The sequence below is a fragment of the Perca flavescens genome, chromosome 9 (genome assembly GCF_004354835.1).
Source record: "Perca flavescens isolate YP-PL-M2 chromosome 9, PFLA_1.0, whole genome shotgun sequence".
NCBI classification, from domain to species: domain Eukaryota; kingdom Metazoa; phylum Chordata; class Actinopteri; order Perciformes; family Percidae; genus Perca; species Perca flavescens.
The window spans coordinates 18833540-18977718 of record NC_041339.1 but is presented as its reverse complement, the minus strand read 5'-3'; the positions used below and the strand labels follow the sequence as shown (position 1 = coordinate 18977718).

Sequence of the window (144179 nt, the reverse complement as noted above, 5' to 3'; positions counted from 1 at the left end):
ACACAAATCTGCAACTTAAAAAACGTTTTATTGTGGTCCTATCAATACCATTGCTCTTACCTCCTTCTGTTTATGCGAACCTCTCTCACTTAGGCATCTCCCCCTTTCTGCTAATGTTAAACCCTCCAGCAAGGGTCGCATTTCCACTAACAGGAGCCTCGCCCAGTTCCTCCCTTGGTTTTCCTTCTCCTTCTCTGGGAGGAACTGAGGGATACACAGGGATACACAGGGATACACACACACACACACACACACACACACACACACACACACACACACACACACACACACACACACACACACACACACACACACACACACACACACACACACACACACACACACACACACACACGAGAATAGGGTTGCACGATACTGACAAAATGTGCTATTGCGATATCGATTATGAATATTGCAATATCGATATTGTACATGGTGGTTTTTAAAATACGAAAATAGGTTTGTTGTATTGCCTGCCTTGCGCGGTTTACCACCATTCGACACGTTTTGCATAGTGCATTAGCATGTGCAACATCTGTTGGCTTAAAAACAAAGTGTTTCCAAGCTACAGAGGAGGCATTACTTTTGGCTACTAAAGTTTCCTCTTTAATCTCAGTTATTTCGTCTGAGCAACACTAATTTTCTTACTTTTGTGTTCTTTCTGTTGCTCCACTGGCTCACATTCACTCTCTCTTTAGGTCCTTTCTTTTCTTTCGCTTCTGGGATTCGTTTTGTTGTCTCTATCTATGTCTTCACATGGTCTCAGTCACGGACTCGGTCGAAATATGCACAGACGTCACGTGGTACGCTACATAGGGTTTCTCACGTAGTGGACCCGTGCACTGACATGCACTAACGTGCAAGTGGCACGGTAACTGGCCAATCAAACATGATCATTATAGTGTTTCAAGCGGGTTCTAAATCAAACCCAACTAAGCCACACAGCCAGCTGACGGGATGCATCGCTCCACAAAATAAACACTTTCAATATAATATTGCGCAACGTGATATTGCGATAACAATATTGAGTCGATATATCATGCACCCCTACTAGACAGACAGACAGACAGACAGATAGACAGACAGATAGACAGACAGACAGACAGACACACACACACCTTGTAATCAATTGGTTTAGAGGAATTGGCCAGAGGGACGCCTCTCTGCCTGGATTGGTTGAAGCAGGCGGCAGGAAAGAGAGGTAGTGGGCGATAAGAGGGACATACACCAGCCATCCTCTTGGGGGCTTACATGTTATGTGGGTGACAAGCAAAGCCATTTGTTATCAAAGGCGTCAGAAATCTAAAAGCAAAAACCAAGTGTAAAAAGTAAATCTTGCAACTAAAGAATTCAGTTGGGAGCGTTTGTCCTTTTGATTGCTTATTACAGAAACAGACACACTGAGGGGAAAAGGCAGCTCCAAAATGGTGGTTTGTGTACTGGGTTACTTGGCTAAAGACCTGCAGATGGATTGGTGGTGTCTGCTAATGTCCACTGCTCCTCCCACGTGATTGATATGAATTACACTAGGCACACACAGTTACACAAGCTTGTTGTCCACACACCAGAAATATTGTGGGCCCAGTTGATCATATTGCCCTAATTTCTGAGTTGTGCAGGTCAGCCGTCGGTACAGTACACACAGGCAAACTAAAAAGAGGGAAACTGACAGCACATGACCGCAACATTCCTCACTAAAGAAAAAACTCATTCCACTCCATCTCTGTCAAGATACAAAATCGCACAAGGAGTAGTCAGATGATATATGGGTATAAATGGTGCACGCACACAAGCACAGGTGCACAACAGTTCATCCAAAACACCAGCAAAACATAGTTGTGAGAGTCATCTGTGTCATGTGTAGGAGAGTGTGTGGAACAGACAGCAGAGTGCAGTATGTCGGGCTGACAGGCGACGAGCAGAGCACTGGAGCAGAACCTTATTTAGTTGCAACAATGCCATCACAAGGCCCAGAGCAGGAGACACTGGAGAGAGGACGCAACAGCCAAGGAATGCCAAATATTAGTCAGGTTGGACGTCATTCTGCCTGGTGATACACACACAAACACATGCGTCGTAAGAGACTAGTTCACTAGCTCATTGTCTATATTAAGGAAGAGCTATGGGTGCTACTCAGTGTCATCTTCAATATATATTAGGAGGCAAAAATAACAGAAGTGGACGTTCCAATTTGAGAATTAGTTGGCATTAATAAAATAGGCAGATAAATTATAACAACCTACTACCCCCTACTATATGATGAGGAATTAACCTAAAGGCAGAATGTGGCTGTGTTTAATTTGTTTCTACATTGGCTCATTTGACATGCATTTTAAATTTGAAACTTAATCCTGCTTTAGTGTATATTTTAAACTTTACAAGCTAAAGTGTAAGAGTGCGTATTTGTTTCAATTTCATAATTTACCATTTAAGACCTACAACAATTTATAAAATGTGGTGTCGCCAGTTTACTTATCAGATAGGACAGCACCTATATGCTATGAAAATGCCAAACATGAAAGTTTCCAGCTTTGTTGTTGCATTTTTTGTTTGGACTATTGGACGGATAAACCAAAACTTCTGAAGATGTCATCTTCAGATGGTATTTTTCCTTTTTTCTGACATTTTAAAGTTGAATAATCATTAAAGAAATTGGCAGAATAATCAAAAATGTTAATTTTTAGTTGTAGCCCAAATTTGAGCCACCGTCTTCATGTCCAAGCAACACACGACTAATTCACACACACAAGAAGACACAAACACAGCAGCTTGCAATAAACACATACGTCTCTGAAGCCCAAACTGTGCAGGAGAAAAAGAGAGGAGAGGAAGAGTTATAGTCACTAAGCTGTCACAAATTACACATGAAAACTGTACCTTGTACAAACAAAAAACTTAAATTCACACTTTTGCCAACAACACAAGAGCTGTGGACAAACATGTTATAACCAATCACATGGGGAGTAACTCAGACGTGCACCAATCACAGGCACACACACTGCCGGGGCGGCCATCTTTAGTAACAGGAGCCAGGGCTGACAAGTTTGGTCTATCATTTTGAGGCCCAGAAATTCCTGCATGTCTGCATACCACAGTGCAAAGGGAAGAAACAGGGGGAGACAGAGAGAGAGAGAGCACAAAGCAAAGGAACAGAGGGACAGAAAGGAAAAAAAGGAGAGGGGAGGGAGTGCAGAGGGAGGATCTTTCACATAAGGTGGAGCAACAGGGAAGAGAAATGGGAAGAGAAATGAAGAGAGAAAAAGAAAGAGACAGGAAAGACCATATTTTTTCATCACACTGTTTTAGCGGTGTCTGATGCTTTTTGCAGGTTTTTCTACACATGACAAGATGACTAGACATCCCAACCATATTGGTGAAATTATTAAATGCATTCATTCCTCATGAGGGCAGCGAAGCCATCAAAGTGTAGTGAGGAGAGCTGGTGAAGTGCAGGGAATGCATACTATGACTGCAGTCATGTCCCGTGCTACAACTTTCTACTACAGTTCAATAAAGATGCTGTACTGCAAGAGAGATAGCAGCAGCCATTTTTACTGCAGTCTTATAACTGTCAGCACACTGTTATCATCATGGTATGCATTTAGGCAAAGAGAAAAAGATTATAATAGCATTTTATATCTGTCTTGCAAATATATATTGCCACTCAAGCAATCAGGAGGAAAGTGGAGATGGCATAGGCAGCCGAGGGACTTTATAGGCCTTAATGTTTTTACAACATCACTTTCATACTACAGGGCCGTTCAGGCATGATCCGGACAGATGAGTGGAGAGAGGCAAAATAAAACAACTCTACAATGTTCCAAGACAGCAGCAGGAGTGAGGCCGGGTGTTCAAATGAAGCAACAACTGAAGGGACAGAGAAAAAAGCAGAAGACATTTTAGCAAAGGAAGTAGCCTATTGTTTGAAGGAGGTTGAGACAGCTGTCGGTTTCTCAACCTCATGCTGTGACCTCCCCTCACCCTTAGTCCAATACCTAAACCAGGGTTCATATCTTCATATCCTGTGTGACACCCAAAAATGCCAGTGGCACCGAGCTTTATCTGGTACTCATAGGTGAATGTCACCCTGTGTCACACATTTGTTTTCGCTTCTGTGTAAACATTTCTAAATCAGATTAGTTTCACTATAGATTCTACAAGTTTCTTATACCATTTCCTGAGTAATGCTCCAAGTCTCAACACAAATGCCACAACAACAAGTAGTACAAGGTGGAGGTCAGAGGAAAGTAGCTGTTTTGCAAATTGGAGCTATGCCAGTCTGTGTGCTGATGCCAACAGTGTAGGGGTGACACAGCCACTAAGCCATTCAGCATGACAAAGAGATTTAGGTGGAACTGGCTTCTGTAATAACAAAATGACACCATTTCCTTACTAGATGAGATACTAGATTTCTGAGAGATCTCTTACTACAATATTTAATGCCAAAGCTTTCCCAAGGTGGTCCAGCTGGGGGAGAGAAAAAATATATTTACACTCAATCAAAACTTCAGACTACAGAGCAGCTAGCCAGCCTATAAGAACTCTTTACCGGGGGGGGAAGCAAGTTTTAAATCTGTTCCAGACCTGGCAGACAGTAAATTAATACTGTTTAATATTTATTATCCCGGATAATTATGACTTTGTGTCTAGATGTCAGCAGTAGAGCAGGTCAGTAGGGCTATGAAGAGGAGGAAGAAGGAACATTACTTCTCCCTGTGTGTCCTTGCTGCTAGCAACTATGACCACCCACACCCACCCCCACACACACTCACACGTCCATGTTCCTCATTGGCACTTCAGGTCTTTGTGAGCCCATGTATGTGTCCATGTCCTACCCTGTAATTATGGCCAACAAATGGCCCACTGGTTTCTGACCCGTCTTCTCCCCATACCCTCTACTTGCTCACCTCTGACCTGGGTGGGTCAACTCATCCCCCCATTCTGCCAATAATGCGCCCCGCATCTGTCCACTCCAGCCCCTCCCAGCCCCCCCCCACCCACCGAGCCTAGTGTCACAAGTATCGCCTTAAATAGACAGAAGTCTCTGGACTGCACCACTATTGCCTGCACAGGAGTGGTGGTCACCATCAAAGCTCCGTTTACTGAGAATTATGCTCCTTTCCCAGACACTTAACACGTTCTGGGTAGGGCTTGACTCCCTGGAGGGTGCAGGGTTTTTTTTTTTGCGCTAAGAGAAACCTATTAAATGGTTCAAGGAAAAAAAAAGCAATTTCTTGAAAGCCAAGGACATGACATTCAGCGAAGTGACAGAACTACGTGGAAAGAGTTGGGTTTGGAAGGAACTTCAAGGTTGGGGAGGTCATATGAGGATAAAGTTTGATTTAGGAACAACAACTTTAGAAACACAAAGTTGATTTCCAGCACTGACATCTGAGAGTTTCCTTTAGTACATGCATGTTTTCGAGATTCGATTCAAGCAACTGTTGTCACGGTTCTTTCCCAACCAAACCAGGGTGTACACGTGGTGAAAACATAAACAAATAATAATTAGAAAGCATACTTTCTAATTTGTTAGGTGTCAGATAAGCATGAACTCCACAACCAGCACACCAACACAAATACATTCTCTACCTGTGGGAAACTCTGCTTTCCCAAGAAGATGATGTAACAACAAAATTCTTGAGAATTTTAAATCCAAACATCTCTCCCCTTTAGTCCCCTGTACCACCTCAAAGCCACCCATGAAATTCCAAGTATTTGATGGAGCATAAGCATCACATATTCCAAAGTACATACTAGTAGCTGTGGTTACAGACTATGTTAGGCCTCAAACATGCGGTTCTGAAATCATGTATCCATGAACATACACGGAGCTTCCTTGCTCCACTGAAGCAGCAGTGTTGTTCCCTTTACAGTGAGTTAATGATGTACAGGACAGGTAGGGACTGGCTGTGCTTTGACTGAGTTATAAAACATCACTTCACTCTGAGTTGATGTGTGTTTATAGAAGGGACAGTTATAATAAACAATTTATTATTTCCTTTACTCATGATAGTTTGAACATCTTTATGGGTACTGTCTAACTATTGTAGGCTTCAGATTTCATATATTATGTATTCTGAAATAAGAGCAGTGAAACCACAATATACTGTATATCATATAATCCTGTGTGTGCGTCCATGTATGACCGAAGTAAGTTTGATGACTGTGTCGATGTTACAATATTGACATTATTATTTGGAGTCTTGTGGGGGAAGTATGGGGAGGGCTTAGTCACCAAAAAGGAGTGAATAGGTGGGTGGGGGGAACAGTTTGTATTGGTTATAAATCAATAAAAAAAACAAAATCATCCATTTTGATAAAAAAACAAACAAATTCATGATAAAAAAACGTGCTGTAGTATCTAATTTATCAAAGACGTCTTTGTTCCAAGTATTGTGTATAACTATACGTGAGTTAGGAGAAATTGAACAAAACCCATTTATTTTGGATGTAATCACTGACTGTGCTATTGTACTGCTAGCACTGTTTTGTAAAACTGAAAGATCGTCAGGTATGCCTGAATGTGAGTGCAATACAGTATTGAATATTAGGACATGAGGCTACTGTTGATCAGATTGTGTCTTCACTATCAAGTGGGCGTGTGTGTGTGTGTTGTCATCTGATCTGGCTAAACGCATGAAAACAATCCCCTTCTCTCGACCAGAGGGAGGGTCGTGTTCTTTTCCTCCCTCACACACAAACACTTTATGCAATTCCTTCCTTGCCTATCGCCTCAGCTGCTTTTATTCTTATTTCTGACAAACTGATTTACAACCTGGGGTTTGCATTTGCTGGAGGTTTGCAAAGCGAATAATTAAATAAAAATCTGCAGCACTGTCAGAGCTCAGCATTTCTGTTTCAGGGTTGCAGATCTAGAGAGAACTGTGATCCATTCATTTAACTTTTCTTTCCTTTCATTTTCTCTCACACGTAAATAATATCCCTCTCCCCAACACACTCTTTTCGCCCGCCAGCCTTCCCCCAGGGCCCAGTTGTACAGCTCAGCAGTAGGAAGTGATTTGGACAAAGGCAGGAAGTAATGAGGAAGTCCTTTCAGACAGCTCAGGCTGTAACAACCACTTGCCTGCCAACATGCTTTCCTCTACAGCTCACACACCAAGTCTCACATCAAACCACTTGTGCACAGAGGGAATCAAACCATTACCCTCATTAGGAAGCTATATCAGTCTTTTTCTCAACACCCCTTTGTCCTATGTTAACAAAAGTGACATGTTTATTCTTTTAAAAAAAAGGCAGAAGAAGGTATTAAGGGATAAGGAATTTTCTCCGTGTGCAGTAGCCACACATCTTGTTCCAGCATGCTGGTATCCTCAGAAGCCCCCATCCTCTCCACACTATAGGCTACTTACATATATGCCAATCCCCTGCTAAAATATTGGGCAGTAGTGTCAGCGTGCTCCATTAAGCCTCTGTATCTGAATGTGTAACATTACAATTGTGTATACACATGTGCGCTTTGTGTGTGCGTGTGTTTAGAGCAGGATGTGGGAGTGCCCGTTCATTGATGAGCTGGAGGAGAGAGAGTTTTCCAGATCCCCCGGGGCGCTTGGCTAGCACTGCCTGCCTGCTACTGCGTAAATGGAGCGGGTAGAGGGACACACACACACACACACACACACACACACACACACACACACACACACACACACACACACACACACACACACACACACACACACACACACACACACACACACACACACACACACACACACACACACACACACACACACACACACACACACACACACACTTATCAAAGTTAATTTGGATTTGTTAACAAGGATGCAAGCTGCCAGGAAGGAAAACACAAGAGCACGATTACTAACTCTCCCTCTCCATCTGTCTGTTTCTATCATTCCTTCCCATTTAGTTTTTGTCTCCTCATCTCACTCCTTGTCCCTTATAAGATATTCATGGTAATTCAAAACACCACTGAGTGAGTGAGTGAGTGTGTGTTAATGTAAGGCAAGCCACCACGGAAAAGCTTTAACTATCACAAACGGACAGCATCAAAGAGGAGCTTGTCTATGTCTATAGCAATAAATGAGAGAGAGAGAGAGAGAGAGAGAGAGAGAGAGAGAGAGAGAGAGAGAGACAGAGACAGAGACAGAGACAGAAACAGAGAGGAGAACAAGTGTACGCAGCTCTCTTGTGTGTGTATAACACTATAACACTGTCTATCGCTATCAGGATCACATCACTTGTAATTCACTTTACTTCGGACCTGGAACAGAGAAGGAAATTGGAAACAATTCAAATACTATCATTCAATTGTTTGCTCTCTACTTTTTTATTTGAATGAACAGAAGGAAGACAAAAGGTTCACGTATTTTACTTCGGAAGAGAACACATTTTTACTAAAATGTGGTGCAAAATCAGGAGTTTTGAAATCATGACAATTTATATATAATATTATCAGCCCAAATAACTGTAATATATATAAACGTAAAGTATTGAAAAAAGTATTGTTTTTGATATCAGTTCCAAAACTCAGGTATTATATCAGCGTTCGCATCAAATAAATGTCAAATAATACCCAGTCCTTCTTAACAACGACACAAAAATCATTAAGTTATTAGAGAAGTCTAGTACTTTTTGGTCATTTTGTTTCCCTTAGTAATGTGTCATTATCGATTATTAATGAGCCATAACTTTTTATATACAGTAATCCCTTACATAAAATGCCACTTACACAAAGCGAACCACTCCTGCACTATCAGGCAGTCTGTCCCTTTGTGTTTATGTCACGGAGCACTAAATGGCTAATTAAGAACAGGAGCTTCAGAAAAACTCTTTTGTTACCTTTCATTAGAAACAACTGCCAAAACTGAACCAAAGAAAGACAGAAGAGATTGAGAGGGAAGTGTGGAAGCAGCCTGAGCGGAGACACTTTTACACCCCAATTAACAGGTCGGGCTGGCTAAGTATTTTTGTTTGGTTGTGAGCGCAGGGCAACAGTACGCTTCATTGAGCACCTCCATCCTTAATGCTGTCATTTTCTTTCTCTCTTAGGGCCAGTTTTGACCTGGTTTTAACATCTGTCCTGAGTGATTCGATCACAAGTGGACAGCTCTAGGTGCGTGTGTTTCCCGTCTGTAGAATGTGTCTCCAAATGAGTCCTCAGTGACCACTTGTGATCAGATCTCACTTCCCCGCGCTATATGCAAATAAACACGTTTAACATTTCCGTTTGCATACAGGCTGGCTGTGTGTGTTTAAATTGTCAGTTGTTACTTTGACATAAATCAAGTGAAAAATGCAAAAGTGCTGCCCACAGTCTGCGTACCGACCATAGACCGTAAAAAGGTGGACATAAGGAGAAATACTGACGGCTGACGGAACCTGTGCAGGAGAGACAGAGGTTTTTAAAAGTCTCTGTGTGTTCAGCTCTCAGTAGGTTTGTTGCTTCTAACGGAATCTCTGTGGTTCAAAGTTAAGCTTTATTTTACATTTCATGTTCACTAGGAGTCGCGTTACGTTACTGCTAATGAAGACCCAACATTTTGCTGCCTCATAATAAAAGTATTCAAATACCAAAATAACGGGGGACTTTTATTGTGAAGAACTTATTCGAAAACAAACCGTTTCACAGCCGCTGCTTTGACCACTCAGTTAACCGTCAACTCTAGACAGCGCTGTGTAGCTCTGGTATTGCGAGACTAATTAATAACAGGAGACGACATAATAGCAGGAAGTTCTGTAGTAATGTCCTACATATTGGTGAATTTGGGGATGTTTTATAAAACTAAAAGTAACATTATTTTCAAGGCAACAGTGCTGCAGAGAGCTCGAGACAGCTGGGGATATAGGAGCAGGTAGCTTGCAGGAACAAAAACAGACACATCGCTAACGGAATATGATAATAACACCCAGAACATACGATTCACTCTCAGTGGTTTCTGTGACATGAGAAATACTTGGAATGAGTACGTAGTTCCGCTCACAATTGAGTAGGCGGTCTTTAATGTGGACACAGGACACATTCTGATTCCTAATTATTATTTTTTTAAGATTCAGAGCTATGAATTGAACTTTTTCTTATCTTTTTGTATTTACAAACATAGTTCCATTGTTGTTTTATTCTATGTTACATTATTTAATTCTACCTTTGCCTAACTATATTCATGGTACCTTGCACACTTGATTATGTATCTTTAAGACATACTGTTTCTGCCTTCCCTGCTCTACCTGTACAGCACTTTGGGTCAACTGTTGTTCGTTTATATGTGCTATACAAATAAAATGACTTGACATTCCCGTTCTCACTGCTATTAGAATGTGGACACATGCGGCTCAAACCACCTCCAAATGTGTTTTTTGCAATCCAATCTCAATGTGTCCTCAATGCATCTTGAGAGAATTTTCACCTGTGCTTAGAGCTGTCACTTGTGATCCGATCACTCAGGACAGATGGAACTGAATGCCAGTTCAGAACTGTGTCTTCGCCTCCTTTAGCTTGGCCACGTGTGTGTGTGTGTGTGTGTGTGTGTGTGTGTGTGTGTGTGTGTGTGTGTGTGTCTGCGTGTGTACCTGGGAGCCACACTTGAAACTTGACTTGTTTGTTTTGCTCTGTTTATTTAGCTTTGCCCACCCCCTTCTCCTCCCCTCCTGGCCTTCTCATCTGGCCCTCAGCTTATCCACACTGACTGTCCAGTTTCATTTGATAGCATGAGAAATAAAACTCTAATGGAAATGTCCAGCCGAGCATTAGGTTATGTTATGTTAACAGCGTGGTGATACCGTTCAATGGCAACATACTACTGTAAATGGGTATTAAAGGAATAGTTTAACAATTATGAAGCTACAGCCAGGAACCTTAAACTTAGCATAACGACTGAAAACAGGGGATAACACAAAATATAATCTGTACACACACACACAAAAAAAAAAACTAAGAGTAAAAACAACAATTTGTGGTTTTACGATGACAGGTTATGTGCGAGGCTATTTCTTGGCCAGGACCAGTGAGTTCCTGGAGTTCTCACAATCTTTTAAATACAGAATTTCTTTGTTTCAACAGACTTTGTTCCCATTCTGAGGATATTGTTAAGTTTAAAAAAGTTAAAGCCAGGCTATGTTTGCAAAACAATGTTTAATGGGCCCTGCAGCTAAATTTAATCAAGTAACTACACTAATCAGCATTTGACTGCCTCACCCAAAACCTAGCTTCTAAAGAATTAATCAGGTCGTGTCTGACATTTAGCATATGAAGAAGACTCATTGTCCCCACAGGAAAGGTAACTATTGTTTCTGCTTTTAGGGAGCCACTCCCTGCAGGGCCATACGTGATTAGAACAAAGGAAATGCAAACTCCGTAAACTTGAACAGAATCGGCACTACCATGTGAAACGACCTTTGTCTGTGACCTGGAGTAAACCTGAAATCAGAGGTGTGTCTTTAACCTGGGACAGTTTCCATTAAGGGAAACACTCACAATCCCAAGGGATATAATTCTGATCCTGAGTAAGATTCGGGACTTCAATCTGTGACCCCGCAAGGGAAGCAGTTGGAGTCCGCTGTTTACAGTGTATTTGTTTGTCATGTCACATGACTGTTCTTCTGTGACTCCGCAAGGATGAAGCATGAGATCAGTTCAATTGTGTTTTGACTGTCGTTTTCATGTTGTTTTGCTTAATCTTTCAATTCGACCCCAGCCTCCTCCTTCCTCCAGAAATCAGAACGAACACGTCTTTTAGACATTTCTTAACAATATTTCCTGGTACTTTCATGTAAATCTGTTGCCGGGACATAACTATAAAATAAACCTATACACAACTACAAGAATGAATATACCGACTTGATTTGTCAAATTCAGACAGCGCTGAAGCGACAACTGCTCTCTCGACGTAGGTGCATGAGGGCATGGGAGTATTGTTTTAAGACAGACAAAGAAAATCCAAACTTATCATTTAATAATCCTTTCATAAGATAAGTCTTTTGAACATGTGTTCATGTTTTTTTACACTTTCATAGATGGACATCACAGGTTAATCACTGCTCACAGAGTACAGCTGTAGCTCCATAGAAATTAAGTTCTTAGTTCCTGAGAATTACATACAGTAAACACCATAAAGTTTCGCTTTCAATTTTTCTCACGCTCCCTTTCTCTTGCTCAACCCTCGTGTGCTCTCAGTCTCTCGGTTTTTACAAAAGCTTGGAAGTTAGTTGAACGTCTTTTAAACGTGCTAATAACTAAATTAAATTCCCATCCCCAGTAGAGAGCTGGGCAGCCCGACCCGTGTTCAACTCTGGTCAGTAGGAGGCTCACAAAGCCATGCCGAATGACGCACGTTGACCCATTTAGATCGACCACCAGTGCAGGTTTAACCTGTGTGACTGTGACGGTCTGAAAGTGGTACGTGTAATGGAGAGAGGGCATTTTCCCTCTGTGGCTTTTGACACTGGGAGGTGAAGCTGGGCCTCTGTGTGCTCGTGTGTGTGCGAGCCTGAAAACAATCGCAGCAAACAACAAAGCATGTAGGCGCAGGCAAAGTGAACTTTGACCTGAAAAGCTTTCTCTCCTCCTGCTTGTGTGCTTGTGTGCGTGTGCGTGTGCGTGTGCGTGCGTGTGTGTGTGTGCGTGTGTAAGCACAGTGCTGGCTGGTGTCTGTGAGGCTGAACACAGTGTGCCATGCCTCAGGAACAGACAGAGCCTTATCTTAACAAGAGATTGAATGTTTGCTCCCATTCCCTCTTTCTCTCATCTGTGAATATTACCCCAGCTTCCTTTTCTAGCTGTAATTTTATCTGTCTTTACTTTACTTAATCGAGCCCTTGGTCTTGTGGGCTTGCTTTGAAACTAGCAATCTGCCTTTGCTGCATTGACTATACATCTGTCTCTCTTCTTAAATAGAGGACAGTTTCGCCATCTATGAATTCAGCTTTCCTGCTTCTTTTTTTATTTATTATACATTTTTTGCGAATTTAACAAACTCTCCTTGGAAATTGGTTTCATTTTAACACCATTTAAAAAGGTCCCACCGACAAAACAAACCTTCATCCTTAAATTAAAAGGCCATTTACTGTGCGTAACAGATAAGAGGTGAACTACTACCTTCTTCTACCTTCATTTAAAAACCAAACCAATTCAAAAGACAGCAAGAAGTCAAAGATAGAAAGCGTCTGCTTCCCATCGTGTTAACCAAACCAGTCCTACCCATGCCATTTTACTCATCCTTAATGCATCATGTGCAAACATGTGGGTGCAGAAGATGTATGCTACATGCCTACACATCCTGTCTGTCTCATTCAAAGCAGGTGTCGGTGATCCATGAACCTCACTGATCTCAGACCTGACAACCTTCCCCTTCTCTTCTAGACGTGTTCCCTTTCTTGCCAATCTGGTATTTCAACAGCACCAGTCGCAGTCCTTTATTTATACTTGTGATTTTTGACTGAGAAACAATTCTTTTCACTCTCTGTTTTCCATAGGGACATCCATGTGCCGGGTCAGCTGCAGAATAGCACGTGTACGACTGGTCGGAATTCACTGCTCAAAGACATTTCAACTGATGCAGTCCAGATACATGTCCACATACACAAGCTAACTTGTGATTGAAGGTTTCCAATGTATTGGGGCTTTTTTTAAGATGCCTGCATAACGCATGATCGAAATGCATGTTACACTCTACTGTTGTCCACAGGAAAAGCGAGCAACCACCAACATTCAATCAGGCAATAAAGCCACAGCAACTTGCAACAGCTTGTAAAAGCTGGGAAAATTGCAGCCTGAGTGCACTTGACAAAACCGAAAACCTACTACTGGACTGACCTCCACATCCTAGCTACCTACACATGCTGTATATACACAGATATCTAAATATACAGAAGGCACATACACACAAAATACATGTGTGGTCAGTTACACAGACATACAAAACCAAAACAAAATCAGACTGGGCAATGAATGTCAGATCTTATACACTCTCCAGGCTGTTTGGATTGCCAACAAGATACTCAAGGGCCCTGCACAGTTAAACACAACATGTCTTGGTTCACACACACACACACACACACACACACACACACAACACACACACACACACACACACACACACACACACACACACACAGGTTTTCCTGCTTGTAAGGAGCATGTGTAAAATCAGAGGAATGCAGGCTCTCCCTTGGCTCTTACCTAAGGCAACTAGATCTCTGTAAAAACACAACAAACAAAAACAACCCCACAGTTTCCACTCACACGTAAACTTTAATGACCCATCTAATGTTCCTCCACCCTGCACACGTGTGTATGTGTGCATCTAAGTTTGTAAACTGAGTTTTTATTCACCGAAGCTCTAATTAAAGATCCTACAGTTTCCTCACGCCACCACCCAGCACGTGTTTCACTGTATATCACTGCACAAGCACCCAAGGGAAACAACACATTTCTCTTTCTTGAGGCTCACATCTCACATCCTTTTATCTCACGTGTGGCTGAAAACATGCCTGTATAGCAATAAGACGCATAGGTATTAAACGGTTTCAAAACTCACTAATAAGACTTATACTGTCACTATGGTTGTTGTTATAATTGCTGTCCCACTAATTATACTGTTTATACTTTAATATGTATATTATTCTGATCTGTAACAGCGCTGATTTGAGAAAAGCAATAGAGTTTGGCTGCTGTCGGCTTAAAATATGTCTGTGGAAATGTGGAACTGCGGCTCTCCCCTCCAGTGGGGACATGCACTTAAACAAGCAAGCATTTACAGTAAGCGTACACATATCATCCCTATGTGTAGCCTCCACACACTCCCCCTGCCGCAGGGGCAGACAGCCATTGCATCATGTCCTAGAAATGGCTCCTGCTTTGACACACCGCTCTTGACTAAACTGGAGCCTGTCATGCGACACAGAGCACAGCGTCGTACCTGTTCCCCCGGCCTATTTAAAGCAAAGGAGACATGAACACACATGTACAAGAGGTTGTTTGGCGTCCTGCGTACCCACTTCTGTTCATCAGCCTACATTCTTTTTTTTCCAATGGTCAGGGCATTTGTCTTTGAAATCAAGTCCAGGGCTTGTATTTGTTAAACTTCTCAGAATTACACTTATGAATGCTCAACATAGGAGTAAAAAAAGTTCTCTAAGGAGAATTTATCACATTGGCAAGAGCCCACAGTGAGTATGCATGGGAAGTGGAAAAAAGGGTGAGAGTGGTGTAACATCCTATCAAATTTTCTAATCAAATGCAAATAATATCCCAAAATGACCACCACTTCTGAATTGCACATATTGCTTCAACTAATGTATAAATCATCATGACCAACGGAACTTTGTACAACCACTCCAAAACATGTCCCAGACAGATGTGTGTTCATCTCGGTTTCTGCACTGCAATCATCGAAATTCTACCTTTAACCCACTTAAGAGACCTTTGGAGCTCTCTTAAACATTTTAGTAAGAACTTTTGATGAATAGCTTTTATTCTTAAGTTTGTGAGCAGGAGTAAAAGTGAAGAATTTCTACTTTCATTTTATAAAACTTTGTCTTTGATAAATACAGGCCCAGGTCTGCACAAATATCAACAACTTTTCTGAGCTCTTAATTGTATCATCAGAAACTTTTAACCTAACCATTACACATTGTGTGTGCGTGTTAGGTCACTTGTATTTGGTCTTGGGCATGAATAAAAGAGGGTATTGCCAGGAGATAGGACTATGTAAATTAATCATATATACTGTAACTAGGGATGCAAATTTTAAGCAGTTTCATTAACAGATTCATTCATATTAATAATCAATAATCAGCTTAAGTCCAACCGTGAAAAAACAAGTGTGTGTGTGAGAGAGAGACAGAGAGAGAGAGAGAGAGAGAGAGAAAGTGTGAGTGAGTGAGTGAGTGAGTGACAAAGACTGAGACACAATAAGAGACATTTCCTGTACTACTTTCCCGACAGTGAGACCTGGCAGAAAACCGAGGAGCCAGCATTTTATGTGGGCTGCAACAGTCAATGTTAAAAGTATAAAAATGGTTGTTTTGCTTTGAACGCTAGCCTTTCTGTCAGACACAGACACAGAAGAGAAAAAACAACACAAGCTATAATCGCCTTCAAAAAATAATAAGCATTCTCTCTGTGCGTCTTACAATAGAAGCCATTCTCTATGTTTATGGTAGGAGGGGAAAGACTGACTGACTGACTGACTGACGCACCAAGCAAACCTACAGCTCTTCTCTACTAAAAGGACAGAAAATCTGTACAATGTTCAATCTGTACAACAAACAAGTGTACTATCGACTCTGTCGCTCTAACACTCTTTCTGTCATGGCTTTGTTTTCCAGAATGCCTACCTTTGAGCTTGCAGTTGCCTTGCTTAACACTGAGTCATTTCACAGATCAAGCAGATCTTGAGCCTATAATTACAGATCACTTGCCCACAATGCTCCCATCAATAAATGCTAATCAGAGGGAGTCCACAACCCCTGGCTGCTGATATTAGGAGCAACCCTCCGCATCATAGAAATCATTATATGAACCATTTGGAATGAAAAGATCAGTCGTCTCAATTGATTTCTGGGAGGAAAAAAAATCTTCAGTGCATATTCTCATTATGTGTCTCAATGGACCACTTTACAATGAGCAGCATGATGGATTCTGGAAAGGTGCTATACTATCATGTCTGCACACAACGGGTAGTCAATATGGAGATTTAAATAAATAAATGTTTAGTCTTTTTTTAATTTGGCGAGAATCTGGCTGGTCTAAACACCTGACAACGATAAACTTTCTAATTAGAAGTTAAAGAAATTGGACAAAAATGTTGGGGATGTATACATTAAGTATAATAATGCCATGGATATGGAAAGTTAGCTGTGGGCTACAACTTGAGCCCTGTTTTTTGCTTTCAATTGCTTTACATTTTGACAAATTGGAACCATTAAAAGTATGCCAAATCAAGTATTAGCAGTTTCTGTTTGCAATGTACTCATGGATGTATTGAATAAATTATCACTGGGTTACTTTGATAACGAAGAAAACTTAAAAACGTGTATCTTAGGCAAGTTCTGGAGTTATAAGGAGCGTCTTTTTTTCTATTACTTCTAAGCAGATTTATGGACAATGATATCCTCACAAAGTGCAAGTAAAAATATGGGAGCGTATGAGGGGGAAAAAAAACTTAATAAGCTCTCCACTGTTGAAAGCACATTCAAACACATACACTTACTTCTCTGGCAATGGTTCTGTGACCAGCATCGTCCCCTGAAGTGTCCGTTGATGGTGTTCTGTGGGCAGATGGTCTGACCTTGGGCCGTGCCGGGACACACATCTCCACACTCTCTGTCATTCTTATTGGCTACGATGAAGTTGTCCTCCACCGTATCCAGGATCTTGGACCAGTCCAGGGTGGCCAGGTAACACAGGTCTGGATTCTTCTCGATCCTCACTGCGCCCCGGGTGATATTCATGAGGCTGTGGAGGCCCACCTCCTTCATCTGCAGCATCTCGTAAATCACAAGAGCGTAGTTGAAGAAGAGGTTGTTTCCGCGGACCACCGTCAGGTTGGGGAAGAGATCGCTGAGGGTCTCCAGGCCGTAGACTCTGAACAGCAGCACATAGTCGGTCACCACTCGAAGCTTTGGGTAGCTGAGACCCCGGAAGTCCTCGGTCTTGGTCTTAAACATGAGCAGAATCTTCAGGTGGCCCTCAATGATGGTGCAGTTCTCCAACGACTGGAGGTTGGTCACATTGTTCCGGATGTCCTTGTTCTGGCAGACTGGAAGGATAAGGAAGGAGGGAGATGTGAGAACAGTAATAAGCCTAAAACACACTTTTACATTAGACACCTTGTTCCGGAGACCAGAGCAGATCTCCAAATGTCTATTTACACTCAGCTGCCAGTTTATTAGGAACCCCCTCCCGAAAACAATTGCAATTTAATTATTAATTAATAAAGCCCTGAAATAAATCCCACCGTCAAAAAGGTAAAAGAAGGTTCAGTATTTATTGACACCATTTTCGGAGTAGTGTTAATTATACTGTATGTTGTATTTTTTTTTCCATTAATCAGTTAACTGGTTAGTCAATAACATGTTAACAAATAGTGAAGGGTGATGCCATTCAATTGCAAGTTCATTGACGTAAGACAAAGTAAAGCAGCAAATCCACTGAATTGAGAAACTGGAATGAGCATATGAGTAGTAGTTCTTGAAAAATAACTTGATGATTAACCGATTTCTGAAAAAGTAGAAAAAAGAAAGAAAAAAAATCTATTAATAGACTAGTTAATTCATCGACTTTCAGCATACTTGGTGTATGATCATTGATCACAGTATAAATAGTAATCTTTGATTTGCAACAGCATCAGAACAACTGGATATGAACATCAACCTTTTTCCCCATTTAAGACATGAAACATGAAAAATAGTGATCTGCATTAGGCCTGTCACAATATGCAATAAATCAATTAATCGCATGATAAATAAAAATGAGCTTGATCATTTTTAAATGGAAATTAAAGATTTCCATTTTATTTATTGTTTTTGATTGTGTTTGGTTTTTATTCCAGTGCATTGTTTGTTAACAGAGACTGAGAGTCCATTTTATTAATTGTTTTTGTTTGTTTTGTTCATTTATTGTGGATATTTAAAATGTCTTCCAGTTCCAGTGTTAAATATTCTTTAGATATAAAAGTGTATTGATCTTTGAAAAGGTGTACCTGCATTATTAGGCCATTATCATTATATTAGATGAAAATGGTCTCAGAACGACAATATTATCGTTTATCGCAACAATTTCTGGGACAATTTATTGTCCAGCAAAATTTGCTATCGTGACAGGCCTAATCTGCATTAACTAGAGCAGAGCCATTCATGAAACAGCCTCACTAAAGTCCCCTTTACAATCTGACTGGCCGCATGCACTCTCTCTCACACACTCACACACACACTTCTCATTGGCTCCAGCATTATTTCTCCAGAGAGCACATTACTGTATGGCACTGTCTGATCTGAATGAAGCAGAGATGAAAGGGTTAACAGAAATGAAGCCTGGAAGCAAAATGCTTATCCATGCTCATTCATACTCTTTAGCTGCTGCACACTGGCACACACACAAGCCCACATTTGGACCAGCAAATGTGGGCTTGTGTTTTGCGCACACACACACACACACACACACACAAGAGGAGTGGAGAATTCATTAGGGGGCTGTTACTTAAGGAGATGTACAGAGAGAAAAGGCATTCTGCTGTTACAAATAATAAGATGCACACTTCCAATGTATTCCTATGTAGAAAATAATTAGGTAGGAGTGAAGAATGCCTCATAGTTTAAATAATATTAGTTACAATGACAACATTATAACAACATTCTATTCTTAGGAAGCTAAATAAATTTCATTTGATGGTTTACAAAGTTATCAAGAGAACACAAAGCAACAATATTGCTCGTGACCTATTGTCAAAGCCGTGCTACCATTTTCCTCCAAATTTCAGCTTCCTTAGAATTGTCCTTAATAAAAGGTAAGGGATGGCCATACAGGTGGAATGCTTTTTCTAGCAGATCACCCAGGCTTGTCCGTCAACATCTAATCATACAAAGTGTCAGCTCATGTGATACCGTTGATCTGTATTGTTGAAAACTTAAAAAAATTGAAAAGAATTGTGAAATATTCAGCCTCATGTTATACGAGCAGAACTAAACTATGTTTTTGGGAAATATTAGATTCCTGACCACTTTTACAATCTATAGGCCTTAGGTCAGGAGAGATGCGCTATAGCGCAGCCAGGTATGGTGCGTAATGGAGATTCCAAAGCGCTCTTCTTTTGGTCAGAACCAAGGAGAGCGATCGCGGATGGGTCCGTCCTTTGCACCGAAACTTTTTACAATGCAACAACATATTTAAAGAGCATCAAGCTATTACAGTCTTTATTATGTAAGCACATATAATATATATAACAGTATATTAGTCAGTCATTTGTATTAGGTTAAACAGTGATTTGATAACGTTTTTAATTTAAGGCCCACCCACAATTGGTCTGGCCCATCCAAAACTGGAATCCTGGCGCCTGATTTACACTCAGTGAACATACTCAACTACACTGGTAGTGGTGGTGAGACATAATACTAATTTGACTTAACCATGCATGGACCATATCAACCATAATACCAGCCATAACTGCCAAAAACATATGGTTATGGTCAATAACCCAGATGTGAGAAGATTGGATTTAAATGCAATTTGTTAAGGAAATGTAACAATGTAAATGTTGCTCGGGAAAGGGAAGTTTGGGGTCCCCTGCTGGAGCTGCTCCCCCCGCGACCCGACACCGGATAAGCGGACGAAGATGGATGGATGGATGGATGGAAATGTAACAGGCTTGTTTCCACTACGAGAAACAAAAATTAGGCTACTTCTCTCCGTCATTCATTGGATTACGTTTGAATGTGAGAAAGAAAGAGAGAGAGAGAGAGAGAGAGAGAGAGAGAGAGAGAGAGAGAGAGAGAGAGAGAGAGAGAGAGAGAAAATAATGCCTTGTAGGAAATTAATCACATTCAACATTAGACCCATTTTGTTAACAAAATGTGAACATCTGTCATGGACACAAGTTCAATTTATAAAAACTAAAATATTGTAAAGGGGCGTGGTGATTGTGTATGTCGGGTAAAATTAGATTCTTATGACAGAAGTGATCCAATGGTCTCCATCTAGTCCGCTGCTTTCATACGGATGATACAGACACACACCTGCTAATCACACTCTGTGTCTTCCGTGCATCTAAATGGCGAGAACCCCATCTGCTCACCACCTTTTGCTATGTTCCCCTATTTTTACGCTCAATCCCCCATTACCACTTTACACACACAAAAAAAACAAAAAAAAATCAATCACACTACAACATGCATCTTAAAATAGAAGCAAAAATCTAAATTCATTGCAGTGGACTACTTGGTTCCATTGAGTTGTTATTGACAGTCATCATTTCCCAGGTGTAAGCTACCTATTAACTTCCCATTCTGTTAATGGTTAGTGAGACAAACATGTCAACAGTCAAGGTACAAACTCTGACCAGCAGCACATCAATATCTTATAATGGAAAGGAGCCAATAAAGCCTGTTATCACTACACAGCCAAATAAAACCATGCTGTTTACTACAACAGCATGTTAGCATATAGGGGTGAGTTATTCAGGCCAGTCAGAATGTATTTTGCTAAGAAACAACTGGTGGCCTTTTGTTATTACCTTTAGAGAAAATATCTGGATCAGATTAAAGAAAAAAAAAAAAAAGTCAAATTTAAATATCCATGCAAGGCATTAGTGTTTCATGTTATTTCAATCACGAGTATGTGTAAATTAGTTCTTGATTTTTTTATTTTTATTGAATATGTCTGATGAAGTAAAATAAATCAAACAGAGTAAGATTTTTTTTTTTTTTTTTTTAAAGATTCACAATTCTTAAAAAAAATGTATCCAAAAAACATTTTTACTGAAGAGAAATATACACACGATAGCAAGACCAAATGTCTTCTGTAGGAGACCTAACAAAAGATTAATGAAACATAGGCAGGTATGTTGACAGTTATCTTATTTGACATAGGGACAAAACCTTTAAGATAAAAGGAATTGTGCAGTTGAGATATTAAACAGTAGCTATCAACTTTGCTCCTCTGTACACTACTGCAGCCATCCTGTTACTGTCAGTTTTACACTGGTCAGCTATAGGGTTGGGTATCGTTTTTTTTTTTTCCAATACTGGTGCTAAAGCGATACTTTTAAAACGGTGCCTGAACCGATACTTTTTAATAAAGTAAAAAAAAAAGAAAAAAAAAAAGAAGGGTACTAAACAACAGTCGGCGACTAAAGAACGGCTTGTTTATTGCTAAGGCCATATGGTCAAAATTAAAGATTTAATAATAATGTAATAACTATAACTTATAACAATAACTTATTTCACCAGTTAATTACTGTTGAATGACAAAAACAACCACCAGATGGGAAAAAGGTATTTTACAATAACTTTGAATGCACCAGTTCAGTAATAAGTTCAGTAATAAAATGATACAATAAATTATAAATAAATTACAGTCTAACATTATATAAAGCCCTTCTCACTTCCAGTTACTCTGACAGTCTATTATTGACACAAACATGAAAAGTTAACATATTCATCCATTCACTGACAACTAGGTCAGACAGCAACAAGCGTGCACAAGATCATTATTGTCCGTCGTTCACCGTGTAATGAAATTACTTCCATTAATCAAAAAACATTTAAATGGGAGTATTTAAATGTATCCACATTAGCGTGAACATGGCCAAAGCCAGTTCAACTTTACACACTTAGCCGACGCCTGCAGCCAGATTTGCCAGCAGCCAAAAGCAACTCATAAAATGATAACTCAATTTCAGCTGTTCAACATCTCATCAGATAAGGCAGAGTTTGAAACAACAACAGCTACTCATTCACAAGCTAGCCACTTTGCCCTGGCTGCACCCTCTTTATTAGACACATACTATCAGAAACCAAAACAGTTCTTCCTCCACTATGTGGCAGTTGATGTTGTTACCAGTGATAACCGCAACCTTACACCTCTCTGCCCTCCTGCCTTATCTCCTGGACATATCGCACAGGCCTACAAGCCACCCACTCGCTGTCAGTCTGCAGCACTAACCGGATACCTATTGTGCAACACGACAACATAACAAACTACGTTATGCAACACCAACAGGGCCAGGGTGCAACTAACCTCTGTCCATAAAGATCTTCAAGAAAACACCAAGAGGACACACACATGACCTTTCTAACTGCAAGTAAGAAATATGTTATAGGGTCTTTCTCTTCACACAGCATGCTAACAGGCTAGCACACACGTCACGTCTCCTGCTGGAGAAGCTTTATTGACACAAAGAAATGTTAGTAGGCCATGAGGGGAAGCAGTACACAGTGCTGCTGGGAGCTCCCTCTGCAAAATGGAGTCTTGTTTTCGACTGACAGGAACGAGAGAGAGAAGGGGAAGGAGGGAGGGGAGGGGGGGGTTGGGGGCGCGGGTCATCGGGGGCAGATGGGGAAGAGGGGAAAAGAAGGAAGGAGAGTAAAGGAGTGGAGGAAGGGTTGTTATGTAGTCAGGGGGTTGGCTGCAAGAGCCACTGTGTCTTTAAAATAATGAGCTATCTCCTCCCAGGTTCAGAAGCATGGGGACACAGGAGAGGCAAAGAGCGCGAATAGGGAGATTGAGTCAGAGGGAGACGGGTCGCAGGCAAAAGAAGGGGAAGAAGATGAAGGGGGGCAGGGAAATGATGGGAGGGGAGTGAGAGGGGTGAAAGTGTAACCTGAGCCCAGGCAGGAACGCAGGGTGACGTAAGGGACTTACAGGACGGTTGGTGATCACATGCATGAATGGAGGGCCGCTATGGACCACTGTTACATGACCACACACACACACACACACACACACACACACACACACACACACACACACACACACACACACACACACGAGGAGGGGGGAGAGTTTGCTACCTACTGCTCACAAACAACAATAAGTTATGTTCAACTACAACATAAAACACTCAACAAACTGAGCTTATGGCAACATGAGACAAAAACAGGGAGAGAGAAACGGCAAGAAAGAGGAAGACACCTGCTGCATAATTCTTTTCATTTTTTGTCATCTAAAGAAAGAATAAAGACACAAAGACTATGATGTGAACTGCTGTTTCAATTTACTAAAGCCCACCCTCCCACTGAGGACCACCCATAAGCAGACAGCTTGGTGCTCTCACTGGCTGTACAGGAGCTCTTAATTACAATAACAACCCAATCAGCCACTAATGAGCCGGTAGGAGGTGGGGGGGGGTTAGGGGGCTGTATCGAAGCAGAGAATGGACACACCAACCCGATTATCGGCCGTCGGACAGTCTGGCGAGGTCGGTGACTCGAGTCTGTTCGGTGTGTTCCGTTGGCCGATTTTGCTTGTTGAATCGGCCAGTGGGCAGTCAGACTCAATGACCAATCTGATTGGTGGAGTGCTAGCCCTTGACTAAGGAATCAGTGCTTCTTCCACAAGAAGAAGCCCGAGAGCTGACAACGCCAGTATCTTCTTATTACTAGCTCTATCGTATTTTCTTCCGTTCAGCGAGTAATGACAACAACGATCCTTCTTGATTACCATCAACACTCTCTGATGAAAACAATGACTGACGACAGCGTGCTCTGTGTTTACTAAGTCTAGAGAGATGTTCAGTCATTTCCGGTTTAAATTTTTTGGGCGACAATACCGATTAGCGCCGCCTGCTGATATGGAGACGTATTATGTCTCACACACGTCATTAGTCGGCGTTGCTTCGGTGTGTTCCGAGGCACTTTTTTGAGGGACGGGAGCCGACTGATCAGTCCGACTGCTTTTTCTGCCGATGGTCGGCCGTCGGGTTGGTGTGTCAGAGCCTTAAGAGAGCACCGACTGGGACTTCCGGAATGCAGCGTGCGGAGTAGGACTTTGACTTTTGCCGAAAATCATATTCGAAGTTCGTTTGTTTATTAATATTTGAATATTTATTAATACTATTTTGACCATTAAATGCCTTCAGTTTTGTTTTTAGCTCACTACTCTAGCTCACTACTGGAGGAACATAGAATGGCAACAACTGGAGAAAGTGTGCTCTGCCATGCAACACATGAATGAGTCTCTTAGGACCATGGCGGCTGACCTGGAGGGTCAGACGGCAGCAGACGGCAAAACATAAGAATAATCGGCCTACCTGAGGGCCCTGAAGGTACTCGGACGAGAGAAGAAAGCAGACGGACGACGAAAGCAGACGGACAACGAAAGCAGACGGACGTCTTTGGCACAGAGGTGCTTGGCTCTCTCCCTGAGCTTGACCGAGCTCATAGAAGCCTTGCACCCAAACCTGCTCCAGACGGGAGACCACAACCGGTCATCATACGGTTACACCGTTTTCAAATCAAGGACCTGGTTATACGCGAGTGGTTATAGAGCTGCTCTATAATGGCCCCAAGATCCGCCTCTACGATGATTACAGCCCGGACCGAGTAAAAAACATACAGTATCTCACAAAAGTGAATTTTAGTAAATATTTAATCACATGCCCTTCACCATACCATGAGATTGGCATGAGGTGCTTTCCATAAAATCATCTCTAAATGCAAATCAAATCAGCTATTAGGCTAACCGACATAAAACCATGCCAATCTCTAGGTATGGTGAAGGGCATGTGATGATGTGGGGCTATTTTAATTCCAAAGGCCAAGGGAACTTTATCAGGATGCATAGTATCCTGGATCCATGAAATAACTGGCCTTTAAAAATAAAAATCTGCCTGCCTCTATGGGAATTTAACATTGTATAACATTTACACGGTTATACAAGCTGTACACTTAATACTTTACATTGTAGCAAAGTGTAATTTCTTCAGTGTTGTTCCATTACAAGATATAATTAAATATTTACTAAAATGTGAGGGGTGTACTCACTTTTGTGAGATACTGTACATGGCTGAGCTCTACCAGCATGGATACAAGCCGGCTCTCCTCTACCCTGCCAAGCTCTGCATCACCGTGCCTAATGGAGAGAAGGCATGGCTCCTGTCTGTCACAGACACTGCTAAGTTTCTTCATGGTTTGCAGGTTGAACCTCATGCAAGCGCCTGACCTTTGCATTGACTGACTTGAGTGTAAGTGCTTTTTTTGGTGTACTATGGCGGTGCCAAAGAGCGAACTGTTTGCAAGGTTGTTTGGTTTGTGTTCTAATAAGGGATGCTAGCTGGCAGCAATTGTTAACTGTTAGCCTGTTGATGCCTGTTGCAACTGTTTGTTGCATTAGCGTATTCTCATACGTGCGAGTTTTATACTTTATAAGTGTATTCAATTAATGTGGGAACAGCGCGTTGGACGTGTGGAAGTGTGAGAATATTCTGATCGGAGAATTGGAGTGCTCCATGTTGCTGTCCGCGGCGACTGGACTGGTGGGGGGGTGGGGAGGGGAGGCGTCTTTGGTGAACATAATCCAGTCAGTTTTTACCATGCGTTTTATGCGTTTTCTTTTCTCCTACGTGCATGCTGCTCTTATAATAATCCAAGATTGCTATTGGCACACACCTTCAAAAAACAACCCTATCACATGATGGCGAACACAAACCACCTGCATACACCGGGTGGCGCTCTAAGATGTGTTAGTTGGAATGCTAAGGCCAGGGACGGACTGGGACCAAAAGTCGGCCCTGGCATTTTGGCCCAGACCGGCCCACCACATATTGTAACGGGTATAATATTACCAACATTTTATTAATAATGCGTTATATTACTGCGTAACAGCAAAAGGGAATACATTACTGTAATTGCGTTACTTTTGTAACGTGTTACTCCCATCACTGGTTGTATTGTTATCAACAGTTTGTCCACCACTTGTTTTTGGCTCAGTTTTATCAAGGGGCAAAGGGTTTTAACCCTCATGTTGTCCTTGGGTCCAATCTGACCCGTTTTCAAAGTTTTTTTTTATATTCTAAAATATGGGATGTCGGAATAAAATGTAAAAAATAAATAAATAGAACACATCAAAAAAGATGAAAAAACCCATCTAAAAACACTTGGGGAAAAAATCCCAAAACAATGAAAAAGTGACAAAACATCAGTAATATCAATTTTGAAAAAAGGGACCCAAACGTTGAAAAAAAAAGCGGCCAAAACCTTGACATAGGGACAACAAAACGGTTTTCATGGTTGACAGGAAGACAACACAAGGGTTAAGGGGAGTTCTGCTTACCGCTGGTTCTACCCTCACTCCCTCATCTCTGTCCCTCTCCTCCTCAGTCTCCTCCTCACTGTGCATGCCACTGCCGCTGACACAGACACCACTATCAGCCACGGGAGCTGATGAAGGTCCTGCTATTGCCGAAAACATGTCTGTCAATTTGACACATTTGGCAGCGTCTGCCTGAAGGGCCCGTTTCTTTTTCTCACTATTGTAGCCTGGTAGATACACACTGAAACTGCATGCAGGCAGAAATCCCAAAGAGGGTGCTGTTTAAAGATATGATTGGGCCAGTCCAGTGTCAATTAAGAAAACAACCAATGGGCCGCTGAGCTACGTGTTTCATGGGCCGCATCTGTCAGGAAAAAAAAAACCTAGCCTATGTGATATTTTTGACTAAAGTGTTTTGGGCCAGCCCAGTGTCAATTGAAAAAAACAATGGGCCGCCGATCTAGGCCTACCACTTTTATGGGCCGGACAAAAAAATAATTAAAAATAAATTTTAAAAAGTGTTGGCGGTCGGCCCAAAAAGCACATCGGCCCACCGGAAAAGTGCCCAGTATGCCAGATGGCCAGTCCGCCCTTGGCTAAGGGTATGAACTCTCCTGTCAAACACAACAAAGTGTTTAACCATCTTACACATTTAAACACTAAAATAGCCTTTTTACAAGAGACTCACCTTATGCCATCAGATCACCTTAAGCTCCGGTGGGGGAAGGTGAGCCAACTCTACCACTCCTCATTCTCAAGTAAGGCCCGGGGGGGCGGGTTGCAATTCTTATTCACAAATCAGTGCCGCTCTCCGTGAGCAAAGTGGTGTCTGACACGAACGGGCGCTATGTCACCGTCACAGGTAAAATAGGAGGAAACAGCCTGATTTTGGCAAATGTGTATGGCCCGATGAGTTTTTCAAGAACTTTTTTCTCTCCCTCTCTGACTTAAACTCTCACCAACTCATCCTTGGTGGTGATTTCAATTGCCGTCTTGACCCTTCGCTTGATCGATCGTCCAATAAGCCCTCTGTTCTATACAAATCATCAAAAATAATTAAATTGTTTATAGAGCAATATGCAGTCACAGATGCCTGGCGCTTTCTCAATCCTGGTATAAGACAGTTTTCTTTCTTCTCCCCTGTCCATGGCACATTCTCCCACATTGATTACTTTCTCATTGATCGCAAACTCCTCCCATCTGTCAGTTCATGCTCCTACAACCCCATTGTGATATCAGGCCATGCAACAGTGGTGGTTGACATCTCTCTTCCTGGTAGATCTGTGTCCCATTCCCCCTTGGCGCTTCAGTTCTTTATTGCTTTCTGACCCAAACTTTATGACTCTTAGTGATCGCACTGATTTTTTCATTTCTATTAATTTAAACTTCAAAATGTGTGGTTTCACCCAGTGCAGATCTATCAAACGAATTACTTGTAAAAAAAAAAAAAAAAAAAAAAAAAAGGCTGAATTCGACGTCCTGGCTTCCAATGAAGCTGCAGAATCACTGTTGAAATCACATCATGACATGTTATGAGTTTGGAGATAAACCGAGTAAACTGCACACCAAATCCGACAAGCATCTTCATCACAACATATTACTCAGATTAGTACTACTAATGGGACAACTATTAATCCACAGGTAATCAACAATTATTTCAGAGACTTCTATGCCACGTTATACACCCCTGAATGCGTAGCTGATGAGACGCAGTATGAACAATTTTTCAATCCCCTCCATTGACAGCGCAGCGTCGTCTAAACTTGATGAACCCTTTACGACGGGTGAACTTAGGAGCGCTTTAATAAGTGGTAAATGCCCAGGCCCTGACGGTCTCCCAGGTGAATATCGTAAGACATTTTCAGATCAATTAGCTCCAATTTTACTTAACATGTTTAATGAGTCTATGCAAAATGGCATACTTCCCACCATATTGTGGCTCTCTATAGGAGAAATGTGGGCCATCCACCCGCCTTCCCTGTCTGTTTGACACTTAATTTGGCAGCAGGAATGAGAAGAGGAGGAGGAGGGAGGGAGGGAGGCAGGTATATAGGGGTGTCAGACAAACAGAAACAGCAGAGGAAAAGCTTGGAGATGGAGCAAGGTGAATGAGTTTAAGTCCTCAATAGGAGATTAACAAATTAATTTACAAAACTTTCAACGGACATTTTGAGGAAATGCATCCTCCGAAATGTTCCTTCTCTTGACAACACGTCTAAAAAAATACCATCTAGAGATTTGTCCCTATGTGTGCTGCTTGAATTAGTTATGAGGTCTTCTTTTCACACATTTGTGCTGTAACAGTAACTGAATAAATTGCCCAAACTGTTCCAGTGAAGGCCAGCGCTTCTGTTGTTCACACAAGCAATGCCTGCATGTTATTTTACACTTGGCATGCTTGAATGTTATTTTATTATGATGTGACCATTCAAACACCACCATCAATACTGGTCCATCCTTCATACACACACAATAGAGCATAATGCAATATGCCAGGACAGGAGAGCACTTAATGACAACACTGATATTTATATTAGTCTGCAGTAAAAAAAAAGAAAATAAGGTTTTTGCTCCACATCAACTTTTTAAAGCCAAAATAATTGGAAATATCTAATAAGGTTTTTTTTCCCCCCCACAAACAATTCTTCTTTCGAGTATTTCTTTTATTTTTGTAACACACAAAAGTTAGACACCAAACTCTACATAAGACCTTCAGTCTGCTCTAAGAATGACTGTGATTGCTCTTTTTCTGTGCAGGATGAATGAATGTGAAATCATTTACCCAACTGTAATTAAATGAGGCCAAATTATGTTATTTATTAAAAGGAACTGACTGTTTACTTTTAGAATTGGTCAAGAAAAGTGAATTTTGATAGTTTTCATTTTCTATCAGGCAGTAAAATGGTTCCTTAGTTTACGATGGTGCGTCTAACATGCCTTATTACATTGCAATGTACGCATGCAGCACATGTGTACATTGCAAGGTTGATGCTGAAACGATATATTGTTCAGCCCTAAATTAAAGCAGCATTAATGTTACCACATATTATGGAGTCCAGTTGCTGTAACTGACATTATGATATTGTGGCATAAGCTCCTGTTCACACAACCCTTTAGGAGCAAAATGGAGGTAAATAGTAATCGTATAGGCTGCATATGTAAAAACACCCAGAGCATATCAAGTTTGAGTACTATATAGTGACACAGTATATGTATAATGATGTCAAAATTATTCCAACAATGTCTCAAGGCATTTGAGTACTTTTAATCTACTTGGCAACAGAACAGATTTTGATTATAAGGTGCCTTTCTGAAAAACAGATAAACTGGATACGGTTTTTTCAACCCTGGTTTAGACGTGTCCAGGCCCACGTTCCCACAGAAAACCTAAACGCTGTGGACTGTGGACACAATTCAGCCATAGTGTGAAGAAGCTTCATGGTGACAACGGAGAAAAATATATTGATGATGATGATTTAGACTACTACACAGCAAATCACAGCTCTACGGAATGGAAGACTGTGGTTTATGCAGTTGCAACAGTGTGATCATCCGTGTAACTTCCCTCCTTTTACTTTCCTTGTAGATATTGCTTAGATCATAGGAATATTGGCCAGGACGGTTCTAAATCGTAAGTATTGTTTGTAATGAGTGTGATCAAAAAAGCAAACATTTTTCCAATTTGCACTAATTCTATGTTACTCAGCGGAAATATTGGCAAATTTAACTCCAACTCCCTCCCATTTTAGTATATCATCTGTCTCTTTTTTACATCTTTACTCCCTCTCCTTGTCAAAAATGAAGTGGAATTAGCTCACAGAATAAGCTCGCCATAAGTGCAGCTCAAGAATTACTTGAGCATGACCGGTGCAACTGAGGTCATACCGATGTTAGTGGCTATCTCTGACTCTGACAGAAACTGCCATCTCCACTATTCAGTGAGCGACCACAGCTGCAGCCTCGGTTATAGTGTAGCTACAATTTCAGACAGATTCTTCTTTTATTTTTAGAGTTGTGCTCCCTGCAGAGAATTTAATATGCATTAACTAACAGTAGCTCGCTGGTTAGCCCAGTGCTGGCTGGCAGTGAGAAAGTGGATCACACTGGCAGTTTTAGAAGGTGAGAGTGAAGCCCCCTGTGGCCCGGGGACCAGCCTGCCTCTGTTTTTGACTGTAGCAGAAGGCAGCCGCATGTTAGCTTAGCGTGAAACCAGACCTGTCTAGCATTAAACCAGGTGGCAGCTAACTCTGGACTGTGAGAAGTTTCCCCTCTCTGTCAGCTTAGACGCACGTTGCCCATGATGAGGTGATCTGCTGATTATAGATTTGTCAACAGCTCAGTTGCTGAACAAACCCCAGGAGAGAGAAAATGCAGCCACAGTGCCAAGTGGATTGCAAGTGGAAAAATGCATTTGTTTGTTAATATAGCTGTGGAAAGTCCTGAGAGGTAAAGCCAGCTCCCTGTGTGCCCACTGCCAAGCTGTGGCTTCTACAGTGAAAAATGATCCTGAGAAAAATTGCATGAAAGGTATTTTGATTAACATGTACCAACTTGTACCTCCAAAATAAAGAGAGTTGAGGACCAAAATAGCAGTACGTGAGCCAGGAAAAGACAGAGAGGGGGGGCAGTTTGAAGAGTGGAAATAATCTCAGTGTGCCATTAAATCAAACCACACAGGGAATATATTTAAGAAGAAATCTTCTTTAACAATAAGAGGGGACAATGACCAAGTGATACGACAAGTGAGGGTAGCGAACAATCGTGACTGACCTGTGCTTCCACATTTGAGGGCATCAGATAAAGGTGGGGGTGCTTGGGAAGGGACACGGAGCGGAGAGAGAGGGAGTGTGTGGGTCGAAGCACCTGTTCCTCCATTGCCTCAGTTTCCTATTGAGGAGCATGGCAAGGGGAGCTGGCCTAGCCTATTTATATACAACGCTGGGTCCTGTTACAGCTGTGGCACAGGGCCAGGCTGTGGCAGATTGAAACGGGTAGAAAAGAGCAACATGCAGGCCCTGCGCTGTCAGATGGCTGGCCAAGAAACGGGAAGCCTAAATCAGATCACACTGGTGACTTTGGCTCACCTCCTTCTATCTACCTTCCGGAACTGGCAAAGGAGAGACGAAGGGAGGGATGGAGGGAGAAAGGCAATGAGGGCTTAGACAGAGGGAGACAAAGAGACAGAATATAAACAGAGAGAAAGAATGAGGAAGAGAAAAAGAAGTGGGGGGGGGCAGTGATATGCCTGGTCACTGTCACTTGTTTTTAAAAACAATGACTCAATATTTTCTACTTCCACCGAGCTTGGTTTAACCTTGGACTCAAGGCTGCTAAGAGAACGGAGAGGAAAGGACAGGTGTAGGAGCAAAGTGGAAGAAAAGAGGGTTGAAAAAACAAGAGCAGAATGTGTGTGGACGGCCCGGTTAGAGTCTTCTTAGAGTGACAGAGTGAGTACCTGATAGGAACTTATCCCTTGAGCCAATGTCCACCAACCTAAACACCAAATATCCACTGCTTGGACATGCGTAGTCTGCCAGTGAAAAATGTCTAATTTCCATCTTATATGTAAGATTGATATGAGATAAGATGACTGAGACTAGGTATTTTTTTCAGCCACCACTTTCACAATCAAAAAGCGTACTGCACCCCTGCTCTGACTCCATACTCAAAACCAGCAAACAAAGGCCACGAATTTAAAATCATCAATCAATATGTCAAGCAGATAAGATGTGTATTATCTCTGTATGTGATGTTTTTCCTTATTGCCCAGTTCCTCATTCCCTTTCCAGCCTTTTCTCCCTCCCTCTGCCTCATATGCTTCTGCAGCACAGCATAGTTAAATTTAACCATTTGAAAGGAAAGTCCCATGAAAGGATTTAAAATGCAGAACGCTGATGCAAACTGCATCTGCAACTACATGGAACCTGACAGATATATATCTTAATTCCATGACCGATTGTAACCAACATGTTCCCCGTCTAAAAAATGATTGGACAGCTGGTAATACACAAACCAAGGAAAGAAAAATCGGAGAAATTCTGACCACGCCTTACAAAACAGCTAAACCAGGTGGTGCTCCAACCAAATAAAAGCATGTTGGGGGGAGCAGCATTCCTGACATAGTCGAAGCATTTGGGAACAGACAGAGAAGGAAACAAGAGCAGGTAATCAACTGCAGGCTGGACTGTGCTAAAGATATACTGTAGTGCAAGACAAGACAAGACAAGACCCACACAGACACACAGACAGACACACAGACACACAGACACACACACACACACCAGAGTGAGTAATATAAAAAACATCTGAGGTTTCTTTTTGTTGTCCCACGTTAGTGAGTTAAGCGCAGAGCAATGTCTTGGTGTGGTGAGCTTCGGCCTGAGAGGAGGCAGCCAGGGCTCGGTTCCCCTGCTTGACTTGTAGCCACACGGCAGCAGCTGCAGGGCCCGGCCCCACCAACGCTCTAACCCACAAACCAGATCTACACGAGCTACGCCTGCCTGATGGATCTGCCAAATAGGCTTCTTCAAACTCCGTATAGCTTTCTTTCTTCTTCCAAATCGGCCTGTCTGGCTGCTTGAGTCTCTATGGTTGAACAATGGCTGTGAAGCAATCCTAACCTGCTTCCTGTAGTACTGCGGTTTGTGCCACTCAGCATTCAGACTGAAATGGAAAAAGAAGAAAAGGGAGAGTACGAGAGATTTGATGGGACAGCTGCCCAGGCTGTAGCTCAACATGCTAACTTTTATTTTTTTTTTTTTTTTAATTTTTTTTTTTTACACACAGAGTAGTTTTTACCTCCAACTAAAACAGTTTAGGGGTTTAGTGGAGGTATTCCCTGTGTGGTGAATGGACGAGTGAGCTCATCCCAAGCATGGCAAATCCTATTGATTTGACTGAATTGCTGCAAGGCTGCCAACCCCGAACTAGAGCAGAATCCAAAATTTGATGCAAATGAAGAAAAACACCCAGAGGAGGAAATAATTTGATTCTAACTGCCTTGAAATGAGACTCTGATTGTTTGTGTATATATATGAATGTGTGTGTGTAAGGACTATAAAGAGAAGTGAGGAGACACAATAACAAGCACAGGAGATGGGAAAGCATACAAAAAAAGTGATGGAGAAAGCAAAGTGGTACAGGAGCAAACAGAGAGACGGGGAAAGAGTTGACAAACCAAAACAGAAAAGCGGGAGATCAGAGGGGAGGCTGGCGGGATGGAGAGCAGAGAGGCCAGGTCAGTTTAATGGCCCGTTTGTCTGCACTGTACTGACACACACACTGACACACACACACACACTGACACACACACACACACACACACACACACACACACACACACACACACACACACACACACACACACACACACACACACACACACACACACACACACACACACACACTGTCCATTGCTCAGGTCTGTGCCTGCAGCTTCAGTGCCTCCTTCCATCTAAAGTCCAACTGAAATAAATTGTATTTTTGTCTGTTACAGCATAGATATCTGCTCTGTAAATCACTGGTCCTGTGTTCTTCTTTTTGAAAAAGAAAACCGATATTTTTGCATTCATTTGACAAAATAATGTGAATTATTTGTCTACATAGACTGATATCTTGCTCCAAAACAGCTAATCTAATCTGTTTTTGTTACTTTCTGCCTTGTAACACCACTTTCTTACTGACTGATATCATTACACATGAAGCAGGAAAGCATTGTTCACATTATCTATAAACATTTAGTCGAAGGTTTTTGATTGTGGGCAAATATAGGGGATATAGCCTGCTGTTTGTTTTTCCACAAAAGCCCTTTGCAGCTTCCCAAAGACTTTCAATCATTGCCCTCCTCTTTTGGTTTTCCTGTACAGGACATCCACGGGCATGCTAGGCATGGGCAGAATAATGACGTCATGTTAACGTTCAAAAGGCCCCCCAGCCAACAAATCATCTGCTGTTCCTAGTCTCTGACAGACAAGTCCCTGGAGGGGAGGGCCTGTGGCCACAGCGGTATTGTAAAATGACTTCCATTCATTACGCTGTCATTTAACAGCAAGGCATGATTCAATATGGGCCCCCTTTAACTGTAAGTGAATTAAGAATGCTTGATGCAGACTCGTAAACTAGGCGCAAGCTCTATATCTCTCCATCCCTTTTCACTCCGTCTTGGCATGAGTCCGTCCAGTGTTTTCTCCCAGATGGAGTATCAGCGTTGCCACAATGGGACACTCCTTTCACTCCAGTCTGTCCTTAAGTGTCTGCTTTCCTCACTTTCTTCAAGAGCAAGATGCCTAATGGCCAGTTAAACATTGTTACAGCAACAAAAGGCACGTGATACACACACACACACACCAAAGCATGTGTCAACAACTATACAATGACATTAAAAAGAAAAAAATAGGTCTGACCTGAATGCTTCAAAGCCTAATGTTTTGCCATAACTGATGCTTACGTCTCTACTCAAATGCTTTGTTGCCCAGAACACACACACACACACACACACACACACACACACACACACACACACACACACACACACACACACACACACACACACACACACACACACACACACACACACACAATATTTAATATTAACCCGCACCCCTTTCAGTTTAAATTTTTTGTAGAATATTGCTGATTGTTTTGTTAAATATTGTTTCAACCTGTAAATCAATGCACATGAACTCTAATCTGCCATGCAGTTCGGAGAAATTTTCCAATTTGCTCGACTGAGAATATTTGTCAATCTGCCATAGACTTTGATCTTTGCTAATGATTTCCCAAACTGTAAATTGCATTGCAGCCGTTTCAGAAAAACACTCAATTCAATTCCGTTAACCTGTCTATCAAAATCAGTTTGTCAGTTGTGAAATGGTTGATTGGTCAAGCACAAATCTGAGTGAGCTGAACTCAACTGATTCAAACTAAATGTTTCAGTTTTAACAAAAACTGAGCCTGAGAGATGTATTCTGGCGTGTGCAAGGCTATTGCTGGGTTCTTTATTACACGTATCACTGCCAAGGATTAAATAAAAGCCACTGACAATAGATACACTCCCAAAACACAGAAACAAACCAGTTAATAAAAATCAGTTAATATAAAAAATTAAAATAAAAATCATACAATGACATATTCTGTAATTAAAAGATCGCATGTATTCCTTGGCCAGAGGTTTTGTGAAGCACAGCCAGATTCTTATCCATCTGGTTTCACGACTACAGTGGGTGAAATGGTGCAGAGGTGGAAGGAGCCATACAGTGGGCACGGAAATGAATTGAGAAGGATAGTACATATTATACCCTCTTTCTGTTAAACAGGTTGTTTCTACCCCCCCTCTCCCCTGGAGTGCAGTGTTGCTGGAGGTGATCAACACTGCAGTTTACCAGACTTGTGCAGGACTTCTGCGGAAGGCTGTGATCAGTAAGCACTGGCCATGCAAAATTGACAAGTGAATCACAAGTAATATTATGGATCAATTTCAGCACTTTTATAACTGTTATTGTAGCGAGTGTGGGACCCAAGCAGGACTAACTCTCATCAGTTATTGACAGACTGAGATTCAGTGAGTTACTCCCACGTAGCACAGGACACATACTGATTGGCGAGTGGCCCTGATTTGATTACAGGTGTTGGGAGTGAATTGTTGAAAACAATAAGGGTACGGCGCTCAGGGGGTCGAGAGAGTCAGCCACGACTGTATCGCCACTGGCAACATTCAAAAATCACACAGCAGCACTTCAATAATCTGCCACTATAGACTATATTAAGACAACTATGACAAAATGATTATCCAATTTTCTGTGATCACACACAGTTAAATGTGTGTTAAATGCAGCGAGGCTAGAAGTGTATTTACAGGGGAGGAGGGGCGAGTACAGTACTGCCAGAACAGCTAGTGCTGTCACCATAGTAACCCATCTCAGGCTAGTTCATCAGGACAAAAACAGAACCCCCCACCCCACCCCCCCAACGCACGCACACGCACACACACAAGTGCTCATAAAAGGACACACAGACGCAGCAAACACAGCCTAATCAGAAAGGTCCATGTGACTGGGTCTTCACAGTGTGCAGGTGTACATGTTAAGCATCACTTAGGAGCAAGCAGGCCTAATAAGAGGAGAAAGAGAAAACCAAAAGGGGGGGTGGGGGGGTTGTCAAATGGATGGTGTTCACACATTTAAGAGGTTTGAAAGAGGAGGCTTTCCCACCCCATACAGAGCAGGATTAGCAGCAGGTGTGTGTGTGTGCGTGCGTGTGCGTGAGACAGGTCTGCAGGCTATGCTCATCTGCAGTGTGAAAGAACAACAAATCAGTGGACGAGAGTGAACCCTCTAACCCCTGAAGATAAACGCAAACGGAGGGAGGGAGAATGAGAGACGGATATAGGAGGAAGGGAGGGAGCGAGAGAGAGAGAATGAGAGACGGATATAGGAGGGTGGGAGGGAGTGAGAGAGAATGAGATGGATATGGGAGGGAGCGAGGGATTGAGGGAGGGAATATGGGAGGAAAGGGAGCTCCAGCATAAAGAGTGGAGAGATACACAGGTGGAAGGAAAAGAGGGAATAGAAGTTGTTGTGATGCAAACAACTTCTACTGATTCAGATTTCACTGATCAAAATTGTTGCATTTTTGACATGCACAAATCACATACAGCAGCTGATTAAGGACTGGTGAATGAAAGTTTAAGAGTGTTAAGTCAGTGTGTGTAATTAACTGCTAAGAGACTCACTGGGCTGTGTGACAAACGACCACTTCTTAGTCATATGACCGTCCTCAAAATAAATTTAACCCATCAGGTTCAGTTACACAGCCACTCCAACACACACACAAAATTGCAAAAAAAATTTGACATTGTTTTTGTCTGAGATGCAAACAACTAATTGTTATGAAGTTCATAGAATTACCAGCATATATTTGTTCAAAAGGCAGAATAAACTAATTTTTAAATGTTTATCCTTAAAAAGTTAGACCGTACACGTACATGCAGACTAACAAAGATTCAAGACTGTTCAAACCCACCCACTGTAGAGCTGTTACATCTTTTCCACAGCCCTGTTACACTGTAAACAGGAAGCTGTTTTTTCACATTTCCTTTTAATACTAACTTACTTAAGCTTTCGGCAGTGAGGTCAGACTTAGAAACGGCTATAAGATCAGTATCCGACAGTGATGGACACGTTATCTGCTGCGAGTGTGACCCTCAAATTACAGGATGGTTTTCTAAACTGTAACCACCAGAGCCCACATACAGATTCCCATGTGACACAAACAATTCAGCCTTCCTCTCTCACACTAATGTAGATAAATCTGGAAACACTGTTTAAAATGTCAATTTCTACACAATGGCTTACATACAAAGTCTGCTGTCCACTGAACTGCTTCACTAAGCAAGGGTGAACAATGAACTGTGCAAGAATGTGTCATTTAGGATGTTTAGCTAAAGCCTGGATCAACATTTTCAAAAAGTGGAATTCTTTCCTCCATTAAAATGTTCAACCTTATCAGCTTGGGGCAGCATCTTCGCCTGAAAAATAAACATTTAGTATGGTCAAAAAACCTGACCACTGTGGATTGGATTGGAAGCCGCTATGATCATTAAAGATGGACTTTCAAATTCACTCACATTAGGACATGGACATGACCTCAGCCAGTGTCTGGTCCTGCCTGCAAAAGGCCCCCAAAAGATCCCATTGCTGATCCCCGTATTACAGGGCCAGCTCAACTTGGATTTTACTGTGTGAAGTCACCAATGGTTAAAATAGGGCAGATCCAAACAGCAACAAGGACTATCAAATCAGATAGTTGCAGCATGGCGTAACGGCGTGTGTGTGTGTGTTCCCCGCACACCATCCATCCCCTCCCCTCCCGACTCAACCACATTTCTGTGCAGTGAGCAGATGTTTACATAAACATTCACAGTTCTCCATCTAGGAATGGGACTCAGAGGAGAGGGCATCAGCTAAGCTCCATTTTGAAAACAAAAACAAACAAAAAACAGCCCTAGACTAATGCACATATTTCAGCCTCACATGATCCAGTGTTGTATATGAAGAACTAATTTGATCATTGTGTTCTCAAATAAACTGAGTAGCTTGAATCAATTAATTGTCGAGTCTGGGTTAATTTGGCAATGACAACGTTTTTAGAATATGAATGAATACACTACAAGTCATTGGCTGGAGTTCTCCATAGCAATGGACATTGGGGCTAATGGGTTGTGTAGTCTTTATAGAGAGATTGAATACACAAAAGTAAAAAATATATGTATTTTTCTTATATTTTTATAAGAAAAATATGTATTTTTATTTTACATTGAAACTGATAATTAGGCTATTCTAATCATTTTACTTCCAATAGTCTCTTACTTTACTATAAACTTGTTCTAAAAATCCAATAAAAAGGTCAAATGAGGCTAAAATACCTGGTTAAAAGTTCCCAGGCCTTCAACATGCCTATGCCTATACATTATGCCTTACAGCTACACTTGACATCTTGACCATGCTTTTGTAACCCCTGGCTGGGTATATTTCTTCATCCATTGGCTATTCAAAAGCTTGAGAACACTGTACATTAATAATTATTGTCTCTACTGAATTCAAATAATTATTTCAGCTTTTGCAATCGATTATAAAATAAAAACAATGTTAACATCGTACTGAAGCATCTGTCAAAAGCACACACACGGACAAACTATGTATTTGCTTGCTGGTCGATAAAACTGAATTGTGGGAGTCAAAAGGTCAGGTTGTGTTTTTCATCCTCCGCTTGTGTTGCTGTTGGAAAAGACTGCCAGAAACAAAGAAAACACCACACACACACACACACACACACACACACACACACACACACACACACACACACACACACACACACACACACACACACACACACACACACACACACACAAGTTAGGAGAAGTTGTAAGGGATACTTGGAAAGATAAGAGCAGAGGAGGAAGCACTTAGTAAAGGCACCCCAACAGTTAATTTTCTTTAGCAGTACATATTGCCTTCCTGGCCAACGCTCAAAACACAGCACACAGCTGGTAGAGTCCTCAGTTCATAACTACCATTGTCTGCAGGCTCTTTGAACATGGACTACCCAAACGTACAATGGCAATCTGCAATGAGCGCTACGGCTGCATTGTGAAAGCCACAATTCTGCAGGTAGCCCATTAAACATACAGTAAAGGGTAAAACTGACTTCTAATAAACCTTTAGAAAATGAATAATTATTTAAATACAGATTTTCTTTTCTCTGTTCACTGGCCATGGTATAAGCACAATAAAGCCCTTTGAGGTATCCTGGAATAAAGTATAATGGATTCAATAGAGGAATGGTCACTCTGCTTTACAGTGCGACATTCTTTGCCTCTGCCTGATTCATTGATTTTATGTATCAGACACCTTGTCATACATTAACGCTTCACTAATTTCCTAACACGGTTCATGCAATTTGTCCATTTGATGAATTGGATGTGTGGTGGGTCAAGGGGGCCACTCAGGGCACACGGGCTAGTGCTAACAGGCAGCCCACTCTTGAGCCTGACGCTCTGGTACACACTGTTCTCATGCATGACCACCTCCTCCTGACACACACACAAAATATACATTGCCCGGAAGTGGGCAGGTCTGGAGCTGAGAGATGTGCAGACAGCACAGGGTGGCTGGGGTGCATACTGATAAACATGTACACACACACACACACACACAACCACACACAACCACACACAACCACACACACACACACCCACACACACCCCCCCCCCTCCCACACACACACCCACACACTTCAAACAAATTCCACAGCATGCACAGTATTGTCGGAAAATGCCACTGTGCACTCCAGAGATGGGCTACAGACAAACTTGCACGCAAATGGAGGGCATCTCTCGTTGTCCTAATTTTACAAATCAACATGTTACTCCACCAGCAGAGTTGGAAAAATAACTTAAACTGTAGTTCCTGAATAAATGTGACAGGGACATTTAATTTAGATCGTCAGGGTGGGGGGATTCTTTAGGCTTTACAGTCAGTGTAACAGACCTGGCTAAGAAACATACAGACTGTGGAAAGTATACATAACAACACATGCATACACACTGCCCTTTTCCAACAGAGCTGTGCTTACAAGCCTGAGAGGAACAAGAAGGGGGCAAGACTCCCAGTTGCACAACTTGTTTTTCACAAGTTAGACCAGGAGACAGCTCCTTACTTTAAAAAACGTATAACTATGACAAGGAGCCCAATCAAAATCAACTAACAACAGTCTGTAGAGAGCATTCAGCAGATCACAGCCGCAGCGTGGTTTATATACCCATACTACTTCCTCTTTCCCATGACTGAGGTGGAGATGTCAGGCAGCATGTGGATTTAGAATAAAGTATTCTAAGTATTTTGGTTGTTGCCCCCCCTCCCCCAGGCGTAAACATCTCAAGAGTGCCAAATATGGTCACTTCGCAGAGAATTAAGTAAATCAGGAACCAGAAACATCCAATGACATAGACCCCACTCTGAGAGAAAGAGAGAGAGCGAGAGACAGAGAGAGAGAGAGAGAGAGAGAGAGAGAGAGAGAGAGAGAGAGAGAGAGAGAGAGAGAGAGAGGAGGAAGGAGGGGTACCAGCAGCCCTGTCTCATAAGACCCCTTTCAGGGGCTTATGTTCTGTCTGCATACATGACCTGTGTAAAGTAGCCAGAACATTTCCTTTGAACCTGGCCACTGGGAGACATTTTTAATAGCTCAAAGTTCGAAAAGCCACAACGTGACTAAATAAAAGAAAAGAAACAACAAACAAACACTACTTCATTAACGGTTTCATTAAACTGATTAGTTCCCTAATTTTAAACTGATGTAAAGGCTCGCTTGCTCTATTCACATGCACTAGGTACTGAAACACTTTGTGGACTTGTGCAACACATCATCTAAAAATACTGAACACAAACCTCCAAAGTACAATTGTAGGCCATAGGTTAAACTGCCGATAAACAAGTAAAATGTGCTTTAATTAATTTCAGTCCACTTGTAATCCAGCTATTCTTTATCTACAATGAGGTTTTCCATTGACACATTCATTCATTCAAACTGAGATAATGACAGTAAGTTACCACATGGTCAAATGTATTATCTACTTTAAGTAACAAGATCTGTTTTTCTCATTTAATTCTCTCCCACTGTCAATTTAACCTTTTAAAAATATTACAAGATTAACCATGAATATACAATGCAGTCAACTTGCTGGAAAATTAGTTATGAGTCAAGTCAGTGTATTTCTATAATTTGGGTCAATCTAATATTTCTTACTTAAACGTTTAACATCACATTTAACCCAAAAAGATTTGTCAGGCTAGATTAGATAAACTTTTATGCCAATAAAAAAATACACTGATTTTAAGGGACTTTTCCTCCATTATATGACTGCTTTAATGCAACAGCAGCCAACAATAATCGCATCAATTTAAAACAAAATAACGCAAATGATCATTCCAGTGATATTAGGCGGTTTAAAGCGGGATCGCTATCTCCAGCACTCCCTCTAAAAAGCATCGCGGCATGTACTGTTAACTGTAATGTTTATATTACTCGCAGTTATATTATTATAATCAAAACCCCATTTCATTGATGAAATACACCACACAGAATAAACTTGCTCCGTACTTTGGTGCGATAAATGTAGGCTAATCCACCACCTATAAAAGAGACTTCATAGCGTCGGCGGCTAATTTGTTTACGTTCAGGCTGCAGCAGCGCCGCGCGCACCGGTGTGTGTGTGTGTGTGTGTGTGTGTGTGTGTGTGTGTGTGTGTGTGTGTGTGTGTGTGTGTGTGTGTGTGTGTGTGTGTGTGTGTGTGTGTGTGTCGCCGTGAGAGGCCTAGCTGCGCTCACAGGGCCAATCCTGCTACTCCCAGTTTAGACTCGCTGCAGCAGACCACACTCGTCCAGTTACAGCGACTAATCTGGCCCTGAGGCTGGCGCATTCAACACAGGCCGCTAAAATATGTACCTTTAAGAGACGAAGCGAGGGGGGCGGGGATATTACTCAATTTACCCAGGAATATCAATTATTAGCGCGTAGCTACGCATACGCAACACCTTAAAATTACTAGCGCCCTTAATTAGACTCTGTATGAAACTTTACGCATGCGTCAGAATGAAGGCGAGAGTCTCGTGACTACAATCTTAATTGATCAAATAAAGATAATAAAAAGAATTAAGAAACCGTGTCAGTGATAAGACAAACTTTCTTAAATGTGTTAATAACATTCAAACAATGATATTCCTATTGTAATTAACGTTGTCTATATAGAGCTCTTTGGTGTGTTTATGGTGTCTTTATCATAATTTATGGTAGTTTATCCCCCTATAATGATACAATAATCTTACACAAATGTAGATTTTACACGTGTAGCCTAATGTCTACTGCATGGTTGTATTTACTTAAAGTAAACAAATGTGTAAACTTATTGTTTTTACTGCAAACTAACAAACGTATTTACATTAAATATAAAAAGGAAGTAAACATATGTGTAAAACATACAGCAACATGGCTAAGAACATTTATAAAAAAAAAATTTAAAAAAAAGCAATACTTACTTTCTCCGTGTATTAGTCCACACTGGCATATAATGCAGGTGCCGATGATAAAAAACACAATTTGTGCTCGCAGCTTTAGCGTCCACCGTCTCATTTTGACTTGAAGATAAGCTGTGCTCTCCTCTTGAAGCTTCTCAAAAAAAAAATCTTAAAGGAGAAATGTTTATTTCAAAATGCGTTGGAATATCAAAAGTATTGAACAAATTCTTTAAAAATTAAGGTCCAATATAGCCAACTGATTCAACGTTGCCCCCCGTAAGCCGGGGGGAGTAATACATCTAGGAGTATCTTCCCAGACAAGTTTGTGATGTATGCGAGCCCTGGGAAAAAAATACAGTCCACTAAATTACGTGATCTTGGGTTCTGGCCACACATGTGCGAGTAAAGATCTTCATTTTTCATAAGTGACGGCGACAGTCCGCGTTCATCTGTTTGATTGTGGTGCTCCACTGAATCAATAGAGAAATAACAGTATTTTTATTAATATCCCACACGCAAGAGGGCTAGTTTGGAGGTCCCCAAAGGAAGTCCACTGGCCCTGGGCTCATTTCTCTGTAATGCACTGCTCCAATAAAGGACGACACACTTCAAAAACAACTGGTAAGAAGTATATTCCCTATGCACAGCGTTTAAAAAAGAAAAACTGCCTCCTCTTCTGTTCCTCCAGCACACATGAGCTGAAGTTTTGGATATCGCCAAATGCAGAGCCAAGAAAGGGAGATGGCAGGGTTTGCGTTCTCTCCTTTGAAGTCCACAGGTCTTTATAGTAGCCCTGTTTTCTAGTATATTCTCAGAAGCTCGTCCTTTTGAAACAGATGGCAGCACATCCCAGGAAACTCCTCCGAGCAGCTACGTGCAGGAAAAACGTGCAGCGGTACAGCTTTCCCTACTACGACCTTCCTCTGAACTCCTTCATCCCCGTTGACCACCACGCCGCAAACGAATGAGCACCCATAAAACGGCAAAACGGGAGAAAGAAAACAAAAAAGGGAAACTTGGGAGGTAAACGTTACTTCTTTCCCATCCACCGTGGAGGGGGAAATGACAAAAATAACATCTCCGTTTAACCCGCACGTTGCTATGAAGTGAGAAAACTCCACCACGCCGCCTGTTTCTTTCTCTCAGACTAACGTTAGCTGATAGGGAAAAGCAGCTAACGTTAGCTAGCTAATCCAAAACAAACGAGGTTTCAGTTTCGGCGATGGGGTTAAACATAAAAAAAAATAGCACACACACAAACTAAGTCAGTATCCCGTCTGCGATAGTCAAAAAACAATGAGGTAAACAAACATAAAAAGACTTAAAAAGACGGGTCAAGTGTAAAAACTTGGATTCCCGTTCCGTTTAGCGGTTGCTCTCCCTCAGGTTCCCCCTCTTTCCGTCTCTCTTTCTGCAAAGCTCTCCACCAGTAAACAAGTCCTGCCAGTCACCTCAGCTGGGCCACAGATGGTCTGCGGGAAAACACGGAGCGGATCGTCGGTTACCCAACCACAGAGTCCGAATCAGGACTGTCTGCTTGTGTCAAAACATCGGTGCTCTTTGTCGGGGGGAATGGGAAGGTGAATACAAATCAACACTTTTTTAGAAACGAATTTAAAGTAAAATAGGATTGGATAATGTGTAAATAGAAATGAATAGGTCAAGCAGAAGATCCCCTTTCTGATATAATGTATGTCTGTTCAAATGGAAAATCACAAGTTAAAATATCAAGTAACTATTTATATTTAATATTTAGGAACCTATCCTATAGGATAAAGTCCTATTGAACTCATATCGGACTCTATCATATAGGATTATTTATATATATGATTACCACTACAGAAATCTTATAAAATCTTATAAAAAAAATTGGAATCATGATAAAGGGCAATTTCAACTTTTTCAGTTTGCATTCTTTAATACAGACTGTGTAGGATATAATGAGTAGTAGTAGCCCTGCAATAATTAGTTTTAGTTAATTCATTAGTTTTAAGGTTGCCACAAATATTTTCATTATGATTAATCTGCTGCTAAATATATTGATTGATCACTTTGCTTACAAAATGTCAGAAAATATAAAAATGTATAATTAAATAAAATATTATATTACTATCGTATAGTATGACATTGAAAAGCAAATAATAACTGGAATTTGATTGCTATTTTTGCTTGAATAATGACTGAAACTATTAATCGATTATAAAAATAAATAGTTGCAGGTTAATTTCCTTGATGAATCGACTAAATCTTCTCAGCTCTAATCAGTTTGGAAAATATTAGTTTTTCTGTTTGGCATATGTGGTCTTTTACACAGTTTTTTCTCAACTAAATACAAAATCAACTTATAGTTCTTATCATCGAAGACTTGATTTAGGTGTTTATTACAGATGTATGTATGTGTGTATATATATATATATATATATATATATATATATATATATATATATATATATATATATATATATATATATATATATATATATATATATATATATATATATATATATATATATATATATATATATATATAATAATTTGGCCAGGTGATTTATCAGGCTTATCGTGAGATTTTAGCTTAGACCTTCTTTTTTTTTTGTTTTCAAATATTTCCGTATAATTATCAAATAGGAACTTTACTTTGAAAAAGATACAGAGCATTTTGGAATCAAACCCCAACAATGTGAAAAGCCACAGATGAAGCAAAGATGACACAATCCTTTTTTTACTAACAGTGTCCCAACTTGCCGAACCAAGCAGCATACAACAGTTGATTAACTGTGTAATAGGTAGGGCTGCCACCTCTTAGTCGATTAGTCGACTAATCGGTCGTTTTGGTCTTAGTCGACTAAGATTTCTTTAGTTGATAAGTAATTTTTTATGCTTATTCATGCTTAATTACTCATTTCCAAGAAACTTATGAGCACATTTATGGTAAACACAAGATTTAAAGTGGTGCTTTTGCAGGAGTAATTGTGGAGAAACTCAGTTTTAGAGATGGTTAATTAACTACATTTATATTGTGCTTTTCAAGTCTTAACCACCTCTCAAAGCGCACAGCTCTGTCAATTAAATCAACTAATCGATTAGTCGACTGTCGTTAAATCGTATAAGTGTTAGTCGACTAAGAATTTCTTTAGTCGAGGAAAGCCCTAGTAATAGGATAACATGCAACTATTATATCATGATTTTTACATTTTCACCAGATTTTCATTTCCACATTGTCATAGAGCAGTGAGATTTGTCAGCAAAACAAATTTGCTCTGTGCCATAGATCAGTGTAAACATTAAACACTGCCTTGGCCTTGCAGCCAGGAAGTAAAATACCTGCCTGCAGTAGGGAAAGTACACAATCAAATTTGCATAGCAAAGACTCTTGTAATGAAACCTGTTGGATGGATCCTAACTGCACACACTGGAAGTTTTTCCTACTAACACTTTCAGTTCTCACCTTAAGAGAATAGAGAATAAAGTAGAATATTGGCTTCTTGTTTATCACATGGGGGTGTAGTTTGTGTGCTTAGATGGCTATGCAGGTCTGCTAAGAGCTTGTGGAGCAAGCTTGTTAATCTGAGGAATGTTGTTACCCAGTGAACAGAGTAAATGAGGTCTTAGTGAGATTAAATGTCACAGGTCTGAAGGACTAAGGGCTGTGGAATCTAGTCAAAACAGATCTCTTTGTGGTAGTGATGCTGTCTGACGCCAACTGGAGGCACACACATGCAGTCTCTCTTCTTCTCTTCACACACTTTTCCCACTTCCCCTGCTGTGCATAACACCAATTTCTTTAATTTTTCAGTGGGAGTAGAGGAAGTCAAGTGATTGGCTTTTTATCCCACTAACCTACCTAGAGTGCTGTTATGAGTCTACACATGCAGCACTTGTGCAGCACTACAGCCGTTGTACTACGACTTCATTTCAGTAGGTGGCACTAAAAATAACTCCAGTGAATTCACTTACTCCAAATGTCAAACCAGGACAAAGGGATACAACGTTGTGAATAAATAGGATTAAATTTGATCAGGGAGGAAAGCGTAGGGAGCTATGGGCCATGTCAACTAAACATAATGTAATACTGTCAGCGTACATACAGTGCTGTGAGGTTGTAGGGATTCACTGGTAATGGTTGCTTTAAATTATGACTGCAAATGAAAAATTAAAAGATTTAAAGAAGAAGATCTAAACATGTTATTTTCTCTTGTTCTGTCACTCACAAAGGCAGTATTCCTCATTGGGAACATGGATATCACAAAGCCGTAGTGCCTGTCATGAACATGTTGACACTTCTCTTTCTTATCACAAGCTCTGGGGCAGAATTGGGACATTTCCACCTGGTATGTGGTAGTTTATTCAGACTGGAGGATATGCAGAGAATTTGAATGACACAAAGATGGTTGGCAGTTGAAGAAAAGCTGCAGGGTCAGCACTCATCACATCAGTGAAAGCTGTTCCTCAAGCCCTCAATGTCCCAGTGTATATCTTTCTGGTTTCTGGCAAAACAGCATATATCCACGTATCAAATTGTCAGCTGTAGCACAACAAAATATACGCCTGTCCGTTCACCAAGGTCTCTTCTGTTCCTTTAAGGTATCGAGTGAATAAGTGGAAATAAAAACATAATGAATGCAGAGGCTTCTATACAGGGAACAAGGGGTCATTGAATGACATGATTAGGGATGCAATGATTTGCTTTTTCTCCCCTGTTTCCGTTTCCATTACCTCCACGGTCCAAAAGATATCTTGATTGGGCATCTGCCTCATCATCCTTGGAGAGAAACAGCATTTATTAGCAAAACGGGTATTCACATATACAAGTTAATGCATTACAAATGCATACATTTGCATTCCCCCCTCCTGTTTCAACTGTCACAAAAAATAAACTTCTGCAACATTAACTTCTACGTATTCTGTCTGTTTTTCTCACACTCACATACACAGATGCAGAAGGCAAAACCAACCCCTGCTCGTTCTCTCTGCAGTCGCCTCTGCTGCAGCCTATAAATGGAGGGATTAATATGTTTGAATGGAGAGAGTCTCTTTCCTTTGTTGGTATGGAAGGCTCAGTAATTAGCTGCCTGGGGAGCCAGGAAGCAGGAGCCTCCATTCTGCCTGCGTGTATGCATGAGGGCATCTGTGTGTGTTTACGTGTGTGAGATGTCAACCTAGGAGAAGGTCATGAGTTTAAACAGACAAAGCAATCCTGGATTATCCTCTTCAAACGGCTCCCTGTGTTTGTGATTTACACTTTTAGCACTTGCTGTTCCTTCACTTGAGTCTGTGTAGCCTGCAGCTGGGATAAACAACTGCATCTCTCTCACTGTCTGATTCCCTTGTTGTCTCTCAATCACACAGTGCAGTCACACTTACTGTATGTCGTCATTTAAGCAAGAGGGTCCACACCTTCCGCTCATGTGAAGGAGCTGCACATCATTCCTCTGCAGCCTCTGCACATGTGACATCGGAAAAAGGAGTTTACAGAAGCATACACAACAGGATATATGGGTGATACACTGCATACACATTAACTGTGGCAGAAAGAAGTTGTGTATTTTGGTACATCTGCAGAAAATATTTGCATATAGAATCAATGCATTCCCTCTGTAACTTTCATTCATTACTTATTAAATAAGTAAATGAGTAAATTCTTCCTGTACAGGTGCAGTGGGTGTGGGGGCCCATGACAGGCGTTGGTATTTTGTGGCTCTTTTTCTAAATGTATTCAGACTTCATCATCATCATGGTTGAATAAATAGCCAATTGATATTACATTAAAATTATATAAGCTAAAAAAAAAGTGGTTAATTGATATCTAAATGTAGATGTTTTCATTGTGTTTTTATTGGAAAGGCTTTTTTTTTTACATTTATGATATAACCGGAACCTGGTGCTTTCCTCAACCTCTTGCTAAATGCTAACATGTTAGCATGCTAAATGCTAAACTAAGTTGTGATAAACGCTACACTCTAAACGATTTCCTTGTATATTTACAGTAAATTACAGGCAGCATAGTTGCCAGCAAGTTACTGTAAATCGATTTTACAGCAAACTACTGTAGCTGTACTGTAATGCAATTTACAGTATATATAAACAATACTGTAAAAGTACAAAACAGTATTGTACTGTATTTTATGGTATTTTGTAATTTGATGGTATTGTACTGTAATATGCAGTTTTATTAATATTGATATATTACTGTTAATTATTACTATATTATTGATTATTACTATTATAAATAATATTATATAATAATCTCCAGCTACTAATATTGTACTACTAATAAGGTATACTTCAGAATAACAAATACAAATCAAAAGGCAATCCAAACAATGTTCTTAATTTAAAAAATAATTTTATTTAAACATTTTTTAAATTTTCAACATTTTCCTGTCCTTGACAACATTCACAATTTTCCTGCAAGTTCAGCCCAGAGAGCTGCAGCAACTTTCAGTCAAATGTGATAGTGTTGATATTCTTCAACATGTTTCCACAAAGAGCAGCAGCAGGCAGCTGCAAATGTTTCACTGCTGTCCAGCTCTCACGATGACAAGTCCCTCAATAGATCCACCTGAAAATAATTAAAAAAAAACTGTTACCTACAGTATTTTAATCTGAAATCATACACATACTGTATATTATTAATATTTTGATGCACAAATGGAATCAACTGACGGGATTCCATTATAAAGGGATTGTGTTTTACTTACCATCGTAATGAGGGTGGGGGTGTCTGTCTGGACATCTGATGTGCCTCCATGTCTGCTTAGGCTGCAGTGACCTGCATCATGATAAAACAACATTAAGCAAAGAGTTGTTATAGTGTCCCAGGAAACATGAGTAGACTATAGTGATGAATGTGGGTTCATTTTGGATGTCATTATTGGTTATTAGACGATAGGTACTGATGTTTGTTACCTGACAAAAAATACCTTTTCTTTATAAGTTAGTTAGGCTATTCTGCTACCGTTAAATTCGGCGTCATGTTTGACTCTGTAAAACTCATATTTAATAAAACAGTAGTAATAAAAATGTGTAAACTGCGACGTTAAGCAGACAAACATTAATGTTACCTGGGAAACATCATTAATCACTTTACATGGAGTTAAAGTTAAAACCAAATTATGTTAAATCATGATCGCCAAAAGAGTTAGTGAATGTTTATAAGTCGTAAGAAAACATAAATGATCTTTAAGAAGGAGTAGATGTTTACTGGTAAAGCTCGGCTCTGTTTAATTTAATGATAGATTAATGGACGTTTGCCTCAGACGGTGAAAGAGATGAAGATTTTATTTGCCTCGTTGTCAGTCATTTCTGTAAATGAACTAATCAAACAGACTTTTTGTAATTCACTAAGTTTTCTGATAAAATCGGCATCATGTTTCACGAAGCAGACCTCTAATTTAATGAAATAATAAGTTGTAAAAGCTCCGTACGGACATGCTGACTGGCGTTGTTTTGGGATGTCAAACAGTAACGTTAGCTAGCTTTATCATCTCACTTTAGTTTAAAGTTAGTTTACAGAGTAGCTGTTAGTTAAACACAAGCCGAAATGAAAAGCCTTTCTTTAGGAGTCATACAAATTCATACGTTATAAAATAGCTAACTAGCTATCGCTAGATGTGTAAAGGGGAACCCAGATCTTTTAAATTGAGCAATATGTTAACGGAGTCTGGAAAGTAATGGGCAGAACCTGTACTTACTAGCTAGAGTAATGTTAACGTAACGTTAACTGTAACAAGTAAGTTAGTATGAACAAATGTAAGGGTATTTTGTACAGAGAAAAAAAAACAATATGTTCAGAGAAAAGCCACTTGCTAAAGTCACAAGTTTAGCTAGAAAATGACTGTGTTAGGATGCCCAGTGCACCCCACACTATAAAAAAGAACAATGTTGTGGTAACGTTACACTTGAGCGTATACTCATGTAACATTATGATAAAAGTTAGTATGAAATACATAAAATAAACCAAACTTACCAACACTTCCAAACATCTGTAAAATATTCCCGCTTCATCAAAATTACCCACAATGCAACATAAAATGAAGTATTTTACTGTAATGAAGAAATATGGTATTGTACTGTAGGTTTTTACAGTACTGTGCTGCTAAATCTACAGCGATTTCTAAGAGTGTATATCTGCTAAGCATCACTGTCTTGTGAGCATGGAAGATGAGGGACCTGCTGACTATTACAGTAGATGTCAGACTAAGCCACTGATGAGGAAGCTTTTAGAAAGAACACCGTGGTCAGCTCAACACTGCGATTATGTGCCCTATGATGCGTTCGGTGATCCGATAAATCTCACACACAGACCACACAACTCAAGTTAATAATCCATGTTGAAAACAGCTGCCGTTCAGGTCATCGGATTGATCCGTGGAGCTTCAGTTTGTCTGTCTGTCTCTGTTTGATCAATCACCTATGCCACTAATGAAACTGTAACCAAGGGTACACACAGTGTCATCTACAAAGTAGCTTGTTATGCATTACTTGGGATTTTTGAATCACAGAGTACATACTGTATGTCAATCAGCCTTCCAGACTCTGAGAGTCTCTTACTGTACACAGCTTACTGCTGCCTGAGTCTGAGCGGCAGATTCAGACCCAAGTCATGCATGCACAAGATATTTAAAGCACACTCTATCTGCTTTTCTCCTTCCACATTCATGCTCCTCTAGGCTTAACATTCATTGATTCATTGTATTAGCATGTTAGGAAGAGCTGATGTAAAACACACTGTAAAACTTAGATACATGTAATCCAGGAGTTATATTGATATTATTATATCCCTTTTCATGGACCAAGCACCTGGAAAGCTTCTCATATAATAAGATGAGATGCTGTAAAAACAATCGATAGAAATTCACTTTGTACTCACTTTTATATGGGCCAGTGGCCAGCTAGTGTCTGTAGTAAGTTCCAGTCCAATGCAAAAACATTTTAAAGTACTGGAGTTTTTTTTGATTAGTAAATTATTAAAAAAATGATCTGCAACAATTTTATAATCAATTGATTATTTAGGTAATTTCTCTGGTTTTAGCTTTTTACATGTGAATATTTGCTGGTAAATTGAATGGGTTAGGGTTTTGGACTGTTAGTATGACCAGATCATCAATGATAAAAAAGAATCAGCTTTGTTGCAGCTTTATTTAACATTATTTGCATATCTGTATCAAACAAGAAGCTGCTGCTAATGGTAAGAGGCTGTTACATAACTGTCTATATTTTGAAGGGAAGTCAATAAAGCAAATGTGACAAAAGCCACTATTTGAACACATAACCTTGTTCCTGACATCTAACTTCCTTTGGTTCTATATGTCACGCTGACCAAGTGAATTCCCAAACTACTTTGAAGATAAAGTGAGACATATAGCAGTTTATTTTCTAACAGAAAGGTTTTGACTTCCTCTTTCAGACAGCTCTATCTCTGTGACAATGTCCTGAACAATAAGTCCCTTCAGTAAACCTGGACCTCCGCCCCTGTTACACTCCGCTTCATCATGTGCGCTGTGTTCCTGTGAGTTCACCCGTGATCTTTATGAAGACACTTAACCTTGGGTTCCACACACACACACACACACACACACACACACACACACACACACACACACACACACACACACACACACACACACACATATCCCAGAGAGCCTTGTTTTTCCCACACATGGAACACAACACACTTATCTATAAACAGATTAGGATGTCAAGCTCACCTCTGCTGCCCTCTCCTCTCTTTCCGTGCACAAACTCTCATCACCTGTTCTTTTTCTTCACGCTCTCAAACATGAATCCACCTTCTCCATTTGTGACATTCTTCTTTTTTCCCTATTTTCCACCCCATTTTGTCTCTTTCCTGACCTCTGTGTCTTCTCCTCATTTTCTCTCTTTCCCATTTTTTCTCCTGCTTTGCTCCTATACCCTCCCCTCTGTTTGTTCTTTTTTTCTCACACTGATGGGCGATTCAGGGGCCCGTGTGCAGGGCCAAAGGATTAGCTTTATCATTGATAAGGAACCAGGGAGAAGCGTTACATGGCAAGCTTGAACCTGAATGCCCTTCCTCAGAGGATGTGTCAGTGACAGCTTTATCCACATATTGTAAGAGTGACAGCGAGAGCAACATGTCCAGAGAGAGAGGCACAGTAAATACAAGACAGTAAAGGTCAGTTCAGTGTCACAGCTCCCAGAGCAGTGAGGGATCAGGGGGAAAAGGTGTGTTGGCTTCAAGAAGATAGCGTGTGCTGGACAACATCAAAGTATGGCTCTCACACTTCCCCTCACATCGGGAAGAGGAAGATGTGGGGGACACTCTGTTTTGTTGCTTCCTTGCGCACGTAAATGCGTCCAGTTATACAGTATGCACATGTGCAAACAGCTGAGTTCTAAGAAACTTCTGGGTTCTGTTCCAAAAGTAAGAAAACCTGATTCTAAATTACATTGTGTATGCATGTATATGTATTAATACAATATATATATATATATATATATATATATATATATATATATATATATATATATATATATATATATATATATATATATATATTCCCTGTTCTGCTTTGTTTGTTGTTGTTCTGCTGTTTGTTCTTTTTAGCGGAATGTCTATTTCTGTGTATGTATTTTAATTCAGTTCAATTCAATTCAATTTTATTTATAATATCAAATCATAACAAGAGTTATCTCGAGACACTTTACAGATAGAGTAAGTGTAGACCACACTATATAATTTACAAAGCCCCAACAATTCTAATAATTCCCCCAAGAGCAAGCAGTGCGACAGTGGCGAGGAAAAACTCCCTATTAGGAAGAAACCTCGGACAGACCCAGACTCTTGGTAGGTGGTGTCTGACGGTGCCGGTTGGGGATGTGATGAACAGTGGCAATAATAGTGACATTAAAGATAATGGAACAGTGACTTCAAATGGTAGTTGTAGTAGTTCATGTCATATCAGGGTGCTGCAGGGCATTACAGGACGTAGCGTGGCACAGCAGAGCATGGATGGACGTAGCAGGAAGCAGCAGGGTTCAGCAGGAAGCAGCATGACATTGCAGGGCACCGCAGAGCTTAGCAGGGAGTGCAGCAGGACCACGCCGACAGCTGCAACCAAGATCTTGGTGCCAACGTACTCCAAGGAAATATGCTGGGTGAAAAAAAACATAAGGACTCCGGGGTGGAAACTCCTCAGAGCTAGGTTAGTAACAAGCATTTCTGGGACGGGATGCACACAAAATGGAAAGGGAGAGGAGAGAGCAGCTCAGTGTGTCAAAGGAAGGAAGGAAGTCCCCCGGCAGTCTAGAACTATAACAGCGTAACTAAGAGAGACAGGTTACCAGGTTAAGCCGGATCGGGCTGTACTGGCCTGCCTCCCTCTACTTTTGTTACATTATTAATCTGACGACTATGAAAAGAAGCAGGTAGCCGGTCTAGGCGTACGCTGCAACTCCTCACTCCCTAACTATAAGCTTTATCAAAGAGGAGAGATTTAAGTTCATTCTTAAATGTGGTGACGGTTTCTGCCCCCTGAACCCAGACTGGGAGCTGGTTCCACAGGAGAGGAGCCTGGTAGCTGAAGGCTCTGGCTCCCATTCTACTTTTAGAGACTCTAGGAACCACAAGTAACTCTGCATTCTGGGAGCGCAGTGCTCTAGTGGGACAATAAGGTACTAGGAGCTCTTCTAGATATGATGGTGCTTGAACATTTAGAGCTTTGTAGGTCAGGAGAAGGATTTTTACAGGAAGTCAATGCAGAGAAGCTAATACAGGTGAAATATGATCCCTTTTCTTAGTTCTTGTCAGAAAGAGCAACAAAACGCCAGAATCAAATTCCCAATATGTGTTCACACTTAATAGAGCTGATTCTGATTCAGATTCATTGTAACTAGCTCATAACTAAACCCAGCCTCAGAACAGAGCCTTCTCAATAGTATGTCATGTTGTCATGTGTCACTTTATATGTTCAGATAAAGAGGGTAGTTTTTTTTTTTTTTTTTTTTTAAACAATCTAATACTGTTGTTTATTCAATGATAATGTTTTTTAGCGGTTTTAAATGAACACCAGACATTCGTGGGCTAAACATTGGCTTGACAGAAGAGGTCCATGAGTGAGTCGGAGGGGTCGCGGTGAGCTCAGAGCTCTGTGATAACAGCAGAATGTTGTGTTGTGGGTTTTTTGTAGATGTTGTGTTTGTAGTTTTTTCCCCCTGTGCTTTATTAGTGAACCACAAAGGCTTTAATTTAGGAGATGCTGGAGTGGATGCAGATTTGTCTTAGAAGATGGAAAGTAAACCCGTTGTTTTTTTCAACAACAACAAAAAAGATGAAATAAATGCTGAGTGAGAAATTGCATTGAGTTACAAAAGCTAGTGGAACAGAGACTGGCCCGGATGGGAAGACATGACTGTGGCTTGTTATATTTTTTAAACTGTTTAATTGTTTTAATAAAATCAGATTTTAAGATTATAGTAATTTGAAGATTTTTTTGCAGTATGGTACTTTTATCTTGGTGGCCACTATTCTTTCATGAATTCATCCATCTGTGTTTATGATCATGTATAACAAGTAGATTAATGATTAGAGATGGATGCCATTTGCTGTAGATGCATTCGTGTCATTTAGATTGTCAGTCTATTTCTTTAACTGAATGTGAAACCATCCACAGGGTGACTTGTGAGTGCATATCAGAGAGGGTATAAAAATTCCCAGGATTCCAGTGACACAGGGACCTGACAATGACCCTCTGTGTCCTCCCTGAATGGATATATCCAACCCTCTAAGGATTTAAATATCCATCAAAGCACCCCATATACAAATGTTTTAATGAGTGATAAGAAAAGCCCAGGAAATTGTCTGAAAATATATGGATTAAACCTTGTATCTGACAAAACTACAAACATGCAATTGAAATGTATTTGCTCTTACTGCAACAACAACCCATAAATAGTGTATAACAGAGAGGTGTCATAAAGGGGGAAAAGTAAATACAAAATATGTTTGCCTTACAAAAATAAACCTGACATGCAGGTCAGAGTGCAGAACAAAATTTCTCACTGGTACACAAATCGACAAAGACTAAATAAGAGAAAGAGGAAACACTTAATTGCTTCCTGAGAGCGAGGCATGGCTGTGGGATAGATACAGCAGTATTGTATTAGTGTTTACAGAGGAAACAATCCCAGCCATGCAAAATCCATCCTGGACGTTGCAAACATCACATCCAAGGTGAGAACTACTTCTTCTGAGAGGATCAAAGACAGACTGCAGCGCTCATGACACCATCAGTTACTAACTGCTATTCTTTAGAAAGTAATCTGGCCCAACGTTGCAAAGCTATTCCTAACCGTCTCTTCCCCAGACAAAATTAGTAGCAACATGGCTGCCAAACAAAATCATTCATTAGTTTCCTCTTCGGTCTGCTTTTTACTATTGTTATTGACCCTGTGGAATGATGCCTAAGTACTGGCCCCCGAGCACCTGTCAGTTGTTTGACAGAGAGGTTTGTGTGTATGTGTGTTTGTGTGTGTGTTTGTGTGTGGTCTGTTCTTTTCCGTCCCAGAGGAGCAGAAGAGGGGAAGCCAGGCTTTTAACTATTCGATCTTCCCGAGTACTATTTCCAGCCCCAGCCCTGAGGCAAGCTACTTCAACATCCGGCGACCTAGGCCTGACTGACCACAGCACTGCTCTGTGACCCGCGCTCTGTACGCTGAGAATGGGAGAAACTGTGTGTGTGTGTGTGTGTGTGTGTGTGTGTGTTTGTTTAGGTTCTCACAAGGAGAGGGATGGGGAAGTTGGCGTGATCAGGGAAGTAGGATGAGTGTAAAAGTTCAGCGAGGGGTCTGGGAGTCAACAAACAAACTGTTGCTTAGACTTATGCAAGCTGGAATTATTGTAATGTAGTGACATTTACTTGACAGAGTGCAAGCCATTCGTGCGTGTGCGTGTACGTGTACGTGTACGTGTACGTGTGTGTGTGTGTGTGTGTGTGTGTGTGTGTGTGTGATGAGATTGCATGCCTGAAGGAGGCCTGCTGTGTGAGAGTACAGTGTGTCTATGCACTATAAATAAACACCAGTTTGAAAACATGAGAGAAAAATAGCCCAAATTAGGACTCAGAGTGTGTGCAAAAATAAGCAGTCCCATCAAGCATGCAGGCTAAGATTAGACAGGTGATGATTGGGAACATGTTGTAACTATATCAGCGGGACATGTCCCTGGATTAATTAAATGTTGTGTACTTTTTTTGTAGGTGGTGATCAAAGGTTTACACACAGGGGAAACTTAAGTCATGGCAGTTTGGGTTTTCAATTATTTCTGCAACAGTACTTTTTCTGTGACAGAATGATTGTTACAAAACAAAACAAATATAGTTTCTTTTATACATTTTTGATGGTCAAAAATATACATAAAACTACTTACACTACTGTGTATTGTAAATACTGGGGGCATAGTAATGGCCCCAGAAGTAATTAACTTCCTGTCAGTGGTTATGATTTACTAGTTGGTAACTTTTCTGTGCCTGTATAAATAGGGCTTGTCCGACTGCATACATTATAATTGAGCCACAATCATCACAATGAAAGTCTGAAGAGCTCAGTGCAGATCTGAGAAAGTGCATAATCAGTATCATAAATCAGGATTGACATGTGTGGCCGTGTCAAAGCAGCTTCAGGTTGATCCCAAGATCAACAACTGAGTACTGGGAACAGTGGTTTCTTTGCTAAGGTCTGGAAAAAAACCCAAACAGTCACACTTTGCTGAGAGACAGTGGATGGTCAGATGTAATCCAAGTCTCACCATAAAAACAAGTCTGCAATAATGTAGAAGCTGCTGGAACACAGGTACACACACCCAATCAAGTGAGTTCTACGACAAACAAACAAGATTACAAGTCTACAGCCATGCTAACGGCTCTGTGAGGCTGTACTTAGCTAGTCTATATCCATGACGTTCCACTACGGGGATTGTTGCTGTACCGCCGGAAATTTGGCCATTAACATTAACGTTAACGTCTGCTTTCTTTGTGTTGTAATTTTAAACACCGGTCGATTTCTGAGGACTATTGTTAACTGCTCCTCAGATCTCTGCAGGGTAAATCCAGACAGCTAGCTAGACTATCTGTCCAATCTGAGTTTTCTGTTGCACGACTAAAACAACTTTTGAATGTACACGTTCCACCAAAACAAGTTCCTTCCCGAGGCTATTTTACACATAGACATATATAAAATGGACCAACAGATCCCGTTGCTCTGGACGGAGACCAGTGAAGGATATTGGAAGCACTTTTCCGGTGAGTGCTGAGCGTTACTGCGCAGCGTCCAACTGAGAGAGACGATGTAAATGTGAAGTGAGCAACCTGTCTGAAAGTTGTAAGTCTTAGTAGCTGTGCCAAGAGAAATCTCAGTCATTCCCAATCTTGCAGAGATGGAGAGCATAGGTATATGTAAGGAGATAACATAGGCACAGGATAATTATTGCTAACTAAAATGCTCGGTAACATTAGCAATTAAACTTAAACTGCTCATGTGAGTTGAAACTGCCTGCAAGCTTCCGTACTGTATGGTAATTTATCTACTGTGCGACAGTAAGTTGCGTGGTTATGACACAATCGTTAGCCTATTTTTACAAAAACGTCTGCTATGGAGCCATAACGTGAGGTACAAAGTAATGGAGCCTTTTATACATTGTTGTGTTTCTTTAGAAATAAACAATGGACAAATAGTCTTTAAACGCTTCAGATGTAAAGTTATTCGCTGTCAAAGTGGGGCCAAAATGAATGGGAGTCAATGGAATGCTAACAGGAGGTGATGGCTTGGTAGCATAAAAATGGCGACATAGAAGCTACGTGTTCCGGGGAGAGGCTTACCCCCTTGATTTTGCAGCGGCCCCGTGGCTCCGCCTGGTGCTTAGCACCACCCAAGACAATTGTGACTGGTTTAAAGAAATGCCAATAAACCAGAGCACGTTTTTCTCCCATCCCGGAATGCTCTGTGGACTAGCCAGACCCTCCGCAGCAGCGCTGTGAAGGAAGGTCTGGCAATGCAAGAATAGTACTTAGTTAAATGCTAACAGTAGCGTTTAGCAGGAATAATGTTTACCATGTTCACTACCTTTGTTTAGTGTGTTAGCATTTGCACTTTTAGCATTTAGCACTAAACACAGGCTGATTGGAAGGTCATTAGTTTAGTAGGTATTTGGTCATAAACCAGGTATTGGGCAAATTATAATTTTGATCTGATGATGGTGCTATAAGAAAAGACAGGCGATCACCAAAGTCATATCTGGGGATCATGAATGTCTGTACAAATTGTCATGGCAATCCATCCAATAGTAATAGTTATGTATTTCAGTCTGGAGCAAAGTGGTGGGCCAACTGACTGACCAACATTGTCATCCCCAAAGGCAGGCTGCTAGTGTGGCTAAAACATGTCAGCTGACTCTTGAAAGTTAAGAACTACACCCATTTTATTTGTTGCATCTATGCTGTTTCAGATTTATTCCTTATCTGACCGTCCAACATCTTATTTGGTCTAATGACTAAAAACCTTCTGGAAGACAGTTTTGTTTGTCAGATGTATCAAAGATGGAGTTATTTGGCCACAATGACAGCAGGTATGTTTGGAGGAAGAAGGGTGAGGCATTCAACCCTGAGGACACTGTAGCTTCTATTAAGAATGTGGCTGTGTTGCTGCCCGCGGAGTAGGAAGATTACCTCAGAATTCTTTAGGGCAAAATCAAACCATTAGCTAGAAAGTTAAATCTCACAATTGGGTGGTTTTAGGATTGCTAAATCAAGCTATCATTATGCTTTTGGAGTCGGAAATCATAATTATTCTGAACTCAACCCCACTAAAAATATGTGGACTGCCCTAACAAAGACAAGTCCATACAAGAAAACCAACACATTTGGCTGAACTGCACCAATTCTTCCAACAGGAGCAGAATTTTGCCAGAAGATTGTTGATGGTGAAAAGTGCTAAGAGGCATACAACCAAATATTATGTGATTTTTTTATATTTTCAGAAGAAATTATTATAAAAAATAACAATAATCCCAATACTGTCATAACACACATGCCCCTTACAAGTAAATGTAAACTTTTGACTGTGCTCTTCAACTCTCTTTAGTCTTGTGTCTTCTGTCATGTTCAGCTGTATTGGATTTCCTGTGTGTTTGGAGTTGTTTTGCTGATTGTTGCTGTATGCTGAACTCTGATCAATAGCTCTGACAGACAGTCTTCTTCAATGCCCTATCACCTGCCTGCCGCTCAGACAACAGGGAGATCAGATTCAAGACTCAAAAGTTACCGGAGCAGATTTTGTCTTCCTATTTGCAGCATAAAAAAGGAAAATCTAGAAGGCAATGAAAAATCACTCAATACAAAATCAATGTGTCCTTTAGCAACAGCATAGTTTGTGCCTAAATTAGTCCACTGACTTGCAGCAGCTATGGAGAGGGTTTAGCCAAAAGATGTCTGAGCTACTAAATTGTAAAAAAACGAAACATATAATAATAATAATAATAATAATAACTCCAATGCTGATCTTAAGCATTACAACTGCAGGTCAAGGTTTCCCCCAACCTTTCCCCCTGGTGCTGTGATGTTTTATTCAGCTACACGTTTCTCTTCTCATCATGCTGCAGTGTGAGATGGATCGAGGCAGAGAGGAGGAGAGGAGAGGGTGAAGAAGGATAGGGAGAGGTGAAATTGGGAAAGAAGTTGTCAATACAGATAAATAACAAAGGAGAGAGAATACTATATCAGTATCTGTTACAGCAGCAGTTGTCGAGGCCAGCGTGACATTTACTAAAAAGTGCAATTTTTACACCAGGCTGTGCAAAAAAAACTAACGACTCTGTAAAGCATCCAAACCTGCTAATGACACCTGACCAGCTGAGGAGCTCAGTGTAAAGAGTTTGTCCTGGGGGTGTGTTATCCATCAGCAGCAGTGGAAGTAGTATTCCGATTTCTTTCTTATGCAACAGTTTAAAAAATACTGCAGTCATATTCTACTTGATACAGTATTATCAGCAAAATGTACCTAAGGTATCAAAACAGTATTTGTAATGCAGTCAAACATGATTGTGATTGTTATATTGTTATATTTTGGGATTATTGTTACTGATGTGTATTAATGTGAAAGAAGCATTTTAATGTTGTATATTATTTACTGCTAGGTATTTCAATCTGTTACAATGCATCATATTCTATAAACTGTTTATAATTTTTATTGGTAAAATCTTAATCTGCTAAATATGTAATAAATGAAGCAGAGTAAAAAGTACAATATTTTCCTCTGAAATGTAAGTATAAAGTACCTCAAAATTGCACTTGAGTAAATGTACTTAGCTACATTCCTGTTCATGAGCCTGTATTGGCTATTGTATAAATCTACTCTTCACTCTTCTACAGTTTTATCTATGCTTCAGTCATATTTCAGGGGTTTCCAATAATACAACAGCCTTTTGCAGCCAACTGTATCCTGCAAGTCAAACATCCTCGCCCTGCAGGAGGAGTAAGGCCGTTCATTCATATATGAATGGTTTTATATTGCACTTGAAAAGCACAGTGCCGTGAGCCCAGGGTTGAGCCTACCAAAAAAAAAAAAAAAAAAACATTCCATATTCCTACTTATCCGTTTTTGTCTCACTGGTTCTCAGTAGCCCACGAGCGCCTACAGAAGACCTTTTCTATCGCTGAAGATGCTCACTATTGTAAGCATCCTCTTACCCCATCTTCCCCTAACAAGGCCGAAGAAACAGAGGAAGAAAAAAATCAATAGTTAAGTGCAAAGAGCTGGAGTCTGACAACCGAACAAGCAGCATCACTATTGATCTGGATTGGTTGGAATATGATGGATTTGAGAGGACAGCATTGTCTACCAATGTTGGGGAAGGATTATTGCACGCACAAAAAGGATATAAAATATGGCCGAACACAATATGTTACATTTAAAAAGTATAGTCAATAGTCTTTGCAGCAGAGTAAGAATCTCAAGATATTGAAATACTAACATTCTCTTTTTGGGCTGCATTTTCTCAGAGGCTACACTGAGAAAGCAAAATGTTGCAGGAAACCTTGGAGAAGATTTTCTTTTACCAAAATGTAGCACTTTTATATTTGTAATGAATCAAGGTCCATTTGGTTGGCCTTGACATACCAACTTACTGGACAAAACATGTGATGAATGATGGTGAAACTACCCTTGAAAAAAACCTTGTCCTCAAACAACCGCACAAATAACAACTTAGCCAGGGATCCAGTTCTTTTATCAACACAGTATTTTACACACACACACACACACACACACACACACACACACACACACACACACACACACACACACACACACACACACACACACACACACACACACACACACACACACACACACACACACACACACACACACACACACACACACACACACACACACCCCTAATCTGCTACCTTGAGAAGCCTCCCTTGTTCTAGGAGGGGCCCTGCACCTGCTGTGGCAGCTTGGGGCCTCCTGGGGGAGAACGATGAGGAGGCCCAGGAGAGGTGTGCCTGGTTCCAACTTATCACTTTTGTTAAACAACACATTACCTCACACCCTTCACCCCTCATCCTCCAGGACACATCCTAGTCATGGCTCCAGCCTCAGGTGGAGCCCAAAGCCCCAACTGCTCCCGCTTCATACTGTCCACAGCACCTTTACAGTGCATCGTTGACAGTTATTACCTCAAGGCTTTGTCCTTGTCTGAGTAGCGATTCCCAGCCCAAGGCTTCAGACTATAGAGAAAAACAAGTGCTGCATCCAAGACACCTGCACCTTCTTATCTCAGTCACAATTCTAGTTTTAAACACCAGGAATAGTTGGACATCTTAGGAAATACGTTTCACACGAAACACAAGACACAGGTGATGTCTTCGGATGACTTGTTTTGTCCAAACAACAGTTCAAAACCCCAAACTATTTTGTTTTGTATAATATAAAGTAGACAAAAGCAGCAAATACTGACATGTGAGAAGCTGGAGCCAGGGAATGTGTGTGTGGAATTATTGCTTAAAATAACCTGTGAATCAGAAATAGTTGCCAGTTGTTTTTCTGATCATTGCAGCTCTAAAGTGTAAAAATTGAGATTATGTGGCAGACTATTTCTTGGTTCAAGAGAATTAACTTCATGGAGTCTCTGCTGCCTTGCAAAAACCCTAAACTGCAAAATTGTCACTTTTACACTTCAGTTTTGTACAGATTAAACAAACGAGACAAAACATGTTAATCAGTGAGCTTCAGAGATGCTGGACAAAGCCAGGCTAGCTGTTTCCCCTTGTTTTCAGTCTTCAGCTATCTGACTCCAACTAAATATTTACTGCACAGGCATCACATTCTTGGCAAGAAAGCAAATATTATTATATGTTATATATTTCCCCCAAATGTTGAACACTATTCCTTTAAAGGAATACGCCACTGTTTGTTGAAATAGGGTTTATCACGGTCTACCCTGGCTGTAGATAGGTGGGCCAATGCATTTTTTGTCTCAGTGCAAGTAATTAGGTTATTTTTTTGTCTTTTGTTGGCTCACTTTTACTCACAACATGCTAACCGGCAACATAGGATTCCATTCACTACGCTAAGCTAACTAGCGGCGGCGCTGCCGGTGTTGCACTGGACTAAAACAATGCATGCACAAAAAATGCGTTGGCCCACCTATCTACAGCTAGGGGAGACCGTAATAAGCCCTATTTCAACAAACTGTGGCGTATCCCTTTAAGTCTGCTGTCCTTTGGTCAATTAAGAGGTAAGACACGCTTTGCTTCTTAGTATCAAGCCACAAAGCCTCCTGTAGTACCAGCAACAGCCGCGGTCTTCATTCCTGCCCGCTGGGAGATCCTGAATCACTAAAAGGTGAAGGAGCAAAGAACCAATAAATTAAGCCTCTCAGCAGCAGCACTACCTACAGGCCTACAGAGCCTATAGGCTCTATACATCAAAGAGCTCAGCAGAAACCAGCAGGAAGGTTTTTTTTTCTTTCACTGGGGACTCTTTCAGACAAATAGGCTGAAAGGTTCAGTGCATTAACCCACATGTTGACACTAGGCTGCGAGTAATAGGGGGGCAATAGGGGGCTGCAGAGAATGACATATGGCTCAGGTCTTTGGGATGCAATAAACATACATGCATGCACAGGCGAAAACACACAGGCATGTACAGACGCAAACACACACAGCAAAGGAAGTGCTGTTATGGCTGCTTGGTTTATCTCTACTTCTCGGTGGATTTTCTCTGAAATCAACCTGGATCTTCAGCTGTCACAGACATAGTAGGTGAAAGTGGTCCTTCTAGGTGCTTTAGCTATACTTCAACGCTCCAGTCAGAGAGCTGCCACAACACAGCTGTACATATGTGTGTGAGAGAGCTTTGACATGAGCCCTCATTAGACTGAGGAAGAGCCACAGACACAACACAACCACAAAGACAGACAGAGATACAGAAACAGTCTCCCACACGCACAGTGAGGCGGGTCCTGTCGAGGGAAACAGTAACGGCAAAATGAAAACAGAGAATCTTCCACAACACCTGTGCAGACAAGAGAGATTAAGAGATTGAGATCAGCAGTGGTGCAACTCTGATCACAAGACACAGACCCCTCCACTGAAATCATCGCTGAAGCCTGCAAACAAGTTTTATTGTTTTAATATAAATTTACCAATGCAGTAGTGCCTTGTAAACTTAAAAACTACTCTGTAAAAAAAGGTTAATTGCACCGCCAAAGTTGGTTTTGGTTTACTGACAACATTTTTCTGTTGGGGATAAAACGATAAAATTGGATTTATTTCTATCCTTGTCCCTGGTGTTTTAACCGTCCATTAACCTTTATCTAGATGTAGACAGGATTTCCATGTCTAACCTAAGAAAAAGTAAGAACTAAGAACTAAAAACTGGAAAATTAAACCATAAAAGCAGCCAGTCAATAGAAGAAAATCAAGGCGTTTATTGACTCATGGGGATTTAACTGTAAATTGTATAAATTCTGAGCAATTCCAAACCATGCCTCAGTGACTGAGAGTAAATACAGAAGCATATCAGGTCTGTTTTCCATGAATCGGAGTATGTGTGTGTGAGATAGTCACTCACATCATAAGTGCAGCCTTTCACGCTCCCATTAGGTCATTAACATTACAGCACATTTAAAACTTTGGCAAAAAGAAAAAAAAAAGCAAAGCCCTCTTTACCCTTTTGCTCCATGAAGGAAGCACATGGAAAAAAGAGAATGAAAGGAAAATCTCCTTCATCTCTGTAGGCAATCTAAATCCTCACTGTAGCTGCAGCCAAAAACTAAATTAAAAAGACTGGAGTGTTAGTGTTTAACAGGCCCAGCGCAGCGCTGAGAGGGGATGGAAGTTCTCTCATGCTTAACAATTTGTTCCTCTGCTCTCTGCTGTTTGGAAGGATCAAACCAATTAAAAACATACTCATTCTCTCTCTCTCTCGCTCTCTCTCACACTCTCACACACACACACACATAAATGTTAATAAGTCATTGAAAAAGGGTTTTAATCATCAAAATTGAAAGTTGTTAATAAATGGATTTCGGTCCTGATCATCTGCAGCCTATTTCTAGAGGCTAAGTGCTAAAACTGGTGCAACTAGTCAATAGTATTTTTAACAACCTGGCAACCCAAAAGTTTTTCTTATTATTACTTATAACTGATTTATAAAGCATTGGAAAATGATTTATTAGCCATTTATAACCAGTGTTGGTAGCTATTTCAGATCTTTTATTTAATTAAATGCAGCAACCCAACACTATACTCAATTACAAGTAAAAGCCCTGCATTCATAATGTTACTTAAGTACAAAAGTATTCGCAGCAAAACGTACTTATGGCAGAATTGTTCCTGTCACGGTGGTATTATTATTGATGATTAGTGTGTAACTTGTTTGAACTATGTTGGGTAGTTTTAAATCTACAATAATACATACCATTTTATAAGATGAGCATATATTTTAATGCGAAAACATACCCCTTCATAAAGGGTCTTATTATACAATGGTACTGAATTGATCCAGCTCAATTTACAAGCACAGAGCGTCAAACACTATTTTCAGAGTGTGACCGTGGGAGAAGGAACCAATTCAGGTTTCGGGGTCAGAGGTTAAAAGAGCCATTCGTGAATTCTCGAGGCATTTGCTTAATATAGGAACTCTTACTTAACACTTGCCAGACTTTGGACTCTGTGTAAGAAACTAAACTGAAACTAACGGGATAATACAACCATAATGAACACGAGAAACCACACTACTGATGAAGTCATGTACCGTAGCTGCAGCCTCAGAGAGCGGATCACACAGCCAGAAGAGCATTAGCAAAGGCCTGAGAATGGAGGCGCCAACAGCTGTGATTTAACTGAGGGATGATGATCCTCCGCAGTGACAGAACCTCATTTGGTCTCCTGGTGGCCTGCATTAGAGATGGCCCGATACCATTTTTTGCTTCCCGATACCGATTCCGATACCTGAACTTGTGTATCGCCCAATACCGAGTACCAATCCGATACCAGTGTGTCATATATTTTATTATGTTTTAACAGCTGTATACTATTATCCCTGTATGGATGTGATATTATATCTATCTTTGTGAAACATGAACAAACACACCATGAACTTTCTTTTATTGTCCACTTTGACAGTCAGTTATAACAGAAAAAGAACATAAATAATCTATTTTAACATAGATTTTCTTTAGGGCTTTATTACGTGTTATCGGATCGGTGCATTAACTCCAGTACCTCCCGATACCGATACCAGCGTTTTAGGCAGTATCGGAGCCAATACCGATACTGGTATCGGTATCGGGAACATCTCTAGCCTGCATACCTCGGCTTCCAGCAGGCAATATACCCCCCAGGGATCCTAAAATACACAGGCAGGCCAGGCCTTGGCCCAACCCGCCAGCCAGCCAGCCATGAGGAGGGGCAGCAGCCGGGGAGAGAGGAGTGAGGAAGGGCCAGGGGCAGGAAGCAAGCCTGGACAAGCTAGTCAGCTCCCTAGTCCTCTATACGGCAGCCAGACTGACAACAGATCAGGAATGTTAACCTCCTAGAAGCTTTTTCAGTGCGTCTGCTTGCATTAAAAACACAGTTTTGCAGCAGCAATTCCCAAATGTTATCAGGCTAAGTGACGTAGGAACAAAAGCTGACACAGATTGCACAGAAGTCACACATTGTCGCTGTGTGCTTTTTCTGTGGCCGACTGCCTTTATTTAGCCATAATTGAGTCCTCAGATCACTTCTAAATGGGTAGTGGGGTTAATTTAGGATTCGTGGCTTGATCGGGCCGTCAGGGTCATTGAGGCCGTTATCTGTTCACATGTTCAGGATGTGACTGACACACTCTGGTCACATGAAGTCACTGCATCAGACATTTTCAACATCAGAGGGCGCAGTTTCCTATTTTAGTTTATGAGGGAGAAGTCATACACAGCTCCCACAACACATTATGCCTAAAGAATTAAATAAAGGAAATGGTTGTAATTTAGCATTTTCATACTTTCTTGGAATAATAACTAATTGCTTGTGAGCTTACGCTCATGAACAAACAGCTGCTCTGAATAATGTGATGCATGGGGTTACCGTCATTTTAATGAGAAGAAAAATCTTCCTTCAACATCAGCAACCTCTGCAGTCATCACTGCAACAGAACAGATATCCCCACCTGATGGACATTTATGGAATCAACCACAAACACAAGGATATTGGCCATATATGGAAAGGTGAACTAATAACAAAAATGTAAATGTTTGGAATACGTTTCGTAATTTGTAATATTTCATTTCAGTGAACCGTTTCATTTTAACCCCCTTATTTTAGCATTTATAAGCACTGTCAAACCATTTAATAAACGGTTCATAACACTATAATGTAGTCATTGACGGATTTAAAAGGTGTGTTAATTTGTCAACAACTATAAAGCCTGTGGGCAACAATAAGTGGAGGCTGCTCTAATGAATGATAATTCAGTACATATAATTTAATAATATAACATGTCTTCATAGAAGTAGTTGGAATAGTTGACAACCACTTTAAAATGTCCTGCTTACACCAGTATTGTGTTATAAACCATGTATTAAACATTTTTTGAGCTTTCAAATGCTAAATAGGGGCAGTTAAAGTGTAACAAAACGAGTTTTAGCACTTTTACAGCAATTTATAATTCCGCATTTTTAGATATTCAATTCATTCTATATAGTGTTGAAACTGCATGCAGTAGATGGTGGATGGTTCGAGAACTCTTTAAGATGTATGTTTGGCAAAAAACAAATTGTTCTACAAAAGATGATTTAGGCGCAGTGGATGAGAAATGACACACGTGTGTTAAATGGCTAGCAGCCTACCTGAGGAGGGATTCAAATCATTAAGGCTCAGTCCCTGCTGTCTGGGTATTAAGACTATATTCTATAAACCCTCCAACAACAAGCTCTTGACCTCCATTCACGTTCTATCCGATTTTGAAAAAAAAATGGAATAATGATGCTTCAAACCATGTTTTTAACTTCCATAAGCCCGTTTAGAGGAAGAATTTGTGTTTCAAAAGTGCAACTGTTTCAGTTCATCAAACTGGGTAGTTGGGGTTCTGACCACTACGGATCTGTATCACACATACAGACGAGCTGCGTGAATCAATGAGGCCTATGTAGTTACTGCTCTGTAAAAACAGGAGGGCGTACGACTAAAGAGTTCGGGTTTGTAGGCACTCATCATCGGAGTCGGGGGAAGATTCTGATGAAGAGGATCATGCTGATGAAGGTGAAGGAGACCAGGATCAGCATCAGCCACAGCAGCCAGTTAACGGACTTCTTGGTGTGTTGCTCCAGTCGCTCCGACTCCGTCTTCAGCTTCTCAAAGTTCATGTCTGCCTGACGCATAGACTGGCTCAGCGTCTGGGAGGGAGAAAACACACACACACACACAGATAAATATTAAACATACAACTCAGCTTTCTTATTCAGAGACTGCTGAACTGGTTTTCATGTAGAGGGTTAATAGGTTGGTTGGGAATGTAATTTGTCTTATATCGCCCACTTGTGGACAGAATCAGGGGAGACGCATGGCATCAGCAGAAGTAAATGTCTGAGGAACACAAACATCAACTTAAACCTAATAAACTTTCAAAAATACATCTACTGGGCGCCCAGATAGCTCAGTTGGTGGAGCGGGCGCCCATATATAGAAGTTTACTTCTCGACGCAGCGGGCCCGGGTTTGACTCCGACCTGTGGCCCTTTGCTGCTGTCATTCCTCCCTCTCTCTCCCCTTTCATTTGTTCAGCTGTCCTGTCAATAAAATGCCCAAAAAAATAATCTTAAAAAAAATAATAAATAAAATACATCTACTGTGTGTCAAAAAACATTTCTCACAGAAAATGAAAATATCTGACATATAAAAACATATTGGCAAAAATTCAACATGGCTTGGTTAATGTTGAAGTCTGACATAGAGCTGGGCAATAAACCAAAAATACAATACATTGTTAACGAGTAATCGACAGACACTAATTTTGCTCTTTTTGACATGTTAGGTACATCTTTTTCTTTAATGAAAACTACAACACCCATCCACCATCCAGCCACAAGCCTCGGCCTCATCTTGCCTTCATCACTAACGGTCACCTGCAACTTTTCAACACAACAACACCTTTGACATAATTACGGTCTTTGCCAATTCTGGAATCCATCAAAAAAACAAAAAGAAGGAGCAGGCAGAAGCATAGTGCTTCTAAAGTCCTGCCCCTACTACAATATCATATTATTACATAAAAAAAAAACAAATAGATATGCACATACAGCATACATTGTATGATTTTAAATCATACAATAATCCAATAACTTAAACAACATACAACTATACACTGTGCATACATTCCCATTTATATATTCAAGTCACCTTTCTGTATTGGTCAAGTATTGTTTTCTTGAATCTATTTTTGAACTGTACGTATAATATATAAATATATAATAGCATGGTTCTGTTTGATCTCATTGTTTAGACCATTCTACAAGGTCAAGGACCCCACCAAACTGAAATCCACATGCTTTTAAGAGTAGTTCAAACAAGAGGATGTTTGAACATGAATGTACCTCTTAGAAGATCTCCCCCGTCTCAATTCTTCAACACTGTTTGTATGTTATATGGTAAATCATTTTGTTTAACTCTTAACATGAATTGTGCAGTTTTAAATTTAACAATGTCCATAAATTAAAAAATGGTGAATTCAAAAACAGATGATTAGTGTGCTCGTGATACCCCGTGTGATTTATTATCCAATGTACAAATATTGTGTACGGTGCTCTTGTAGAGGTTTCTCCAAACTTCCACACAACATAACAGATACGGTCAAATGAGCATGTAGTGTTTCCTGGTTCTAGATGCATCTGGTTTTGCTCAATATACCGTTACTCTTGGCCATCTTCATGCACAGATATTGGATGTGTTCAAGTACAACACCCAGACTTATCCATCCATCCATCCATCCATCTTCGTCCGCTTATCCGGTGTCGGGTCGCGGGGGGAGCAGCTCCAGCAGGGGACCCCAAACTTCCCTTTCCCGAGCAACATTAACCAGCTCCGACTGGGGGATCCCGAGGCGTTCCCAGGCCAGGTTGGAGATATAATCCCTCCACCTAGTCCTGGGTCTTCCCCGAGGCCTCCTCCCAGCTGGACGTGCCTGGAACACCTCCCTAGGGAGGCGCCCAGGGGGCATCCTTACCAGATGCCCGAACCACCTCAACTGGCTCCTTTCGACGCAAAGGAGCAGCGGCTCTCTCCGAGCTCCTCACGGATGACTGAGCTTCTCACCCCATCTCTAAGGGAGACGCCAGCCACCCTCCTGAGGAAACCCATTTCAGCCGCTTGTACCCTGGATCTCGTTCTTTCGGTCATGACCCAGCCTTCATGACCATAGGTGAGGGTAGGAACGAAAACTGACCGGTAGATCGAGAGCTTTGCCTTCTGGCTAAGCTCTCTTTTCGTCTACGGTGCGATAGATTGAATGCAATACCGCACCCGCTGCGCGATTCTCCGACCAATCTCCCGCTCCATTGTCCCTCACTCGCGAACACAACCCCAAGGTACTTGAACTCCTTCACTTGGGGTAAGGACTCATTCCCTACCTGGAGAAGGCATTCCATCGGTTTCCTGCTGAGAACCATGGCCTCAGATTTAGAGGTGCTGATCCTCATCCCAACCGCTTCACACTCGGTTGCGAACCGATCCAGTGAGTGCTGAAGGTCGCAGGCCGATGATGCCATCAGGACCACATCATCTGCAAAGAGCAGCGATGAGATCCCCAGCCCACCAAACTGCAACCCCTCCCCACCCCGACTACGCCTCGATATCCTGTCCATAAATACTACAAACAGGATTGGTGACAAAGCGCGCAGCCCTGGCGGAGGCCAACCCTCACCTGAAAAGAGTCCGACTTACTACCGAGAACCCGGACACAGCTCTCGCTTTGGTTGTACAGAGATTGGATGGCCCTGAGAAGAGACCCCTCACCCCATACTCCCGCAGCACCTCCCACAGTATCTCCCGGGGACCCGGTCATACGCCTTCTCCAAATCCACAAAACACATGTAGACCCGGTTGGGCATACTCCCAGGCTCCCTCCAGGATCCTTGCGAGAGTGAAGAGCTGGTCCGTTGTTCCACGACCAGGACGGAATCCGCATTGTTCCTCCTCAACCCGAGGTTCGACTATTGGCGAACCCTCCTTTCCAGCACCTTGGAGTAGACTTTACCAGGGAGGCTGAGAAGTGTGATACCCCTATAATTGGCACACACCCTCTGGTCCCCCTTTTTTAAAGGGGAACCACCACCCCAGTCTGCCACTCCTTTGGCACCGTCCCCAGACTTCCACGCAATGTTGAAAAGGCGTGTCAACCAGGACAGCCCCTCCACACCCAGAGCCTTGAGCATTTCTGGACGGATCTCATCAATCCCGGGGCTTTGCCACTGTGTAGTTGTTTGACTACATCAGTGACTTCCGCCTGGGAAATCGACGACAATCCCCCATTATCCTCCAGCTCTGCCTCTAACATAGAGGGCGTATTAGTCGGATTCAGGAGTTCCTCAAAGTGCTCCTTCCACCGCCCTATTACCTCCTCAGTTGAGGTCAACAGTGTCCCATCCTTACTGTACACAGCTTGGATGGTTCCCCGCCCCCTCCTGAGGTGGCGAACAGTTTTCCAGAAGCACTTTGGTGCCGACCGAAAGTCCTTCTCCATGTCTTCTCCAAACTTCTCCCACACCCGCTGCTTTGCCTCTTTCACGGCAGAGGCTGCAGCCCTTCGGGCCCCTCCGGTACCCTGCAACTGCCTCCGAGTCCTCCGGGATAACATATCCCGAAAAGACTCCTTCTTCAGTCGGACGGCTTCCCTGACCACCGTTGTCCACCACGGTGTTCGTGGGTTACCGCCCCTTGAGGCACCTAAGACCCTAAGACCACAGCTCCTCGCTGCAGCTTCAGCAATGGAAACTTTGAACATTGTCCACTCGGGTTCAATGCCCCCAGCCTCCACAGGGATGCACGAAAAGCTCCGCCCGGAGGTGTGAGTTGAAAGTCTGTTGGACAGGGGCCTCCTCCAGACGTTCCCAATTTACCCGCACTACACGTTTGGGCTTACCAGGTCTGTCCAGAGTCTTCCCCACCCTCTGACCCAACTCACCACCAGATGGTGATCGGTTGACAGCTCTGCCCCTCTCTTCACCCGAGTGTCCAAAACATACGGCCTCAGATCAGATGAAACGATTATGAAATCGATCATTGACCTTCGCCCTAGGGTGCTCTGGTACCAGGTACACTTATGAGCATCCCTATGTTCGAACATGGTGTTCGTTATAGACAATCCATGACTAGCACAGAAGTCCAACAACAAACAACCACTCTGGTTTAGATCAGGGAGGCCGTTCCTCCCAATCACGCCTCTCAGGTGTCTCCATCATTGCCCACGTGTGCGTTGAAGTCCCCAGCAGAACAATGGAGTCCCCCACTGGAGCCCCATGCAGGACTCCAGTCAAGGTCTCCAAGAAGGCCGAATACTCCGAACTCCTGTTTGGTGCATATGCACAAACAACAGTCAGAGTTTTCCCCCACAACCCGCAGCGTGGGAGGCGACCCTCTCGTCCACCGGGTAAACTCCAACACAGCGGGCGCTCAGCCGGGGCTTGTGAGTATCCCCACACCCGCCCGGCGCCTCACACCCTGGGCAACTCCGGAGAAGAAAAGAGTCCAACCCCTATCCAGGAGTATGGTTCCAGAACCGAGACTGTGCGTGAGGTAAGCCCCACCAGATCTAACCGTAGCGCTCCACCTCCCGCACCAGTTCCGGCTCCTTCCCCCACAGAGAGGTGACGTTCCACGTCCCCAGAGCCAGCGTCTGCTGCCCGGGTCTGGTCCGTCGAGGCCCCTGACCTTCACTGCCACCCATGTGGCATCGCACCCGACCCCAACGGTTCCTCCCACAGGTGGTGGGCCCATGGAATGGAGAGGGTTGCCACGTAGCTTGTTCGGGCTGTGCCCGGCGGGCTCCGTGGCAAACCCGGCCACCAGGCGCTTCGCCGACGAGCCCACCGTCTGGGCCTGGCTCCAGACGGGGCCCCGGCTTCCTCCGGGCAGGGTCACTCCATCTCTGCTTAGCTTTTTCATTGGGGTTTTTGAACCATTCTTTGTCTGGCCCCTCACCTGAGACCACTTTGCCTTGGGAGACCCTACCAGGAGCACAAAGCTCCAGACAACACAGCCCTCAGGTTCACAGAGACACACAAACCTCTCCACCACGATAAGGTGATGGTTCACGGAGAGGACCCAGACTTATAGACAAACTTATTTACATAGACTCTTTCAATTATTTCGTTGTCAATTACTATTTTAACATCTGTATTTATTGTGCGATTTCCAAATAACATGAATTTCAACAAAAAAAAACAACAAAGTTTTTTTTTTTTTTTTTTTTTTTAATCATCTTCATATAAGTGATTATTTTTTCCACCATCATTCCATTTTAGTAACCCTAATGTAGTCAATACAGTGTGATGAATACTGTGATAGTGCCTGTCTGTCAGTTACCTGGTTGTCCTGTTTGATGATGTTCTGTGCTGCCAGGGTGTTGTTCTTCAAGTTGCGGGCCAGGTGAAGCATGTCCTCAGCCAGTTTCTCCTGCAGGTTGTGATGGTGCTGCAGGACGGCCTCCAGCTCGGCAGCAGACTGACGCTCATCCAGAGGAAGACCTCTGCACAAGGCGGGACAGCCTGGTTAACGTTTTGATTTTGGGCACAATTACAGCAAAAAAGTGACAAGTTCCTAGTTTGCCATCGTTTGAAAAGCTTTTGGCAGCGAGGAGGAATTTATGATTTAACAGAGCTTGGAACGAGCATTGACTTTACAGTAGCAATCACAGTTTGTTACAGCCCTATGTGAAGATAAATAAATAAATAAATAAATAAAGTATACATTAGTTCTTTGAGACAAGAAATAATATGTGCAGCTTTACCTTCTGTTTCGCAAGTCGGTTTCTGACATGCCTATAGAGAGGAGAGGAGAACTTCATCATATCACTCTCAAATCAGAAGATTAGCTTGTTTAAATATTAAGTATCATTTTTCAGTCAAGATACTGAATTTAAGATACCTTTGAATTAAAACTATTTCTTACCTTTGCCTGATACCCCCTGTAATGACACAAAAGAAGGAAATGTGTGAATTGGACAGAACAGGGCCTTAATTATTTATTCTTTAAATCTAGTTTTTCTACCAAACATAAGTATTTCATTTGGAAAGCCAAACTTTAAAATACAGTGCAGCCTAGGTGCTAAAATGTCCAACTTTTACAATGGTGAACAAATTGTAAATGAACTACTATCTGGAGGCAGAATCAATTCAATTAAAAATTATATTTATAGTATCAAATCATAACAAGAGTTATCTCAAGACACTTCACAGATAGAGTAGCTCTAGAACACACTCTATAACATACAAGGACCCAACAATTCTAGTAAATCCCCCAAGAGCAAGCATTTAGTGCGACAGTGGCGAGGAAAGTAGTGAGCAAAACAATGCAGAGGTCATCCATGAGCTTTTATTTCTACAGCGTGTAAATCTCAGTAGTGAACCTTCTATCTTGACCACTCTGCATTTTAGCTCAACCGTGTACATCTCATCCTACCGTGCCAAGCAGCTCGTCCCTCATCTCTCCTGTACACCGGGCCTTCGTCTGCATGTGGACAGTTTTAGAGACAGGCATCCTCTCATTGGCTATTGTGGGCGTTCGTCCGGGGGCGAGGAACTGATTGGCTAAAGCTTTTTCTGTTGGTGAAGACTGTGAACGAGAACAGCAACGACATGAGATCAAAAAACAGGTCTGAACAGGAGAAAGTACTGCCATGAATATTAAAGTGACAATAATGTGGAAAATGGCAGTAATCTTGAAAATGATGAACTTGTAAAATATTGCCACTGACCAGTTTCTCTGCCTCAAGAAGTCCTTTCAGAAAATCTACTTTTCTTGTGTATTCAGTCAGCATTTCCGCTGTGGGTTTGCTGTAAAAAGCACAGGTTGTTATAGACATGGGTTTTACATATGAGCAATAATAAAACATTAAGATGCACGACAGTAATGGGAGATAGAGTTACCTCAGGCTTTTCCTCAGAGCCACCAGCATCTCCTCCAGGGCACCAACATACTAGTGGAGAGAAAACACAAAAACAGTGGCTGTACACGTCAGCTGACATTTGTTTAGATAGTTCTAAACAGACATGAACTTCAGTGATGCCAAGCTGTGCACACTCTGCTGTGCCTTTTGCATAAAGTTTAATCAACACATATTATAACCTTCATGAAGGTAGGATTTATTGCAGGCCTGTTGTATAAGACTGCATTAGTGTTAGCTTTGCATCATTAGATGCATCATTAGCTAGATGCATCTAAAGAAACTGTAAACTGAGTGCTAAAGTGTGAATATGACGAGTAACTTCACCAATTTTTACAGTTAACTGTTGAAATGCACTGTGTAATATTAACGCGACTGAGTAAGCCAACATAGCCAGCAAACGTTCTACAAGTCAACTGTAACATTGGTTAAATGGGGTTAATGTGGAACGTGTGTCGGAGAGGTAAACACCCCTGGAAGGTAACATCTAGAAGAAAATGACGACGTGGCTGACGGACCGAGCGGCTCGCAGCTGCAGCAGCTAACGTTAACGTTAACAATAACAACTGTCATGCTAACTTTAGCTGACGAAGGTCAGCGAAAAACAACACTGAACAATCCCCATTCACTCCGTGTTTGCACCGTCTTACCTTTTCTAACCTCCATTCCGTTTCTCCTCGTTTCTCCGACGCTATAGACTCACAGCGGGACAATAATCGGATAAAATTGATTTCTAATCTAGAAGCCATGTCTGAAACTGACACACCGTCGCAACAATACGACGTCGGACAGCAGAGCGAAGACGTAGGGCGGAGCGTCACGGTAAAATTGTCCAACCAGCAACAACGAATTGTGTGTGTGTGTGTGTGTGTGTGTGTGTGTGTGTGTGTGTGTGTGTGTGTGTGTGTGTGTGTGTGTGTGTGTGTGTGTGTGTGTGTGTGTGTGTGTGTGTGTGTGTGTGTGTGTGTGTGTGTGTGTGTGTGTGTGTGTGTATAATTCATAGTTTTGATGCCTTCAGTGAGAATCTACAATGTAAATAGTCATGAAAATAAAAAGGAAACGCATTGAATGAGAAGGTGTGTCCAAACTTTTGGCCTGTACTATATATATATATATATATATATTTAAAATGTTTTAGCCCGTGATTTAACCATAGACTGTTAATATTTGCAGTAAATGGTTTTAACCTTTAATACATTCTTGTTGTCCTTCAAACACTTACTTAACTCAGTCTCGTTTTTTTTGTTTTGTTTTTTATGTGCAGAAGCCAAACACATTTTTTATTGGCTGCAAGTCTTTTTAAACGACTAATGTATTTTATTTTTGCTCCTGTTGCTTGTGTCGTTTGTCTGGTTTGGAGCTCTTACATTATATTCGTGCTCACATCAATTAAACCCTTTAGAATGTTCTGCATAAATGTGATCAGATCTTCATTCAAGTCCTAAAAGTAGATAAAGAGGATGCAGCTATACAAATAATACAAAGAATATATACTTCATTATTTATTTATTTATTTAGCAAAGTTATCCAAGGTTAATATAGGTTTTTGGGGAAAAGTATGTGTAGCTCTGGGATTCCCAGTTCAAGGCGTGTAATCTTCCATTAGGGCACAAAGATCACCAGTGTAACATCTGGCTCTACAGACCTCTCTTCTCTCTTGCATTGGCGAATGTCAACGTTCATGAGTCCACCATCAGACAATTACAGTAAGACAAGACTAATGAAGGTAAATAAGGTGCAGAATGTAGAGCTTGTATAGGCCTCCAGTTATAATAGCCATGTTTTTGATTGACTGCTCTCTCAATCTTATATGAGCTTTGTCTCACCGGTTAGGTCGGGAAAAATTACACCTTCAGCATTTTTGATTAGAAAATGGAGTCCATTGACCTCACATTATTCCCAACAGAGATGCACCACTTCAAATCTGAGTTGAGCTCTTAACAGGCTGAGTATTTGAAAACACCTGTGTGGGTGTGTGCAGATGTCTGTCATGTCAACAATTAAAACAAAGAACATACATACCTGACAAGGTAGGAAAAATGCTAAATAGTTTTATATTATGAAGCCATGTCCTGCTGTTTATTACCTCTTTTGGTTTTATCTCAATTACACAAAATGTGAGAGATGGTTTTTCAGTATGTCCCTTGCTAGGTAGGAATTGAAATAATATAAACTTTAACTTGGCTAACTTGGATGAGAGTAGCTGGTAAATAAGAATGATTATGAAAATGAAAAAGACACCCATAGTCCTTTGCATAACATAAGTCTACAGGAAATAGACTATGGTCTCTAAAAAATACAACCAAAATGTAACCAAAGCTTTGCATATCGGTGCTACTTCACAAGTGATGGGGAGTTGTATATCTTTTGTGGCTCTGGAAAGGAAACATCGCTCAAGTAATGATTCTTATATTAAATTGGACATATTATGCTTTTCTGTACTGTATTTTCTGTTATATCTACAATGTTATGTTGGATTTTCATGTTGAACGTGTCCAAAACTTCCAATAATGAGGTAAACGTATTTTAGAGAAATCTCAGTGAGCTAAAACGTTCAGATTTCCAACTGTTCTGAACGCTCCGATTTCAGCAATTTTTTCTACTCTCGGTTAAGTCTTAGGCAACTCTAAGCCGGCCTGCTATGATTGGTCATCTGCTCTAAGTAGGCAGGACTAGTGTGTTTATTTAAGCCACTGCGATGTTAACCAACATTGTTGCATGTACATAACTACATGCTACTGTCATCTTGGCTGCCGATGGTGTTAAATTCTCCCCAATTCCGGGTTGCATTACTGCTGAACCATGTCCGATTGGGTAGTGTTTGGTTCAGAAGCCTTTATCTGCGATTTTTGACAGTAGAAAGTGCTGCTTCGTTCCTCTACAGTCTATAGACCTAAAGTTTTTCTTGTGTGACAGGGCAAAGAATCCAAACCTAATCTGCAAGATTTAACACCGCTCTTCTGTCTAATACAAATTAAAGCAAATTCATTCATTTTTAATTAATTTGTGTATGTGTAGTCTATATCAACATTTAATTTCCGGGATTGTTCAGGTGCTGCCAAAAATTGTCCGTCACCTTCCGCCTCTTTGTGTTGGCATTCGAAACTCCGGTCAATTTACGAGGACTATGGTTAGCTGCTCCTTAGATCTCTGCAGGGTAAATCAAGACACCAACTGTCCAACCTGAGTTTTCTGTTGCATGACTTAAACAACTTTTTAACGTACACGTTCCACCAAAACAAGTTCCTTCCAGAGGCTATTTTGCAGAGGCACCGTTGCTCTGTCCGGTGCTTAGCGCTGCCCAAGACGATTGTGATTGGTTTAAAGAAATGCCAATAAACCAGAGCACGTTTCTTTCCCATCCTGGAATGCTTTGTGGACTAGCCAGACCCTCCGCAGCGCTGTGGAGGAAGTAGTGAATGTGTTACTGACTACATTCATATTTTTTTTTCAAAATACTGATGTTTATGGGGTTTGTGCGTCTGTTAACCCTTGTTGGAAGAGATCATAACTCACACAGCAGCAGATGTTACAAGCATCACGTTCTGTATTGTCATGTTAACACTAATAACCATTACAGTTCACGTCATTCAGTCCCAACCACACACTCTCTGTTACACATTACACATCAGAACATCTTCCTCATAATACAGACAAACTAAACAGGCATCATTCAACAGCAGTCAGAGATGAAGATTAGTATTACAAAGTTGGCCAAAGCTGTGCTCCAGCAGAACTTGCTCATTATGGAACTGTTTACTTTGAACCACAGCTACGGTACAGCTGAGTGAATCATAGTTCATTTTAAAAAAGGGTAAGGTGAGTCCAAGCACTGGGAGCTTTAAAGACATCGTGGCACGGCTTGTTGCATCATGGCATGGGTTTGTGTTTTTGTTGTTTCAAAAGGAAAAAAAAGTGGCGTGTGCTGCTTCCATTTCCCTTTGCTATGTGAGGCAACGACTTTCTTTCCGGGGTTTGTTGTGCGGTAAGTGGAAAGACAATGTTGTCCATTGCAGCTGTTGTAACGCAGCACCTACAGAAGAGTCACAATGGGCATGTTTAGGTCCTTGTTTCAAACATGTCTTGTGTCGGTTCAGTTCAATAAACACAAAAGTTACAAAAGACAAAGGTTCCCTCTCTTAATCCCAAATAACCCTCCCACCCTCTACGAGCACATTCTGTAACATGACATGGGAAATGAGTTTCATCACCAAGGCACTAGCTAACGTTTCAGCATGTTTTGCTCATTAGGAAAACTTAGAAATGAGAAGTGTGGCTGGAACCTGCAATATCTCCTTGAATTAGCACACATGATTAAAAAAAATAAAACAGGAGAAAGAAAACAAAATTGCTGCTCCATCATTATGAGGTGACAAAAAAAAAACAGCCTCTGTCCCAACTCATCAGTCAATCACCACAATATATTAAAATGGTAGAAAAGGTGCTTGGCAACATCTTGTCCAGTTATTTTTACTGTCATAGAGGACAACAAGACTTTTAGACACATTGCAGTTCCTTGATTCGTTCCCACTCACAACAGCAACTGAACAGCCTCCATTTTGTGTCACGTCTGGTAAACTTTGTAGATCCACTGTGGATACCGCACATCTCATCACGTTCACGTGTAGAGGTTATGTTCGTCTATTGTGATTCTTGATTCTTATCCTCTCCTGGCTCTCTACAATCATTGTCATACGTGGCAACTCATTTCCTTTTGTCTACTCGGAGGTTGTTGCCTGTAATCCTCTTCGCTTGTCTATTTCCTGTTCTGCCCTGGTCAGAGATCATTGTCCATATAAGGTATGTCTGGGTCAGAAAAACGTCTCTGGCCCTTCGTGGCTTGAGTATCGAGGTGCTGGTGCTGAGGAGAGGGTGTTACCATGGGAATGGAAGAGGAGGAGGAGGAAGAGGAGGAAAACTGCAACAACAGGTCAACCTCAGGGCTGTCGATGTACAGGGACTGGGTGCTGTCTTTGCGGCGGCCTGGGTGCTCCCTTCTCCTGACCAAGTACTTTAATGCTCCATTTCTAGGAGCGGTACAAGTCGGAGCTGGACTTGAGGCTGCAGACTGGGAGAGGACGCCAGGCGGAAGTTTAACTGTGCCTGGGATGATGGGGTTGCGGCGTTGCAGCGGATGCCTGGAGGAGGCGGTGGATAACTCAGAGGCTGAAGAAACGCAGCTGGACAAAGAGGAGGTGGAGCTAGAAGGGGCGAGGCTTAGCAGAGAGACGCGTCCACCAGGGACTTTAGGTCGCTGGGCCATGTCTGATGGTTTGGGCGGACAAGCTGGCCTGTATCTCCTCAGCAGGGAGCCACCTCGTCCTGGAAGAGAGAAAGGAAAGAGGAAGAGTTGAGGAAGATGAACATGTTTCCCAGAAAGCTACTTGTAAATGCACACACCAAATCCTGAGAGGATAAAGACCAATGGAAGAGCATGCAACCATGTTATCTACCAAAAATGATGTTCAGTGAGGCGCAATTAGAAAAATAAATCTTGACTGGATGTGTTGTGCCGAAAGTTCAATTAATTAAATTTGGATAAAGTTTGAGCATGCTTCTGTGCCACACATGCATTTACATGCATACATGGGTGTGCAGACGTATGCACACAAACACACACACACACAAACACACAAACACGGTTGCTGTTCCTCCAACCTGCTTGGTTATAGAGCAGACGTCACCGCGCCCATCACCATCACTGGTCCAGACCTACACCACAAAAAAGAGGTCTGGTCTGGTCAGAAACCCACAGGTGAGTGAGAGAAACAGGTAGCAGGAAGGAAAGACCAGGCTGTACCTTAATACTGACCTTCAGGCTCTGAACCGTGAACAGAAGAGCGCTGCTGCTCATCCAACAGACTCTCGGAGCTCAGCGAGGCTTCAGAGTCAAAGTTCTCCTGGTCTGAACCAGGCTGCTCCATCTCCGGCAGTCGGCAGGCCAGATCATCTCTGCAGAGAAACAGATCAGACATCGGACATCGGAGAAATGGGAGACAGGAGAAGGACGCTACATCACGGTGAAACAGTGAAAGCCTCCTTACTTCTCCTGTTTGATGGACTTGATGCGTTCCACCAGGTTCTTCTCAGCCTCTGTGTCTGAGTCCAGAGGCTCGTTCTCAGGGACCACGCTGAGATCACAACTGACCTTCTCATGCACCTGCAGAACACAGAACATCACACGCTGATACCTCCACCAACTCAACTTAACAATGTCCATTATGTAATTATTATATTCAATTGAATCGCTCTTATAATAATTACACAACAAACATAAATGGCAACAAAAACACACATAGCTTTGGCCCAAATCGGAAACTTTTTGTTAGTGAGGAAAAGAGGAGGCTGGATGGTGCACGTGGCGTTCATGCATCTGCTCATCATTCCTGCAGCACTTCTGTGAAACAATAACTAAAAATGCTGCGATAAAAAAGAAGCTATTAAACACATTAACACTCTTTCAAAACAGTACTGGTGTAAGGTGTTCACATACAGTATGCAAACAGTTCATTTGAGCTACAATGAAAGTTAAAAAGACACATCACCGCAGTCCAGAAATGTCCAACCACTTAACAAATATAACATGACTTTCAGAGCTTTGTGGTCTTCTTTCAATAAAAAAATGGAGTAAGATAGGAAGACAGTGGAATAGCACTAAGGGGAAAAAAAAAAACATGATAACCATTAAGCTTTGCAAGTCACAGTTGTCAGGCCATTGTCTTCCAATAAGACAACGCCAAAAGTATTATCACGACACCAACCCAGAACCATCTTGTCCTCCCATAAAGAGAACAAGGATAACAAACAACAACATGCAAACTGCTACCAGTTAGTAAGGAAGAGTAAAAGGACTACGGGAAGAAGGATTTAAAAAAAAAAAAAAAAAAAAAAAAAAAACAGCCAGAGCATCACCCACATCTAACATGCCATGCACAGGCGCTTCTACATGGCACACTACTACACACTACAACTACTAGATCAACTGCACTAGGAGAACTCGATGATACATACCACCACTCCCTTGTAAGGAGCTGAGAACCTGAGAGGTAAATGCCAGTAGTGCTAAAGAGAGACAAGGAACATTGGCCATGTTACCCATGTAATTCCTTTACATCCAGGCACGAGGCTGAGCAACAATCTAAAATGTTACGTTGTTGCCATGGTATTGAGACCACACTCAATCAAACAAAAAGGTAATCCAGAAGGAGGCGGGGCTGGTTTCTCACCGTGTTCTGTCTCTTGAGTTTGAGCTGGTTAACAGCCAGAGCCTCCGCGTACTCCAGCTGCTCGATCTCCTCCATTTTCTCATTGTAGCGTCTGATCTGCTCGTTGATGATCATCTCTACACAGCTACAGGGGGAGGAGGGAACCAGACGTCAGACAGTACGAGCATGTGCGCAGATTTACAGCGGTTTAGTAGTTAACGATGCACTACAGAATGAAAGATTAATTCATTGGTGGAAAAGCAAAAAGCAGATTTTGTTATTCTGGCTTCCGTGGCAGACTTACGTGGTGGTCTTGGCAACATCCTTCATGCTGAGCAGCGGGTCAGCGCTGTCTGGGCAGCGCAGGATACACGGGGCAAAAACTATGGCCAACGAGTTAGGGGACATTCGGTTGGAAGCCTCCTCTTTACACACCCTGCAATAGAATTCATCAGATATTATTAGCACAGTTGCACATACAGTACATATAATCCTAGTTGGAACTTAACTGTGGTAAATTGAACATGTTCGTAATAAGTCAAGTGACAAAAGAGCCAATACAGAGAGTACATACATTTTGAAGGGGCCTTAATAAGTTCATGGCATGACCACATTTAGAGCTATACTGCGTAGTTCCCCCATGAGACATTCTAAGTACTGACAACAACACTGTTGTTGCATCCATATGACGAAGTCCTTCGGTGATCGCGCACCACCCCCACCCCTCCTCCATGCAGTTGCTAGTAGCCAAGATGGACACGGAGGATTAAAAAAACATGATGGACTCTTCAGAAGAGGTAATGATATTCACTCAAGCTTCAGCACGCAAAAGTAGCCGGACTACACCATTTTCTAAACATAACTAAGCCATGCTGAGAAATACAGAGAGTTTTTTTTGGAGCTGAACGTCTTAATTAGCTTTGTATCAACTCATTTGGCAATGGCTTGAATGTAACGGACGTCCATTAATATAAAATAGTTGCGCAGTATAGCTATATACAAGACCACAATGGGAGAATCCCTACCTGACGAGGTGAAAGACGAGTCTCTCCAATGTGTTGAAGTTTGCTGGAGGAAGCTCTTCCAGCACTTTGTATATAGCTTGAAGCTGCTCCTGCTTCTCTGGCAGTTCTAAAGGAGAAAACACATCAGAAATCAAACCCCAAAATTAACCATGAACACTAATAGCTCATTATCTTTTTGAAAATACCATATTTCAGTTTTAATTACAACCGATAAATGTTTTCCACCTTACATGTCAAATTAGTTTTTCACCTTAACTACCAGCCACTTACAAAGACACTGCCATAAACAACATCAACAGTCGAAAACCCATCAGCAGATGAAGAAAAAAAAGCTGAAACGAAAAAAGCCCAGCACACAGATGGTCTATTGTAAAATGCTGCCCCTCTCAGGTGGGGAATGTCCTACTCACCCACAGTATGCAGGAAGTCACTGTAATGTGTGAAGGTCAATAGTGGATCTGGTAGCTCCCTCAACCACTGTTTCACCAGGCCTGTCACTGTGTGGATGGGGTAGTCTTCGAGGCAGACCAGGTGGGGGTCTAAACACATCAACAATATAACATCAATAGAAAAATCAATAAAGGAGCCAAAACAAAGTTGTTTATCAGTTAGCTTTAAATGTGAAATAGAAGGACTCTGACCGGTCTCTAGACGCTGGTGCAGCTCTTTCATGCGGTTGGCAGAGCCAGACTTGCGGTAGATTCCCTCGGTGTAGAGGCCGTGCATCTCCACGTGCTCCAGCATCATCTCCAGCACCATGGGTACTGGGTTCTTATCGCTGACCAGGTGATACACACGCACTCCAAAGTGCAGACCGGCAAATTCCTCGTCACTCTATGGATTCAGACAGACAGCAGCGGTTGTTGGTAAGACATCTACTTATCCAGTCCACTCACCACAATCTATCTACAACATCCATGGAAATCACACATTCACTACAATAAAGTTTACCATCTGATGTTGAAATATGATTAAGATCAATATTAAGAAGTTTCCACTAAGGTATTAACAGGTGAGACTCTGTTCTTTGTCAGAATATAGATGTATATAATATAGAGGGCCAAGGTCCTTCACCACCTTTCACTTAGCTTCTGTTCCACTAACGTGTGTTTGTCCATATATATCAATCGAATTGTCTGCTCATTGGCTAAAAAGATAGACGGGTCTTATAGCATTTAAATCTAAGTGGTCCGAGAAAATGTCGATCGTCTCAACGTGGTCCCTGACATGTTGTCATCGGCTTGTCCGCTTCCATTGGCCATATCAGAGGCAAACCTGAACGATTGGCTAATATGAGCTACCAATCGAAAGCTCAGAAGCTCGGGAATACGATGACGCCCGCATCGATCATGTAGCAAGCTGGGTAGAGAAGCTAGCGGCGATAACAAGTGTGGGAATGGAAAACTGTTTTGCGTTTTTCCGTTGTGATTCGGCCAGAAACTTCAACATTGTGAGGCGAACAGATCTTTTTTTGGAATATAAAGTTTGGATATTACATTTCCTTGGACTCTTGTGGATTTATGAAAATCAAGTTTTGGGCAAAATACCACTTTGTTGCTGAAAGGACAACGAAAACAGGTATGGATGCACTCTCGACACCTGCGCAGATTACGGCTGAATTGTTTTATTTTCTGTTACTTTGTAACAGTTGTGTAACTGCTATAAATCATTTTATGCTTTGTATGTGGGCTTAAATTAATCATTAGAGGCTAAGCTTTCAATTGGTGTGTCGCATGGCTGTATATTTTGAAGATTTAATGCTTTAAAGTTATAAAAACGCGAATGAGTGGAAGTTTAATCGAGGTTACAGCGACGCAGTGTCCCGTCAACGTGACAGTGATCCTTGAGAGGTTGATCCATATATAAGGTGCTCCGGATTATAAGTCGCACTGTCATTTTTTGAGAAAATTAAAGGCTTTTAAGTGCGCCTTATAGTGCGGAAAATACGGTATATAGAAATCTGTTTCTGTTCTGGCTAGTAAAGATTAAACCCCCTTGTAATTTTAACAAAGAAAACAGACTGATTATTAAAATGAGGTGCTTACATTAAAACTAGCCTGTACTGTAATAGTCAGTCATTTATCTTAGAATACAAACAGCCATAAAGTCTGCCATGTTTCACACTTTATAAGAAATATATGGCAGAGTCTAGTGATCTAGTCTGAAATTAAGCCATCAACTGTCTACGCTGTATAAATCCCAGCCTCACTCCAAAACCTTATATAGCATAAGCACATCATTAATCCAGGCCAATGCTTTCTAAAAAATAAAAACCTACCTTTTTGGTGACGAAGGTGGAGCAGTCCGTGATTATTCTGCAGAGGCACTTCTTGTGGCACACCATTTTACAATCTGTAAGACAAGATAAAAAATATACATTTTGAATTAGCGCAGGACAAAGTATATAAATCTTGCAGTATGCTGCAATATTTATTGTTAATATCTGAACACACATAAACATAAAAGAAGAAAAGGAGTTTTGTTTGGGCGTTGACTCACAGCTGCACATGTAGGCCTTCTCCATGCCCCAGATGTAAGAAATACACTGGTCACACGACTGCATAATGTTGACCTGATAGTTGACGAAAACATGATCCAGCGGGCTCTCCACCTAACAAGACAGACAGTCACTCTATTACAAATCATAATCTATATTACATTCTGAATCATTATTGAATTAAATGAAAATAGAGGTGAATTTTAACTGCATACTTACACTTTTATCTTTTTTCCTCCTCTTCTTCCTAGCTTTAGCAGGCTGAAAAACACATAGAACATGAGCATGAATACATAATTTTTTCATAGTTGGAGTAATTAGACTGAATGTCAGTGTAGTCACCTTTGCAGGCTCAGCCTCCTCCTTCTTCATCTCTCCTCTGATGAAGCCATCCAGCACCGACTGGAAGAGGTTGACCACAAGCTGGACTTCTCCTTTCTGCTTGTCGCCTGCCAGGTGGAGGACTTTGTTCTGGTAGCCTGTCATCAGACCTTTGTAGCCAATGGTGGGTCTCTGGCAAATTTCAAGGGACAGGAGTGAAAATGAGGGAGAGGATGGTAAGAAGGAACTCTGATCAGCAGGTGTTATGTGTGTTTGTTGTGTGCCTGTAGACAAACTCACTGGGAGAGAATACATGGCTTTGATTGTCTCTCTGAACTGCATGGTGGCTGTAACAAAGATGGCCTCTGTGGCTGACAGCGACTTCCCCCTGGAGCGGAAATCATTGACCTATAAAAAGGGAATACAAACAAAACAATAGTTTTATGGATGAATAAGATAAAATTACTTCCTACAATAAGTAAAAAATCCTGTCATTTTTCTCTCACCTGGTTGCCCAGAAACTCATCAAGGTGCCGCAGCTCGTTGGCGTTGGTGATTTCCCGATCCAGCGAGGCGTTCCACTGCTCAGAGACCCGTGTGGCACGACTGATCTTTATGGTTGGGTTGCGGGTTAAACCTTTACCAGAACGGTCCACAGGGGGCTGGGACAGAGGACGAGATGGATGTCCGGATGTCGTGGCTGAAAGGGAGGGAGAATGTTTTCATACTTATCATCACAAAGTAATATCTATTGCCGGGAGGAAAAGGTGAATCAATCCTACGTAGACTACTTCTACTCTTTTCTCAAACTCAACTCTAATGCAGAATGTAAAGTATGCACAAGTACCATGGAAGAAACAAAACCATGCTTGGGCTGAGCCTGATCCTGCACGGGTCAGTATTTTCTCAGAAAGCACACAGCAGGATTAGTTAAAGCCTGAGAATATTAGTGCTAATACACCTGTGTTTTCTTTCCATTTCTCGCTACATAGGGTGTGATGAAAGTGGACTGAGCAGTCCAGCAGTTTGTGTTGGGTGATAAAATGTGTATATTTGATCTCAAAATAACATTTTTATTGATGATGAAATATAATCAGTTGGATCATTTTTAGTATACTTAAGAATTACTCTTAAAATATAAAATAAAATGAATCTCCCTGCTCCAGTAAATCCTAGAATTCTCGTGAACCTTGACAAGGACAAACTGAACAGTTTTGTATTTACCTTCCCCTCCCGTCGGCCTCTCATTGAGAGTCTGAGCAAGTGTCAACTCTCCATTGTCTGGCGTCTGGGCCTCCTTGTGCGGTCGTTTTTTCAAAATCTTGCTGAAGAAACCACCTGACCTGAAGGACACAGAAACACACGACGCTCTAAAGGATATTCACAAACCTCGTTCTCTCGCAAAACGACTCATAGCAGTCGACTGATATTTTCTGACATGCGGCATACTGGGAAGAGATTTTTCAGTGTGGATTCACAATGTCATATCTCACAACTCCTTCATTTCTAACACCATAGTTACTAGGTTTGTTCAGTGTTTCTGAAATGTTTTGTGTTATTAATTATATGTCCTTTGTAACTCCCTGGATTGTTTATTGGAAACAGATAATTTAAGTAAATAACAAAGTTTCCAGTTTTCCAGTTTTTAAAAATACCATCAAAACTGAATTATTCTGAAAAAGTATGTTGTTTAAGTGCCACATACGCAAGCTCTGCTCCAGCTGTGTCACCATAGCAACAATACAAATTAAAAACAAAGCAGTCCACCCGGTGTCTCCATCTGATAAACCTCTGGCACCATGTCTGAGCCTCAAGCGTTCATTTCTGACATATGAATCCATTCAGAGTAAATTCAGTTCTCTGGAATTTTCCGATTGTGTACGTGCAACACCACACAAGGAGCTGAGGATGGTTTGATTACACAAGTCAAAAAGTTTTCCCAGGATCAATATGACTCAAGCTGACCTTTAAGATTGAACTGAGGATGATTTCCTGTGAATGTGTGTGTCTCAGCAGTGTATTACACGACAGATTGCATCATTACTGATACTATAGAAACAGTCGCCTATAGGGCTTTGACTTTTGCCCAAAAATCATATTCGAAGTTTGTTTGTTTATTAATATTAAAATATATTTGAATATTTATTAATAATATTTTGACCATTAAATGCCTTCAGTAAGACCTATATTGGTATCAAACTTAAGTTGTATATGTTCTGTCCACCAGAGGGCAGTGTATCAATCAATGTCAATAGGCAGGCCATGATGTTTTCAAAAGAAAAACACACTGCCACGACCTTTTGTTAAAGGTCCCATGACCTTTAATGCTTTTATATAGACCTTAGTGGTCCCCTAATACTGTATCTGAAGTCTCTTTCCCGAAATTCAGCCTTGGTGCAGAATTACAGCCACTAGAGCCAGTCCCACAATGAGCTTTCCTTAGTATGTGCCATTCCTGTGTCTGTATCTTTAAATGCTATTGAGGAGGAGAGAGGGGGGGGCAAGGTGGAGGGTGGGGGTGTGGCCTTGACCAACTGCCACTTTGCTCGTTTGAAAGCCATGATGTCTCTCTCTCATGGGTGGGCCAAATTCTCTGGGCGGGCAAAGCAGAGAAAGGGGAGGTAACCTTTAAACCAGATCGGCCCATCTGAGCTTTAAATTTCTCAAAGGCAGAGCAGGATACCCAGGGCTCGGTTTACACCTATCGCCATTCCTAGCCACTGGGGGACCATAGACAGGCTGGGGGAACACATATTAATGTTAAAAAACCTCATAAAGTGACATTTTCATGCCATGGGACCTTTAAAAGTCAGACTCTGGATTAAACACAAACAGTATACTTTCGACAGGAAGATCGGAGCTTTCACCGTAGCCTACATAAGTGGTCTGATGTTTATACTTGTGCGCTGGTGTGTGCATCAAGCCGGCGTGCGTGTATGTGTGTGTGTTAGAGTGAGAGAGTGACGGTGATTACCGGTAACTTCAGAGCGAGTACCGACTCTAGAGTCATAATGAGAGGAACAAAGCGTCTCCCCCGTTCTTTCTGACCACGGTGAGACATCTGTAGCAGGAAAAGTTAACCCTCTCCTTGATTTCAGGTGGGGGAAATGCAACGCTACCAAGCCACGGCCGAGCGACGGGCGTCGCTGCGACGTGTAGTTACATTTTGAAATGCGTGAAAAAGCCTCGGAATCTGAATTGAAAAGGTTTACAAGCAAACACATTTACAAAAAATAATGCCCATAACAGGTTTGAATATTAAGGGCTGCCTAATATTCGTTCGAATATCATTATTTTTTTAAATATTCAAATTATATTCGAATAACGAAGTTTGGAGTCAAAGCCCTAGTCACCTACTGGACACATTGCGCAGTGCTTCACCCATCTCAATCATGTCCTTTTCAAACAAATGCATGAGCCAAAATGCTTTTAGCGCATTTAATAGCAACCCTGCTGCATCACATCATCCGTCCACTCGTCTACAGGCCAGTCCAGAGCAGTTCAGTACCTGTCTGGTGTGGATGGGATGGAATGTGCCGAGTCTTGGTGACCAGAACCACCTTGGGGTTTCCTTCTGATGGAGCTTCCCTTTGAGCCATCGGCATGGCTTTCTGAGGAGGAAATCATCTGGAGAACACAAAATAAAAACAATTAGAAAGTGATAAAGTATTTGCAGAATAACTGGACCATATTGGGACAGATTTTTACAATGTAAAATGTCAAAAGTTTATATTTGAATTTTTCCATTATAACAGATGAGCAAAGAAATACCTCTCTGGCTGAAAAAGCCCCAGCCCCTTCAGAGCCTGGAGACAAACTGTCAACTGATGAGGTGGCTGTTTCGCTCCTGCAGAAGAACAGAGAGAAAAACAACAACTTATACTAACCATATAAAGATTATGTTGGAGACAAAAACATGAGGTTAGAGGATATGACCAGAACAGAAGACGTACAGTGTTTGTTTTTTCCCCTTTTCCTCTCTGTTGTGAGGTGGAGGAGGGCTGGTGTTCTCAGGATCTCCATCACTCCTCCTCCCCCTCCACTTATCCTTAGCCACCACAGGACGGCGTTGCAGGTTTGTTGCTCCGGCAACATCGCCTAAACCGTTTCTGTCAGGCCCAGGGTCAGCGGTGTGCAGGGGTAACGAAGACGGACGAACAGGACCGGCAGTAGGAGGAGACGTTTTTGCCTCCTTCTTCCCTCCTTTGTCTTCCTTCATTTTCCAGGCCACAAAGGTGTACTGGTCCAGCTCTTTGCTGTCTGCCCGCTCTTTTAGCTTAGAGGGCTCCTGGCTTTTGCTCTTCGGCGGGGATGTTTGATCCTTGCTGCTGTCTGAGGTGGCGGAAGTGGAGGCGGCTCGTTCAGTCTCTCTCTGGTTGTGCTCCAGTCCTCTTCGTCTCCTCTGCTCTCTCTTCTCCAGGCTCCTGGATGACAGGCCCCTGCTAATAGCTGGAGCGTGTGCTCTCTTTAGTTCAGCATTGGAAGGTGTGGAGGTATTGCCCGGAGCCTGTTTATCTAACCCCTCAGCTAGACATGTGGGTGTAAGTGCGTTGGAGGTAACCCCATCAGAGGGCAGTCTTAAATCCTCATCATCTTCTTTCTCATCCAGCTGGGGTCCAGCCTCAGCCATAGTACCGTTGGTCTCCAATTCTTCATCCTCATCCTCCAGCTCTTCATCCTTGCCCTGTTCCTCCTCTGCGTGTGAGCTTGTGTAAACCTCTCCTCTCTCCTCCTCCGTCTCCTGGACAGGGAGGATGTCAGCCAGCATCTCCTCTGTGACCAGCTCTATATCCGGATACTCTCTTGTTTGAGGCTCGCTTGCCAGTCTTTTCTCTGCTTCCTCTCTCTTTTTTTTTTGTGCTTCCTGCGCTTTCCTGGCAGCTTCCTCTGCTCTCATTCTTGCTTCCTCCTCTTCTGCCTTTCTCCTTGCTGCCTCTTCTTCCATCTGCCTCCTTTCTTCCTCCTCCTGTGCTCTTCTCCTTGCCTCCTCCTCTTCTTCCCTCCTCCTCCTTTCCTCTTCTTCTGCCCTTTTCAGAGCTTCTTTTTCCACCTCCTCCTTTCTCTGTTTCTCCTCACGCATAGAGTGGCACCTGTAATACACAAAACAGAAATATGACAGCCCAGATACATTTAAAAAAAATTTTTTTAAATGTTGGTCCAGCTGACTTGTTGTGAACTGGACTGTTAATAAGATGTTGTCTACAGTGACAACTCTCGGAGTGTCTCTATGTTGTTACCTTCTGCGTGCTGAGTGTCCTCTGACCAGGGCTTGTATTTTGGTAGCACCCTGTCTTTGGCGGTGGTAGGCTGATCTCTGTCTGTGCCCTCTCCACGCAGCCTGGATCAAAGCGGCTGCCCGTCGCCATTGCTCCTCTTTGCAGTACCTGCGCCATGAACGCTAAAGCAGGAGGACAGGGAACAGGACAGGATCAGTATTTTACTTTAATACTCTCCTTACTATTGAAATGAAAAAAATAAAATAAAATACATACACCAATATGACAGTCCAAAAAATAAGTGTTGCGTCTGTGTTTACCTGTATCAAGATGGCTGCCTGTTTCATGTCCAGAAACTCTTTTCTCTGCAGGCGACCTCTGCACCAGCGCTGAAGGAAGATGATCTTCCGCATTACATCCTTGTGCAGCGTGTCCAGCAGCTGCTGTCGCTCCAGCTCCTTTAAGAACACCTGAACAGAGAGAAAACACCAGAATTTACAGAAGGGAACAGGAGCAAACGCAGACAAGGGGGTTCATAACGTGTAGACAGAACAAAACTCAGGAGCAATGACAAGAGTTTAGTGGTGTACCTTAGTTTTGCCTATCTGGTACGTGGTGGGATCAAGGCCCATCTTCTTCTCAAGCAGCGCTGAGATGTCCTCTTTAGAGGCAGCAGCGTTCTTTGGCAGCAAAACCCTGAACTGCTCTATGAACTCCTGCAGGAACAAGATAACAAATATCAAACAAATAAGAAAATGAGTGGACTGTTCAAGAGAGGACTAATGTGGATGAGATGGTCAACAACATAAGGCAAATTAAATTAGAATTAGAATTAAAAAGAATGTTTAGATATTCATGAAAGATGTTTATGTCCAGGCAGGCAGCAGCTACAAGTCACTAAAGGACAACAACTTGAATTATAATTGACTAGGTCTTCATGTGTGTTTGTAGTATCGTTGAAGGCCATTGCATCAATTTCAAAATAAAAACTTTTTAGTTTCAGTGCCTATATTGGTGTGTGATTATCACGTGGCTTTTCCTAAAAGAGGAGTACCTTTACAGTACCTGAAATGTGTACTTGGCTCCGTAGCCTGATCTCCTGATGCGAACAGTTTCCAGCATTCCTGTGTATCGCAGCTGCTGAACCACCAAGGCCTCATCCAGATGCATCTCCTTCTGCTCATGTGCAAGGACACAAAAAGTTATAAAGTAACAGTATACATTCAGTTATACCCTTACTATTTAGATTAAATTAAACAATTGTCAGTATCAGCAAAATTGAAGATTGTGTTCAATCTGATAGGGGCTGCAAAATTTTATTTTTCATACTAAAGATTTTTAATGATTTTAAAATCATATCTTTTTTATTCCTGTTTAATAAAAAACAAATGTCAGCACGCAACAAGGATGTGGAATGTGATTACACTGCAGCAGTTTACACTCAAGAGTTCCTCTTATGTCTTTACACTAGAAGAAAAGTAGGAGATCAAGGATTTGAACAGAAGATATTAAACAACAAATTACAAATCGCTAACAATAACAGAGTCTTACCTTCTCAGCATTGGAGCGGATACAACGAATGAAGAACGGCTCTGCTCTGTTCAGAGTCTCCAAGAGTTTGGTCAAAGAGGTCTAAGGATAACAAGGAAAGGGCTTTGTTGCTGGAGGTGTGTTTGGCTTGTTTCTGTGTGTAACATGCATACTGTTGTAGGTGATGTTACCTGGAACTGGGCACTGATGCTGGGGGGCTTCTTCTTCTTGTGCACGTGGAGCAGGGACTTGGTGGTGCGATCATGCAGTGTCAGGCTCACAATGAACTTCAGAGACCGAGAATCCAGCAATCTCTGCACAGCAGTAATACAGTAGTTTAATTTCCTGCTTAAACTTAATTATTAAAATTCTAATAAAATAATGGTAAACTAACAAAATCACATCAACTCGACTTAAACAGCATATTCTCCTTATCCACCCCTAAACTTGGGGTCTCTACTCAGGTTTACCTTGGGAATGACCTGCCGCTGTTTGGTGTGCTTGTTTTTCCTGTATAAAAGGGAGAAAGAAGATGCAGGGTGAGTCAGACGGATTGAAGCGTTTAAGGATGGAACAAGCATTAGATGGAGCGTGTGAAGCCGGGTTAGTACGGGCGGCTGACTTCTTCATGCGCTGTCAGTCAGTGATGAAATCCAGGGTTGCACCTAGATGGGATGAATGACGGGCAGAAACAAGGCATGAATGGGTGAGATGGTGAGGATGACAAAGAGGAGGGCGTTTGCTGCGAGAGATGGGATGTAACTCTAAACAATCAACTCAGCAGAGACACACCACAAACAGACAGACATGCTATCATCACTACATAACTACATCACTACATAGGGCCCTAAATTCATGTTCAGGTTCCCACTCTTCATGTGTCAGACTGCAGAACTTTAAACTCAACATGCTGCGAGGCCGCTCACACATACTTTCACAAATTGCTCCAAAAGACCTCACATGCCAGCACAGCCTTCTGCTGATGTTCATGCAGCAGTTAACAAAGGTATTAAAGCCATTTCAGCTTTAGCCTTCAAGAAAACTAGATAGTGTCTACAAACAGAGCTAATAATGTAATGTCTGCTGATGAAGCAGGAGTGTGTTTGATGATTTTATTACATTAGATCACATTAATGATCCAATAAGAAAAGGTTATACATGTGACAGATATAACTGTATCGCTGGTTGCGCTAAACTGGTCAATGAGCTAAACATGGTTGGTCAAAATGAGTTAAGAAAAATCTACATTGCTCTGGGGGGTGAAAAAAAAGCTTTTAATAGGAGCCAACTAGAATGGACTGCTCTGGCGCCAGGTCTGTCTGCAGACTCACTGGAGGACGTGTCGAGGGAAGCGGAGGCGACCCCAGGACTGCAGCAGCTTTCGAGGGTCCTCACCATCCAACGGCAAGTTCTTAATGGAGCTGATGATCTCTGCATGCATGTCTCTGATCACATTACATCATACAAACATCCAGTGTGGAAAGGGAGGGGGAGTAATGGGAGCAGGAGAAGGGAGGGTAAAAAGATGAAAAAAACGACAAAACGAGGAAGGAAAGGAGAAAAAAAAGAAGGAAAAAACGTAATGTGGGGTGTGATCAAACACCACTGTAAGGACACCTTAGAAGAAAACACACCACCGCAGTTAGTAAATACAAGAACACACACACCGCAGAATAGCTGGGGGTCTGATATCAAGAGGAACTTCATGCTCTGCTCATCCATGAAGAATAACCTACAAAATGTATTTTCCCACTATTCATGTGTACGTACATGAAAACCACAAGACACGCTAGACCGCCCAACCATGCTGCCATATCCCTTTTTAGAAGAGAAAAAGACACACACACACACACACACACACACACACACACACACACACACACACACACACACACACACACACACACACACACACACACACACACACACACACACACACACACACACACACACACACACACACACACACACACACAAAGAGCGATTGGTGCACATATGGGTTGTTTTTACACCCATATCCCTGCCACTGTGGTAGTTAACATGCAGAGCTGCGCTGACGTTCAGTGTGCTTGGCCGTCTGTTTCCATGCTGGGGTTGTTACTGGCTGTGTGACTGTAAGTTGTTGTTGTTGTTACTGGTGAGGCTTTTGGATTTGTGGTCCTTTAGTTGGGGCTGGTGTTACAGTGAACACTGGGCCTGGTGAGGTTAATATGGAATCTTTTCTGTGTCCCAGAGCTAGTCCATGCAATACTTCTCTATACTTACCAGGACTGACCATGAAAACAGAGGACAGGCAGTGAAGGAATGGGTAACATATACAGCAAATGAGTCACAGTGAATCTGACCTCTACACCTCGGTGTTTGCAGATCTGGAAGGGGCTGGATGATTTAATAATGGCAACAATGTGCTGGGAAGTTCAGGTACTGCTCTGTAACAACAAAACCCCGTATACCCGTAATTTTAGATCTGAAAGCAGGGAGGTACAAGGTCAAGATTCAGAGGGCCCAATAATAAAATACATACTCTTCATGGTTTTGTTCCATTCTGAGAAAGCTCCCCCCAATAACTGGTGTCTATTTGACTCGGGACCTCTGTACAGCACTGAATACTTGTGTGCTTCCAAAGCTCCACAGTTGATGTAAGTAATCTGGATGGCTAATCAGAGTAGGCCAGTACAAACACCTTCCTGTGGTCTATAGCAAAAATAATAAACGTGAGGAAGAGGGAGATTATCACAGCTACAGTAAAAGATGGGGAGTACAGTAAGGGAAGAGAGGGAATGCAAGGTAAAGGGCAACTTTGTCGTACTGTGTTATATTGGTGTACTGAACTTCCTTCTCTGCTTTCATATTTAAAGAAACAGAAATTTGAAACATTTCACAAGCTGGACCTTCTGTGATAAAACCCATGTGATACTTTAGTTTGGATTCAATTATATTAAATAGCTACAAAAAAAGATTCTGATGTTTTATTTTTAGATGGGAGCAAACTCAGAAAATGGAGAAAACTGGTATATATTACCCCAAACCAAATACATTTCCTTCCTGCTTGGCCTCATTTCTTCATTCCTTTCTTATGTCCACCAAATTCACTTACTTCTTACTCTCATAGCTAGCAAAGATGTCTTCAAAGGCCTCTAGAGGGCACTCCTCTGAGTGATCAAAGTAGAAATCGAGCATAGAAGCTCGTCTGTGGAGGGGAAAGGAGAGAACCGCACACAGTGACATCACCAAGAGGTGGAGAGGATATGGGTGACTGACAAGAGGTGAAGGAGGATTCATCTGTCAGGGTGACGTCAAAAGCTGTGATTTTGTCGGTTACAGTAAATTACAGACATTGTCCTTCCTCATCACATCCAGTACCAAAGGATAAATGTGGAGGTCCACAGTTCACCAACCATTTGAAACATTTCCTTTGCCTTCAAAAAGGAGCATCAAACAGGAAATATGTTGCTATGCAGTTTTTAAGTGGGGGAGAGGATGCAGCTTCATGAAGGCTGTATGTTATATTGATCCTATTTAAAATAACCAGTCTGAGTGAGTAATGAAAGCAAAGTAACTGAGTTATTAATCACAAAGTAAACCAGAGGTAACATAGCAGACAGATTCCTCCAGAGGAAACATACCTGACAGTTAGAACACCTGTCCAAACCCAACAAAAAATTCTTGGTTTTATATTCAATCATGTTCATTACTTACTTGTACATTCTGTCTATTGGGGCATTGGATCGCTGAAGCTCTCCTAAAGGAGTTCTGGAGATTGGACGGACAACACCTAAAACAAAAAAAAACACAATTCATACGTATTATTAATGAGTAAAAGAATGTATTTATCATTAATAGCCTTTAAGTAGATTAAAATATGATCTGAGTCCCATGACTGCAGCAATATTTTTTAAACCTTATTTATTCTTGTTAATCCACATATAAAGGCTCCTACGTCAATGGGCTATGCCTGATGGCACCAAAATAGTAAAAATAATTTTGAAAATATCAAAATCTCCAGAAGCCTCACATTTCTCCATATTCCTCTATGTGTTGACCTGAGAGGCTAATTACAGGGCAGAAAAACTGCAGCACTCTGAAGTTGTGGTATAAGCTGCACAAGTGAAGTGATGGCAGCTAGTGTGAGACACTTTTGTAAATGTACTGTAATCTATTTACCTATAATGAAAACACTGTACTTTTGTGTCTCATCAATACTACCTTTAATACTGACTGCTAAAGAATATTAGTCTTTGTTTAGCATTAGCATAATTCCGATAGTCAGCAAGCTATTAACTACAAAAACAAAAAAGAATGCTGAGAAAGAATTATTTCACCCAGATGGGCTGGCCCTGTTACACCAATAATGTACCTGAAGTTTTGGTGGCCCAGGAGCGGCCCGCTTCGTTAAAAGCAGCAATGCCTCTGATGGTGGCGCGCAAGATGCCCCATCGAAACATGGCCACTGGGTCCATGCCGATAAGCTGCCGCACATATGCACGGTCGCTACTCCGCAACAACGCCACAATGTCTGGACGCATGTGGTCTGTGTTCTTCTCCCGGAAATCCTGGTGAGGTCAAATATACCAAGAAGATTAAAAACTGCGCCATCAACACACAAACAAATGGTCTCAGTCATATCTATTATACATCTAGTATTATTTAAACCTTTTTGCTTTCGTTACCTGAAATCTTCTCAGTCTGTCCTCCTTACCTTGATTTGATATTTGACTTTCCCAGCAAAGTGTCGAATGACGAATGCAGGCTCCATGACTGGTGTGGGGACAAAGTATTTGTTCCCCTGGTGCTGCTGCTTGAATTTGGCTAGTAATGTCTCATCTGTGGCGTGGGGAAAGCTGAGAGAAGGAGAGGGACACGAGGGATGAATAGAAACAGCGACAAATTAATAGACAGCTTCAACTGAATCAAAACAAACCTCATTCCTAATCCCAGCCATGAGACATGAATGAAACCGTGTGAATCATCTGTAGCTGTTCTTACTTGCTCTCCTCATCCAGCAGGTAGAGCAGGCCAGTGGGCTTCTTGCTGATGAGATGGATACAGCCCACATTGTCTGTGTAGTCAATGTTGTGCCAGGTGATTCCCTCTGCTTGGTACTCCTCCTGGTTGAGGCAGGACAGAACATTTTGATGAACAAGCTCATTGGTGAAATCAAGTCATGTTAGGATGTTTGCCCATTTTACTGTTGATTTTCTTATCTGAAATATTTAACCTTTTGGTCTCAAATGTTAAAAAAAAATTACAAATACTAATAACAGATGTAATTATTATAGTGTGTATGCTAAAATATGCAGCAGTTACTGTTTTCCCCAGTTTGACTTAATAACTAAATATTTTAAACAACAAATTTAACTTTGTATTCCTGTTGTCACCGGGCTCTGAAGGATAAGATAAACTAGCGTGAACGGCATGTAACTTTTTCTCCCTTCAGAGAGCAAATGTTTGGATGAGTCACCTTTTAAGTAGTCATTATTATAAACACAGAGCAGAAGAAGAGAGTCCTAAGTTTGAATCACAGGGGAGCAAATCCACTGATGGTGCGTTGTTTGGTGCGTCATGTAAAAAGATTTGGAAGGAGGCATAACAAAAACGAGACCACTCACCTGCTCCAGATTGAAGATGTGATGGTTGAAATAATACTGCAGCTGCTCGTTTGCATAGTTGATGCAGAACTGCTCGAAGCTGTTGGTCTCAAAGTCCTCAAAGCCAAAAATGTCCAGGACACCGATGGACAAACACTGGGAAATAGGACGAACCAAACACTAGTGAGGAGCAGGAAGGGGAATGCATACCAACCATCATCTCAAAAATAATATTTATAGCATTTAATGATGTAGAGTGTTTTTCCGTCAGTGTTGTCATCAAAATAAAGTTCCTTCAGGTATGTCAGCAGAGGAAAACTCTAATTTTCACTATTTGTGTGTGTGAGTGTGTGTGCGTTTGTGTCTTACTGGAACAGATTCCTCCATATCTTTCTTGTTAAGCAGTGCATGATTGATGCGTAGGACGATCCAGTCAAACAAGGCGCTGTACAGAGATTTGGCCATGGAGTCTCTGGCTGTGATAGCCTGATGACAGAAAGAGGGGATGAAGCATATTGTGAGGCAAACTTCAATAAGCTTAACAGAACAGAAGCAAAAGTGTTGTTTCATAGTGCGCTTTGGAATCATACTATATTACAACAAAAGTCTGACAGAGGCCAAACAGAGAAAAGGAGAACATGAAAAGTTGAACATTATACGCTGACAATAAGAAGAGATCTACTGTAGGTGTGGTATCAATAAAGAAGCAGAAAGGCATAAGGAAGAAACAGACACACAAGGCCACCAATTAGTGTGCAGTTGGACACTATTGTAGTAATGACAGGTTGCAGAGATGTTTTTGTGGGTGGTGCCTACCTCAGAGTGGCTGTAAGGGAGGATCAGCTTGTCGTTGACGGTCACCGTTTTCCTCTTTGTCAGCGCCTCAACCAGCAGCTCCTCTTTAACCTGAGAGGGAAATCCACACAGGTTCATGCTGCTGACAGTCACAGACAACTCGCCAGACACAGTGAAGTATGGAGTTGCACAGAAACAAACACGTTACCTTCAGCAAGTCAGAGAGTGTAGCCAGGACCTCTGGTGGTCCCACGTCCAACCCCTCGTCTCTGCCGGTCGACTTCCTCATGTAGGTCACGTTCCCCAGATACAAGATGGCCGAAAGCACAGAAAAGATCCTGCAACACAGGCACAAAAATTGTGTAAGATGGAAGCAAGAGTGACAATGGAGATATATGACAAATGCGGGAACAATGTTACACATAGAAATACTGTATCGGGCTAGACACTGTTTCTAATAAACTGCTACATTAGCTAATTAGATGCAGCTATTGTTGTGCTGTTGGTGCTCTAAACAGTTTCTTTGCTGTAATTTATATTTTTGGTAATGTGACTCAATGCTCAGACCAAAATAATCTCCGTTTCCAGGACTGAGTGGAAAAATGCTTCAGGATGGATTTTCAACAGTATCCCTTCAAATGTCTGGAAGAACATTATGTTTCTTTCCTGCATTACACTCAATATATCAAACATGTTGATATATTCATGATTCACTTACTGCTTCTTGGTGGCGGGAAGGAAGCCAACCATCTCCATTGCCTGCTGCAGCCTTTCAAAATCATGACGCAGGTCTTCTTCATCTTCTATCTTAAAGTTTTGCTACAGAGAAAATACATACAGTTAGTAGGGGTGTATACAGATGAGAAGAAGAAAGCAAAAACACAAAATGTACAAACAAAAAGGTGAAACAAAGAGGTCAATGAAAAGGAGCAAGAGAAGAAAGACTTAGTCATTAACATGCAGTGCACATGTGCGAAGTGAGCTGGCAGTGTTTAGAGCGGCTTAAAAGCTTGACAGTCATTCATTAATACAGGGTCCACTCACAGTGAATTACACTGTTATCTTAAATGTCAAATCCCACACAACAACGGGTTAGGGCTGGGCGATATAGAGAAAATCAAATATCACGATATTCTTGACAAAATACCTCAATGTCGATATTACGACAATATTGTAGGGTTGACTATTGGTGCTTTGACAAAATGTCATTCATACAATGAGATTTTTGATAAATAATCACCAGAAATTACTTAATGACTTAGTGGGCAAAGGTAAATAATAGAACAGCTAGAACAGTCTGGTAAGTTCAGAAAATTACATAATTTTACCATAATGCAGCCTGTAAAAACCACATTACAATATCCAAAATCTAAGACGTTATCAAGTCTCATATCGCGACATCGATATAACGTCGATATGTTGGCCAGCCCTACGGGTTATAGTTCATTAACACAATTGGAGGGTTATTCACTGGGGTTGAGTAGACTAAAAAGAGTAGAATGGCAGTGAAAGAAGTGACAAATCAATATGTTTGCCGTTTATATCAATTGGATAGACAAACTGCTGGATGTGATGGGGAAAGGGGAGCAGTACTGTACCTGCTTGAGGTAAAAGTAGTCTTCAGGCGGCAGCAGCTTGAACTCCTTCCTCTCCTCCTCTGAAGCTCCCAACAACAGGTAGTAAAACACGTGGTAGTTCCTTGAGAAACAACACACATCATTCTTGAAGTCTGTACTACACACAAACTGTACTCACACTAAGTTATTACTGCAAGAAAATTATCTTTAAACTGATAGTCAAAAAGGATGCAATTATTTTTAGATGCAGCCATCATTTGTTTGTTTTATTATGTGGTGAGCAGTTATCGGTGGATATGAGCTCGATGTTTACAGGCACAAAAAAGGGGGTGATAAAGTTCTGGTGATAAACCAAGAGTCAACACATTGTAAAAACCTAACAGAAAAAAAGACAATGTCTGGAGCTCAATGATATCAGTTTTCCACTCATGCTATCAGTGGGCAGGTAGGTAGATAGTCGACAAAGCTTTGTTGTAAAAGCACACAGGAGTAATGAGTTTCCACACTTATCAGGAAGAAATAATTACATCATACAGTCGAGTCACTCCCTGACTAGATAGGCAAGATGCACTGTAGACAGCAACTGTAGGCTAGGTGATTAACAGTACAATGTCCAGACAGTTAGCAGCCTGAAGGTTATGAGGCGGGCTTGTCAATAGGTGACTTACATTTTCCAAAACTAGCTGGTAAAATCTGGACAGGAAACGTGAATGTGTAACACTCTTCCCAATTACAACAGCTACAGTGTGTGTTTATATACAAGGCCTCAACTGCTTCAGCTGAGCTGCTCGTGGCTATAGCTTTGCGGTGTCTACAGTCAATATGGAAACAAACATTCTTATTAAAGTCAGGTTTTTTATTGGCTTCATTAATGTAACAGTTTAAACTGAGGGTAATAAAAATATGTCTCTTTGTTTGACTCATTCATCAGTAATATATATCACTGCAAATGAAATGAAAGTGGAGGATTTGCTCACTCCCCCACATTTCTAATTTATGAGAAAAGCCCAAATATTTATTTGGACATTAGTCACACAAGTCGCAACAGACCCATGGTCTAGTCGGTAGTGAATGTCCCAGTGAGTAACAAAGGCTTGCATGACTTGAAGGAAGAGTGAGCGATGACATGGTGAGGGAGGACAGGAAAGTGATATTTTTTCCTTATGCTTGTATAGCAATAGTTCATTCTCAACTGACACAAACCATAGGTCACTAAGTCCTACTAAGTGTCCACACTGTCCACTTTGATATCAGTGGGTAATGTTATTCAGTTCACTATGGACACATAGCTAATGCTAGTATTAACGTGTTCATAATAAAGCATTTAGGTGGCTAATAACTCAATCTAGACTCTAGAGTGTCTAGGCATATGTGAGTACATGTATGTGTAAGTGTTTCAGCAGATAAACCACTAAAGTCAAAGACCAAAGACTGAAGCTGAACTTCATATCCAACCATCAGAGGCTTCCCATGTTTGTACAGAGGACCCCATTAGGGTCAGTGGGGGTTAAAAGTTAAGACCCTCTCCCTCCTCACCTCTCGTTCTTCTCTCTGGAAACCAGACGAGACTTCTCCAGCAGATACTTCTCTACCACAGCCCTGTAAGACAGAGAGGAGAGGGAGGGGGGAGTGGAAGAGGACAACAAAAAAGGGTAAGAAGAAAGACAAAGAAGATGAATAACTTAACACTAAAGGTCAGTAAGCTCTGTCCGTGTGTGTGTGTGTGGGTGTGTGTGTGTGTGTGTGTGCGTGCGTGTGTGTGTGTGTGTGTGTGTGTGTGTGTGTGTGTGTGTTTTTCAGGTCATATGTGAAAGTGGGCTGGCAATAAAAAATGAGGGGAGGAGCAGAAAGGGAAGGACAGATGGTCAGAACATTCAAAGAGTGAACAAAGCCTTCAGATACGATCAGATGTATTGTAGCACATCACATAGCAACACACACACGACCACAGACAGACAGCTTCTTTTTTATTTTTATTTTATTTTGTATACTATAGATTGAAAGAGGAGACTGGAAGGCTACTGCGGGGGTAGAGGTATGCTTTCAGACCACTGCAGTCATGAAATATGCACTGAAAGCAGTGGTATTTACCCACTCCACCAGGCCAAGGCCATAAAGTTGTCTAAATCAAATTTTATAAGGGTTGTTTTTTTCTATGTCCAGGCAAAAACAACACTGAGCTAAGAATAGAGCTGTTCTGTGAGAAACATAGTTGTGTCAATCTGCTAAAACTGCAGCCACAACTATAGACTCATTAACTGAGACCAAGTACATACATCTACTACATAGATCCACTAGTTTGAGTTGTATATTTCTCAGAATAGTATGCACTGCAGTACTGCAATGTACTTTTATAGATATAACAAATGCTGGGGTGTGATTTGTTGTAGGTGTCATGAAAAGTCACACCCGCAAATACTATCTGACTAATTTACAGTGGGTACATTTTTACCACGCAAGTTTTAGATGTATATGTATAAATATGTATCAGATGTTTTGGACAACACAGAGCCTTGCGCCGCATACTGAGTAACTGACAGGAATTCACATTAGGCTGTCCCTACCCTGACACACTGATGTCTGTCTGATAAATGCCCCTTGAACCAGTTCTAGGCGTCACATCAACAGTGACAAAGGCTTTTGAAACATCTATGAATTCATACATACAGAATCAGGCTATGTAAGATTTTACTGTTTGATGCTGCTTCTTGAAAAACCTAAGCAGAAGTCCCCCAAACTAGGCATCTGAACTTGTGGTAAGTGTGTATATATGTATATATATCTATATATGTGAATGTGAATGTGATAGCTTCCTAAAAGTTAGAATGAGCTCATGTCTGTCCATATAAGCTGATCTAATGGAGAACACTACATGCAAGGGCAGACTGGCCATCTGGCATAATGGGCACTTTCCCGGGGGCAGACGTGCTTTTTGGGCCGACCGCTGACACTTTTTTTTATTTATAGTTTTTGTCCGGCCCATGAACCGGCCCATAAAAGTGGTAGGCCTAGATCGGCGGACAATTGTTTTTTCAATTGACACGGGGCTGGCCCAAAACACTTTAGTCAAAAATATCACATAGGCTAGGTTTTTTTTTTCCTGACAGATGCGGCCCATGAAACACGTAGCTCAGCGGCCCATTGGTTGTTTTCTTAATTGACACTGGACTGGCCCAATCATATCTTTAAACAGCACCCTCTCTGGGATTTCTGCCTGAATGCAGTTTCAGTGTGCATCTGCCAGGCTACAATAGTGATAGAGATCATGGAGAAGAAATGCAAAGGAGGTGCAGAGAAGCTGCGTGAGAAAAAGAAACGGGCCCTTCAGGCAGACGCTGCCAAATGTGTCAAATTGACAGACATGTTTTCGGCAATAGCAGGACCTTCATCAGCTCCCGTGGCTGATGATAGTGGTGCTGGTGTCGGTGTCGGCGGCAGTGGCATGCACAGTGAGGAGGAGACTCAGGAGGAGAGGGACAGAGATGAGGGAGTGAGGGTAGAACCTACGGTAAGCAGAACTCCCTTTAAAACACTTTGCCCCTTGATAAAACTGAGCCAAAAACAAGTGGTGGACAAACTGTTGATGATAACACTACAACCAGTGATGGGAGTAACACGTTGCAAAAGTAACGCAATTCCAGTATGTAATGTATTCCCTTTTGCTGTAACGCAGTAATATAACGCATTATTAATAAAATGTTGGTGATATTATACCCGTTACAATCTCAGTAACACAAGTTACGACGCATTTTAACCCGACATTTAGTGGAGTTTTATTTTTAAGAATTCACCAACACCGCGAAACATTTCGGTGGTTGAAATGACTGCAGAGACTGATACATTTTTACGCTGCGTTGAAGCGAGCTGTCCCGCCACTGTTCCCGTGGTCAGAGCCAGAACCAGACGGTAACTGACAACATCTGTGTCCTGTCAGTGACGACAGCAATGTGACTGAGCAACTGACATGTCAGGAATTGATGTTTAGTCTTGCTACACGTAATATCATTACATTTTATCAGCGGTGGAAAGTAACCATACCGTAGGCTACTTTGATTCAATTGTAAGGTGCTTTTAATTGAGTATTTTCATTTTCTCCTACTTATTAGGCTACTTATAGTCCACCACAGTTCAGAGTCAAGTAGGCTATTGTACGATTTACTTAACTATTTATTTTACAGCTTTAGTTACTTTGCAGATTCAGATTAATAATTCAAAATAATATGAATAAATTATGATGTATATAGTGGATAAAGATGAGATTTTGTTGATCCCGTGGTGAAATTCACAAGCAACCTGCCAAGACATACTTCCGCTTTTATTTTGGTGAAAGTAACTCAAAAGTAACGCAAAAGTAGTAGTAATATTATAATATAACTAATTACCCTCAAATGACAGTAAATAGTAATCAATAATGTATTACATTTTGGAAGTAACTTGCCCAACACTGATGAGGAGTATACCGTTTTATTGTATTAATAAATGGCACTTTTTTGAAATATTTAATGTGTCAACTCACTGTTTCTTGCTTACATGGCGTTGGTAGTTTTAAGGAGTAGGAGTTGGAATACATACATATTCAGGGGAGCGCAAGGACGGGTGGTATTTGTGATCTTATGTGGTGGGCCAGTCTGGGCCAAAATGCCAGGGCTGATTTTTGGTCTCAGTCCGTCCCTGACTACATGTGTGCAGGAATGTTAACAGAAGCCTCTTTGCAGCAAAGTAAAACCAACAGACATACTGGCTATACAGTATTCAGTATCAGTCAGCATATACCGAAGAGTAAGAGTAAGTTTCACAACACATATACATACAAAAACATACATACAGTACATGTTCATGCTGTGACATCTTTCACTGACACACCACCTCCTTTTTACACCTCTGCTACAGTGTTTATTTTCATTGTTATGCTCTCTGTTAGATCCCAGTGAGGAAGGATTAGCTGGACAGAAACCCACAGAGAGAGAGAGAAAGCGAGAGAGAGAGAGAGAGAGAGAGAGAGAGAGAGAGAGAGAGAGAGAGCGCACAAAACCATCCTGTCTGTCAGTTAGTCAGTCTGCTCAGAAAGCAGAGGAGGGCAGAACAGCAGCCTTCCCTTTGTTAATCTCCTCTATTGACTGTCTGAATGGCTGCCACTGGAGATGGAGAGATAGACAGGCAGCCTTTGTTAGGATGTGATGGTCCTCTGAGTCCAATACTTTACTGATGTGAAGCATAAGGCTACACCAGCATGTACAGTGATGGTAAACTCTGGAAGGTGTTTTAGGTTGACTATATTCATAGTTTTCAGCATGTCCTTGTCTAAGTGGGTTCACTTTGTACCAAAGAAAAGCATCAGCCAGCTAAAATCAACTCTACTGATTGGATTACAGACCCTTCTCAGGGTAAGCAATTCAATAAAGCATGATGAGACCTGGTGCCATAAGGGGATTATCAGGTTGGGGATGCCCACTTAATATGGAGCTGAGCAGCTGTCACCACAGGCATTTACAGTTCAAATAAAATTCTATTTCTAGTACGAAACATTTGCATACACACCAGTGTTAGAAATCTCATCATGTCAGCCCTTAGTCTGAGTGATGTACCAAATATTCTCTGCAGCCCTTCAGAATTTGACTCTTAGTATAGCATAACATGTTGTCTTTTTAAGACACTGTATTGAGCAGCTGTTCCCCTCTCCTAATGAGGAAATGAGGAAGTGAGTGACAGCTGACCAGACTTTGATACAGCTCCTAACCAGAGACTGACTGCTGAGAAAAAGGAAGAACATGTTGGTGGTTGAAAGTTTCAGTCTACACACACAATGCACAGAAGGGGATTCACATGACCAGCCATAAAAAGAGCAAAGAGGAAGATAAAAGTCTATGGAGAGGTGGAAGACCCCGTAGATGAGCTACAGGAAGAGGATACAGAACACAGAAACAATCGTTTACATGTCCCAGTATGTTGTTGCACTGCAGATTAAGGCAGCGTGGCTTTGTGGGAGGCCTTTTTGAGAGTGGTTGGTCGCAGGACACACATGCGCACACACACACACACACACACACACACACACACACACACACACACACACACACACACACACACACACACACACACACACACACACACACACACACACACACACACACACACACACACACACACACACACACACACACACACACACACACACACACACACACACACACACACACACACACACACACACACTTAATTACTCACCCTCTGACCACTCCACTCTCCAGGTAATTCACCTGAATAAATTTACCAAAGCGGCTGGAGTTGTTGTTGTGGGCGGTTTTGGCGTTTCCAAAGGCCTGGCAGAGACAACAGGACAACAGAGACAAAAATACAGGGTAAGTTTCAGGGTATGAAGTCAAAAGCATGCAGTGCATTCCCAAATCGGCCAACAACTTCTGAAGGTTAATGCAACATCCCTGTGGTTGTGTTTCTTCTATATTTGTCTTTGTCTTTTCATCAAATGAGCCGAAGACATAACTGGTTTATTATCTGAAAGACGACAACATTTCAACGCAGAGGGAGACAGGATGGCAGCATGTAATTTTGGACCAGAGAGTTGTGTCTTGGAGACCATGTTAGGCTTGATTTTAAGATTTTATGTCTTGACTGTTAAAAACACACTGGCCGATTTTTTTGTAGTAGCACCCACTAGTCCCCCCCAAAATTTTACAATCTCTTCCTGCACATTGTTTTGATGTTTTGAAACTCAACTGTGACCTCTGTTGAGTTTCGAAACTTATATGGAGGCGCTATTGGGTGCAACACAATCTAGCACATGTATCAGCCATAGACAGTAAAATAAATGGACCAATAGATCGTTGCTCGGGACGGAGACCAGTGAAGGCTGTTAGAAGCACTTTTCCAGTGATAGCTGAGCGTTACTGCGCAGCCTCCAACTGAGCTTGAAGAAGTAAATGTGACGTGAGCAACCTGTCTGAAAGTTATAAGTCTTCTGGTAGCTGTGCCAAGAGAAATCTCAATCATTCCCAATCTTGCAGAGACGGAGAGCGTAGGTATATGTAAGGAGATAACATACGCACAGGCTAATTATTGCTAACTAAAATGCTATTTAACATTAGTAATTAAACTTAAACAGCTAATGTAAGTCGAAACTCCTCCTGTACTATACGGTAATTCCTCTACTATGCGACAGTAAGTCGCTTGGTTATGACACAATCGTTAGCCTATTTTTTACAAAAATGTCTGCTACGAAGCCATAACGTGAGGTACAAGGTAATGGAGCCTTTTATACATTGTCGTGTTTCTTTAGAAATAAACAATGGACAAATAAAGTCTTTAAACGCTTCAGATGTGAAGTTATTTGCTGTCAAAGTGGCGCCAAAATGAATGGCAGTCAATGGAATGCTAACGGCGGGTGAGTGCTTGTTAGCATCAAAATTGTGCCATAGGAGGTACGCGTTGTGGAGAGAACTCTCACTGAAGTCACCAACAACAATTATAACAAATCACCATGACAAAGAAACTAGATGGAGTCAAGGGGTTAAAACTTGTTTTTAAACAGCAGCTGAGATGGCAGAAGGGGGTGGAACTGTGTGTGTGTGTGTGTGTGTGTGTGTGTGTGTGTGTGTGTGTGTGTGTGTGTGTGTGTGTGTGTGTGTGTAAAAAAGAGAGAGAGCATGGGTCAGTGATGATAAATGAGGTTGGGACAGCAGTTAGCGGTGTCAGTGACAGAAAGAGGACCATGGTTTCTCTCCGGGCTTTAAACTAATGCTAAGCCAGCCGGGGGTACACAGAGCCTAGCTACCAGGCCTCACTGAGGGGCCCCGTTAACTGCATTGATACGGTAAAGGTAAAAGTACTCTTTTCTCTTCATGATGCACATGCTCACATGGTTACAGATACACACACACACACACAAACAAAACAAAAGGCCACCACAGGGGAAGTTAACTCATTGCATGTTAAATAGGAGCCACATTGTTTCTTCCAAAGCAGTTGCAGTGTGAATTTGATACAGTGGTGTTGAGGCTGATTGGACTCTCTCTCACACACACACACACACACACACACACACACACACACACACACACACACACACACACACACACACACACACACACACACACACACACACACACACACACACACACACACACACACACACACACACACACACAGATTTCTTAGGATGACCTATTTCATTTCTGCTGCTTAAGCAGACTGCAAGTTTTGCATTAGCTCTTTTCTAAAACTTTTCCTACCCTTTTACACCAGTATAATTTTGCACCGACTTTCATTTTTTCAGTGCACTAAAACGCGAATTTGAATTAGTTTTAAAACCTGAGGGAAGTATGAGGCAAGAGTTGTTGCTTGTTCATGGATGTTGAAAGAGATACTCAGTTGTCTCTTGTCCGTGACCAGAATTATTAATCTTCAGTTTAACCTGGACTTGCTCAGACAAGACTCCTATCCACCCACTAACTGGGCTCGCTTTCTTTTTGTCTTTATGCATTTGTGGTTGTGTTCTGATGCCAAAAAAATTATGTGTAAAATTATTTATTCAGGTGTTGCCTGTTTTTACAAAGTACAATGCCATCACTTCTGTTCCAGGGTTGAGGGTCAGTAAGTGTGTTTTGGCACGGATACTCCAGAGTGTCTCACTGCTCAATGCTGCCCACTGTCCACAGTACTCATCTACTCACAGTACTCCCACTCCACAAACCTTGCAACCAAGAGCACAAATCCCTGGGAAATATCTGCAAAGCCCAGGCTGCTGCACCATGGAGGGAATGAAAAACATGTCACTTCATCATTTGAATTCGAACTTGTCTGTGAGCAGCTGATGTGATTGGCTGGGAGGCTTGCAGGTATGGGGAAGCGGACTGACGGCTTTTCAAAACGTGTCCATGAAAAGGTCTAATTTGCATTCTTACGTAATAGGGGTTGCTCTCAAGGAGCTAATGGAAGAAAAAGAAAAAAGAGGAAAGGGAGAGTGAAAAGTATAAAAAGAGAGAGAGAGAGACAGAAAGCAGAAGTGCTCCGCAATCTGCAGTGTGTACATATTGTGGGTATGCATATCCAGTGATCATTTCGTACAATGCTGTCTTTACTGATTCTTCTCTGTGGTGAGTCGGTTTCACTGGCAGCCCGCTCCTTTGTACGTTTCCACTTTAACAGAGCCAGACCTATCCAAATGAAGTCTCACATCCTGATTTAACAGACACACACAGACACACACACACAAACCAAACTAGGGTAGTGTCTCTAAAACTGTGCAGTTTATTAGTTGTTTGTCTCAACAAGCGAGTGGGGCAAAAATTATTTTTATAAAACTTGCAAACAAAGAAATCTGTGTAAGAAAACAATCTGATGTTTGTAGTCACTCTTAGAAGTCTTTTCTATGTCAATCTGAGAGCATTAAAGGTTTGAGTATTTTTTTTTTTTTTTTTTTTTTACATCATTTTAATATGCCTACAAAACATTTTTGTAATCAGTAAAAACCTACAGCTGGCGCTTGGGTACTAGACATTATTGCTATGACACTGAGGCACTGCTGCATCCTTTAAAGTTTAGCTGCTCAAAAGAGCTTCAGTTTAACGTTTCCACGGGCGCTGCCAAGGCCCTGACACTGACACCTCACTACAGCATGGATACACTCACAAAGGGAGTCTAAATAGTCCAACCGTCACAAAGAGAGTTCCCACATTCACAGAGGGCAACGGCAGGCGCTCATGCAAACATTCATCATACCTCTAGGTGGACATGCTCCCTCACTCACTAGTTTAGCCTCAGACACTTTAGACCCACAGCTATATCAATCATGTTCTTTAAGCCCAACTCAAGTTTATATAGTCTTCAATTACAGGTTAAGCCAGAGACACAAGCAGCAAGGTAATGAACTATATAGTTACTGGTATCTGCAATACTGAGATAAAACACCAATGGTACTTAGTGATAAAAATAATCACTTTGTTGTTGTCCTGATTGTGAAAAATGCTTTGGTAAAATCACATGATGTTGGCAGTGATTGAATGCAACAACGTCTCTACACAGTTCCTCCTCTATCTTGACCTTGCTTGAAGCCGCCACTATATCCCACCAACTAACTACACTTAAATGCCCTCAAGCTTAACTCAACTGAATTCTCAACAAAGAACTTGTACTTTGACATACAATAACGGCGTCAATAGCCCTTAGAGGGGCTGGTTGGTAGGTAGGTAGGTAGGTAGGTAGGTAGATAGATAGGTAGATAGGTAGATAGATAGAACTTTATTGTCCGTGTACGCGGAAATTTGTCTTGCAATACAAGCTCCAACAATCACCACACAACAACCTAAAAACAAAAGCTAAAAACATAGAGACGTCAATAAAACATAGATACTTCATTAATATGAGGGGGGGGTCCTGCCCTACAAGAGTGGTCTTAAATAGCCATAAATATATAGATAAAGGTAAAAATAGATAAAAGTAAAAATAGCTTTCCTGTGTTGATTCAGCAGAGATATTGACCGAGGATTTATATTTGTTTGGTACTTAGATTTAATAATGCTTTTCTCTGTTATAAAGATTATCATTTGTATTTAACATTTTTGTGTTATGGAACAGTACTTGGACTATTTTTAGCTGCAGCCCTAAATGAATTACAGATTTAGATATAGAAGACACTAAACAATGACAAAGACAAGAATTCTGACACCATAAAGCTTGTATAAAAAATATCAGATGACAAGTTATCACATGATAGCTACACAGCAGTAAATCAACTATAGTGGAAAACAAACTGACTTGTGTTGTTGCCAGCATAGTGGAAATAAAGGGGTGGTAGTGGTGTTTGGGAGACAAAAAAACCTAATAGCTTCAGTGGTTGGTTGATTGTACAGCAATAGATGACTGTTAATATTAGCAAAGGTTGGAAAACAGATCAGGCACTTTCATGCCATAACTTTAAGATAAAAGCTATGCTTTGCATCACTGGGATCAACAGAATAATATAAATGCCTGATGGAGAAGGACTAACTCTGAAGTATATTAAGCAAGCAACATGAGTAGGGATCGACCGATATGGATTTTTTTAGTGCAGATACCGATCTTTTTTTTCATCAGCCTTAGCCGATGACCGATAAGGGCCACCGATTTTCTTGAGCCAATATTTGGAGCCGATACTGCTTTTGCTCCCTCAATTTACACCATAAAAATGTAAACCCTGCCACACTGGATTTGTTTTCTGAATCTGCTCTGCCATTTCTTTAAAAATAATAACAAAAACACATATCAGTGTCACTTCTGCAATCATCTTACATTCATATCACCCAAATGATGTGTGCAATGTGCATCATATGTATGGGTGCACTGCGTATGGTTAACTGTGCAAGGGTAAAAGGCTTTCATCAACATCTACAACACAGCCTTGATGATGCATTGCTTGCTGACATATTATAAGACAGATATAATCAGGTCATCACAAAATGTCCTTTGTCAACACATTTAAATAATTTAAGAAAACAATAAACATGAAAAGTAGCCACTGAAATAAAGTGCTTGATTTGTAATTTAAGACTGCCATGGTGCTAGTGGTGGAGGGGCAGCGCATGGTCTGCACGTGAACTGCAGCGTCTCCAGCAACACAGAGCTACTTGTAAACGCCTGTCTGTAAATAATGCAGGGAAAAGAAATATCAGCAAACGCAGCAGCCGCGTATTGGCCGATGCCGATACACGTAAAAATGCAAATATCGGCCCGATATATCAGCCGGCCGATAAAATCGGTCTATCACTAAACATGAGACAAATCTCCAAAGAGAAAAATCCTCTGTGCCTAAATTTATGTTTTATTTTAACCATAAATGTTTATATTTTAGGATCTAAAGGGGGATTTTTAAGTCTAACAAACAACAGTTGACGCAAACAGAATAAACACAGAAAGCTATGAGGGAGTCATTCTGCTCAGTACATATCAAAATCCATATGGAGCCACTGGAGAATACAGCATACTTTATGTATTAACCTAGTGCAAGAATTTCAGCAATCCTCATATTTAAGGCGTATTTAGTTTGAACATCACAGACCACAAAGTCATTTCAACATCAAGAGTATACATCATGCTTGGTGTCACAACTGATAAATGACTCGACTATTGAACATAAAGCTGCAATATGTAATGTCAACATGACCTATGCAACTATAAACTAATATACTCAGTCAAATTATAACTTCTCTGCAGCATTAAACTTTTACCCATATCTCTGTTAAGCCTTTTCAACCAAAGGAGAATCTTAACCTCTTGTTTTCTGTAACCCATACTATTTACCCAATTCTCTTACTTGTTGGCCCATATTTGTATTGCACTGTTACAGTACAATAAGCCCCATTTGTGACCTTGGTACTCCATGTTACTCTGCGACTCGGTCACATAGAATTCTAAGGGCAAACCAAATGACAAACATAATTATTTCGCCTGTTACGTTAGGTAGCAGTTTGCATCTTTAAAAAGGTATTCTTGTGATCTCACCATTGTTCATTCAAGTTAGTCTGGGATGAGAGCATTTTTCCTCAGACAAAACCAACATTTAAATCCAGTTTCATTAGTCTAAATTATTTGGTCAACCCCCTGTATGCATACATAACAAGTATGTATGCATCTCATTTGTCACAAACTGAAATGTTTCCGTTATATTTCAAAACTTTATTTCAATAAGATGTTAAACTTGAAGACAAGGTCAAGTAATGAAGATGTCAAGAGGTAAGAGGTTGAAATAGATAGAACAAGTTTCCGAACACAAGTTTTGCTCCTCTTGTGGTCTGGTGTTTTACCAAATTGGAGCCATTTCAAGCAGCTCCACCCATGTATAGATGGGTACCACATCAAACCTTAGCTTGTGGTGTGGTCACAGTACCATGAATAGAGCTTGAAGTGGCCTGCAGCATGCTGCTACATGTAAGCTGTATTTGCCTTTAAGGAACAGCTATTCTACTCTTCAATATGAGTCTGAATGGTATGATTACAGTAATGCCCTTGTATACTCTGTGTGTGTGTGTACTCTGTGTGTGTGTGTGTGTGTGTGTGTGTGTGTGTGTGTGTGTGTGTGTGTGTGAGAGAAATGAATGACACGTGTGCATGACACAGTCAGTAATGCCAGCTTTTCCCAGACTCATACACAATGCCACCCAGCCTGACCAAATATAGCTGAGGAATAAAGGGGTGCAACCCATAACTAAGAGAGAAATGGCTCAGCAGACAGAATGGCCAGCTACTCCTCTGCACTTCCTGAACAACAATACAATACTTTGGTATAGCCACACCCCTCAAGGCCCGAAGCTAGCTAAGCAACTACTGCCGTTACTTCCCATGTCGTAGCTGCTTCCTGTTAAAAAAAGGGTTCCGGATGATAGGAACTTCCTGTCTGAAGTTGTGAGACAAGAGTGGCATGGAGGAGGCTGGGGACTTAGAGGAATCTGTAACAAGTAGGAGGTTAGACTTCAGTTAAAGGTTATATAGCTGATGTGGAGATGATTTTCTCCTCACTAACTAATTCTGTTTTTAGAAGATTTTTTTTGGTTTTGAAAAAAAGGCTGATCTTCATCATACATTACATCAAAAGAGTTGATGTTAAAAGAGAGATGTTAATGTATGAGCAAGAAACCCAGGTGTTGTCAAAAGACTTCTGATCAAACAGCTTTTTTGTCCATTTTGGGTTTTTTTATCTTTCGAGAACCTTGAAAGTTTGAGTCAAGCTTTTACTATTTGACTGGTAATATGCTACGTTCTGATGATGAAATCATTTTATTTAAAATGCTGCAGTACTAAAGTTGCATTGCTCAACCTTTTCAGGCCTGTAACCCCATTAAGTGCCTCATAACTTAGGCAATTGCAGAGTTTATTTTTAACCCCATGTGGTTTATTATTTTCCAAAAATATTTTTTACCTACATATCATGACAATATGTGTCTCTGTTAACAGTGTCCTGATAAATACACTGGGACAAGAAACATGTATACTTCCTTATAATTAACACATACTGTAACTTCAATATATTGCCTGAAATGTGTCAGCCAATTCTCTGCAACAAAGTTGACATTTAGAGTAAATAGTCTTCAAAGCCTGACCAAAGAAAAAAGGGACACGAAAAGAACACGTAACAGAGGACAAACCAGTTGGACCAGTTCACAAGTGACATACTTCTTCAGAGCTGGCGAGCTGTTCTACAGGCAGAAGCCTTATTTGTTTAAACAGAAAGTATTAAGGACAATCTCTCCTTTACCTGCATTATTTTCAAGACAAAGAAGGGGCATTTATAGAATAGAAAGAAATGGTACAGTGAACAAAAAGTAGGAAAGCAGCTTTCCTACATGGTTTCAACACAGCACAAAGCCAGTCCAGCACCATAAACGATGATCTCATCTCTTCAAAATGTTGTGAACCAGGCCATAAGACCTCCCCTATAGCACACACACACACACACACACACACACACACACACACACACACACACACACACACACACACACACACACACACACACACACACACACACACACACACACACACACACACACACACTCCACCACTGTAACCTGATCAGTGCCCAGGACAAAGAAAAATAAACAAATAAAAGTAAAAATGCCTCCATTTTGGTATGTATCTATAAATAGCATTCTACACTCCAAATATAAGGCCTTGGCTGGAACTTGTTAGGAAGGAACCTCAAGAGGTATACTATATGTGTGGAGAGAAACAGCAGGGAACATCATTTTAGAGGAGCTTCCTCTGTAAAGGGACTTTTGTTTCATGTCAGCCATCTTATGGTTATGTTGCTAAAGCTGACAGGTGTTGTCAAAACAGTATCTTTTTCACATAAACTTAGTACATAATAGTGTGGAAAAAGCATTTATTGTAACTGCCTCCACTTAAGCTTAACTATTTTGTTTGAAATACAAATTTCAATGCAAAAACACTGCCAGGGGCAATGTACAGATGTTCAACAGCCAAAATTATTTGCTCTTAGATGGAATCCAACCTCCACTTACTCCACAGACCAGGCTAGTAAGGACCAAACCCGTCTCCCTGTCTGCCCCTGGAACCACAGCTCTGGACCAGGCTCACACGCACTGCATTCTGGGAGTAAACTGCAAAAAGGAAGCCAAAAGGACCAGAATTCTTCTGATGGAGGGGAAAGTCTCTCCAACCCCTCCCCCTTTCTCAATCAGCAGGCCGGAACCAAAGACTGACAGACTGACACACATCAAGGGACCAACGCTGCTTATTTAAATGCATCTGAAAATAGCAGCAGTTCTATGAGTGAAGGCTCCAGTACTGAGTCAGAGGGTCTGGAGACGACAGTGACAGATGATGCATACATACGCTGTGCCTGCAAGTTACTGAGGCTGCCCACCATGTATTCTTGCCATTAAGGCTCAAGCTAATAGCTTGTGGCCAGTTCTGTTTAATATTTATTCTGCTCCATAGTATTGTGTATCCAATAAACTTACTTTCAGAGATTAGGGGTTTTCACTTTTCAGCACTGTTTTGTACTTTGAATAAACCACATTCCACATGCAGCTTTTCTGGCTAAAGGTCTATTTTTAGCCACATTACTTTGAAATAAAACTGAAAAATCTGTAGGAGATTTACTTGCAGATCAGGACTGCAAGTAATTAGTTCCCCACACCAAGGATGACTATTAAAGTGAAACATAGTGCTGGGATTTCTGCCTTACTACATAGTTTTCAGGTGATTGTGCAGACGTGCGGCTTCCCAGTCTGATATTTACTCTGCAGCCTCAGGCAGAACTTCATTTGATCTTTTTTCATCTCTAGTCCTGTCATATATCTCATATCACTAACATACATCCAGATTACATCGCTGACAGGAAGCACTCAAACATAATATGACCTAGGGTCAGGGCTCAAAAAGGTTTTTCCCCAAGGAGCATGTGCTCCTAAGTTGACAAATTTAGGAGCGCATAAAGAATTTTAGGGGCGCAATAAAAATTTATCAAAAATGGTATTTTTCTTTTATAAAAGGAAAACGAGGAGACATTTACAAGCAAAGGGATTTCATTTATTTGAATAGAACAAGTAGCCTAAACTAGGTTTTTGATTATTTCTGCTTCAAACTGTATTTATTTAATATTTATATAATAATTTATACTTTCAACTAGGGCTGAACGATTAATTGCATTTGCGATAATATCGCGATATGTTAAAACGCGATTTCCTAATCGCAAAGGCTGCGATTTGGTCTCGATTTGATGACTCGCGAGAGCAAATCAGTCTGCACTACGCAGAGAAAGCATCAACTTAGCACGCTAACGCAACACCGTACCTTGAGCTGATCTCTGTCATTCAAACAATTCTGAGTTGAAGTTTAAATCTTTTACAGCCAGTTTAATAAAATGAAGGGTTTTGTTCGGGCTCGAGTCCATACATGCAGTTAATGGATACAGGCACGCAGAACAGAAGGCTCGGTTGGCAACGAGCTAGCTCTGATTAGCGGTTAGCTCCGATTAGCGGTTAGCTCCGTTATAAAGATATGAGTGGAGGAGCTGCCACTGTGAGGGGTAACAACCAGACTGATAAATGACGCTCGGGGAGCTTTCACAGCAGCGTGGCCGCGGGGTTTCAACGGTGTTATTAGTACAGTTAATCCCACGGCAAGACCAGCAGCAGCTAACGTAACGATAGCCTCTCTGAGCTAGTGCTAACGTAACGATAGCCTCTCTGAGCTAGTGCAGTGTTGACGGTGTCGGCACACAACTTCACGAGGGGGAGGGGCTGGAGGCAGCTCCTCTCGGTGCATTGTAAAAAAAAATGTGTGTGTGTGTGTGTGTGTGTGTGTGTGTGTGTGTGTGTGTGTGTGTGTGTGTATATATATATATATATATATATATATATATATATATATATATATATATATATATATATATATATATATATATATATATATATATATATATATATATATATATATATATATATATATATATATATATATATATATATATATATATATATATATATATATATATATATATATATATATATATATATATATATATATATATATATATATATATATATATATATATATATATATATATATATATATATATATATATATATATATATATATATATATATATATATATATATATATATATATATATATATATATATATATATATATATATATATATATATATATATATATATATATATATATATATATATGTGTGTGTATATATATATATATATATGTATATATATATATATATATGTATGGGTTTTTACTTATTTAACTGTCTAGTGTGTAATTGTGTGTTGGTCATACTATACAATGTATTATTCAACAAAGAAACAATAAATCAGAAGACAAAGAGCTTAAAAAAATAATCGAATATCGAATCGCAATCGCAATATTTGGGGAAAAAATCGCAATTAGATTATTTTCAAAAATCGTTCAGCCCTACTTTCAACTGCACATGGTTCAAGGTTCATTTATTGTCATCGTACAACTAATGTCCCACTAAATCCAGACAGACCTTTGGAGAATTCACTCCAGTCAGCTAATAGAGTGACTTACACAAGGTAACTGCTATTACTGTTGCTAAATTTTTTACAACACTTATTATAAATACAAAATGTTAAGTGTAATGTTTTCTATTTTAAAATACATTTTCTACTGATCAGTACACTAAATATACTGTAGTGGTGTAACAGACCACTCCCATGGTTCCGCATCCATGTGAAATGTAAAATACAAAGAAATCCAGTTTTACTGTCGCTGTGATGATCAGAGTAAAAACTGCGAGGTAGGACGCAGCGCACAGAGACAAACTGTGGCGCAGGTATTCGTCGTTGCTTCTGGTTTTAGTTAGCCTGACAAGCCAGACGCACATCAAGATGTTGGGTCTGGGAACTCACCATTGGCAGGGCTCAATCCGAGGGGCGGGATAAACGGTTGTCTTTCAAATTCCCTCTGCACTCATAGCCAACCAGAGCAACGCTAGCTTCTGAATCATACCAAAACTTGCAGAGAGTGGGGTCACACATTTTCATGCTACCATGTACACCACACACCATCACATGCACACAACATTATGGTTAATACAACGGAGCCAGAAATGCAGGGCAGTCTAATAGTCCACAGTGCTAAAAATGTCTGTAAAATGTAAAAAAAAATCTTCCAGTGATGGAGGCCTACACTGCAGAGCACAATGTGAGACAACACTCAAGAGTCTTGCTTATAAGAGAGCATAAGAGTGGAAATGATGTGGATGCTGAAAATGACTTCACAATAATAACCCTGCTTGAGGTCTGACCAGGGGTAAATTCTTCCATAAGTGGAGGAGACCCCGTTTCTCATTACAGGGATGAAAAATAAACAAAATGAAGTCAACTCTGTTCTTTGCAACGTAGCTCAGAGATTACCTTACCTTACATGATGCAACCATTTTTTTGTTAAACAATAAAAAAGCTAACAGATGTCTACTTGTCTGCATGTATTTATATGTGCCTCTTTTGTCACCACACACAGAGAGCTGTAGTTTGCAATGAGCTCTGGATATTCAACTGTCTGCAGCATAAAGATACCCTCAGTGGTCTTACAGACTTCAGTCACTGGTGGCTCCCCATACAGTAGCTGTTCTAAATGCATAGTTATTCAAGTTATTCACTTCAAAGTAGCCTGAAAAAACACACACATGCTCAAGTCTAAACTGCTGACAGGACAGTGCAAATAAAAATGGTTTTGATTTGGTTCAGTAACAAATGAATATTAAAATATGCATTTTGAATGCAAATGTATAAGACAGGAAATATGTGTATTCTGGTGGTGAGTTTTGTCTGATTAGCGCCGCCTTTTCCTGTGTATCAGTGAGGCAGTTGCTTACTTGAGTTAATCAGACAACAAACCATGAGACGCTCCGTCTGTTCAGAGTCCATATGACTCGGTTAAAGAGACGGTTGGTCAGTCTGTGTCTGTCTAGAGTCAGGCCTGAACGCGGGGCACCATTATTATCACCCAGCTGGCCTCACGCAAATATTCAACACTGCAGTTTTACAAAGTAGCAAGACAAACTCATTTATTGAGTTTCCATGATTTATTGATAGATATTCTACTACTAACTATCAAATCAGTAACTTAGATACAGCTTTCTGTATCAGTTTGGCTATAGTTTTGGCTCATTCTGTCCGGTCAGCTATTGCAGAGAGCAAGTCACTACAAGGATTTCATCTTTTAAGAAAGCAGGAAGAGGAGCAGTCACCTGACTGAAACAGCAACAAAGAAAGACCAGCGTCTGGTCAACAACAGCCCTTAACGAAATTCATGTTGTTCATATTCTCAGGTCAAAAACAGAACCCATAGTGTTACGCAATCAGTTCCCCAAAGAGAGCAAGATTGTACGTTAAACATAATCAGAAATATCAAATCAAAAGTAGGTAGATATAGGAAACGAACAAACAGCCTATCCTGTCTAAATTCCCACAGCATTTTTAAAAGGCAAGGGGCCATGTGACGGGTTGATAAAGCAACTTCCCATCCTCTTTTTCATTTCTTCTTTCTGGGTAGACCATAGTCTTTATGTTAAAGTCTTTTACACTGCACATAGACTACCATATGCCCCATTAGCTCAGCCCACACACAGAATGCAATGGAGTCACAGCCTGAAAACCCATTTGCTCTGTACTGCATAGGATCTGATACTTTCATGGGATGTTTTATTATTCATAACCACTGGAGATAATTATTGTCCCAAAGAATAATGTCCAAATATAACTCAATGTATTTTGCATCTTCTGCCTATGTATGTGAATGCTTTTGCATGCCCTAGCAACATGAGTCACCTTTGAGTAAGCAATGTCATTGTTGGATACGACTTAATCAAAAGAGCAATGCATTTCTCACCTGACAGAAGCCGATGCAGAAAAGAAAAGTGTAAATTGCTATAACAGATCATTTGTGAAAGGAGATGTTTTCCATGTGACTGACGAGACAGATGAGAACCTCAGAAGCTAATGGGCATCTAACAGACTTGTTTCACTTACAAAATCTACAGTATTTTATCTCAGTACAGTATTCGGTTACACTTTTCTTGAAGGTATCTACATAAGAGTGACAGGACACTGTCATGAACGTGTCATAAACATTATAAACGTTTATGACATTGACTTTTAGTGTCATTCGGTTCTTGTCATGACAAGTTAGGGTTAGGGTTCATGTGTCATGACAGTGTCATGTCACTCTTATGTAGATACCTAGATTTTTCCTCTATACTTTTCACCTCTTTTCACATTTGTCTAAGAGTGACAGTGGGTCAAACTAGTTTAACAGTTACCTCAATTGTTTTAGAGGAAAAAACTCTACATGAAGTGGTTGTCAGCCAAAGTGATTGGTGGAGTAGACACAGTCTGTAACACATGGTAACATCTTACCTCCAGGACCGGTCCAGCTCCCAGTATGGTCCTCTCCACCCCACTGGCATAGCCCTTCTGGCTGAGCGCAGTCAGACAGTGGATCAAGAAGTTGGTACTCTGGGTCTTGCCTGAGCCACTTTCCCCAGAGATGACGATGCACTGGTTGACCTTCTTCCTGAGCATAGCGTAGTAGGCCACATCTGCGATAGCAAAAATATGAGGCTCCAGTTTGCCCAGCTGGTGGTTATCGTACATCTTGACGTACTTAGGGTTGTAGATGGGCAGGAACTTGAAAGGGTTGATGGCAATGAGGATGCTGCCTGCATAGGTGTAGATTTCTTTCTTGTAAAAGCGCTTGCGCAGGTTGTTTAATATGCTGTCCTCATTGAGGACGGGGAGGTTGCAGAGGTCTGCAAAGTCGTCCTGTGGAGGAGGAAGGAAGCCCCTGGCGGCTAGCTGTGCTTCCTGCTCCTTAGTCACAGGTGGAAGGTGGACATAATGGATAGTGCCATCATGGTTCCTCTCCTGGATCAGGGGAAGGAAAAGAACAAAACTTAGCTTAACCATATACTGATGAAACTGATGCACTTGCATCTGTCCGATGCTGTTAAAATTATTCTGGGTTGTTTGAATTTCTAAAAAAAAAACCAGTAAAAATGGTAAAGGGCAGTCCCAAATGGTATAGAACTCACAGGGATAAAATTATATTGGAAAACATTTTGCATGTAGCTTATTAACTGCCTTTTTTGTTATATTTTCCATCATTAGAGTGTAATTTGTTATTTAGGTTGACTGTTTGTTTTGTTTTTCACTCAAAATGGCAACGAAGATGAAGTTAGAGCAGAACGAAGCAGAATGTAATAGTCAGACAGTGGAAGGACACTTCTCAGCGGTCCAAATACACCGAGTCGGACTGCAAAGTGAACTGCGTGCCATCAACTCTACCTGTAGTAAGAAGTAAAAGCCAAAGCTCTGAGGGTGTTGCTCTTGGGCTTTCCGAGGCCACAGCAGAAACCTCTGTGCTGGCAGGTCTCCAGCCTCGAGCACCCACTCCTCTCCGCCACATTCCTTCACCTCTGCCAGCACATACATTCGACCAGGGTCCAGCCCAAGTGCCGTGGCAGCGTCCGAGATCACGGAGGCTGCTGTCGCATCTTTCTGCACTCTGATGAGTAGAAAAAAGTAATTGCTAAGATTGATCAATGCTGCGTTACAGTAGTTCCTCTACTTTAACAACATCATAGCTAAACATTTATGGTTATTGCTACATTTTCCAACTGTAATGCTGTGGCACGCTCACCTAAGGTTGCAGCAGGTGGTGGACTGGGCAGCCAACCGTGGGTAGATCTGGAGCAGGTATGAGCGGCCATCATGATCGTTGGGGCAAGCTGGCCCGCCTCCCCCTCCTCCTCCACCAGCGTTCGTTGCCATGGTGGCAGCGCCATCTCTGACACTCATCCTGGGCCAGGGGGAGTGGCCTCAGCATGCCGTACCCACTGCTTCCCGCTCACCACCCAGCACCTGTAAATGACAGGTTGATTGATCAGTGACATATATTTTCACTTTTATACATCCACACTGACAATGGTGCCTGATAATTCCACATATTGACAATGGACCATGATAAAATGAGGCTTTGAGGCCACAGCAGAAACCTCTGCAGAAAGAAATAGATTGGAATGTGTGAATCTATTAGAAGCATAGGCCATATAAGGCGTAGTTTGAAAGTAACTGTTCCACTGAAATAGATAGCTTGGACTGTGTGAGGACAAAAAGAGTATAAAAAGGATCCATTTTGATGTTCATGTTAGTCACCCTTGGGCAGACACTTTCGTATGCTCACGGTTGTCATGCGAGTTTGTTCACCGTTTGAATGAAGTTGCATTTGATTTGAACTCATCGGACTGGTGGTCATCTTTGAAGTCTCCAAACATTATTTCTGAGTTATCAACCGATAACAGGGAGGACAGACTTTTTTTTCCCCAACAATTAGCTATTCTTTTCCAATAAACATTTAGCACTTGTGTAATGCCAGTAGAAACACTGCAAGACAGTGAATGGTTTCCAATATAAACCATTGCAGCTTTCTAAAAGCCTAAACAGTGCGTCATTGCAGCTCTGAGCAAGCATTTTAAAATGCAAACAAAATAGTTGATTTACAAATAGTCTCAAACAACATGGGAAGCTAATCCTTGATATTTTACTCTCTGAATTGTATGTTCTGGACATAACGTAACTCAAAGATGTGTCTTAGATTAGCCTAGATGAGAGGCCCATAGAAGAAATATAACCGTTTGATAGGATACAGGCTTTATAAATTAGCAACAGATCATTCGTGAGGCCTGTGTGCCATGAAGTTATTTACTTTCCTAAACCTATTTTTCTGTAATCAGTGGTTTATCATAAAAATATTAAAACTGTAAGGCATACTTCAATATATTTTGATGATATCTGACAGAGAAAGTTAATGGTTAAATTGAGTAAATGTAGATAGTTTCCAGTTTGTGGTTGTCCTCACATCTAAAAACACAGCCTTCAGAGTAGGTCAAACAAAGATTAAACTGTACTTCCAATAAAGAGAAGAATATTGCTCTAGAAAGAACATAAGCCTAGGCACAGGGTTCAGACAAGTGCATCAGTGGGGACTCAAATTTAAAAACACCGCAGTGCATTGTTGTCACATCAAATGTGAATAGCTTTGCCACTGAAACTTTACCGTAAGTTGCAGCTACAGATGCTGCACAGAAAGTGAACCCTTCCGCTTGACGACAGCAACCAAGACACAAAAACAGAGAACACCGAAACCACAAATGGTGCAATGACTATTTGTTATTATGGTTATGTTATTCGCTCTCACAGACAAGACACCTACAGTGATGTATGACGAAGGACCGACATGATCGTGTTCAGCAACTTTTCACCACGATAACTCATCTCTCAATCCATGGATAACTCAACTCTGCCTGGCAAGGTTCCAACACTAAAGTACTTATAACATCACAGAGCGCTGGGCAGACCATTACCTGAGAACAAAGTAGAGGTTTGTTTAGACCTTACTACTGTTATCACCGATTTCCTGACCGAGGTGAAGCTGCCTTGAAGATTTACCAGGCTCTTTTATGAACCAAACCACAAAAAAAGGGTGCAGGACAAACGTATCACATGACCGGGTCCCATGCCATTAAACTCTGGAACCAACGAGGTCAGACACCAATTCTCCGAGAACCCTTTCGTGTAACTGCAGCATTGTTTTAAGTAAGAGTTTGGCAACAGAGGGCCATAATAGAGGTTTTTATTCAAACCAATCATTATACCATACTTCTGGTTGACGGTGTACTAATCAGTAAAATCAGATGATGTGGTTTATAGTTGTATTGAAACCATGCATACTTTCAGTCCTCCTCAACATGTGACTAGTTCTACTGTCAGGTATGAGGTAGGGTAAGGTTTATTACACAAGCATTATGCAAAATAATAAATTTAACCACAGCGTTTACATGCTGTTCTGTAAAAGTTGAGCAAGAGTTTACTACTGGCGTCACACATTTGTTCACAGTTTCTCGCACCACAATCTTAGTTTACAATAGTTAGCATCAGTACAAAACCATGTAGGGCTAACACTACTCTGTAATTAGCACTCAAATCATTACACAATCATACTTCTTAGTACAACTGCAAGTTAACTTGACTCCACACAAAAATGACTGACAGTGTGTTGCTGTGGTTACTTTAGTGGACTGACATGATGAAAGCTTTACATTGTAGCCGATGAACAGAAAGCTTGGCCGACATTACGGATTCATTTAAATGAAACTCTTTAAAGTCATACTGAGGTATTTAAGGACACACGCTCAGTCACTGGAACATCTAGCTGGTCCACAGCCAAAGGAATATGATCCAGGTTAAGGTCGTCTGTAACAAAAATGAAGGCAGAATAGTGAACGATAGTTGAGTGTGAATCACAGAGACAGCAGCTGGGTAAGGTTTGGTCTAATGATGGATCATGTAGTATGGCTTTGCATCAGTAATGTACTCTGCGTACACTATAAGTCCCCCTTTGGGAGACAGGAACCTGGTTTAAATCACTGTATGGCATGCAGACTGGCCTGCTTCAGTAACCTGATCTCCGGGTCGAGTCCTGAAAGTACCAAGGCCTACAGTTTATCACTTTCATCATTCAAGAAAAGAGGGTTTATTTTCTCAACCTGAAAAATAAGAAATGTTATTGTCTGAGATATGCCCAAAAAAGCACGCTGAAGGAAAAGAGGCCACTCTCACAAATCCATTCCTTCATAAGGTTTGTTTTCACTGAAACTTCACAATAACTGACATAACCAATGTGTTCTAACACATGTGAATTAGCTCAAATAACAGGATAGCTCATTTCAATCATGTGCAAAAATATCTAGATAATGTTTTGTCTCTTCCTGTACTGTTTAACCGTGAGAATTCTTTTCAAGAAAAGAATAATCAGAAAACACAACAGTCCTATCTTTAGAAGGAATTAACATTTCTAACTAAAAACAAGATAGCAAGATACCAAACCACATGGGTTTCAGATTCGGTTTTCTTTTTGCCTTTATGATGCATGAGCATTATCAAATTCGTTGGTTAAGACATACTAAAGGACAAAAGATCACTACATACCATAATGGACCAAATACAAAACTGCAACAACACATATCTTAACAGAGCCAACTCTGGTATCATTTAAGTCACAGTAGAGAATTAGAGGAAAAATAAAGCAGCTTGAGAGTCATGAGCTTGTGCCTTTGCCAGAATAGCTGACCACAGTCCCGAAAACTTGCAAGCCTGTAAAATGCCAAGGCATGCAAAACTGTAGAGACCACAAAAGACAGCATCATTATTATCCTCGATCATGGGCCCTGTCTGGTTTAAATCTGTTACTTTAACTCCTGAGCTGCTACTTTCCAAAGAGCAAAAATAAAGTACAGTAGATGTGTGCAAGACGAAAAGAATTTCATTTCATCTCAGTTCGTGTGGATGTGTGGAGAAAAAAAGGGAAGTGACAGAGATAAAACTGAACAAAGAAAAAGAGGGGAAAAGTAAACACCTAAAATAAGATAGAAAAGAGAGAAGTCCCAGGGGACAATCAAAGGAGACGAAGGCTTTGAGATAATGCAGCTTCTTCCCTGCGGAGGAGATCCTCTGCAAGGATGCCCAGCATTCCTCAGATAAGACTTGGGGTTGTCTGCTTTGCGTAGGCTTAGCCTGGCACTTTAGCTGCTTACTGAGGGCTGATGGGAAGACACTAGAGAACAGGGCTACAACTGAGGGGAGACAGAGGCTCTTCAGCTGCTTACTGTGGGCATGAGGGGGCATTAACAACTAACAAGCTTCTTAAACCAGACATTTTTATAAAGGCGGTACCACTCATCCCCATTTGACTCACTAACCTCATCCCACCTAACCCCTTATTATCCAGTCAGGGAGAATAGGCTTGGAATAAATTACTTCCACTGTGCATTCACTGGGATAAATAATCAAGATAAATAAAGATTGGCCTACACACTGAAATGTTCCTCAGTTGATTATTAACAGAAAATCAACCAATCTGTACAATCAATTTAACAGCTAGTAAAACTACTAATTGAGGGATTATAGTTCCATTTTTCTTTTAGATAACATTTTCTTATACCACACATTCATGTCTGGACTACGGCATCCTCTGTCACAGGGGAACTATTAGAGACAGTTGTCTGCGGCTCAATATGTCACAGAGCTGTACTCTTAACACTGTTAACACAAAGTTATGGCGCAGTTTATGTGCTATAATTCTGATTAGCACTAGTGTACACAATCAGTGAATAAAAGTGTGTTGCATGCATGCGCACAGGAACAATTAAGAACAGTAAATACCCCTAACTGGAAAGAGAAAAAAAAAGAAAAGCATAAAACAAGCACAATTTAATGCCATAACTGAAGGTGGAGTTGGCAGGAAGAGCAGGAACTGTTTGACAGACACTGGCAGGAGTGAAATAAGACAAGCAGGTCTTACTCACTTTCTCCCAACTCCTGTCTTCCTCACCCAACTTAAAAAAAGAAGAAGGAAGAAGTAAAAGACTGCACCCAGAGAAGAGGAGGAGCTATAGTAAGTCTAGAGTGCCAATTAGTGAAGAAAGAAAAGAAATATTTTGCCTTTATATGGCCAGTTGTTTTAGTGCCTATGATCTCTCTTAGAAACCTTAAGTGTCATGCTCTTAGTCTGTTTAACATTTTCTTCCAAATGGACCTCCCAAAACAATCACACTCGTATATATACACTGACTGTATAAACAGAGAAGCCAGTGTGTGCTGAGACACCACCAGCTGACTCTATGATCTGGCAGGAAGTTAATGACCCAGTGACACATGGAGGGTCAACGAGCTTCAGCTGGAATACTCTATGCATTTCAACATGTTAACTCTTTCTCACTCCTCCAGTTTCTTTCCGTCACTGTATGCCTCACACTCTAATAAGCACGTGAACACAAATAGGTGTTCCAAAAGTAAGCAAGCTATGTCAGCAGTGAGTGTGGACTAAAGATATGGTGACTCAAGGAATTCCACTTCAGGACGTCACGCCTGATAAATCTCATGAGCAGCTCCTATCATAGGTACCATTCCCAAAAGAAGAAGAAGAAAAAAAAAAAGCAACAGGAATCCCTTCATTTTTGGAGGACCCAGCCCTAATGAGTCAATGCAAATTTTCCAACATGAGTGTTGTAAAGCAAATTTTCTGGATCTGACTCAGAAAGAATAAGCAAGTTAGGCGTAATTGTAGAGATGATTGGTTGTGACTATGTAGTAAGAAGGAATGCATTCGTGAGGCATAAAGATGTTAGACTGGCAGTAAAGGTCCTATATAGCTTGTTCCAAGGCTTACTGAAGTTGAAACTTGTTTTTGAATGAATTGTTCATATCCATCCACCAACGTTTTTATAATTCTGATATCTTTGGCAATCTTGAGAGCTTGACTAGAATTTAAATAAAGATCTGTGGATTTAAACGGTGCTTGTTCTGACAACATGTGCTTGTAATGATGGACCCGCCAAAGGCTTTATGGGGTTTAGGAGGTTAACCATTTGAACATCTGTGCTCAAGTTAAATGCAATCATTTCGTGTTACACACAATTTCAAACCTATCAAAACCCCCAGGTCCACCTACACCCTTTCCAGGGTATATCTGTGTGCCTGTCTGCAATGCTGTAGACATAAGCTCCTTTCCTTTCCCAAGGGACAGTGGCGCTGAGGGTCACTGAGGTATCCATCACCACTACAACTCTCTCTGCATGACCTAATGGGGATGAGAGCGGCTGGCTCTTTGCCAACGCAGGCTGTATTGTCCTCCGGGCACAATGAGAAGCAGAAGCAAGGGAAGTACAGATTCACTGTGTGTGTGTCTGTATTTGTGTGTGCTTCCTACGGGTTTTGGCCTGTGTGTGTGTGTGTGTGTGTGTGTGTGTGTGTGTGTGTGTGTGTGTTGTCTTAGGGATTCATAAATGCACTCGGGACTTGTGTGATAGAGAGAGAAAGGTCGCTCCTGTTGCTGCTGACTGGTGTTAAATCAGCCTCACAGTTGAGGCTCCATAGGAAGTGCAGATGCACCCAAAATGGCTATGAATGGCTGAGAGCCCTCCCTCTGGAGCCATGTAGCCTATTCAAAGATGGAGCCTTTTGTTTAAAAAAGGGACCAAAACCTCAATCAGGGAATTAACTCATCCAGCAGAGACCAACTGGGCTCAATAAGACTAACACAGATAGAGAGGGAACTATGAGGAGAGAGTGAAGGAGAAGGAAGAAAAAGGGCACTAAAAGCTCATCTCCTCCCCCCTGTTTTTAAGTCAGCTCCCAGGCTGGCCAGCCATGAACAATAAAACCAGAGCTGAGGAGCATCTGCTGCCGTCTAAAGAAGAGGATAAAGGAGAGAGGAGCCGCAGGGATCCAGTCTTTGACTTGTCGTTGATATTAACCTATTCATTCAATATGGAGCCCAAGCTCATGGTCAAAAACCCTCTTCTCTGCCACAAGTAAGCTGCTTGAGCAGCTAAGAGTATAAAATGCAGAGAAAGACATCACAGATGCCGTTTGGTCTTACAGCCAAATTGCCTTGCCTTTGAGAGAGCTAAACAACACACCATTCAACAGCTTGGTTTTTCCAAGCCATAACTAAACTCAAGTTAGCCAACTGTCTATCACAATAAATCACCATAACTGCCATGGACAACACTAATCAATTATAACATGGTCATCTGAGTGCACTCCATTGATCTGCCAATCCCAATATCATGTGTCTGAGCCACGTATTGACAAACTGAAGCAGGCTGCTGTTCATTTGACATCGCTCGGAGGTAGGTATAACCCCATATCACACACACAGGTCATTCAGCTGAGACTGGCTGTAAACACACTGGACAACCTACTTCAAGACAACTTGTAATAATGGCTGTATTACTCATCGAAGGCCTATCAGTCCGTCCTGCTGTTGCTTGAGGCAACCCAACATTAGTTTTAGCCACAGCTTTATGAACTCCTACTTTATGTACATTTCACAGCAGGTCAGTAACCCAAGAAGCCAGGGTACAGCCTTACACCACTCCCCCGTATCTCGCCACCCGTCTGCCTCAGCAGGACTGCTGTGTTTTCAACTGCTTCCTTAACTCTGCCTCCTTCCCTACATCTCTCCTGTCATACCACTGTCTTTAACAGAATCTCTCCCAATGCTACCCTCCAATGCCTCTCCTTTGGCCCCCCACTGGTCACCCCCCTCTGCTCCCCACTGCCTAACATTTAGCACTGCTGCTTTAACTCAGTCCAGATGCCAAACCACACTGAGTACAGGAGAAGCTCAGTGTTGAGAGAACTCTGCTTCCTATAAAAACCCATGCCCTGGTGTTTTTGGTTTACAAATAATTCCCCTTTATCATCCAGTCAATCAGAACTGAGGGCAAGCCCCTGTAGGCAAAGTAAAAAGGCCAACAGAATGGATTTGAATCAAATCACTCAAAACATGAAGCAGAGGGCTGCAACAGAGCACAGTGAAGCTCACATGCAAATATACACATTCAAATTAGAGCTGGGCGATTTGTTTCCCTAAAAAAATCTGTGATTTTTTTATAAAAAACTCAATTTACGATTTGATTTGATTTCCCCCCCCCTTCCATTTAAAACAAAATAACTGCGAACTGTAAATATATTTTAAAAATATATATTTATTGTATTTAATTAAAGTGCATCAACATAAACAAAATTGCAAAGGCAAACCCTTTCTCTAAGTGAAAAGTCACTGTGCAGTGTGCAACAAAGATTGTTAAACATCCAAATTATTTATACTGTATTTGGATTAAAAAAAATCGAAAAAAATCGAAATATGAATTGATTTGACCTACCAACTCGATTTTTAAATCAAATAGATTTTTTCCCCAGCCCTAATTCAAATACTCCCCAAATAATATCCCAGCCTTGAACATCTGCCTTGCACAGACATAAGTGTCCAGGTTCTTTCATCCAGAGGTCAATACTGGGATGAGATGATGCATAGCAACAAAGATGGTGCAGAGAAATATATGTTTTCAATCAGCGTGATGAGCTGAAACTCTAGATTCAAAGCAGCAGCATCCACATGAAATACACCAGAACAGTGAGGGCATAGCATGTCTGACTTAATGCAACCCAGAAGATCTCTGCTGAGTCTGATTGGCTCTTTTGGGATTCCACGCTGGTTGGTGGTGACAGGCGATTCCAGAGAGTTTTCCGGAGCAGTTATCTCAGCCACGTTGGACTAATAATGGACTAATTCAGACCAGCGGTGGACAAATACAGCTAAATGATGACATGTAGGACACTACTATGTTCTTATTACAGGCATTCAGGGGGTGGACAAAACAACATAAACACCAGCCCAGTACAATCTAATGTATTTGTCCAATAAATTGTATACCTCAAAGGAAAAAAACTCTTCAATGTTTGTAGAGCTGTTGGTTTAAAAGGTATTGTTAATGTTGGTGGTATTTCTGCAACAGCCAGTAAAAAAGTAGTCTGTGCAGTGTGCAGATAGCAAGTCAGGAAGCTAACCGATTTGCCCAAAATATACAGAAGAGCTGAAACAATTAGTCAATTAATAGATTAGTTAATCATCAATTAATCCTCCGCAATTTTGATAATCTATTAATCCTTAAATAATTTTTTTTTTGAAAGCTCAATTTTCAGTGGTTCAATGTTCTCAAATGGGAATATTTGCTGGTATCTTTAGTGTTCTGTGATAGTGAACTAAATATCTTTAATCAACAGATCAATTGTTAATAAAAATTATTATTTGCAGCCCTACCTAAATAAATAAGCCTGTTAAATGTATTCATGGGATTCAGGTGCATTTGATCCGAGGCTGCTCAGGATGGTCTCCAGATACGGAAACACTTCCTTCCCGTTCAGTGTGACAAACCACATGCACAAACACACCAACATACAGTATGTCGTCTGGAGATGGGGGCAGCTGCAGGCAGAAATCAGGAAGAGGATAAAAGGAAGCAAAGGGAAGGAGGCAGACAGAGGGGATTATTGTACACGCTCACTCATGTGGGCTACCCAGCTCTAAAAAACATTTCCCAAACACATGACTCCATTGTAGTACCAGAATAGTCACTGCACCAAGTTAATACTTATTTAAAATCCCTTAGCCCTGCCACAATTACACATGCCACACACACACACACACCCACACACCCACACACACACACACATTTCTTTATTCCTCAGAAAAAAAGTTCAGACAACAGGGTACAATGCCAACTGCCTCTGCCTGTAAGCATACATCTCAGGTAGCAGGCAGAAACTGAGATTAAACCTATCTAACAAAAACTAAAGCCTCTGCTCTCTGCTGTGGCACCATGTTTTAGTGGGGGTTACTAAAAGCAGTGTCAAAATCACCCTCCACCAACTGAGAAACACCTCAACAATATTACTCATACTACATTTTATACATGCCTTAACCTCAGTTTGAACTTAAAATTGGGACAAAAAGCAGCAGGGGGGGCTAGCAAAAAGAGCGTGTAATGAAGGATGTGGAATAAAGGGGAGTAACAAAAGGGAGAAAAAAAAACCATAATCTTAGACATTGTGACATACAATAGATTATGTGGTGCAGCTAGTATAATCAACTGATACAATCTTCCCTGTGGTTTGTCCTGATGATGTTTGGGTGGCCTGGCAGATTCACACACCAACGTGTGGACGATAAGCATCTTAGAAAGGATAATGTCGTTCTAACATCTTTTTCTTTATCTACCCATCTACATTGTTTTTAGAGTAGTGGACTGGACTGGACAGTAACAGTAGGAAAGAGCAAAACGGATGCTGTTCGACGTCATGTACCATATAAAGCCATTTTCTAAAACATTTTCTTACTGTCCCTTTTCTTCTGTACAGATCCCATCATGTCTTTTAACACTCTCGCTGGGGCCAGACTTCCTGAATGATTCTGTCAGATTAAATGTAACTGACATATGGAGGCATTCATCAGTGACCACAGTCAGACTGCACAGTAAAAATAGAGCAAAAACAAACAGAACAGCGCACAGCCCAGCCAATATAGAGACCATAGCCATGGTCTACTGTTCCCGCTCCATCTCCCTCTCCTTCTATCCTCAGCTTGTCTCTTTCTTTCCATCTCGTTCCCCCCATCTGTGCCTCCCTTGTCTGTACTCTTCTGTGCTTGGCTTTTTCTCTTTTACTTCCCTTGTCACTCTCCACAGCCCTTCAGGCATCTAGTGGTAAGACTGGGCTGCAGTCAGCAGGCTGTGGCACAGAGTCCAATCCTACTGCTGAACCCAAAGTGCTAAGAATGACCAAAATACATGCCTTGTATTAATATATTTCCACAGGAAATGTACGTCAAAGGCGAACATACGGTACATCGCAATAATTGCGTACCTAAAAAAAAAGTGTAATTTTGTTTTCAAAAGAAGATCAAGCCTCATTACATAGTGATCCAAAACTAATAATTTCCAGGTTATGTAATGGTTATGTTTGTTTACATGAACACAAATAATCTGATCAAACTGTAATCAAGGCAATATGCGAGTAAAGTGGAGTAATCACCATGCTCGGTTTTGTGAATGCAATTTTACTCACTATCACAGGAACATTATGCAATGCGCTCCAAATTGACTCTCAAGTTAACTGAACACACTTAACTAATTACAACAACAAATGTAATGCACTTCTAAGTAGCGCTATGTGGACCTTTTATGCACTAATCCAACACTGTGCCGCCTTCGCCATTGTCCTCTTTGCTTATGCCCTGGCAGAACTAATAGGAATATTCCGTCAACTCTACCACCTTGCCTGGCTGAGATTATTCATTTTTTCCTCACATCATTTCAAAAGGAATGATGTTGGAAGTCTACCTAGTTAGACTTGTCCATAACTCTTAAACCAAGATGTAAACAAATCCAACCCAATTTGTGCCAATATACTTCCACCTTTAAATGGAGGATTTTCGGTGGACTAAGTATTAGATTAGGGGCTGAATTATCTGTATTATTCCCTTTAGAAAGTCTTAGGACTTCAGGTTCATTCTTAAATCTCTTTCCTCCTCTGTATTTGCATCTCCACAACACAAAAAGAGATCACAGCTTGAACTTCAAATACCCTGGTCATTACATAGTCATCATGCAATGTGCATATTTATCGCCATCATACAGGCAGGAGTTCATGTTTTTTTAGAATGTACATAACTACTGTAATGTACTGTAACTACTAGTTAGACATGGCATTTGTGTGACTTCTGTGGTTTGACTACAGTAAAAGATAAAGCAGGTGAGCTGAGGTAGACAATGGTTGTGTCCAATATGCTTGTTGGAGGTAGTGTTTTAGACAACAAAATATTACAATTAAGTCCAATTCAGCCTAAACAATGGTCCGCTAAATGCTCTTATGGCTAGTTTCTGTCCGTTTCCTCTTAACTGTAGGAAGAACTGAAAGAGATGTTATTTTGATATCTATTTAGGTAAATTATGATAGATGCACTCAAGGCTGTATCTGCCTGGCCCTGGTTAGCTATGCCTAATGATCCAATTTTGACAGTCACCCTCAGAGCTAGACCATGGTACAGAGTAAGAAATAGAGCCTCAGGGTGTGCCTTCTCTCTGCCCATAATCCAGAGCCAAGGGACAGGATCAGTGACCGCAGAGAGGATGGAGGGGGAGGTTATAGCACTCACCACAGCCATCAACTAGTCAGTCAAAACACACACACACACACACACACACACACACACACACACACACACACACACACACACACACACACACACACACACACACACACACACACACACACACACACACACACACACACACACACACACACACACACACACACACACACACACACACACACACACACACACACACCTTCCTGAGGGTGACCTCTGCAGCTGAGGAGGAAGGGAGCAAATGACAGAAGGCTTTAACTCATTATGTCAGACATGTGAGATATAAGCACAGATTGGATTTTATTTTTCTATGCAAGATGTTGCATGTGTTGTTGACCAGTAGTGCTATTGATGCATGGGATCCATGGGTCTAAGAAGAGAATAAAACAGTAGAATCATGCAAAATATGTCAATCTATTGTGGACAGTTCAATTATGTTTTGTATGTCTTTGTAGTGGATATGTTTTTGTTTAGTGACCCTGTGTGGCTGCTGCTCATTTTTGGCTGACAAGTTAAAAGCTCTCACTGGGAGAGCTCCAACCACAGGAGTCTCTGCCGGAGCTAAAGCCCAAGTATCAAAAATCACTAACAGAGAGTAGTAACTCATACCACCTCATGTCAAAAAAGTTTAACTATCCCTTCAACAGGGAAAAGAGTCAAAAAGCTGGAATCTTAAAAATCAGGTGGTGTTGAGCTGCATATAGTACAACTGGTAAAACTGGGTTAATGTTGGTTAATTCTCTCTTTACAATCCATACATCTGAATGTGATAAAAGCAGGTAATGCGGCGGCTCAGTGGTTAGCACTTCTGCCTCACAGCAAGTTGGCACTGCACAGTTCGATCCCCGGTCCGGGAAGGGCCTGTCTGTGTGGAGTTTGTATGTTCTCCCCGTGTTTGCGTGGGTTTCCTCCGGGTGCTCCGGTTTCCTCCCACCATTAAGACATGCATGCTAGGTAACTAGGACTCCAGTTGAAAATTAGCCGACTGGCTAACACTGGCGCATTTACAGAAATGTTGATTAATGTGCATTGTCCTAATCAAAATAAATAAATATTGGAGGGTTACTTCCCAAAAAGAGAGTAATAAAAATGATGTCACATGTAGCTTTTAACCTAAATGCAATATGAAGTCATTGTGCTCAAACTGCCTGAAAGCAGTTAAAATATGTCTTCCATGACATTGACAGACCACTTTTCAATTCAATGTGGAACATTTTTGAGTTGTATATTTTGGCTAAAACTTTTGCTTGGCTTATAACTTTGCCTTTAATCAGAATCTAAACAGGCAGATTTGGTATAATCATAATCACATCACAATCATGCTTTGATTCCAATCATCTTGGATTGATGTGTTTGGGCCTTGCAATGATGGCTGAGCAAAGACTAAATCATAACAAACAAATGCATTGTAAAAGAAGGCCATCCCTAAACAGTTGGTCGGCCTTTTCCTCACTTATACCCTATCATTACAGCTGGGTCTATTTATAAAGCCCATTAATTCAGCTTACCACATTGAAAGAGCCAAGTTACCAAGGAGCTTGTGGAATTGATGACTTTAAAACCTCACCACTCTCCCTCTCTTTACTTCTCCTTGTCTACTCACACAGACTGCCTTGCTCACTCACTAACTTTCTTCTGCTTGCACTCTCCATCTGGTCCAGTCTCTACAAAATACAGGTCACTGCAAATCCACTGCAAAGCTCGGTTAGCAGCTTTCTAAAGAACGCAAGGCTATTTTTTCTCCCCATCTTTCGCCACAGAAAGGCGGACCCTGGAGCATTGCTGTCACATTATTGGACTAAGCGCTGACATACTGTACACACAAAAGCACACACATATTCACAAATACCAGTGTCCCATACCTCTTTTCTGACCTCCTTTCCATTCCTCTCCTCCTTTTTCTTCATACACCTACCCAGCTTGCTTTAGTAGGTATACATTGATGGGACTCATTCAGTGTTTACACATTGCAGCCTATTCAAATCAGCTGTCAACATCTGTGATGAGAAGGTAAGGTATAGAGCTCTTTCAACAGCTTAGTGATAAAAGGGTTTTAGATTGTGATCTCCTGAACCAGCCTACAGGTTTACAAATGGCAGAATGACACCTAACCTAGCCCTTCCTAGTGTTCTTCAGCAGCAGTGTAAGTAACAGTTATACAGACATGTACACAGTACATGTAATACAAACACAAGTCTCTACATGTCTTGACATTCCTGCCAAGCCATTGGCATTGAGCCTTTCACTACACCTTATATAGTAGCGATCAGATTGACACTTGTCAATGTCAACATTCATATCCTACTTACTGAGGCGACATCCACAATACTACGTTTTCATTTTTTAACGGCTTTTAAAAAATAATAATAATAATAATGTCCACAGAAACATTTTAGCTCAGTAGCACAACTAATCTCCGTCCATATTAACACGTCTGACAATGCATAACACATGACCATTCATACACACGGTTCTTGCTGGTGTAAACAGGAAGCGGGTAGTGTGGACACGAGACATAAACGTAGCAAAAGACATTTGTTTTTTTAAACAGAAACGTAGTAGTGTGAATGTAGCCTGAGGCTGTTCTACAGGACCATGGGACTGCAGGTGTCTGCGTCATTCCACAGGTAGCCTACGTCATGTTGCCCCAGCACAACCAGCTGCACATAGAGGCAAGGGACTCATTAGAAATCACTCTGCTGCCACAGCACACTATAGCTCGACCTGTTCCTCTGTCCTTGTTCTATCGGCGACCTAAATTAGTCAGACTCTGAAGCAAAAAATAAAAGAGGAACACAGTAACCTAATACTGCACTCACACTAAAGGCCCTGACACATCAAGCCGACGGCCCGGGGGACTAGTGTGTGTGGCGTCGCCTCTCGTCGGCCCTCGTCGCCTTTTGTCTTGGCCAGAAAATAGCACTAGAACACACCGCAGAGACTAAAGCCGACGGCCAAGTACCACATACATTCAGCGCCTGCGTAAGAGGAAATAACTCACCTTACCAGCAGGCGACGGTAATCTATTCGTCATTCAAAAGGGAAACCGGATAACGTTGCTATGATACCACAACAAATAGTGTTTGCTTGATCAGCGGCAGAACCGAAAACAGAGCCTACGGTTCCTCTGCTTCATTCCCCGCTGGGAAGACAGCGGACACCGGGAGATGGCTAACCGGACTGTCCGTCTCCCGGTCTGTCATCCGTTCTCTCTGCAAAGAAGGCTCCCTACGGTGGGAGCGGAGCGACCGAACAGCCGGCTGCTGGCTCGTTAGCTAACGGTAGCTTGCTACTTTCACCCACCCAACATTCCTTCATCTTACACTGGTTACAGAAATTTACCCATACAAAATTGTCACTCATCTGGCGATAGCAATGTGCTTTCCTTCAATTTGAGCGTGTGAACTACAAATTACGTTCTTACATTTTACTAATTTAAAGCATAACTCTCGCCAAAATGCAACCTAGGGTCTTTTTGTGAATGTACCCGAGTCAAACATTCACTTAAAAGCATATTTAGGACAGAAGCCTCACTTTTAAGATTTACCGTATTCTCGTTTTTCGGTCAAATGGGCTTTTGAATGGGAGTGGTAGGGGCACTTTTATGCTAGCCTTAAAATAGCTATTTTTTTTAACACTAAGAAGGCTCGACACAACATGAAACTTTGCTCGAAGTATCACCAGGGGCTCTACAGCCTGAGCTGCAGGGCGAAATCAAATCGCCGGGCAGATCGGGCTGGGTTTACCCAGTCTACGCCTTTGCACTAGTAGCCCCCAAACTATGGAATAAATTGCCTCTACATATTAGGCTGGCCCCTACACTGCCTGTTTTCAAATCCCATCTTAAAACATATTTTTATGACCAGGCTTTTAACACATTAGGATATACCATTGTCATTTTGATGTTAAACGGTTATCTTTTGTTGTTTTTGCATTGTGTTCTATGTTTTTTCTGATTTTACAGCCCTTCGGCCAACTGTTCTTGTATTTAAATGGGATTTATAAATAAATTTGGATTGGAACCTAGCCCAACCTGCAGATTTTTCAAAACATCAAACAGTAGGCTGAAACCAGAATAAAATGCCAGAGTGGTTGGTATTGACGACATGTAGCATATTCTACAGCACCCAATGTGGGTATAATTTCCCACACTAATCATGATTCATCAAACAGTTGGGAGAAACCAAATACACTTTCCAAGTAATTCATGAAACATCAAACCCATGTGACCCTCAAAACACACAAGATAAGATAGACACAGAGGTGTTGACAGATCAACTGCAACCTCCACAAAGTTGCTTTTAGTGTCTACAATGCACAAACAGCCCACACACCCTCTGAAGTCATCAGCAAAAAATAAAATGCTCATATGTCGCTAACCAAAAGGCATCTAAGACATCTATGTCAAAATTAAGCTATTACAATTTCATTACCATCCTTCGCCTAACACTTCATTATTGCTGCCTTTAAAAAAAACATTTTTATAAACTATCTTGCAGGCTGAGGTTTTGGTGTCACAGCAGAGCAGCTAGATAAGCGTATTAGGAAACAACAACAGTTCCTCTAATGTGGCTCTGGTTGATGTTCCAAAATGGCTACACACCTAAACTTGTAAAGACATGGACGTAGCCTACTATAACAAGCAGAGCACTATGTGGACTGTTAAAACACACAACGCTTAGCTGAGATAGAACTGATTTATAGTGTTATCTGTGAGGAAATTACTATTTAATATCACAAGGTGAGATTTAGTAGTTGAAAATAAATGTAATAAAGCCGAATATGAAAGCTGAGTCTGACAAAAACCCTTGAATCTCTTCTCGAGTCTCCTATGAGAAATATTTTGGCACAGCTATGATTGAGGCAATTATCTTTTCATCCCCTGCTTTACACAATTGCATCCGCCAGGATGTGTAGACCAATTACAACTCAAGGCTGAGCTGGAGATGTAATTGGTCTTCCTTCCCCCACCCGCTTCCACTGTCAGCTCTGCAGTGGTGCTTGCAGAGTACCAACCATTAGCAGGGGGCCATATGGCCCTTTTCTTTCAAAGATGGCAGAGAGCCGTTCTGTGGACTGCCTCAGTGCTTAGAAGCACTTTAAGGAGGTATGGGATAAAATTGGCTGTATTGCAACATCATCTGTGGGCGTTTCTGTTTACAATCATTCAAAGATATTGAGACCGGTATTTTGAGTGAATAATTAAGTGAAAATTTATATTACAGTTTTCAGTTCAGATGCCATTCATACATTTTTAGACAGCATTGTGTGTTCATATCTGACTAATATCGGTATTCAGTTACATCTCTTCCCTTTTACGTTTCTAAATAGTTACATGAAGCATTTTTAATAAATGGGGAACTGACTCTTAAGCTTTCTCTGAGGGATTGGGATGTTAATTAGATTTTGAATATGACAGATGGGGACCGTGTGTGACTGTATTGAATATGCTGATGCTTGATCCACAGCCTAGTAGTTGGCAGATCCTACAGCACCAGTGGGCTTACAAATGCTGCACAGTCCACACACACCCACCACGCCTCATGTGTCACTCTACCCATTATAGCTGATATTGTTACCTACAGAATTATTCTATGATGCTCGTAACGGTAATATTTAATAGCTCCATTCTGGACAATGACATTTAAAAACTGAGTAATAAACATGCAAGGTCAAACATTTTGTACACACGTTCTACATTTTGTTTAATGTCACTTCCAGAGTTTGGTCTTGAAGACCTTATTTAAAAGGCTGGCTGGTTGAGCCCATCTTCTTAATGAGATGTCACTTTCATTTATATTTCACGCAGAAGCTTTGTAGTTCAATGATGAACTGTGGTTTGCAAAACATTGGAACAAAATTGGTCCCAGACTGTCTTATGGTGATTTGTATAATTATTTATCCATTTGTGGTATAGAAATTACTTATTTTCAATGTTCTTATTGAGTGTCATCAGTAGATAAATTAAACTTAAATTTTAAATAAAATAGACTTTACAACATTCATAAAACTAAATAAATCCAAAAAAATCCATCCACTTTAGGTTGATGCCCCACCTACTTGTTTTACAGGGTCACGGAGTACATTTGCTGTACATTCCATAACCTTCCGGCAGAGGAATATTTGTAACTTTACACTCTAGTCTGATAGATTATTTCAAGCCATTCCTGAAGGCCTGGGTCACATGTGGCTTATTAAGCACAGAAGGATGCATATATTTTACAATGAGGAAATTACTTGCTAGTTAGGCCATTGGAAGAGCACAACAGTGTTCACAAAGTAAACCAGATAAATGGAAAAAGGGAAACAGGGAGGGAGAGGAACTTCCAAGTAAAGTGCCTATGTATGATAACTTTTTTCCACCACCTAGATGTTTGTCATGTAGCAAGAATATTCTGTTAAGGTTTGGCCAATGTGCTACTGTACTGTATGTTATAACAGCTCCAAAATAATCACTTCATCTGGGCAAAAATCAAATATCACAATATTTTTTACCAGATACCTTGATAATCAATATTGCAGCGATATTGTAGGGTTGACTATAGGTGCTTTCACAAAATATTTACACAATTAGATTTTTGATAAATAATCACCAGTAATGTAGATAAAATAACTAAATGGGTACAGGCAAATAATAGAACAGCCAGATTAACCAACATTGAAAAATATCCTATGGTCAATATCCTGATATTGATTTCAACCACACATCTCCCAGTCCTAATTGTTGACCTCTAAAGTGATATGGTGACAGTAGTTACACATGATTATAGACATAAACCAGGGGTGTGCAGTATTAATATTAGTGTGCAATGACAGGAAAAGTAAGTAGAGGCAGTCACTCCTGATATTACTCAGACAGACAGTCAAATAAGTTCAAAAAGTTGTTGGTTAGTTGCAATGCAGTTGTTAAGTCTGGGGAACATTAACATCTGACAGTCTGAGACATTTAACGTTTAACAACATTTAACCTTTATATATTAGTTAAAAAAAAAAAAGCCCTGGCAATACCTATCCCATATCTCAATAACAATACTGTATCAATATCTATCTCTCTAAATACATCTGTTGCTGTATTATACTACTTCATCTATCACTGGCAACCGTGGCTGTACTGTACTGGGTATAAACTGTGCACTACCATGGAGGGCACATAATTACAGTTATGATACACTAGTAATTTGGATAAACTGTAGTTGTTGCCCCCTTCTAGACAATTCCGGTTTGGATTTATGTCAAGGACTCAAGAGTCTGCAAAAAAACAAACAAAAAAACTCAACAATGTGGAGGTTTTTCTGAAGTCCAAGTGAGCCTTATTGATCCCAGCAAAGCAACAAGCAACTGACAAGTAGGTTAGCTAGTCACATATATCAACCAGGCCCGGGCACATTGCACTGTAACAAGTCAGCCTACATTCTCAGCTCATTCACACATTACTAGATAAAGCTATGTTTCTGGAGCACTGACCAGACAGGCGGCATGTTGTTACCAACAATTATCATTACAGTCAGCCAGGACGGCTGTGAAAGTTAGCTGGTAACCTCCATTTTGTCTTAAAATGGGACGTTAAAAACTAGCTAGCCACATTCAATAGAGAAGGGTCGACTTTATGAGACGCAGATGTTAACTGAGCTGCTTCACAATAACTTCCTATAACAGCTCTGTCAATGCAGTGCCTGATAACGTTAGCCATAAAAAACATAAGAAACACCTTATTCGAAATATTTCGACAAGTGCATGATTTTGTTTGCCATATAAACGTTTGCTTTACAGAACAAGCACGTACAAAGCCAAGTGCACGGGCAATCAGTATTTAACGTAACGTTACCTTTAGCGATTGTATTTCTCATTGTCTTGGTGTAATCCTTGATTGCATTCCCCGCGATTCAACCAAATGGTGAAAAGAAATACTGATAACCAAGTCTCCGCTTTTCAGTTTGTGGTTTTCTTTCTCCTTTGAATAAACCAAGACTGACTTGTATAAACCAAGCTAACAACGGTGGAGTCCCCGACAGACAAAGGTTGAGAGTTGAGCTTGTAGTTTTGAAACCGGGGTGAAAACAACATGAACCGACAAAAAAAGGTCTTATACGCTTATATTACACAAAGAAGAGCAGGGTCTGAGGTAAATAGACTCAGAAGACCTGACAGACTGTGTGGTTTCAGACCGGCTAACCAGCTAGCCTGTCGCTAGTACTTCCTTTCTCTCTGCCTAGCTAAATAACAGAAGCAGTATGGGCGGTGGAAAAAAAGTTGAGGAAAAAGGCACAAGCCAGATTCTATACAATGAAGGAACCCTGTTGCTCCGGGACATTTACTAAAGAACACCTCCCTCTGCAGGATTACGGCGGTGGTACTACATGGTGGCGGCGGCGCACAGGCTCTGGTTGATGCTGAACTACCAGCTTCACTGATGTAGGCCTAATAATTAAATTACATGTCTGTGTAGGCCCTACACAGACATGTAATTTAATTATTAAAGTAAGAAAATGTTATTACAGTAGCTAGATACAAATGACAGCTGGATTTTAAAATTAGTTTTGTCAGTTGGTTTCAGTTGAACATTCTGTTCCAAGCAACCACTAACTGGTACTGTTCCATAGCATTTTAACTGACATTTTGCATCATTAGACATATTTAATATTCCAGCTTTATTTGTAGATACTGTTTTTTTTTAATCATAGCTGTTTTGTGATTGTTGATTTGTGTTTTGTTTGTGTTTGTTGTTAATTTAGTTTGTCTGCTATTTAACACTAGTTGTGTGAGGCTAATGTGTTGATAATACAACATTCTATGCAACTTATAATACTGCTTGGCTAACTGTATGGCCTATGTATTTTACCTT

General features: G+C 41.3%; 3 protein-coding genes across 4 annotated transcripts in view; all 3 read right to left on the bottom strand.

The window, feature by feature from the left end:
• The window catches only part of insrb (insulin receptor b), a 91085-nt gene extending 46271 nt beyond the window's left edge, over nucleotides 1–44814 (bottom strand). Inside the window, exons 1-2 of one of the 2 annotated variants that reach the window (XM_028588322.1) lie at nucleotides 43321–44814; nucleotides 17199–17747 (exon numbers count right to left, since the gene is read on the bottom strand). In XM_028588322.1, coding sequence (XP_028444123.1) covers nucleotides 17199–17747; nucleotides 43321–43414 — 643 coding nt within the window. In that variant the 5' untranslated portion in view covers nucleotides 43415–44814. Of the gene's footprint in view, nucleotides 1–17198; nucleotides 17748–42612; nucleotides 42689–43320 lie in introns of those variants that run through there. The other variant, XM_028588323.1, reaches the window with a different exon arrangement.
• Nucleotides 44815–67507: 22693 nt separating this feature from the next.
• On the bottom strand, nucleotides 67508–76797 carry use1 (unconventional SNARE in the ER 1 homolog (S. cerevisiae)). Its single transcript, XM_028587615.1, has 8 exons — nucleotides 76625–76797; nucleotides 75958–76007; nucleotides 75786–75864; nucleotides 75491–75643; nucleotides 74981–74996; nucleotides 74820–74850; nucleotides 74396–74558; nucleotides 67508–69214 (listed from the first exon to the last, which is right to left on the bottom strand). The coding sequence occupies exons 1-8, from the start codon at nucleotides 76721–76723 to the stop codon at nucleotides 69032–69034; spliced, it is 774 nt and encodes a 257-aa protein (XP_028443416.1). The 5' UTR covers nucleotides 76724–76797; the 3' UTR covers nucleotides 67508–69031.
• Nucleotides 76798–79499: 2702 nt separating this feature from the next.
• Nucleotides 79500–143707, bottom strand: LOC114561648 (myosin IXB). The gene is made up of 44 exons (XM_028587717.1): nucleotides 143163–143707; nucleotides 123425–123645; nucleotides 123070–123289; nucleotides 122143–122649; nucleotides 107954–108048; nucleotides 103265–103327; nucleotides 101750–101849; nucleotides 100870–100970; nucleotides 100360–100489; nucleotides 100173–100262; nucleotides 99726–99842; nucleotides 99378–99512; nucleotides 98755–98876; nucleotides 98468–98609; nucleotides 98126–98321; nucleotides 97468–97543; nucleotides 96866–96958; nucleotides 95100–95213; nucleotides 94239–94278; nucleotides 93960–94082; nucleotides 93790–93870; nucleotides 93304–93414; nucleotides 92829–92954; nucleotides 92559–92708; nucleotides 92260–92420; nucleotides 90976–92112; nucleotides 90794–90869; nucleotides 90531–90649; nucleotides 88247–88365; nucleotides 87529–87722; nucleotides 87323–87430; nucleotides 87044–87214; nucleotides 86921–86962; nucleotides 86704–86815; nucleotides 86483–86556; nucleotides 84846–85038; nucleotides 84615–84743; nucleotides 84205–84310; nucleotides 83484–83615; nucleotides 83201–83324; nucleotides 82986–83036; nucleotides 82019–82134; nucleotides 81787–81926; nucleotides 79500–81296 (listed from the first exon to the last, which is right to left on the bottom strand). Exons 2-44 carry the CDS (start codon nucleotides 123580–123582, stop codon nucleotides 80752–80754), a joined length of 6939 nt encoding a protein of 2312 aa, XP_028443518.1. The 5' UTR covers nucleotides 123583–123645; nucleotides 143163–143707; the 3' UTR covers nucleotides 79500–80751.
• Between the last annotated feature and the right edge of the window lie 472 nt (nucleotides 143708–144179).

Excerpts from the sequence above, each read along its gene's own strand:
- use1 (XM_028587615.1), bottom strand. The coding sequence starts at position 76,723 with ATGGCTTCTAGATTAGAAATCAATTTTATCCGATTATTGTCCCGCTGT. Across the intron at positions 76,008-76,624 it reads CGGAATGGAGGTTAGAAAAG|TATGTTGGTGCCCTGGAGGA; the intron begins GTAAGACGGTGC and ends TCTCTCCACTAG. Across the intron at positions 75,644-75,785 it reads TTCTTGAGGCAGAGAAACTG|TCTTCACCAACAGAAAAAGC; the intron begins GTCAGTGGCAAT and ends TCTCGTTCACAG.
- LOC114561648 (XM_028587717.1), bottom strand. The coding sequence starts at position 123,582 with ATGAGTGTCAGAGATGGCGCTGCCACCATGGCAACGAACGCTGGTGGA. Across the intron at positions 87,215-87,322 it reads AAGCCATGTATTCTCTCCCA|AGACCCACCATTGGCTACAA; the intron begins GTGAGTTTGTCT and ends GAAATTTGCCAG. Across the intron at positions 86,963-87,043 it reads AGGAGGCTGAGCCTGCAAAG|CCTGCTAAAGCTAGGAAGAA; the intron begins GTGACTACACTG and ends TGTGTTTTTCAG.